This window comes from Zeus faber (assembly GCF_960531495.2).
Source record: "Zeus faber genome assembly, chromosome: 2".
In the NCBI taxonomy this organism is placed as follows: domain Eukaryota; kingdom Metazoa; phylum Chordata; class Actinopteri; order Zeiformes; family Zeidae; genus Zeus; species Zeus faber.
Window position 1 is genome coordinate 32,069,149 of NC_137189.1, and position 140,168 is coordinate 32,209,316.

Genomic DNA, 140,168 nt, shown 5'->3' on the forward strand with positions numbered 1-140,168 from the left:
GCAATCCAGCCGTTTGTCTCATTGCTTCACTAAATGCACAAATCCTCCAGAACATGACAGACACCATTGGAGAATCACCCATGATCTGAGAGATCAAGCATGCCACCAAAGCAGATCCCCTCAAGAGGTACAACAGTGAGAGAGAGAAGAGCATCCTTCATACAGCCTCTGTCCTGGATCCCCATTTGAAGGGACTGCCCCTCCTCACGGAGGAGGAGAGATTGTAGATCTACCAAGGAGTGACTACAGAGGCCGCATCCTTGGAGGTAATTTCACCACGTTCCATGTAAAAATTAAAACAAACTTAGAACTGTCATTATAATATGAAGTAGCTCCAATGAGTAAAAGAGTTACAAGAGTGGGAAAAAACGGTTATCCTAATAGATGTGAGCTGTTGCATTGACTGAGAAAGTGCTAACTGTCGGTTGATTGCTTTACTTTCTTTTGTTCAAACAGAGAATGGGAGGACGGAAGCCGATAAAGCGCCTGGGGGAACAGCAACTCTGGAAGAAGAAACGCTGCACGTGTAGGACGATAGGCCTATATGCCCCTCTGCTCCCAAAAGAAAGGCCTCATTGCTGCTTGTGAGTTTGCTCTGACATGCTTTCTCTGAAGGTACTGTACAAGCCGAGACCCCCTATGCCAGGGCTGAGGAGGAAATGGAGGGATACTGTAAAGCTCCATCTCTGCCTCTCACTGAGGATCCTTTGTACTGGCGGTGCGTCCACAAGGTCACTGCAAAAGGAAGCACTCTCAAACCAGAACATGTGGATGACCTTGTGTTCCTTCTTACACAAAAACCCACCAATTCCCAAATGCTGAGGAGTGAGCAATTTTGTACTCACATTTGACTTCTACTGAAAGGTTCATTTACAACATGGGTCTCAAACTTGTTTATAAAGTGCACACTACACTATATAAACTACTTAGCAGTTTAATGCTATTTAGTATTTACTGTTGTCTGCTGTGTTCAGATTAGTGATGTCTGCCCTGTCATAGAGCTGCTATGTTTTTAATTATTTTTTATTTATTTGTTACTTGATTTAACAATGTAACATGTGTGAGCTGAAAATACAGTTTTAGATTTCTACATGTTTACATTTTGATATTATTTTATGAAACAAGTTCCACAGCCGCTATGTGATGTAGTCTGATATTTGTTTCGATTCATCTGACTGCTTGTATTTATCGATGAAAGCGTGCCCATATGCGGTAATAGAGAAAATTGAGGATGCGATGCATCGAGAATCGTTGACAGGTGAATCGTAATCAAATGGTGAGGCCAGTGAAGATTCACACCTCTAATCGGTCACTATACTAACTGGCATAAGTAAACCATGTGCTGTCTTGGGCCAGTCAAATGACATCGGTTGTGTGTTTGTAGACACTAGTACTGTCACCTCAAGGTGAATTTAGCCTGGTCCACGTTGAATTTCTATTTCAAAATGGAGAGAATATTGTTTACCTATAGCAATTACTCTAGTTATCTATACACATTAAGGGAGGAAGTGATTTAAAGGGTTAAATAAACAACTTGGGCCCCCCAAGACTACTACAGGTTGATATGTTCCTCAACATCATCCCAGTAGTAACCATCATAAAAAAATTATATTTATATATATATATATATATATATATATAATCTGTATGTACAAATAATTGAAATTAACTATTAAATCAAAACGTGGGGAAAAAACGTGACAGTGTATTTCCTAAATAACGCACAAAAATGACATTTGTTTCCATATTGTTTGTGTGTGTCCTTCACCAAACCGTTTTGATTGAATAATTCAATCAAAACGGTGAAAAAACATTGGCAGAATTCGGCATAACACTGTCTCGGGGTCGGCTGGCTAACCCTTACCTGATATCTGCACCAGCGCCAGCACCAGCAACGCCATGAGGCGAAAGGCAGGGTGTGTTACGTGCGACATCGTCGAGAAAATATCGATCAAGCTCAGGATCCAACTCGTCTCCGTGAGGGACTTCGCCAAATACCCACAAGGCCGACGAGTCTGACAGGGACGCGCTGAACGGGACCAGGGATCGGTGGTGAGTCAGCTTCCGTGAGTCAGCTTCCGTGAACGATGGGGCGAACTTCTTTTTTCCTTTCTTTTTTTGTAAATGATTACAAGACGAAAATAATAGGACGATCCTCTGACGTCCTTGTTCACTGCGAACCATATCACTTTGGTCACTATCGGACCGCACGGCGTTCGCTCCTCGCCATGGTTCGTACCGCCCTGACTTAGGAACCGGAAGTTGCGCTAGTTCCGGAGATACTACGGAGAGCGTTAAGGGTCTTTTTTTTTTCATGTCTTTATCAACCAACCAACTACTCTTAATTCTATCAATACATAAATGTTATCATCGCGAGTTCTAATTTGAATTTTGTAGACTGTTGGAAGAGAATGTTGGAAGAAATGGTTGCTCGTTCACATAATTGTCAATTTGAGAGGCGAAACGTGCGATCGTTCTGAAAAGGCCCAATAGATGGACGTATTAATCCGTTTTCTCTTTTTGTTTATCTCCCCCCTTAACTTTAAGTACAGTAATGCATTTTTTTTTACAGTACAAACATACAGTATGGTCTTCATATGTTTACAATAAGATTTCTGATATAGTTTTACTAAAAAAATATTTTGTGAACTATTCTCTCATACAGATATTAATGATATGTATGTATACAAATCCCCATAATATATGGATATTTGGTTTTGCGCATCAATAATTATTTTAATCACTAATATTGATGTAGTTAAATATTTATTTAAAAAAAAGTATATGTTACATTATATATAGTCTTCATATATTTATAATTACAATTTGAATATATCGTTTACAGTAATTATAATTGGCGAACTATGACCTGGGAATGATATAATTATAGAACCCAGAATCGCGATTGTGGCGCCCCCCCTTGCGGCCGCCTGCGCGAGCACCTTGTGTCGATTACGCACATTTTGGTATTTTTTGGTATTTTTCGAGCTTATAGAGCTTATTGTGCGTAATCGCCGCGTGTCATGACATTTCACTGCATATATGCATGTATATGTATGTGACAAATAATCTCTTGAACTTGAACTTTATTTAATTTACATTTAGCAGACGCTTTTATCCAAAGCGACTTACAATTGTTCAAACACCGACGGACGCAGCCATCAGGAGCAATTAGGGGTTAAGTGTCTTGCTCAAGGACACTACAGCATGCTAGCAGGAGGAGCCTGGGATCGAACAAGCAACCTTTAGATGACTAGACCACCAGCTCTACCGCCTGAGCTACCTTTGGCCACAAGAGAGCTCTGTTGTCCACTGTAGTTCAGCCATTTAGAGTAAACTACGTACATCTGATGGTTTTCTGTCACAACAGGTCCACTTTCACCGCCATTTAATGAGAAAAGAAGAAAGAGGAAGAAATTGTTCAAAACAAAAACTCTTCACACAAGTTTTTAGGTTTTACTTTTGTCTTGAAACTACCTCCATTATAACATGGAGACAAATCCTGACATCTGAGAATGATAGTTTTTGTTGTACTATTGTACTTGGTTTGTTAAGTGAGTGAGTGAGTGAGTGAGTGAGTGAGTGAGTGAGTGAGTGAGTGTGTGTGTGTGTGTGTGTGTGTGTGTGTGTGTGTGTGTGTGTGTGTATATATACACACACACACACACACACACACACACCTAGCGTCATCTCTACAATAAACTGGCGTTTACAACCCCCTATCGTCTGTGTCTCTGTGCCAGAGGTCCCTGAACATGCCACTTGGGTGGCGTGTGGTGGCGAAACCTCCACAACTATATATACTACATGTATATACTACTTTATTCATCTCATCACCGTTCTCAGTCTCGTTCCCGCGGTCTGTCAGTATTCACTACACTAGCGTTTGCAATGGCCACGCCCCCTAACAGTGAAATAACACGGGTCCTCGCTTATCGACCAATTCACTTCACGACCTGTGTTTGACTGAGTGATTGTCCCTGGACCTCCTCTCAGCCAGGCACCCGGTGGTTAGGGTGGGGATGCACATGTCCAGCTCCCTAACCCTGAACACAGGATTCCCTCAGAGCTGCATCCTCAGCCCCCAACTGTACTCCCTGTACACACATGACGGTGGGGCCGGTTCCAGCTCCAACACCATCAAGTTTGCTGACGACACTGTCCTGGTGGGTCTGATCGAGGAGAAGGCCTACAGCAAGAAGTAGTGACTGACCTGTCACACTGGTGCCAGGACAACACCCAAACTCAGGAGCTGATTGTGGACTTTAGGAGGGGATTACAACTGAGGACGCACACATTGTTAGTGATTAATGGGACTTCTGTCGACAGGGTGAGCAGCTTCAAGTACCTGGGAGTCCACATCACAGAGGATTTAACATGGACTATACATACAGACACTCTGAGAAAGGAGACGCAGCATCGTTACCACCTCGGGAAGCTAAATAAATTCAGGGTCTCGGTGAGGATCCTCAAGTCCTTCTCCTCTGGAGAAGTGGAGAGCATCCTGACAGGCAACTTCACTCCCTGGTTTGGGAACTGTACTGCTCAGGACAGGCGGGCCCTACAAAGGGTGATGCGTTCAGCCCAATGTACCACTGGAACTACCCTCCACTGCCTGCAGGACTTCAACACCAGGAGGTGTAGTAGCAGAGCCTGCAGGATCATGAAGGATCCTCACCACCCCAACAATGGACTGTTCCAGCTGCTGCAGTTGGGCAAGCGTCTCTGCAGTCACAAAGCAAGGACAGAGACTGAGATGGAGTTTCTTCCCGCAAGACATAAAGACTGTCACCGCTGAACTCACCAGGGGTCCTTACAATATGCACTGAGACACTCACACAGGCCCCACTGCCTTACTGTACTGTATGTAGCATACTGTACTGCAAGTTACTGTATCAATGTTCTGGGTTACTGCATACTGCATTGTATTGCTCTCCTGTATTGCTGTGTTGTACTGTTGTATACTGTATTGTGTATCTCCATAGTCACTTTATTCAGACGCACTTTACTGCACATATCTGTATGTACAAATAGCCTATCCCATGTACAGTACATAACTCTATTCCCTTCTATTTTGTACCCCCATTTTGTATTATCTTTTTGAGTCTTATTTTATTTTTATTTTATTTTATTTATATTATTCTATTCACTAACTGCATTGCGTTTTAGGAATCATTTAGTTTCAGTTAGTTAGCTAGGTAGGTATTAGGTTAGCTATTATGTTCGGTTTAGAAAATCTAGCCACTGGGGGTGCACAAGCCAGTCTATCATCAGTGCCGGTCCCAAGCCAGTACGAATAGAGAGGGTTGGGTCAGGAAGGGCATCCGGCGTAAAAACCATGCCAAATCAAACATGCAGACAACAAATTTGATTTCTATACCGGATCGGTCAAGGCCCGGGTTAACAACGACCGCCACTGTTGCCGTTAGCCAACAGGGTGCCATTGGAAACTGTGCTACTGTCGGCCGAAGAAGAAGAAGAAGAAGAAGAAGAAGAGGGGGAAGGCGTGTCCGGAGACAGAAGGAGAGGGCGAAGGGTAGGAGAGTAGACTTGAGAGTAGGAACTTTGAATATTGGCACTATGAAGGGTAAACAGAGAGCTGGCTTGCATGATGGAGAGAAGGAAGGTAGATGTACTATGTGTACAAGAGACCAGGTGGAAGGGGAATCAGGCCAGGAGTATCAGAGCCAGGTACAAACTGTTCTACCATGGAGCGGATGGCAGGAGAAATGGGGTAGGGATAGTCTTGAAGGAAAAATATGTCAAGAGTGTTTTAGAGGTGACGAGTGTGTCGGACAGAGTGATGAGCATGAAGCTGGAAATTGATAGGTTAATAATGAATGTGGTCAGTGCATATGCTCCCCAAGTTGGGTGTGAGATGGAAGAGAAGGAAGAATTCTTTAGTGAGTTGGATGTAGTGGTGGAGAGCATCCCCAGGGGAGAGAGGGTGGTTGTTGGAGCAGATCTCAATGGGCATGTTGGCAGAGGGATCAGAGACATAGGTAACGAGAAGGTGATAGGTAGGTATGGTGTCAAGGAGAGGAATGTGGAAGGACAGATGGTGGTGAATGGATTAGAATTGGATGTTGTGAATACATATCTCAAGAAGAGGGAAGAACACAGGGTGACATACAAGAGTGGAGGAAGGTGCACACAGGTGGACTACATCTTATGCCGGAGGTGCAATCTGAAAGAGATTTTTGACTGCAAAGTGGTGATAGGGGAGTGTGTTGCTAGGCAGCATCAGATGGTGGTCTTTAGGATGACTCTGGAGGCCAAGAAGAGGAAGAGAGTGAAAGAAGAGCCAAAGATAAAATGGTGGAAGTTGAAAAAGGAGGAGTGTTGCATGCAATTTAGGGAAGAGGTAAGACAGGCAATAGGTGGGAATGAACGGTTACCAGATGTCTGGGAAACAACTGCAGAAGTGGTGAGGGAGACGGCCAAGAAGGTACTCTGTGTATCAAGTGGGAAGAGAAAGAAAGACAAGGACTCTTGGTGGTGGAATGAGGAAGGACAGGAGAGCATAAAGCACAAGAGGTTGGCAAAGAGGAAATGGGATAGTCAGAGGGATGAAGAAAGTCGACAGGAGTACAAGCTAAGACGCAAGGAGAAGAGAGAAGTGGCAAAGGCAAAGGAAAAGGCATATGGCGAGTTGTATGAGAGGTTGGACAGAAAGGAAGGAGAAAAGTACTTGTACCGATTGGCAAGACAAAGGGACCAAGCTGGGAAGGATGTACAGCAGGTTAGGGTGATGAAGGATAATGATGGGTGAGGATGGGTAATGACTAGTGAGGAGAGTGTGTTAGGAAGGTGGAAGGAGTACTTTGAGGGGTTGATGAATGAAGAAAATGAGACGGAGAGAAGAGTGGATGATGGGGATAGTGGATCAAGAAGTGCAGCAAATTAGCAAGGATGAGGTGGGAACAGCATTAAAGAACATGAAGAGTGGAAAGGCAGTTGGCCCAGATGACATACCTGGGGAAGCATGGAAATGTTTAGGTGAGATGGCAGTGGCGTTCCTAACGAAACTGTTTAACACCATCCTGGAAAGGGAGAGGATGCCGGAGGAGTGGAGAAGAAGTGTACTGGGACTCATCTTCAAGAATAAGGGAGACATACTGAGCTGTAGTAACTACAGGGGAATAAAGTTGATCAGCCACAACATGAAGCTATGGGAAAGGGTAGTGTAGGCAAGGTTAAGAGGAGAGGTGGGGATCAGCCAGCAGCAGTATGGTTTCATGCCAGGAAAGAGTGCTACAGATGCAATGTTTGCTTTAAGAATGCTGATGGAAAAGTACAGGGAAGGCCGGAGGGAGTGGCACTGCGTCTTTGTGGATTTAGAGAAAGCATATGATAGGGTACCGAGAAAGGAAGTGTGGTATTGCATCAGGAAGTCGGGGGTGGCAGAGAAGTACGTAAGAGGGGTACAGGATATGTATGTGGGCAGTCAGACAGTAGTAAGGTGTGCAGTAGGCGTGACAAAGGCATTTAAAGTGGAGGTGGGATTGGATCAAGGATCAGCTCTGAGCCCTTTCTTGTTTGCAATGGTGATGGAAGGGTTAACAGATTAAATCAGGCAGGAGTCTCCGTGGACTATAATGTTCATGGATGACATTGTGATAGCGTGAGTAGGGAACAGGTTGAGGAGAGCCTGGAGAAGTGGAGGCATGCATTAGAGAGAAGAGGAATGAAAGTAAGCAGGAGTAAGACAGAATACATGTGCTTGAATGGGAGGGAGGGCGGCGAAAAGCTGAGAATGCAAGGAGTGGAGGTGGAGAAGGCGGATGAGTTCAAGTACTTGGGGTCGACCATCCAAAGCAGCGGAGAGTGTGGGAGAGAGGTGAAGAAGAGAGTACAGGCAGGGTGGAGTGGGTGGAGAAGGGTGTCCGGAGTGATCTGTGACAGAAGGGTTCCAGCAAGAATGAAGAGGAAGGTCTACAGGACGGTAGTGAGACCAGCTTTGTTGTACGGTTTAGAGGCGGTGGCACTGACAAAAAGGCAGGTGGCTGAACTGGAAGTGGCAGAGTTGAGGATGTTGAGGTTTTCATTGGTGGTGACAAGGATGGACAGGATTAAGAATGAGGACATTGGAGGGACAGCTCAGGTTGGACAGTTTGGTGAAAAAGTGAGAGAGGCCAGATTGAGATGGTTTGGACACGTGTGTAGGAGAGATGAGGGTTACATTGGGAGAAGGATGCTAAGGATGCAGCTGCCAGGCAAGAGGAAAAGAGGAAGGCCAAAGAGAAGGTTTGTGGATGTGGTGAGGGATGTCATGCAGGTGGTTGGTGTAAGGGAGGAAGATGCGCAGAACAGAAGGTTTTGGAGGCAGATGATCCGCTGTGGCGACCCCTAACAGGAGCAGCCGTAAGAAAAAGATTATGTTTGCTTTAGAAACTATTGTGCATAATCTCCGGGTGCGTTGCAAAGACATTTCACTGAGTATAGCTGTATATGTATATATATATATATATATATATATATATATATATATATATATATATATATATATATATATATATATATATTTTTTTTTTTCTTTTATGTTACAGAGATGTACTCATTAATTACTATATTATACTTGGTTGGTAAAAGTGTGTGCGTGTGTGTGTGTGTGTGTGTGTGTGTGTGTGTGTGTGTGTGTGTGTGTGTGTGTGTGTGTGTGTGTCTGTATACGTTATCCTCAATGACGAACAACTTGTTTAATGAGCTGGCTTACGACCAGCTCTCCAGTCGGAGACCAGTTGGTACTGTGTGCCGAGTACAAGGCGTCTCATATATATATATATATATATATATATATATATATATATATATGAGTGAGTGAGCATATGTGTGCAACAGAGGTATATACTCATTCTACTATATTGTATTTGGTAAATAGGATTTTCTGCAGGAATACAGAAAGGTGGGAAGGGACTTGGTCTGCCAGTCGGTGCCGGGGCCCAGTGCTCCTCAGCGCCACTGCGTCTGGTCCCACCTGTCATCCATCCATCTATCCAGTGACCCATCCCCCTAGTTGTCATGCCACCCTTCCACCTACCTACCCACCCACCCACCCGGCCATCCACGCAGACTTCAGCCCGCACTTCATAATAACAGTCAGTCGTCTTGCTCAAGGACACTTCAGCACTTTCTTATTATTTCTTATTAAGAAATAAACTGCGGGGGGGTAAGCGCACGTGGCTAATCGCATATTCTTGTTTTTCGCTTTGGGACTGATTGGGCGGAAGTCGGACCGGGGGCCTGGCGTGGTCGTCTGCGTCGTAACGGGGTTTGAGCGTGAGGCCCCTAATTCTGTGAGCCATTGCCCCCGCTGGTCGGAGGATGTATTGTATTTCCTTCCAGTCAATTCAAGTTCGAGTTCAAGAGATTATTTGTCACATACATATACATACGGTCATGCATGTATGCAGTGAAATGTCATGACACCCGGTGATTACGCACAATAAGCTCTATAAGCTCCAAAAATACCAAAAAATACCAAAATGTGCGTAATCGACACAAGGTGCTCGCGCAGGCGGCCGCAAGGGGAGGCACCACAATCGCGATTCTGGGTTCTATAATTATATCATTCCCAGGTCATAGTTCGCAAAATATAATTACTGAAAACGATATATTCAAATTGTAATTATAAATATATGAAGACTATATATAATGTAACATATATTTTTTTTAATAAATATTAAACTACATCAATATTAGTGATTAAAATAATTATTGAAGTACGTAATTATGGGGATTTGTATACATACATATCATTAATATATGTATGAGAGAATAGTTCACAAAATTTTTTTTTAGTAAAACTATATATTAGACCATACGGTATGTTTGTACTGTTATATATTACAAATATTAAAATACACCAATATCAGTTATTAAAATAATTATTCGGGGTTGGACTTGACCCCTAAAAAAGTCCGACCCCTGTTTTCGAATTGAAAGCCCCTCTGCGCCTGCAGCGCGTGGATAATCCACCAGAGGACAGAAGATGCGTCTCAGATCTATACGCTGTAGGCTCTCCATATAGATATCTCTACCTCCATCTTGCAGATCGTGCAGCGGCGAAGCGTCTTTGAAGAGACGTCCCATTTTTGGGCGGATTTCACTGCTACGCCTACGTGACATCCCCGCCCGCACGCGTCCCTTCCCTGCAACGTACCCGCGTCACCCCCACGGTCTCCTGAGTGAGGGAACCCGTGGCACTCCCCGGCCCCCCGTACCTCCACACCCTCCCTGTACTCGCTCGCCAGGTCGACTTTTAAGGCGCTCACCCACGCCCCGTCAGTGCACCACGCACGCAGCAGCTCCAATTGCTCGAGTCATTCCATTTATGGGACTCTATAGTATTTAAAAGCAGATATTTTGAACTCCATCTATCTTGATAAAGCTTCAATTACTATCCTCTTTGACTAAAACGGTTCTCGAGACAAGCAATAGCTCCATAGTACTGCTGACCTTTATAGTATTTAGGTCTCTTCTTAAGTTTATCATGAGTATGTGTGCACTTATAACCCTTAGCAAATGTCACGGGGACCTAAATGGTAACTTCAGCAGAATACTCTGTGCTATACATGAAGAAAGTCCTTACGCCCAATTATATTGGAATTCATTGGGAAAATCTCCTGAAAAATGGTTAAAAAGTTATTCCACTCAGTCGATCACGTGGGACTCTCAGTTCAGCAGTCGTCGAAACCACAGAGCTATGATGTCACAGAAGGTCCCTCAAAGTACAAAAACACGGCCAGTGAGGAAGCGCCGAGGGAAACGCCGAGCAACTTGTTGCTGAGAGACAAGAGATGGCACGAAATCTACAGCTGGCCTTCATGATGCTCTTCGCCAAGGGTGAGAACCTCTCCGAAATACTTTTAAAATGACACCGTTAGACATGGCTCCACTAAAAAAAAGAAAATGTGTAAAAGTAATAATGTATTGTGTTGTATCGATGTTTCCTGAATAGTAAGGGCTAACAAAACAGAAAAAAAAAAAATTATTATTATTTTTTTAAATATATATATATATATATATATATATATATATATATATATATATATATACACACACACACACACACACACACACACACACACACACACATATATATATATATATATATATAATTGGTAGTTTTGCAAATTTGCCAATAAATCATTACTGTGGGTGACAGAACATTATTTGAATGAGAAATTGTGTTACATTAAATTCTGTACTTTAGGGTCTTACCAACACAAAATAATATGCATAAGATAAGACTTTATTAATCCCCAGAGACAAATTCAATACAATGAACGATACCAACGTTCATGAACTTTAACAGTGTTGAGTGTAGATCTTCAGAAAACCCGGGTCAGAAGGAAATTAAGATCAGTGTTAAAAAAAAGAAGAAAAATAGTTTTGGACTTTTTACTTTTATATATATAGATTTTTTTTATTGACGACCACTCATGGAACGTTTGAGTGCAGCAAACGCAAATCGCCGCCTACGGATGTGGAAGCGCTTCACCGTGGAGTCGCGCTGTGTGACGGTCCAAGCCCACCACTGTCACAGCGTGAATTTGACCCCACATTCGTGCTTTCCAACCACCCGGCAACTCGCAAACCGAAGGGGAGAAAAATAGCTTATCCCCCCACACACACACACACACAGACACACATTCACACACACTATTTTAACTTTCTCTTTCACTGAGAAGGGACCCACCACAGTGGCTTCCTGTCAAGAGGGGTGAGAGAAATGTGAAATGGAACACTTAATTTACAGTTGTTCTATTCCGCCCGTGTGATTCTTTTCCACTCTCACGCCTCCTCCTTCACATTTACAGTGCTGCATTTTCCGGTGCTACCATACAGTACCTGAGCCAAAATCGTAAAGAAAAAACTGTGTGTGTGTGTGTGTGTGTGTGTGTGTGTGTGTGTGTGTGTGTCGTGAGGGGTCATCTTAATGCACTGTGAACATTACAAAGAACAAATCTATTCCATCATCAAACTTAATATATCTCTAGGTCCCGGTTACAGAGCTTCACAGGGCCAATATTGAGAGCAGGGGTTCTCAAACCTTTTCTCAACCAAGGACCCCCTTACATGGGTGAAAGTACACCACGTACGTCCTGTGTCCCAAAGATAATTCGATATTTCTTTATATTTAATGGTATATTTCTCGCTACTAATGTGTGGAAAAAAACCTTCAAGGGAAATTTATTAGAAATATTTCTATTGCAGCATTTTCAAAATACAGAATATTAAAGAAACAATGTATTCAATCCAATTAACATCAATTAAATTAACAATTAACATTGAAGCTACGCAATAATAAAACACAAATCAAGGAGAAAAGTACTGCAGTATGGAGACTGGTGCGCGCACGGTGGCCGAGGAGGTGCACGTGGCGAGATCATGGCCCTTTCTCAATCTGCGTTCTTGTCTGTACTTGTGTTCTTGTGGACTTGTGAAACGTCATCAGTCGCAGCCCAAGTACTGTTCCAATTCAAAGTACGCATCAAGTCCAGTCCAAATGGCCGGATGTGGACTTGCTCCGCTCATTTTTATCGAGGATGCATCGGTGGTGACTTGTGTGGACTTGGGACAGCCAAGTATCCCAGAATGCGTTTCGCAGAATGACCGTCCTGCGTCCCCGGGAGTCTATACTCCTGAGTCGAACTTGCCAAGTCTGAACTACCAAGTCCGCAAGTCCGGATTTCGCGTACTTGGTATTGAGAAACGGCCCATGTCTAGAAGGAGATAATTAAATATGTATATATTGGATAAAAATATAATATAAAAAAAAATTAAGATTCAAAGGACAATTTTTTTTTTATTTCACGGCCCCCACTTTGAGAATCGCTTGGCGCTTCTCCACAGCACGGTGCCGGTACTCGCCTTTTTAATTTGGTTCTCCGTCGGACAAAATCCCTGGAAAGCACCTGGTGCTCTGAGGCGAAACCAAAAGGCGATGTGGAAACACCGCGGACTACTGTCCCACCGTTTATAAATAGTCAAGCTGCTGTAGAAGCCGCAATTTTTTTTTTTATTCACTGGACTTTCTGATTAAATGGTGACCCCACAAAAAAAGAATCAAGAACACCATCCCTCCATGCTCCTGTGTGTGTGTGTGTGTCGCGTTGAAGATGACGTCACGCGGCGTCGCTACGGTTACTATAATGAGCACTACAATGGGTAGAGTCGAGTAAAGTGAAGCCGAGCCGTGTAGCGTCAAAAGGAGAAGTCAGGGCCAGAAAATCCCCCAAAACATTTGTAGAAAGGAAATCACCCTCCGCTCACGATGGGACGACAGCGATATGAGTCATGTCTATGATGGGGTCACGACCCCATGCGTGGGACATTTCTAAGACCATATTTTGACATGCGGTTGATTTATTTTAAATAACGTTGTCATTAAAAACGTTTTGAAATATATCATTTTTATATCATGTGGAGCTCCATGATATAACGACATAAGCTGATGCCATATAAATTCCCAGTTTCTTAAAATCCAATGTGGAATGTGCAATGTGTGTTGAGCATCAAACGGTTGCTTTATTTGCCTAATGTGAATTGTAACACATGAAATCAGAGACGCCGGCTCCAAAATAAGTCGGAAAAAGGGTGAAAAAAAAAAAATGAATAGGATAAAACCTCACACCGTAATTACAAAGTCGGGACCTAAAAATGGGGTCGCGAGCCCAAAAAGGGTCGAGAAGCATTCGCACGAGGCGAGACCGCTGCCGTCCTCTCATGTTCTTTATTTCTGCTTTGGTCAAACATTTGCGGGTTTTTTTTTTTATTAAAAATTATTATTTTTTGGGGACTTCAGCCTCGCTGGCCGTGTGGCAGCACGTGACGATCCTGGAGGGGAAGACGCTGACGCTGAGCTGCCCCGTCGCCAAGTCCGACCGGAACCACGTGGAGTGGACGAACCCCCGGGGACACGTCATGTTCTTCAACCGCAGTAAAGGTGAGGGCCACGTCGCCGATTTCGGGCTGGAACCCTCCCGCTTGGATATTTGTGTCCGGAGTGAATCATTTGATTGTTTTTATTTCTTCACGATTGACCACCGTCCTCGCTTTGGAGCAGTGTTTTTTTTTTTTTTAAAGGAGATGTTCAATTGTTACTGTATCACTGCTCTGGGTTTCTGCATGCTGCGCTATATTGCTGTTCTGCTCGCTGTTACTGTATTGCTGTGTCGTACTGTTGTATCCTGTACTGTACACTAAATATATGTATGAACGTATGTATATGTATGTGAAAAATAAACCTCTTGAAATCTTGAATCTTGAAATTGCAAGAAAAACCTTTATCCGCAGTGAACCTTCAAATAAACAAATCAATAGTCGCACCTTCCCCCTACCACCCACGCATAAAGCAAACTTTTCATGGGTGGGTTCACCTGTTCAAGCAACGAAATCCGTGTTTAATGCGGAAATGGCTGTGAAAAAACCCCCCACAAAAACTCGTTGACACTCAAATTGGATTTATAATCCATCGTCAATGTTAAAATCTGTGAGGCATCTTCCGATTCCCCCTCCGTGGCTTTTTCCAGCTTTGAAAGACCAGCGCTACCGCGTCGACAAGCTCTCCCGCAGCGAGTTCACCGTCAGCGTGTCCGGCGTCACCGTCGACGACGGGGGAAGCTACACCTGCCGTCACTACGACGACAAGATCACAGAGCGGACCGTGGCGGTGACCGTGCTGGGTGAGCGACACGGGGTCAACGGCACCGTCTTGACGACATCTTCCGTTCCGCCGGACTTTTCTTTTATTCTTTTTTTTCCCCCCACTTTTGAAGGCCGCCCAAAGATGACCGTGACGAGGCACGGCAGGAGGACGGTCGTCAAATGCAGCGTCGAGGCCAAGCACTCTCCTCCCGAAATCGTCTGGGAGCTCGGCGGGATCAAAATTGCCGGTACGTGATGTTACGACTTTCGTAGACGTGAGATAATATATATGCAAATATCCATTATGGGATTGATGTCGCATAAACACAGTAGGGGGCGGTTTCGCGGACGCGGACTAGGTCTAACATGAGACTAAATCACACTTTTAATCTGGATTTACTGAAACGGCCTTTCTCAGTCTTGGTTTAAAACGGTCTCAGCCTTAGTTGTAGTCTGGGTTTAAAAAAAAAAAATCTGATTTCCAGAAAGAGGATAAAAGCTCATCGAGGTCTAAGTGAAGTCTTGAATTGAATCTCTGGATTAATGGGCGTGGCCTCCAGGTGCACCAGGTTGAGCTGGACTAAGACCAGCACCAGGACCCGGCAGGAGGAGCTGACTCGTACTTCATGACTTTACTCTAGGACCTCCTAGTCTAGGAGTGATTCATCTTCATTTAAGCAACGTCTCGGGAAGGCTTTTTTGTTTTAAATTCTAGGTTAATTTAAGTGGGATTATCTTAGTCCTGATTGAGATTAAAGGATTGTTTTGAAAAATACGTTTATCTTCTTCATATTCCTACGGCTGTGAGATAGCACAAACACAATAACGGGAGATTCCGCATCATCTTCTAAACATTAAGCCGATGACTGAAACGCTCCGTCGTCATAAGACAAAGACGCCCACAAACACACACACACACACACACACACAGACACACATACACACACGGACACAGAAGAGAGAGTTTCAATTCCTTTTGCTGGCAAATACCGGCCCTTCAACCAGTTTCTGACTTCCACTATCACCAAAAATGTGCCAAGTGCTTTTGAGGCCCGGCGAGAGACTGAAATGTTTAACCGCCGAATCGTTTGCTCGCAACACAATCTGTGTCTCTCTTCTGTTTCACAGCTCAGCCTCATTACCGACTGGAGGAGGGAAAAAGCAAATACCTCTCGGAAGATACCTTGCACGTTAAACCATTGAGGACGACGCAGCAAATCAAATGCATCGTACGACACCGAGATCTACCGGGCAAGCTGCTGATGAACTACGTGGAAATCGGACCAGCACGTGAGTAACCATCCATCTATGATCCGCAGACGAGTCAGAGCCAATGTAAACCGATTGTCATAACCGAGTCTCAAGGTATCGCTTCAGGAATAAAATCTGTATCTGTGATGGACTATTCGCCAATGCATATTACCAAATAAGGTTACGTGTCAAAGTTGTTTACCGCAGAGTACTTCTCTAAGTCACAAAGGTCAGTGCAATGTGTCACTCAAGAACAGGGAGAGTGAAACTCATTGAGCCCTCTGTTCCATCATGGGCCAAACAAACACACATACACACACACACACACACACACACACACACACACACACACACACACACACACGTTTTTGCCTTTTCTCATGTGGAAAACCTTCAAAGATTGATCATTTATGCTGTAAACAGGAACAATCAAATACGATAAATGATGAGATTTTTTTTATCATTATTATTTTTTTAATACATATTTTACTCGCACTTCCCACATACACAACACAAGGGGGGCGTCGAGAAAATAAATAAATAAGAGGATTTAAAAAAAGGTTCAAGTGCGTTGATCAAACCCAAATCTTGCCCCCCCGACCGCAAACTGCTGTCAATGAGCGGACGGAGCCTGACAGGGTTAGGGTTAGGGTTGGTTAGGGTGAAGTTGAGAATAACAACATAATAAAGAAATAAAAGAGAATCAAAGGACAACCAAGAAGGCAGTGAAAACATGAACGGATATGAAATATGAATCTAATCGGGGGATGTAGTGTCAGGAGAAACGGCGGCTCAAATAGTCGATAGGAAAGTACAATGCCAAGTACAATTTTTTTTTTAACTTTTATTTTATAACCGATTATAATTCCCGTCTGTCGTATCTATAGCCGCAAAGCGTCGCCGGAAAACCTCGATTCCACCTCAAACCGACCCGACCCCAGAGCCAACGGCACCGTCGCGCTTCCACAGAACTTCATCCGAAGCATCCGCCGCACCACATCCAAGGCCTGGGAGTGAGTACAAATACATTTTGTCGACGGTATATTCTACGGCAGGTTGAGGAAACCAGAGACAATACGACCGATGGAGTAGAAACGACTGAAAAAGTTGATAAAGCAATAAAAATGAAAGAATTTTTAATTGTTGGACACATCGTCTCATGGTCGTACTTGGTTGTAGATAGATGAAATTCAAATAATTGCTTAGCGGCAACAACATCGTAAGGTTATGATCGGAAGATTTCCTAAAATACTGTTGCATACCACCAAGTCGTCTTTGGGAATGACATCTTCTTTCTTTCGCCACCGTTACAGGAATTGGAAATGGGAGTGGACGTTTGCAGGCGTTGGTTTTTTTTTTGTTTTTTTTTTTAATAATCAATCTCAACTCCCGTCTGTCCCGTCGTAGCCACAGCGCCGCGCCACACAGCCTTTGGCGGGCCCCCCACCGGTCGTACATCGTCGGCTCACCCTCGAAGCCGTGTCGCCGCGGACCCAACGACAGCATCGCACTCGCATCACGGGGCGTCATCCAGAGTGTCGCCTGATCGCTCCACTACGCCCGAAACCAGCTTCTCCACAGAACCACATCCGAGCCCTCGGCGTGAGTACATTTTACCATGGCTTGCGTGCTGCCGCTGTCCGGGGTGCAATAAAGGTTGATTTATTCCTATTGAATTAGAAATGAATATATATGTCCAGGGGGAGGGGGGATTAGCTACCCTAATAGCCTACCATGGCAAAATAAATTGGCTGCACATTATCCCGCTTGCTAAAACGGTTAAATTAAACGGTTAAATTGGACACATCCGCATTCATCTGTTCGTCTTCCATTGTAGTTTCTATGTAGCTAGTGTTAGTGATTGCTTGTAGGCGGCGTGAAACAATTGACGTGAAATCAGGCGTCGAAGCAGTTGCCAGTGACAACGGCCAGTATCAACAGAGAGTGGTCATAATCCAGAAATGACTGACCGCCGGATGCCGCTGTTGATCATCAGGATCAAGTACTCCACCCATTCCACGGACGTTGCTACCGCCCATCTTTTGCGATTTCTCAAAAGAGTTTTGTCACCTTTCGCAGGAGTCACGGACGAGACCTCACACCAGAACACTTCCGACAAAAGCACGGAAGGCGACCGTACCACGAGTGAGTCCCTGTATTGTTATCGACACCCGTTTCCGCCTTATTCAGAATTTGGGGCTTGTCCTGTTTTGTGAGAAACTAAACACAAAGACGACATGACGAATGATGTCTGACGTATTGCCAAAGTGCTCGTGGCCATCGTCATGTTCTTTCACAAACTTGAGGTGGGATGGGTGACTGTGTTCTCCTCATTGGCAGGGAGTTTTGAAGGGATGGAAAGACAGAAAGAAAAAGAGAGGAGCGGGTCCTTACTGGTGTTCCTGGTGACATGCCTGATCTTTGCTCTTTTGGTGGTGGTGATTTTTTTTGCCGTCAAACTCAGAAGAGCGCACATCCTGTGGAGGAGAGGTAGGCACAGCGTCTGTCCCAAATCTTGTATGCACCTTGACAGTTAACCTCAAATCATTCAAAATCCTATATTGTTTTCTAATATATAGTGCAACGATTTTTATTGGAATTCTGTTTGTAAGACTACTCATCCTACTTATTTCAAACACAGATATTTCTTTATGGAAAAAATTATATATGCCGATCAGCCACAACATTAAAACCACTAAGAGGTGAAGTGAGTAACAATGATTACCTTGTTCCAATGGCTCCTGTCAAGGGCTGGAATATATTAAGCAGCAAGTGAACAGTCAGTTCTTGAAGTTGATGTGTTGGAAGCAGGAAAAATGGGCAAGCATAAGGATCTGAGAGACTTTGACAAGGGCCAAATAGTGACCGCTAGACGACTGGGTCAGAGCATCTCCAAAACAACAGGTCTTGTGGGGTGTTCCCGGTATGCAGTGGTTAGTACCTACCAAAAGTGGTCCAAGGAAGGACAACCGGTGAACCGGCGACAGGGTCATGGGCACCCAAGGCTCATTGATGCGCGTGGGGAGCGAAGTCTAGCCAGTCTGACGATAGAAAGGTGTCAGAACACGGTGCATCGCAGATTTCTGCGTATGGGGCTGCGTAGCCACAGACCGGTCAGAGTGCCCATGCAGATCCATGTCCACCACCGAAAGCGCCTGCAATGGTCATGTGAGCGTCAGAACTGGACCACGGAGCAATGGAAGGAGGTGGCCTGGTCTGATGACTCACGTTTTCTTCGACATCATGTGGATGGCCGGGGTTAGGGTCCGATCTGATCAAGCATCTGTGAGATGTGCTTGAACAACAAGCCTGGTCCATGGGGGTCCCACCTCGCAACTTCCAGAACTAAAACGATCTGCTGCTAACGTCTTGGTGCCAGATACAACAGGACACCTTCAGAGGTCTTGTGGAGTCCATGCCTCCACGGGTCAGAGCTGTTTTGGCGGCAGGAGGAGGAGCGACACAATATTAGTGGTTATTAGTGGTGGTTTCAATGTTGTGGCTGATACAAAGTATGTCAAAGATAAACATAGGCCCACAAATTCCCATTCGGTTAATATCTGAGGTTTTACAATTCAGAAATCCAAAATCAATGATAGTAGTTTTCATTGTTACAGAAAATGAAGACTCAACAGATCAATCATCAGACAGTAGTAAATCGAAATCAAGGCAGGAAGCGAAAGAGTCCGGAGGATTAAAACACAGAGGTACATCACTGAACACTGAACTCAGCATTCAAAACTGATGTTTTCACTCACAAATTTATTGTAATATTTGAAATTCTCTTTTACAGGTATTTTCAAAACGATATTCACAAAGTATGTCAGTGAGGATCCCACGTTGGTAAAGACTGTATCACATGCACCTGCAGCAGCGACAGCAGAACATACCAAAATACAAGTGGCTTCACCAACTCATAGCGGCCCGCAAACAGAGGATGTGGCCAAAGAACAGATTAAAGAGACCGAGCTTTAACGCTGATACTCTAATTTACCTTCTTTTCTTAAGTGTTAAAGTGTTAAACAAAAAGCCTCCGTCAAGGAATGAAGCCAAATTTCTAGTTCTTGTTACTTACTCCTGTTAATTACTCAGTAGGTACTGTTTTTTCCAAAAAGCTTGATCTTACATAACCTTGACAAAGTTGTTCTTTTACTGCAATGTATGACCTGAAAGATACTGTAAATATGTTTATAAGAAGGCAATAAAAATATTTAGATTTTTTTTTTACAACTTTGGAAAAAATGTGTTATTTTTATGTTTAGAAAAACAAAGAAAAAAAACCTGCCACACGCTATTTTCCCATACAAAAGCTCTTGGCCAAAATGTCGTTGCAAATATTATGTATTTTTTTTCATGTTCCAAACCATTTTGTTATCCGTGGTCAAAAACTGTCCACAAAGAAATAGCAACTCGATTGGGATGAAGTAATTTTCTTTTGCGTCTATGACACCCTTGTCAGGGTTGTCATGGCAACATATGAAAGTGTGAGTGAGAATAGTGCGAAGGCATATTGGCTCTGATGATGCGCTGATATTCTCCTCAAAGACAGGGGGCGCTGTACAAAGCACCAGGGGAAACTGAAAGAACTGCTGTAAACATTACAAAGAAGTCCTGAGGGAAGGATCTGAATAACTAGAGGAGAACAATACAATTATAATAGAAGGTGTTAAATGTATGTGTCTATTGTAGTCAGTGCAGGGTATTTTATATATAGTCGTGACTTTGTGCAAATTGTCGGTGTAAACATTACAAAGTATCCCTGAGGTATTAAAATAGTACAAATCTTTGGGCAGGGACAGCGCTATCTCCCTCCCCAAATTTAACGCCATCCGGTTATTTTTGTGGTCACACGTGGATGGATTGTACAGATTGTACCGGAGGGGGCTGTGCACCCTCCTGAAAAATCCTCATGTTGCGTGCACTATACGACTGCGGCGACTCTGAAGCATGCTTAACTTGGTGTGTGTCATGTAATGTCATTCGCCACTGGAATATCATTTGCTATGTCTAGTCTATGGGGCTGCATTGTGCAGAGTGCCCATGCTGACCCCTCTCCACCCCCGAAAACGCCTACAATGGCCACGTGAGCGTCAGAACTGGACCATGGAGCAGTGGAAGAAGGTGGCCTGGTCTGATGAATCACATTTTCTTTTACATCATGTGGATGGCCGGATGCGTGTGAGATGTTTACCTGGGGAAGAGTTGGCACCAGGATGCACTGTGGGAAGAAGGCAAGCCGGGCAATTGGGCAGTTATGTGGGCTGCAATTTCCTGAAGCTGATAATGTGTGCAGGTGACATTGCTGGCGCAACTCCATGAAGCCTGCGTGCACGCAACATGGGGCATCAAGGGGGAGCAATGTGTCGCCTGCCACATGCAGTGATGTACTGACGCAACAATGCAGTACATGCCACGTTCGTGGCTTACGGACGCGGATATGCGGCCCACCATGTAGCCATGCTTGATGTAATAACCTGAACCGTATGGCTTGCAGCGTGGTTGATACTAAATCGCGCCCTAGTCACTGGCAGGTAGGGGAGAGTCCACATCTTGGCAGATCATCGGCGGTGATCATTGGCTCAGGGGGAAGGGGAGCGACAGTGCAGGTGGGACAACGTGGAAGAAAGGGGCAGAGTGTTTTAGATAAGACGCATGCAACATTCACAGGCAGGAGGGGGACCCTTGAGAAGGCCCCCCCTTTGAAGGGCGGCCAGGTTGCAATGGATGCTGTGTGGGCAACATTTGACAAAGCATCAGCATTAAGCAGGGAAGCAGATTCTGGTCATAGGCTTGCCATTGTGCACGCAGAGCAGGGGTTTGCACGAAGAGGTTTGCACGAAGGACAGCATTGCATTTTCTGTCAGCTTCTTGCGCAACAACGGCTTTCGCAGGTGAAATTGAATCTTTGCTACTTAAATTGATTGAGTTACGCTTAATTAAACAGACTTGAATGGCGTGAGGGGATTGCACGTACAAGACTGTAATGTGTGTGCAGTGTTACACATCACTTTCGAGCATTTCTCATCGATTTCCAGCAGAGCATTAAAGAGCAAAAAAAGCTGTGAGATGTAATGTAGGATCCTTGACGCAGGGGGGCCCGGAATGGCAAAATAAAATGATACGTAGCAAAAAACATTTGTTTCCCGATAAGCAGCAATCAACAGCAATCCTGCCAGTTCAAAGAAACAAAGTGCTTACAAACTGCTGTTAGAGTTTATTTCCTCCAACCGCAAGTTTGCTGCTTTCAACACCTATGAATGGTATGGTTCACTGGAAACAACATACAACATTTTATAAATTATGTTCATAGGAAACATAATATATAAAAGATACTGCACATATATCCTGCTTTTTTAAAGCCACGTGGGGAAGATAACGTTTCTCCCGTCTTCCTAAGGACTAGACTACAATGCTAGGCTCTCTGAACATGATTGCAAATTCTTCGACCAGCCAGTGGCTGCAGGGAGCCGGAGAAGCGCCAAGCACGGATGTAGCTCCCAGTGAAATGAATCTATATCATGCTCTCAGAATCAGTGAAGATGAACGGTGAATGGTTCCTCTGAGCTACCCTCGCAAAACCACATTAGGTCGGAACACACTTGTCCCCCTTCTGACCACCTCCTCGCTGTCACGTGACATGCGTACACCCAAAACCCAGCACGCACAAACTCGCATTTAAACGTCAACAGTCAAGGTAACTCTGGAGCCTCACGTTCTTTATTCTTTTTTTTTTTGGCTCTGAGGTCTGCATCTCTGTTATGTCATTACTTTCATCATTTATTGTCCAGATAGGATCGGGCTATCATTGAGAACCCAGTTTACATTGGTGTCACATGTTGGAGTGAGGACCAGATGTGCTGAGGATAACCTAACAAAGGTGCCTTTTTTGAAATGTATTTTGTTTCTGGAAAAAAAATCTGGCTCGTCAATGTCGTTGATGACCAGAACAGGTACTTAGTCATGTAGGGGTGGTTGGTGATGGCACCTGTTCCTAATGATGCTTAACCTTGATGGTGGGCTTTCAAGTCCTGTTCATTTTGTAGTTTTTTTCCCCACTAATTGCTGCGTGTGGATGGATTTGGATGAAACTTAAACTATGAGATGTCTGACGTCCTGGTTGTAATGACACCTCGACCGTTTTCGTAGCTACAGCGTTTGTTCTGTTCCAGACACTTTTAGCCCAAAAAGTGTCTAGGAGAAGAAAAATAATAAAATTCCGAACAATAACAATAGGGGTCCTACCCTTATGGGATGGACTCCTAATAAAAAAAAATAATAAATTGTTTTCCCTTATTAGGAATGGCACTGATGGTTTCAGTTACACACCTGTCCCTTTACCTCTGACTTGTTACACACCATTTCAATTTTTTTTCAATTTGTTCCAATTGTTATAGGAAATTTTAAATGTTTCGTTTGTAATAAATTCATATATATATATATATATATATATATATTTTTTTTTTTTTTTCTTTCGGTAAGATAAATAAAAGGGTACAAAATATTATTTAATGCATTTTTAAACGATTTGTTTGGGATTTTGACTTTGTGAGACAAAAATCCAGTGACATATACTTGTAAATAACCAAAAGTAGTCTGCAACACAGTCGGGAAAATAGGTCTAAAGTCTAATAAAAATCTTTCCTGTCATGGCTAAGACTCTCATGGTCTCTCATGGCTAAGACTTTATGGTCTCTCATGGTGTTGCAGTGAACTGCAACACCATGAGATTCACTCCCAAAAGCAGAGTAAAAGTGAAACTCTAATATTGAAGAAACAATTTTGGCCACTGCATTTTCCAGTTTATGGCATCATATTATTTTATTTACCTCATTTATAATGGGACAATTGAAGTGACTTCAACAACAATGAGTTGTTCATAGCACGACTTCAATTAACTCTTCACTATTGACAAACCTACATTCAACATCATTCCCGACAATTGCATTTAAGCTCAGTGAAAGGCTGAAGCAGAGTGGCAAGTTTCTTAATGGTAAAAGGCTCATGGGGCCTGGCTTCGTCTGCGTTTCAGCTCATTGCAAAAGTGTTTAATGGGGTTCAGGTCAGGTCTGTACAGGCCAGTCCAGCTCTTCCACCAGAATCAGTAAAACCCATTTCTTTATGGACCTTGCTTTGTGTACAGGGGCATTGTCATGATGAAATAGAAAAGGGCCCCTTCCAAACTGTTGCCACAAAGTTGGAAGCGTATCATTACTGTAGCTTCCCTGGAACTAAGGGGCCCAGCCCAAACTGTGAGAAACAGCCCCAGACCATTATTCCACCACCACCACCACCACCAAACTTTAGTGGGTACTATGCGTTCAGGCAGGTAGCGTTCTCCTGGCATCTGCCAAACCCAGATTCCCCCAGACTGCCAGATGGTGAAGCGTGATTCATCTCTCCAGTAAACACCTTTCCAAACCCATTAATTAGAAGGGGCGTCCACATACATTTCGGCTACGTAGTGTATGTATAGATGTCTATACATACATATGGATTCACCTCAGACACAGACCTAGTGATATTCTTTAAGAAATTCCTGAATACATAACAGCTTCACAGTCAGAATCCGAATTGACACACAAAAAAAAGGTGAATGTATTAAACAATGTTTTTTATTAAACAATTGAGAAGTTTTGTTGCTTCATATATTTTATACATTGTGTGCTATACATGTGTAAGACACAGAGGGGGTTGAGGGAAAGAATTAAAAAAAAAAAAAAAAAAAAAAAAAAAAAAAAAAAAAAAAAAAGAACGAGCCAAGTTTCGGACTTGCACCTTGAAGCCCCGCCCTGCCCTGCCCCGAACAAACATAGTTGGCAAAGTTTTCTAATCTGAAGGTCATTCACCTCCATTGGTTTGAGATGTCCAGCAGCAAACCACTCTCACGCATATATTTGACATGTAACATTTCTAAACAAGTGTGCACAAGCACACTGGACAACAATCAGGTGTTACCTGAAAGGACATTGGGGGAAAAACCCTCAACATCAGGTGGTGTAAAAGTAAAGTAAAAAAACCCAAAACAAAACAAAAAAAACAAAACAATAAAAACAAACATCCTACCAAGAAACGCCCCAAACAATTTCCTTGACTTTAGCTCCATTTATTTGTTACGCCATTTCCCAAAAGGAAGATTTTACTGTACACGTATGAGTTAATGTACAAGGAAAATACATGCTTATCACAACAGTGACTGCATCACTAAAATAAAGGAAGCGATGAAGCATAAATATGACAATAATAATAAAAAAATTAAAAAAAAGACCTGAACCCCAATATGCAGCACAGTGTTTAAGTGGTGGCCGACTGGTTCTGCATGGACAAGTACTTTGCTGCAGTGATAAAGAACAGCAAGAAATTCACGTTTTGTATTTAAAAAGGGCTGAAATAATAAAGAACAAACTGAAATACCATCATTACTATTGTCGTTTATTAATACAGGCAACGTCCCGCGGAAATCCTATCAGACTGTCAGCGGCAGCCAATCGGATGGTCGGCTTTTCCATCTCTCTCGTCCGAGGGGAACGGAGGAGGAGAAGTGCCGCTTATGACTCTGGGACAATTCCGCATGTCTCTGAAACAAGACAGCCTTTTCGCGTCGCTTCCTTTAAGTCAAGAGGGTCAAAGTAAGTGCAGGAGGGAGGGAGCACAAACAAAACTTAAATAAAAAGTAAAAGTAAAAGTATTATTTATTATTACATTATAACAATATTCAGTCAAGTGATCACGCGTGCGGAGTTTTAGACACAGTTGCCCCTTCTACAAACACCAGAACACGCCTTTGTTTGTAAGACACTGGGAAGGAACAAGTAAGAAAACTGGGCGGCGTCTTGCACTCATCTGTCTGGGGGGGTGGGGGGGCTCTCGCTGTCCACCGGCAGGGTCAGATGTTTGACAAGCGTCGCCCCCTGGTGGCTCCCAGTGACGCTCGCAGCCTCGGCTCTCTGGCCCTGTAACAACGAGGAAGACATTTCTACAACCCAGATATGGAAACAAACTAATATGAATTACAGTCCATCAGAGCAGTCGACACTGATTATGACTCATTGCGGATGTCGCAATATCGGGAGTTTGGTAGTCATTCTGCATTCCTCAATACCTAATTCTACCGCAGTGGAGAAAATAGTCTACTTTCAAGTACTTTTTTAAGCAATTTTTTTTTTTTTTTTCATTTTCAAGGACTTCACGCAAAACAAATATTCAATTTTCAATGTCATCTTCATTAATCAAAATATTATCTATTTCTCTTATATCAGTATCTATATTATAGAATCTTTTATTAATCTCATTGTCATTTACTATTATAAGTGTCTATTTCCAACCACGTTGGATTGAATGTACATTTCCCTGCATAATCTGAGTTGTAGAAAAGATTCTGGATATTTTAATTACATTAAGATTTGAATAACAAAACCCGGGGAATATCACTGCTTTTCAATGATTACGAGTTTTTCCAAGGACTTTTTAAGCACTTCAGCACAAAAGGGGCTATTTTCAAGGTATTCCAGTACTTGAAATTCTGAGGGTGAACTTCAAGCACCCAAAGGACCTGGTAGTTTTTGTAAGTTGTTAGTTTTTGATGAGTTTCTCCCTTCATTTGGAAGTTTTTTTTATTTTTATATTTTTTAAAATCCCTCGATCACAAGGGCTTTCCTGGAAGTCAATTGTCACGGTGCATTAGAGAGCAGCGCAGTCCAAACACGGTGCAACCAATACCGTCCAAAACGAGTAGTCAAATTTTCTGAATGTTGGCCTCGGCTTGGCCCTGTGATGTGAGCCGTGTTGCCGGCTGACCTGTAGTGCTCGTTGAAGTCGAGGCGGAAGCTGAGGAAGCGCAGGCTCTCATCCTGGCTGGTCATCAGCAGCACCAGGAACTGCTGCACAATGCTCTGGAGGAAGCGCACGCACACGCACACACACACACACACACACACACACACACACACACACACACACACACACACACACAATAACAATAACAAAACAAGGTTCAACGTATGCAGTCACATGAACCAACATTGCATATTGGTTCCTATGGAAACAAATGGATAAAAAGTCAAGACAGTCGAAGAGATTCCATATGGTGTTACGTCCTTATACTAACAAATGACATTAGCAAATTGTACATTGTCGTCAAAATATTGAGGGAAAACGGGGGAATCCCCTCATCAGTTCCCTATAGAGTAGAGTGAGATAGAGGATAGTAGAGGTAGAGGTCAATTTGAGGTATAGTAGAGTATGAGTAGAGGTCCATTATGGGTAGAGTACAGTAGAGTTAGAGTACAGTCGATGTATAGTTGAGGTAGAGGTAGAGTAGAAGTAGAGTAGAGGTTGATTAGAGGTATAGTATTGTATGGAAGAGGTAGAGTATAGTAGAAGTAGAGTAGAGGTCGAATAGAGGTATAGTATTGTATGGAAGAGGTAGAGTATAGTAGAGGTACAGTAGAAGTAGAGTAGAGGTCAATTAGAGGTATAGTAGAGGAGTACCGTAGAGGTTTAGTAGACGTCCATTAGAGGTACAGGAAGGAGTACCGTAGAGGTAAAGTAGAGGTAGAAGTCCATTAGAGGTAGAGGTCGATTAGAGGCATAGTAGCAGTAGAGTACAGTAGAGGTATAGTATGGGTATATTGCATATAGGGATATATGGAATCAAGGTTGGATGAAAATTAAAATCATTTTAACACAAACACGTCTCAGACACATTATCCAAGTATTGAATGTTCTAAAGTACCACAGATACCCACCAATCTGTGTCAGGTCGAGGGTGGCAGACAGACAGATAGACAGACAGACAGACACTAAACAGGTACCTGGTAGAAGTGTGTGAGGAGGCGGAGCTGGGAGCGCATCTTAGGAATGGTGTCCTGGAACTCCCGGACCCTCTTGCCTTCCTCTGCTTCCTGTTCGGCCGTCACTCCCCAGTCGCCCTGAGAGTTGAAGGGAGACATCGTGACCAGGAGACCAGAGACCAGGAGACCAGGAGACCAGAGACCAGAGACCAGAGACCAGAGACCAGGAGACCAGAGACCAGGAGACCAGAGACCAGAGACCAGGAGACCAGAGACCAGAGACCAGAGACCAGGAGACCAGAGACCAGGAGACCAGAGACTAGAGACCAGGAGACCAGAGCGCCATCTCCGCCGGCTTATCTCCGGTGAGGACTTTTGCTTTACTACGAATCATTTAACGGCTGAATGTTAACAATAAAACAGCAAGAATAAATGGCGCATGAGATTTCATCTGTTTTCACAAGGAAATAGTCAATATATTCAATTTAAGAGAAAAGCACAAAATAATCACTACGGCTATTAATATTAACAAAATATCACAATATTCTTTGACGAATATCTCAAAATCGATAATTTGACGATATTTTAAATATATATATTATATTATAAATAGATATATTAAGAAAATTGTAATACTTTAATGTAAAAAGTACATTTAGCTATATGTGTGTATGTATATATATATATATATATTACATTACATTACATTTACATTTAGTCATTTATCAGACGCTTTTATCCAAAGCGACTTACAATTGTTCAAACACTGACGGACGCAGCCATCAGGAGCAATTAGGGGTTAAGTGTCTTGCTCAAGAACACTACAGCATGCTAGCAGGAGGAGCCTGGGATCGAACCAGCGACCTTTAGATCACTAGACCACCAGCTCTACCGCCTGAGCCACCATCCCACACACACCATATACACACACACACACACACACACACACACACACACACACACACACACACACACACACACACACACACACACACACACACACACACACACACACTTTAATGTAAAAAGTAAATTTAACTATATATATAATATTATATGTAATATTACAATAACCAAAATCCCAGACGATATCTCGTAACAATATCAATATTATATCATAAATTGCTGATACATTGCTAATAACCCTACTTCTGAACAGCAGAAAGACACAATAGGTGTGAACTATTTTGGCACCAATCCAAAGTCTGTCCGAGGTTCACTGGTAATTGCTCTGCGCTCTTGACAGCGTCGATATCAAATAATTATTCCTTACCATATTTGACATGAAAATCCATATTATATAAAAACATAAATAGATCCAGATCCCAGATCCCCCCCCGCCTCTCGGTCTCCCTCCCTCACCTCCTCCTCTCTCCGCTTCTTCTTCTCCTCGTACTGCAGTCGGAGGCTGAGCTCCTCCAGCGCCGAGCGGTACAGGGTGTCCTGGGCGTTCTGGAACTCGATGATCTGGTCAAATATGGCCCTCAGCTGGTTCAGCAGGGACTGGACAGACACGGGGGAGGGTGGGGAGATTATTCCAATGCACACATTCACTTTATCGGCTTCCCTTGTACTTCCGGACAACACATTTAGGATTGAGTTTTTTTTTTTTTTTTGTGTGTGTTTGCTCACTTACCCTGCTGTTGTTGTCCAATAGGCATCTGGAGATGATGGTATCCAGGAAGACTTCGTGGGCCGCGATGATGTGGTCCAGATCCTGGGCCTGCTGGACCTTGTTCCACAGCTCGTCCCAGGAGCACTCCAGCACCTTGGCGCACACGCACACACGCAATATTCAGGACCGCTGCTTGACGTTGGTGTGGTCACTTATAGTGTTGTGCTACACTGGTAATGCAACATCAGCTTCCTCAAAAGTTTCCCAAATATTCTGAGCACAGGCTCTTTATCATGGGTCTCAAGGTGATCGATTTTTTTAAATGCCATGTTTTAAAAATGTGCCTTAAGTTGAGTTATAGAAATGTTAAATATTTTGTGAAAGGGTTGATTAAGAACAAACAGATCACAATGAGGTGTTTCAGAGCCCCAGTGTAGACCAATATGTAAAACTTAAGAATTACATTTTCTGCCTTTGAAATCTCTCATTATGTAACATAAATCATAATAAATAAGTGCACTATAGCGTCTTGCACTTTAGTAGGCAAGTAAAAAGACCTTCTTATACTACATATGGCATCCAATTCCAATCCCTCATACAGATTTTGAGTAGCCAAATCCTAATACCATGGCACAAAAACCAGCATCGCTCATTCGGACTGAGTATTCAACAACCCAAAATTGGTGTAGAAACTGATTTGAATATGAAGGCTGTGATGGATGAATCGAGACCATAGCTGCACTAGAACAGCCGACGAGCAAACCGTTTAGCACACCCAAATTAGTGCCCAAAACCATCGTATGCTCAAATAGTATGCAGAGAAAGCTCCGGGATGACGTCGTTCAACCGGTGAAATATCACTGCACGCACACTCTGCACGCCGCGCTGGCAAGCGTATCCCACAATGCACTGCGAGGGTAAGCGCTACGGTGCGGCGACACGACTACGTAATGTGTCTGAGAAGACATCATGGTTTTTACACACATACCATAGTACGCTGGGTGAGAGGAGGACACGCAGCATGTGATCTCCTGCATTAAACACAGACGCGCCTTCTGCCTCCCACAATCAGTGGAGTGTGGTGCCACCTACTGGCTGCACTTAAGTTTTGTTTTCTCACAATCGGCCATTTGGATGAACGCTACGGTTTTAACACCGCCTTCCATTTCAAGCTCAAGTTCAAGGTCAAGAAATGACTTGCCTTTGTTTTGGCCACTGAGGAAGCGCGATCTGTAAGTTGGTTTGTTTGTGTACACATCGTAAAGGTTACGCCAAAATCATGTGGATGTCTATCTTGTGATGTTCATTTGCAGATAGTTTTACCTGAACTTTCATGCTACCAAGTGAGATTTTATTCTCTCCTAGCTTCCTTTTTTTACACACACACACACACGCACACGCACACACACACACACACACACACACACACACACACACACACACACACACTCCTTCCATACTTATCTGTGTAGAACTTTTTTGCTATTTGTTAAGTAAAAAGAGATCTTTTGTGTATTTATAAACACACTTAACGGTAACAGTATTTTGATACTTGTGTACTCCACTATTTCGGTGCTGCTTTGGAAGCATGGTTTTACATTATATCACAGTGTCACATAGCTCCTGTTTAGTTTAGTTTCCAATTTTATCGTACATGCTTTCAGTCGTAATTAATATTCTTATTTGGATCATATTCTTATTTTTATGTGTTTACTTCATTAGGATAGAGATTTACTTTTAATATGTTAATATGCACACTTTTCGTACTATGTTTCACAGCTTCACACCACGTCCGTTAAAAACACCTGAAGGCGGCTGCTGTGTTGGGTACTTCTTCTGATTAGCAGTGTGGTAGGGCCATGATACAACAAAACCCGTTGCTCCAAACCGTAGCCCTGCTAGCAGTGTTCTCACCTCGAAGGTGATGTAGTATTGCATCTGGTGGATGAAGTGGACCATCTCCGAGGCCAGGATATGGCACTGGTGGAGCACCTCCGACAGCTCTGGACGGGGCAAAAAAAACAAAAAACAAACAAAAGACAATATTTGGTGTAAATGTTTGGAAAATGTTTAGAAACACCCAAGAAGGCGTTAAGTTGAAGTTCAATGTTTTATTACCTGTGAAAAATGTATTGTGAGTGAAAAACCTCCACCATCCAATTATGTGGCAACCTCTTCATTCAAAAATAGCCGATGGACACGTATCGATGTTAGTTTTTAGACGCGTCATCACATCAGTAAACGAGGTTATAGTTTAATGGTGAAGTGTGTTTCCAGGTGATCTCAACCAAAGGTTTTCTATGTAAATGTTCAGAGAAATCCCACCACCGCAACTTCCATTTCCCAGGATTCGTGTGTGTGTTACCTGGCATGGTCTTGAGCAGCTTGGCGCTGCACACCTGCCCCTTCCAGATGTCCGTCAGCGTGTACTCCATCCTCTTGGCCCTCCACAGGAAGTTAAACACGCGCAGGTAGTGGCCCATGCACTCCCGCGTGAACACCTGCCCAACAACATTCCGGCCATGAGACAATTTCTAATCCTGACGGCGGCATCGCCTTCATGTCGTACGGCGTCGCGGCGCTCAGACGTTCATGCGCGTGTTACCGTGGCGATAGGTCCATCCACATGGTAGTCCAGACTGAAGACATCCCAGCCTGTATCACCGGGAGACACCTGGAGGCCACCAGGAAGCACAAGGAAGACAAAGATACGGAGATGAACTTCATCTTAGAGCCTCTAAACAAACCAACGCTTGAGATGTTATTCTGCTCAACTTTACGTATATAGCACTTATATAGCACACAGATAAAACACTCATACAAAAAAAATTACATTTATATGAAATGCAGCCAAGAAGCCATGAAACAATTTGGACCTGTCATTTCAGTTGAATAGGATTTGTTTGGGCTATTGGCAAAGTCAAGCACATTGACTATTCTGCAATGACACACATTGATACCAGTCTTAATACTAACTTTTCTTTACACGTCATTAAATTGGGCTTAAGAGAAAGTAGGTGTGACTCAGCACACCTTCTAAAAATTGGTGACTGAAAAAAACAAAAAAATAAAAAAGAAATAATAAAAATAAACGCCCCATCAAACGCCCAGCATTGATTTAGTGGAATTGTGTGTTGGTTGGTGGAGTGAGGCTCAAACCAGGGGATGAAATTACTCGTTAATGTCCAAATAGCAATCCCGCAATTTTGCCCTGTTTAGCATATGTTTTTTTAACAATGTCTCCCTGCAAAGCTTAAAATTAAAGCAAACATTGGTGAGAGTTCGAGTTTCATTTTGAGGCCCTGGGCCCCCAAATAATTACCATTGCTCCAATTAGGGAGATCGATTTCTTCTTCTATCCCACAAAGAGATTGGGAAATAACACACGCGCCTGCGCACGCACACACTGGTATCAAAGTGAGGTCAATGATGAATAAACACACAATGTGAGTAAATACACCTGATAAGTGAGGACCCATGTTTCTCGTGCACTTATAACCCAAAAAATTGTCAATCTGAGGCCAGTCCTCACAAGTATAGTAACTCTCACACACACACACACACACACACACACACACACACCTCCAGCAGGCGAACGTCCAGCCTCTTGAGGATCTCGGCATTGTCGTACTGGGCGTTGGTGGCTCGGACGGCCGTCTCTAGGATGCCGGTCAGGTTGTGCTGGTAGAGGGTTGTGGCAGGACGGGCCAGCTCCGGTCTGAAACGATCAATCTCACCATTAGTTGGTGCCCAAGAGTGAATATTCAGTACTTGGTCCAATTAAAATTGTACTGATGCTTCCCAGCTGAATGAACCATATACAATAATAATAATAATAATAATAATAAACTTCACAGGGGCCATCAAATAAAATAATAATTAGAAAAAGGGAAAAGGTTCAAGGCGTTAAAATAAGAGATACAATTAACAAGGATGTAAATCATAACATTTGAAATCTAAAATATCAGTTTGAATCATAAATGTATACAAATGATTAATATTTGTACACATTTATGATCAATAAATAAATAAATAAATAAAATACAAGACAATTGAAGAGATTGAAAACATTTAAAAACGATATATTCTCAAATTCTAAAAGACAGCCAGGAAGTGCCTATAAAATCTAAAAAACTTCATTCTCAAACGGAGAGGAGTGGATGCAAGCTAAATTTGAACGAGCCCACGGTAGATATTTTAAATAAATCGTTGCAAAAAAATAAAAATGCTGAGGTTTCTATTGAGTCAGGTGGAAATGAATGGTGTAGCTATCTTTCCTTATGTTGGCACAAAGGAAATTCTCACTTCCTGCTGCAACCAGGTTCTGGGGGGGGGGGGGGGGGGGGGGGGGGGGCTAAAACAGGTGACGGGATCATGTCTCTGGGTCATAGTTAAAAGTTCTTCACATTTTATAGGAATGTGTGTGTGTGTGTGTGTGTGTGTGTGTGTGTTTCCTTTACTGACTTGAGCAGATCCATGAGGTGCCTGATGAAGTCTCCCTGTCCCAGCAGCAGGTAGCGCCGCATGGCCTGCAGGTGCTCTAGCAGCAGGTAGTTGCGGTTCAGGACATCCAGCAGGTACTTGCTGGTGTCGAAGTAGGCGGCGTCGATCTTCCCCTGGAAGGCCCCCTCCAGGTCCGACAGCAGCTCTGCGGCTAAGGGGGTGTGGGGGTTAAAGAGCCACGAAATACACTGGTTTCAGCCCGTCTCTACCACACACACACAAAAAGCTATTTTTCTTTGACGCATCTTTTTCTGCCTTGGAAGCGAAACCACCGTTTGAGAGGTCCAAACGGCGTTTCAAATCATCGTGGTTGGGTGCAGAGGCCCTTGATTCCTGGCTGAGAATGGCTGATACGCGCATTGGGACTCGGGACATTTTCTGAACAACACTCTCGGTTTCTCTCCCAGTGCAACTGCAACAAGTGGTCTTTCCTATAATCTGACCAAAACACACCTCTTTCAGGATCCTTTGAGAAAGAGAGAAAATGTAAGTGAGCGAGAGACGGAATGAGTTTGACAGAATGACAGTACGAACGAGGGACACCGTGAAGCGATGGAGAGAAAGAGGAGAGAAGGCGAGCAGGCCGACAGAGCGCTGGAGGACTTCTGGATGGTACGAGCTTGAGATGGCGCGCTGGTAAAAAAACCAAACAAAAAAAACCAAACAAAAAAAACGAAATGCTTGGAAAAAGGTAGGAGAATCGATAGAATATGGATGAAACTCCTCTCCCCCGGCCGTGATCTAGAGGATGGAAGGAAAAGGTCGGTGAACGCTGAGAGCATTGATCAACGTCCTCAGCCGTCGTCCAAAATCAAGCACCATCAATATCCTGGCCAGAGACTGGCCGCGGCGCAAAAATAGAATGTCGGGCGAGCGGAATTGTGGGAAATGGATTATGATGACGGCGAAGATATAAAAAAAAAAATACTGAAACTGTGCTTCAATGAGAAAACTCAGCCTCTAGAGAGTAGAGTGCTACCACTGGGTACTGAATACTCACTCTTGGGTATTTACTCACTCTTGAGTGTTGACATGAAACTTTAATATTCTGTTACAATAAGAGTAGTTCACTGATTTCACAGATCGTGTGTCTTTAGTATTTTTCCCTCCAATATTTGATTTATTCAAAATACCCCACGAGTACTTCAGTAGTATGGGACCAAATACCAGCAAAAATGCAGGAAAAGTAGGAGGTGAAACTGTCTGGATGTGGATTTGAAACCAAAATGACTGTTTAAAACAATGACTACTTTTTAAAACATTCTTCATTCTGGCATTACAAAACTAAATTCAAGGACTTGCAGACTTTCAAGTACCTTCTTAAGCACGGTTGCTTCCATTGTCTGTCATTTATATTAGTATATCTATTATATACAGTGTGTGTGTGTACACACACACACACACACACACACACACACACACACACACACACACACACACACACACACACACACACACACACACACACACACACACACACACACACACACACACACACACACACACACAGTATATATTTTTTCATTGTTATCTACTATTATAAGTGTCTATTTCCAACCATGCTGGATTAAATATACATTTCTATGGCATAATCTATGTTGTAAACGTGTTTCTGGAAATGGTTTCATTACGTTACGATTTGAATAACAAAACCAGGGGGAATATCACAGGTTTTCAATTATCACATTTCTTTCAAGGACTTTTGAAGCACTTCATCACAAAAGTGTTTTTCTCAAGGTATTCCAGTACTTCAATTTCTGAGGAGGGTATGTGTGAGTGAACCAAGAGAGATACAGAGATGGAGAAAAAACAGTGATGGAGAGAGAGAGAGAGAGAGAGAGAGAGAGAGAGAGAGAGAACTACCGTCTTTGGGAGTGTCTGTTGACTTGGAGGCTGGTGTGATTTTTCCAGGCGGCGTTCGGTCGTGACACACCTGATGTAGGAAGTTGATGGATTTCCCGATCAGCAACACCTAGAGGACGGAGAGAGGGTGTCGGCACGGGGTTGCGGACAGAGAATTTAAAATGGCGTGGAGTGGATGACAACGTGGCAATACAAAAACACTGACAAGAACGGTCTGGTACTTTTATACATACACACATACAAATCATTTATTTGTTCTTTTTTAAATAATTTCTTTCTGTTGAATTTTCAAAAGTTCATGCATTGTTATTGATAACATTTATTCATTAGTATTTTAATGATATTTTCATAGCAGTTATTATTATTATTATTATTATTATTATTATTATTATTCATAATAATATTCAATAATTTCCTTTGTACTAAAATGGTTAAAGTGTTAATTTAACTTTGCAATGTGCAATATTTTAAGAGCAGTGGTGAGTCTGAAACTATGGTTTAAGGTCTGCCAAAGGCCGTGGCCTTGTTTATATGTGTGTGTATGTACCTTTCGGGCCTGGTCCATGGTGATAAAGGAGGGGATCATGGACTTTCTGAGGGAGTACTTATCATGCCACAGACGATCTGTCTTCACGTTGGGGTCCGACGCCACGAAAAACTGTCCGAACAACAGACCCACACATTCAACAACACAAACACTACATGTCATCGTACACTTTATTCCATGAGAACAGATGGAGTCATTCTATTCTCTGTTGAAGAGAGCGGTCGAGGTGTGGGGTCCACTGAGAGCTCCACGTGGGGCAGGTGTGGAGGTGTGGCCTAAAAACTTAATTTGACTTATTTTATTAATCATGACAGGTAACAGTTTATACATCATGTTCCTGTCTCCCCCTCAGCGATCAATGTTCCTCTCAATAGAGCTCAACAGTGACCGCTCACTTTTAGAACGGCTCAGTTTCCGGAAGTGAATTTCCCATCCATTCACTCCACTGACGTTTCTGAAAATCCTTTTGCAAAGAGTTTTAAGCCTGGAACCAATCCAACCAACTACGAGATGAATCGTGACTATAAAACATTTGATTCAGGGGAAATTTACAAGACTGCGTACATAATTATTTTAAGAGTGAAGGAACTACTCATCCCATAATCCGTTGAAAATGATACCTTTCCAAAGACTTCCAACCCAACGATAGTTTAGCGTGCTTCCTCTTGAATTTAACCTTTGTCATTATGATAGTGTTTAAATTGTATTATATAATTATTATTATTGTATTATACTGTGGTAAACGTCACGTAAACGACCATAGGGTTCTGTGGTAACAGTAACTCACACTCACCGACATTGACATAGAAATGCCGTAAGACGACGTAAAACGTTGCCGCGGATGTGGTAAACATTTCCATGGTAACCGCGAGCTCCACCAATCAGAGACGTCGCTGTGACACTTTAGGATTGTGGGTAGTGTGGTACTTCTCCATGACATGGCGAATCAAACACGTTTTTCTTGAAACAAGGTTGACGTCATACAGACTTGTGGCTTCTACAGGAACATATACCATCGTTTCACAATCTCATAGCTTGCAGTAAGTCTACCTTGGATGGTGACGACGTTATGGTTAATAATCAAAACACTCGATTCAGAATATGAATGGGATTTTCACTTCCTGAAACTCCCTACTGAGCTCTCTGTATTTACATGGGCATGGATCGATCTACAGTCCTCCAAATATTCTGGACTGCCCTTCCTCATTGGTCCAAGATGTTTTGAAACGCCTGACTCACACCCTGGTTGGGATATTTTGAATCATATGTGGTTTATTGTGACTCATATGTGGTTTATAATTATTTTTCTTTTGACTGCAGCTTTGATGCCAAAGGGTCCGAGAGGGAAGAAATACATAAACATGTACATACAATCACATAAGTAACAGGTAAACACCGGTGTTATAACAAGCTCGCAATGATGTGACTTGTGTGTTTTTGTAGTGAAAGTCTAAGCACATCACAGGTGTAAAAACACAAAGAAAAAAGGTGAGGACTATGTGAACTCATAAATTCATAGTTCATTTAATAACTATGAAATGTGTATACGGTATGCGCAGCAGAACTTCAGATTTAGATGTCTCCCTATTCTAAGAACGATAAGTCTCGATAAGCCCAACGATTGCTTTAGGGTGCGTTGCGCTGTGTTGCTGCTACTCCACGACATGTCGTGAATGAGCTGCTGTGTGTTGCCGCTGTGCGTGTGCGCGTCCGCCATGTTGGAGCGGTCAAGAGCCGCTAGTAAACAATACAATGTTTATCGAGAGATGCAGACTTCTCCACAAAATCGACTGTAACCCGCTTCCTTCTGAACCGATTTTCATGAATTTTGGTTTGTTATCAATGTGAGGAATTGAACACGATACTGGTTACTTATTGCAATTAAATTCAGTTACTGGGTTTTTTTTCTTTTTCTACATTGGATAGCTTGAATGTTGTTTTCATTTAAGACCATGGGCAAAAGGTCCTTGCTTTAAGTGATTCACGGAATAAATGGAAAGCAAACTTATATTGGTCCCCCCCCCCTTTTTTTTGCTGATCAGGAAAAATGATCTGATCCGTGACTCAAAACTGGGATACCACCTGAGCCGCTAGTTTTGTGATCCGTTGCACCCCTACGTGAACTCAAGTTCTGTGTGTGCGTGTGCTTTTTCTTTTTCTCCTTGTCTGTGGTCAGAACCATGACTAACACTCTCTCTCTCTCTCTCCCTCTCCCTCTCCGCTAATGGGAACATTACTAAACGCTGAGAGAGAAAGTCATACGGACAGAATGAGGAAGAGGGACAGGAGAGGTGAAGTGCTAATCAGGTGGCGTGCCATTATCCGTCCCTCATCACTCCTCATTTAAAGACTCTGCCCCACCCACCTCCACCGTTCCCCTCCACCTCTCTCTCCTCTGGTTTTTTTATGACTACGCTCCATTGTCCCCAGGTCACAAGTCTGAGTTTCCAGAAGTTTCCAACACTGCCTTTGGATTGAATTGGGTCTGTCAAATAACACTTTGTTGGCACTAGTATCCCTTTTACAGAAAACAGAAAAAATACAATGAAGTAGTAATTAAAACTAACATTTATTTATTATGTTTATAAAATAACATGTATTTATCATTACTGTTACGCAAAGTTATTTCAAGGTTTATTTTTGTTACTAATAATAAAAATAATAATTAACTGGACCCCATGTATTGCTGCCTGCAGCTATATTTATTAAAATGTTTTATTTGATCATTTTTATAGTGGCATAAAATGAACAAAAACAGACAATTATGTCATCAATTTAAATGATTTGTAATAGTGATAGTCAACTTCAATGAAATGACAGCAGAGCCTATTTAAAAGATGACTTGTATTCTTTTGCATGGAATTTTGACTTTAAAAGCTGATATTGTGAATTCCCCCCAGAGATTAATAAAGTGTTATCTTATCTCATGTGTCGATATAAATATGTTGTGATACAGTGTAATGAGACGGTAGAATGATTCAGGCCTTTATCTGGCTTTGAGCTCGGGGGCGCTGTACCTCATGGTAGGTGTCCTCCAGCTCCCCATCGTAGATCCACCTGTACAGGAAGTTGAGGATTGGGTGCGACACCAGGCTGAGGATGTGCTGGACCAGCGCCCTCATCTGGGGGTCCCCGGTCTTACCATAGGCGTGGACCGCTGACGCCAGCTCGCCGCCCTTCCGACCTGGACGAGAGGACATGGGACACACTCAGACGGAGAACACGCCGGATGATGTGAAAATCCTCCGGTTACTTGCGCTTGGGGGATTTTGCACTGGAAACAAAGGCCTTTGCATTTGCTTCACTAAGTTTTTGAGATTGGAGGAACTGTCTTGACATATGCTTGCAGGTTGTGGATCAAATTTGACTTTGTAATAAAGGTTTACAGAAGACATCCATACATGGGATTGTGTAATAGATCCAATCATACAAATTCGACTTTCTTTTTCAACAAATACTTGCAGAGTTTAGGGCTGTGGATCTGCTTCTATCAATGAGAAAGTGATTCACACAAGCACAAAACTAGTGGTTGGCCAATATGGGTTTTTCAATGGCCAAAGTCAATACCGATATTTGGATAAACTACAACAATTTAATTATAATAACAAATTTGACACAAAATTGCTGAACTTAAATGAACATTAATTTAACACTAATGTTATTGTCTGCATTGTCTCGGTTTACGAAAGTAGATCTGCACTCTGTCTGCAGAGCACTTATTTTAAATTTAAAAAATAATCAACTAGGCTTGGGCGATCGTGCAAAAAAGTCACACGCGCGCGTATAGAACGTAATGTAAAGAGGCAAATGCGGTCTCCCCGTTCCAGAAGTGCAGGATTTAATATTAACAAGTAAAGTATTTACACAAAAAAAAATCCCAGTTTTTACTAAATTAAGTCCCATAGCAACGGAAAGCAACGGGGAGACGTGCGTCCCGAACCGTACGGAGTAAGGACTTGACAGCCCCTTCACTCAGATGTGTTTAAAAATGTTTCATACATGCAGGAAACAAACAAAAAGAAATAGATCTCAAATAAAAAGACGGCGCACCATTGTCTGGAGGAGAAAGAAAAAGAAACTCTGCTCTAATTCTCTGAGTTAGGTTCATGTTTTTCATTTTCCATGCAAGTGAGAAACTAAGGAAACAAAACAAGTCGAAATCTTTTTCTATGTGATTATATTGTATGTTGCTATATTATCACAAGATCTGCGTAATGAGTGGCGGCTGCGATGTGCACACAGGCCATGCAATATGCATACAATGGTCACCACTGCCACAACACAAACACACACACACAACCAGTCTGACCTTGGCAGAAGTCGACAAGCGCTGCCAGGATTTTGAGTCGAACTTTGGGGTCGTACGTCCACACGAGCAGCCTTCTGAGGGTCAGACTGCTCTCCACACACACATTCACCCCATGGTCCTCCTCCACCTGCAACTGCAACACACACACACACACACACACACACACACACACACACACACACACACACACACACACACACACACACACACACACACACACACACACACACACACACACACACACACACACACACACAGTGTGTAGGATAGAGTCCCTGGTTTTCAACCCAGGCCTTCTTAAAATGTTGGCTCCCATCCCTTATAACTGTTCATAGCAACAACCAACACTGAACTCTTGAGAAACTTTCAACTCTGCTGCATCTTCTCATTGTGCTTACATGCAGTCCAATGGGGCAAATGTTTATGTCTCAGAAAATGTTAAATCTCTAAAATCTCTCAAATTTGAGGAAACTCGAACAGCTCAACAGTCTTCATAAATTATGTTCTACAGGGCAAAATAATTGTGGCAAACCATTCATTTTATCAGGTATTATGGGGTTTTATTGACTTTTGTATTTCTGCAAATCAGCTTCAGGAAATTGCACTGCTTCCTACTGGAGACAATGTTCCGCTTTGGATGTACTGCATCAATTGGAAGAAGAAGTTTTAAATACAATTTTAATAACATTACTGTTGAAAACATCTTTGCAAAAGCACATTTCTGCGTAAACTTTTAGCTATGACCATTTCCAGTAAACAGCCTTAACCCTCTCCGGACAAATAATTTCATGATCCATCTGTCCACCCATCCATCGGCGTTAAAGGGTGTTTAATGTAATGTAATGTAATGTAATGTAATGTAATAATGTTTACCTGGGAGTGGAGCACAGACAGGAGCCTGTAGTATTCCTTAAGTTCCTGGTGGAGAGACGCACAGAAGCTCTGGAGGTGGACAGAGAGAGAAGTGCAAATGTGTGTGAGAGAGCGAGTGAAACAGACAGAAAGTGTATGACATCGAAAAAGACGGAGAGAAAAAGAGACACAGAATGAGAGAACCACAAACAAGAGAGGCAGAGACTGAGGTAATTGACTTGTTGCAGAACGTTACACACAGCCAACACATACAGTAAAAATATAACAGTCTTGGACAATTAAATAAAGAAGCAAACACAAACCCTCTCACCTGTCCGACCAGCCCAAAGGCCCGGTCCAGGCTCCTGGTGTCAGTGTACTTCCTGACTTTGTTGTGGAGCCAGCCGAGCTCGGCCAATCGGCTGCTGACGTCCCTCAGGGACTTGCACACCAGGACCTGTGGGAGGGAACAGGATGAGGGGGCGCACACAGCACAATAACACGGCCATTAACTGGCTGTCATACAGTATTCTTGCTGAGCCAATCGGATTGATTGCCCAGGCCTTTGTTAAAGCCTAGCTTGGGAGTTTTATATGTGGACCAGCTCCGTGGGAGACGTAGCAAAAGCTGTTTTAGCCATGAGTGCTGTTGTGGTCTGACACCACTGTGGAGATTTTGTATTATGTCAAATTGTCATTATAAGAAGGATTTAGGGGATCATTTGGGAGCTAATTTTGCCTCTTCCCATGAACATCAAACCTCATCATTCAGAGCCATATTAACTCCAACTGACTTTTATACTGATCTAGACCCTTTCCAACTTCCCATTCATGGCAACAATAAAACCTTAGAGTCACAAAACAATAATCCAATTTTTTTTTTTATTGGTTTGGATACAAACTGATGTTGGCCAAAGGAGAACATCAATATACGATTAACGGACCAAAAGGCAAAGATAGAACTCCCCCACTATAGTAGCGCAAATATCAAATAAGCAGGGAACTAATCAGGATGTATTTTTTAATGAAATTAAATGATATGCATTGCAAAGATTATAAATTAAGTTGTGATGTGGTAATATGAGGTCTAATGTTGACGACACCTTCTCTTATCCATGTACTTTGTCGCAGCATAACAATTGTCTAACTGTGCACCGAACAATTTACTGAGATCCATTGGATTACTTTACATACAATTAGCATGGCCATGGCTACTACCTTTAGCAAAAAAATTGGTTCAAACAGATTAACAGATGACTTTGAAATGTCAAACATGATGCAACTGTAGATGCAGATGATGCTGTGAAATGTCAAAGAAACATCACTTTGCTGTGAGCGGCTGTGTGTGCGTTAGGTGAAATGCATTTCTTGCTTTTATTTTCTAATGTCTTGGTGGCAAAATACTAACATTTAGTATTAAGTTTTAATATACCTAGAATACCAACTGAATAGTAACATTTTTCCAGAAATACAAAATATGGTTTTCCCGTTTCAGTTTAAGACGTGTAGGCTTGAACATTTTTTGAAAATAGTTGCACACAGGCCGGCTAGGTTGGCGGAAAAACAAGGTCCAATTTTCCCGCCCATGACTAGGGCATCATGTGCCTCAGCAGTTCCTCATCCAATTCCCTGCAGGCGTTCTTTAAACACACATCTATCTATAGCATCGGGGGGGCTCCTTTTAGTGTAAATAGCCCTTAGACCTTCCCATCGATGACTTGGGAGGGCCGTTGAAGGCCGTAAAAAGCGATAGATTCAAAGACAGATACAGCTACTGAGGCAGACGGAGAGTGAGATAGAAAAGGAGTGGTCGATGCGGCTGTGAGCCAAAGAGCTCCGTATCGATCCGTTGAATGTTTTCTAATGCTTTTAAAGTCAGACAGGAGGGGATGGGGGGGGTGTCTTGATATCAACTCTCGTCAGGCAGTGTGGATACATGTCACCTACTATGTCAGCACTAGAAAAATACAAAGACCAGGAAGCTGACAATACCTCAACATGAAAGGAAAGAGGGTGTCAGCACATATCAAAGACACATTTATGGACAAATTATCTTCATCAACAAAAAATCATCTTTCTCTTATTCAATAAAGTGTTGCAGGTAAGTCTAAAGGTAATTGTTATATATTTGGTACAGGGCAGAGGGAAGTAATGGGTAGAAATAAGGTAGGTTATCAACAATATGATTCTATGAACTGTTATTATAACCGTTTTCTTTAAGTCAGATAACAAAGAAAGTGAGTGGGTGTCACAAAATCAACAAAGAAAAAGTTGACTATCGGACACACAAATGAAAAGCAAAAAAAACCTCCTAACAACACAAGGGAATAACACGTGAAAATGTGAACAACGGCTCTGCTAAATATAAGACTCTTTGATGAGAAAAGCAGTGAAGGTTGTGTGTGGAAGTGCTTTGACTTTGAGGCAGGTGATCATGGGATGATTACAGATGGTCAAAAAGAAGTCAGATGTCAGGAGGTCTAGCCCCTTAGGGGCAATGCTCCTATTGGTATACATCCAACCCCGGGAGTTTTCAGAATGAGAGAAAGACAAAGTTCGCCTCAGGGGCTTGCGCCGAGAACACCGCAAGAACCCAGATCACCACACCAATTTCTTCTGTTCTTGTTCTGAAGACGTCTTTTTGGTCTCATAAGCGTGCATTAAGGCGAGCGGCTTTATGTCCATCCCCTTCCTGAATGAATGGAATAACGCATGTGTGGCGGCCGGAGGCTGGTTAGGGCCCTGATGGTAAGATTGTTCTCCAAAAAGTGGGATTTGGTGGTGGTTCTGTGTACCAGAAAGCTGTGCTCTTGTCATCCCACAGGTCGTCCACACGACAGAGTTTTTGCGGCAGTTCTTGATGATTAAAGAATGAATTAAAAGTGGCGTTGCAGGTTGAGAAGTTGAACTCCACTTGCAGACTAACTCTGTCCTAGATGCAATGGATACAAATACTCTGTGTTGTATGCCAAGCATGCTGACAGCACAGGTAAAGAGATATGCAACTCAGAAAAGTGTGCTAACAGTTTTGTTGGAACAGCCTTGCTAACAATGAAAACCTGAGCAGTTAAAAAAACAGGCATATCACTAGTGAAACAACAAAAACAATTGATTCAGAACATTGTATGAATCAAAACCTCCATTTCATTAACAAGCACTGTTTGAACGCCCTCGGAGCAAGGCATCCCGAGCTGAAGGTGCTGAAGAGCTTTTGCAATGCGGGCAGACCATAGTTAAGGGCTTAGAAGCAATATAGAAACTTAAAAAAAAAAAAAAATCCACGTACCTTGCTGTCTATTTTGTAGCAGTCTTCCTGGGCGCTCATCTTGAGGAACTTGCCGTCGATGCCCTGGAATACGTAGAGGAGGTCACGCACGAGCGCCGACTCGCTCAACTCAGCTGGGTGACCCCGAAGGATGAAACGGAAAGAGAGAGGGAAAAAAAAAAAAACCCGTTGATAAAGCAGGTCCGAAGCTGTAAATAAATTCCAGGGAAGGTCAGAGAAATGTTGTTCGCCGAGAGTTGTTGAGGCGATGTATTATTTGTAATGGATCAAAGAACGCCGCAGGGTCACTTGGGAGGGTGCCTCAGTGTGAAGAAGAAACATTTCTACCGCCTGGGCCGACTACTTCAGATGACCTTGTTTTTGAGTTATTTTTTTTATCGACGGGCAAATTGAGGACAATTTGAGGCCCTGTCCACACTAATACTAATCCGTTTTTAAAAATAATTCTTCGTTTTACAAAATATCTCCGTACACACAAGAACACAAAAACGACTACAAATGCTCGAACGGTCTCAAAATGACGCCCTTGCGTGCCGGTGAAGTGGTGCGGCTTAAAGTTAATTGGTAAACTTGTAATTAGACCTAGCAGGGTTAACCAAACATATGGCATATATCAGTTGTTCTTGGTGTTTTTCAGGCGCATGTTCATTATGCAAAGCAACTATGACATAATTTCCACACAGGTACATGGACATGTTCACACGGGTACACAGAAACTGGAATTTAAAAAAATAATAAAATAAAAAATAAAAATCGGAAGTTTAGAAGGGGTTTAAAAAAAAAAAATCTCCGTTTTAGTGACCTAAAATGCAGTTTGGATATGGATGCGAGGCAAATACAAAAAAAAATATTTTGTGCGAGGAAAATGCAGTGGAAAATGTTCTTTCCGAAAAAATATCCTTTTTAGTGTGAATGGGGCCAAAATATTGATGGGTTTTTTGGGTTTTAACTCATATTCAGAGGAAATGGTCTCCAATTTGCACTCTGGTTGATTAAAGATTCATGCCGTCCAATGCACTGCCAGGCAGGCATACAAGGCACTCTGTGGCCATTTAGCTGAACGGCAATTCAATCATCCCCCTGAACCAAAGTGTGCGAGAACTTTCAGCAAAAGAAGTGTTTAAGGAAAGAACTTTGACGGAGCAATGATCGCTATTTTGAGGTTTATTTCCAGGGGCACAGCCCAAAGGATGGAAAAAGGGCAAGGAGAGGGAGAGGGAGAGAGAGAGAGAGAGAGAGAGAGAGAGAGAGAGATACAAGTTTCTTGTCAACCTAGGCAGTGCCATTGTAGGACATATTAGTGCTATAGTACCAGAATAACATTAGGATCTTCACAGCCTCATGCACAGTTTTATGTGTTCCACTATGTGCAATACATCTGAAGAACTTCCATTTGAGAAACTAGAGGGCAGGTTTGGGGATTTTGGTCACCAAGTTCATCATTGAGATTGTGTAAAACTCCCAATGACCATCGTGGCAAAACCATGTGGTAAGAGCGGTTTTCCACAGCACTTCTTGCTGACTCACCGTTGGGGTCACCGTCCCGACGCGGACGGACGACGCGGTTGGGGGCAGCAAGGGCCGGTCCAACGGGGGGCCGCGAGGAGGCAGGGGCCACGGCAGATGAGGAGGAGGAACCGAGCGGAAGGGCCCACGCCAGACGGGGGCCCAGCGGCTGAGCGCCTGTCGCCGGCTGGGGTTGCCTGGGGAAATGGAGGTACAGCGAGACATTTGAACAATTCCACAACCTCACTTTGGAGCTGGGACACAGAGACTGAACGTTATTCTGTTTTTTTTGCCCCCCCCCACTGATGACAATGTTTCTTTCAAACACATACATTTATTTAAGCTAGCCCGGGTTAAACAACTAGATCATTCCGGTAAAGAGAGCACTCACTTTGCCAGAAGGATTTAGTTGTTTGATTTAGTTGATCGCAGCGTTGTGCACGTCACGATCCATACTTTGCATGACAATGTAATGCACGCCATGAGTCAAGTCAGCCCCGTCTCTGCGGGTTTCATTTTAGGGAAATGTATTTTCAAAGTAGAGAAGCAAATCAACTCAACGATAACTGCAACTTGAGTGCACGGACGGACTTCCAACCGAATCCTCCATCCAATCTGCACGTCGGCATTGTTTATCGTGTGAAAAATATTTTTATTAGTCAGCGTTCAGAGTCACATTGTTGACACGAGACTCCCTGGGGGTCATGTGTTGGACAATGCACTTAAGGTGGTGCTTTCATTTAGTCAATTAAAAAAACAAAACAAAAAAAAAAAAAAAAACGGGGAATAGACCACTACACTGGAAGCTGTTTTCAAACGGACAGCACTGAATAATTAAAGTCACCCAACTGGAGTTTTCTTTCAGGACCTTTAATCATAGTTCAGTGGGACGAGAAAAGAACAGTTGAATGCTGAGGTCCGCTATAACACAATGGTAATTTAAAAATAACAACAAAGGCTGTTGCATTATTTATACAGATAAGTGGAATGAAATGCTATTCTTCAGATAATAGCCACATAAAAATCGGATTCGTGAGTGGTGTGGTAACAAGAAGGCGGTGGTAGTTGTCCTTTAAAATAAACTTTTCTAACATTTACAACACAGGGAATCTACATGGTGTTTTAGAAATCGGTAAAATGCCCAATAATACCATGACACTTGAATGTCATCCCATGTATCGATGTTCTATGTGCAAAATACAGTATGTCACCTGCTCATAATAAAAAAAATTGAGGAAATCATTTAAAATGAATTGACAGGTGAGTGGTTCAAAACACGGGAGAAATCTGATTGGATGAGAGCACCTCACCTACATCTTTTTTTCCGCAGGCCCGGGACGATGGAAAAATCATGTATATACACAAACCACCCTGACCTAAAAGTGTGTGAGTGAGTGAGTGAGTGAGTGAGTTGAGAGAGGTCTTACCCAGCCAGTAGTGACTGTGGCGTTGGTGAAGGTCCGTTTAGAGTGTAAACCCCTAGACTGGATATCCCGCTAGTGCCCAGGCTGGAGGAGAGGCCCCCGGGGGCCCCGGCCACTGTGGCACAGCTGGGGGCCGCCGTCCTCTCCCCGTAACTGAGGGCCAGGCTCTGGGGCCGGGTGCAGTAGAACGGAGTGGAATGGGCATCCTTGGGCAGCGCCTGTGCGAACAGTGCCCCGTAACTGCCCAGCTGGGGGACGACAGGGAGATAAAGAGCCGAGCAGTTCAACTTTTAACTCTCTTTGCACAAAACAACAATCTCGCTTGTGAATTCAATCGCTGCGCAGCCATGTTGACTGAGAGAGAATGTGGTTTAATGATTTGAAAAATCGACTCTCTAAAACACAGGACTGTCAAACAGCACTCAGTGCATTTCATTCTAAACACTACCCATCGGCCCTATCGTCCTTGCCCTAAGCCCTGGTCCGTTTGGCCGTTTCTTGTTGGCTCTTGCGCACAGCCATCTTGCTATTATTGATCAGTGCTTTTCATTTTGTGAGTCAATGGCTTAATCGTCGAAGGACTTTAAGTGTGTCGGGCGTTAGAGCATTGCAGCCACATTGTTGGTCGATAAAGCTTGCCAAGCATGTGCGCATGTCTGCTGTAACACGCACGTGTTGGTGTGAACGTGGTAGCGGCGTAACAGAACGTAGTTGACGGCACGCACATAATGTGCGGATAAATTGAAAAATTAAAAAAATGGAACCATCATAGCCAAACGGTTTTACTGCTGCTGTGACTTTATAAAGAAATAAGACCTGAATGTGGATGCAGAGTTTCAGTGAAAAGAGAGATTGACGAGACAGACGGGTGCTGTGCTTTACTCTGAAGTGCAGTGATTGTACGTCGCGCTATGTTGATGCTACTTTACGACATGTCGTGAATGAGCTGTGAACACAGCCAATGTCGCCTCTATGGGTCCGCAATACTGGAGCGGTCAAGATACACTAGTGAACAAATTCAATGTGTATTGAGAGATGCAGACCTCTCTACAAAATCGACTGTAATTCGCTTAATTCTGAACCGAAATTTGGTTTGTTATTTGTTACACGTGAGAAATTTAACATGATACTGGTTACTTATAAGAATTAAATTCAGTTCCAGGGGGCAGATCTAATCACATTTATTTTTATTCACTACCATGTTTACAAGAAGAAGGTGTCATGCGTGCCTCATATTGCAGTTAAATTTAACAATTGAGTTTTGATTGAATATTTTAATATATTATTCAAACATTGGACATCTTGAATGTTATTTTAATTTAAGACCATGGGCAAGAGTTCCTTGCTTCAAGTGTTTTACAGAATAAATGGAAAGCCACATTATATTTGTCTCCCTATTTTTATTTTTTTTGCTGATCTGTAAAAATGATCCGATCCATGACTCAGTGAAACGATCTAGAAGCGTGAGTTTTGTGATCCGTTGCACCCCTAGAATGTGGGGAAGTGATTCTCTTTATGATTAAACTCTCATGGTACTTTAGCATTGCACAAAGAAGCATCGCATTGGCAAGCATCAAAATCTGACCCAAACCCAGTCCACTGTGTCATTTCTCCACCACACAACAGGGCCATGAGGGCAGGAGGAATTATCAAATACTTGAACATACATTTTGTCGGCATTTGGTTTCGTATGAATGCAAGTTATTTTGAGAAATGCCAAATAAGAGAGGAAGAGATTGCACATTAGAGAAGATGGAAGGCAGAAGACAGATGACTTTTTCTTCAAAGACAGACTGGTAAAAGGCCAGACCAGGAGCTAAAATCAGCATGTTTGTTATATTTTCTTTTAGGTTTCACGCAGCCCTTTCCAAGTGTTTTCACAGCAGCTGCTGGCTGTAGCAAATCTCTTCCAGATATTTATAATGTGTAACCTGCTCCACCTCCTGTGAAGTACCAGCGGTGTACTAGCCAGTATGCGGACAATGGCAAACCCTAGGCCTGGAAAAGACAGTTCCTATTCTTTCAACAATTTCATGTGAAATATTGTACCCCAAAAATAGTTAGCAATTGCAATTTTAATGCATAACAATTAGGGACAAAAAATATCAGCTATGTAAGCAGCGCTGCCCCCTTTTACTATCATTACTATATTAGAATGAAATCCTTGAGAAAAAGAACCGTGTGTGTGTGTGTGTGTGTGTGTGTTGCTCCTACCCTGGGGGCCGGTTTGCGGGGGTCTTCGCAGAGGCTGAGCAGCAAGTAGAGTACAGACCAGCGGTGTTTGAGGACCCCCTGTCCATGGAGCACAGGCAAAATTAAACCAAACTAACACAGTTGTGGTGACACACGACAAGTAGAGTGCTAAACTTTAGGACCAGAAAAACTAGACCAAAAAAAGACAAATGATTGAAATATAATCCACTTTTATCCATTAGAGACCATCAAACAGGCTTCCATGTGACCTTTCTATAATATCTGAGGTGGTTGGTTTGGGGCTTGGTGATGGAGTTTTGTAGCGGCGCTATTCTCCAATACCCACCTTGGCCTTGTACCACAATCTGACACCATTATTTCCAGCACTCCCATTTATTTTTAGAATTTTATTTTACCATTTTCAGTGCAGACGAACATAACAAGAATCAAACATGAGAAATGTGCTTTTGCACACTGACAGGTGCGTGCGCACACACACACACACACACACACACACACACACACACACACACACACACACACACACACACACACACACACACACACACACACACCAGGAGTACAGACCTGAGTCTGAAGCTTTCTGTGAAGCTCTGAGAAGAGTGCAGCGTCTGCTTCCCTCCTCTGCTTCAATACTGAAACGGAATCAAAATGACAGACGTTAAAATTGGACCGATTTTTTTTGGACCGTGCTTTTGTGAAATCCAAACAAACAAACAAAGTCTTGTCATTAGAATGACACCTGCGTCAAAGAAGTGTAAACCTGAATTATCTTTTGTAACAAGAAGTCAGCATCTATTGAAGAGGGCAGGCATTCCAACCGTAATTTAATTATATATACAATATATAATTAAAGAAAACAAAAAAAATGTTGTTTCAATTGTTGTTAAAAATTAATGTAGCTTTCCTCAAGAAAAGCAACAACAGCAAGAACTTTAAATTTTAAACTTTGTTTTTACGTTTCTTGTTCATTTCTGATTTTGACAACACATACCAGTACATTTTCCATTTTTTTTTGTCTGTATTTAGTATTGTAACGCTGAGAGAGTGTGTGTGTCAGCGTTTCCGTTATCCGGTAATTGCCGGTTTTTTGACCAGGAAAATCGGTTGAAGTCCGACATATTTAAATCTCCCCGGTCATAATGCCAGGTGAAAATAATTCCCGCCAAGCACCATTTGAATTAGGGCTGGGTGGATCATTCCGATAAAAACATTCAGCAGATCTGATCATTTCCGCGCTTGTAAACACATTAGACACGGAGCGGAGACATTGCCGCAGCGTCTAGAACTCTGAGGAGAAGCAGAAAGATGATGTGTCGTAGGGAGACGTACATCCATAGTTTGGCGTTTTTTGGGGATATTTAAGTTCCGACCCAAAGCAGACAGCAGATATTCATTGTGTAAAATATGTCAACGGGATGGACAACACCACAAACTTTATCCTTTATTTAGACCTACTGGCCATATGCATTTATGGCAAGTAGCGGCACGGACGGGGGTGCGTGGGTTTAAGGGGGTCCAGTTGATCGATGGGTTGTGTTGCGTTATTTGCATCAGTTTGTCTTATTGGGTTCCGGGATGTTCTGTGCAGGGAGGATGCGGACGGAGAAGATTGAGGGAGAGGGATGCAGAGATACAATACACATTGTATCAGCCCCGTTGTCAAGCAGCACACTGGGAAAAACCATGGAACTGCCGATATCGTCCTGGTTGAGATCAGGGCAGAGTGGCAGCCAGCTGCCGGGTACGCACCATCGGGCAAAACCATTTGGGGCCGTTTTTGGGCGGCCAAAAATGTTATTTTTCTTAAAACATAAATAACATCCGGGGGCGCCCACCATGTTTATATTCTAAAAATATATTAACATTTTTCGTAATTTTATTTTCTTTCATATTTATTACCTCCTCTTGGTTTTGCGCCTTCCCCATGGATGATTGGTGCACTAGGCGACCGCCTATACTCATAACCTGCCCATCTACAAGTCAAAGTCACATCGTACATATGTACAAAAGACAGGTGTTGCTTATATTTTGCTTTATTTTTAGGTCAAGACTTGGGTCGATATTTCTCACTAATGGCTCTACTTTGGCTGCAGAGAAGGTCTACTGGGATTTGCTGCAAGGTATGTGAAGTGCTAATGTGAGCACACATACTAGACTAACTATCTAACTTTTCACACTTCACTTCAGCCTCTCAACTGGAATGACCAACGGATCAAAATACTTTGTGTATCAACCTATACACAAAAAATATGCCGAACAAACCCAGACCCCTCTGAAACAATCCAGACTCCGGGCACCCCAGGAGGAGGATTCAGTATGTGGTCTCAGAGGTGCTTTGCTTTGTTTGCATCCCCAATCTGCTTTGCGCTTTTGCTAGGGTACATTTACGCAATTAGGACCATATTTTTAACAAAGTCTACAATGTACAAAAACACAAAAGATACTTCTCCAGTTTTCCAGAAATATATTTACAGTCTCCAGGTTTTGGTTTAAAAAGCAGCTGTAGTGTGAACAACAAGTGGTCTGTGATCTCCTCAGTTCTTGAGTGGGCAGGAAATAGAAACCAACCCTCTCTTCTGTCACTTAGAAACATTCAGCTTCAGTGTATTGTGGCCAATGAGGCAACGTTTCCCATTTCAATAAATGTTCCTTTTGAGAATGGTTAGGCACAGCACCACTCACATTCTTTCTTTATCTTCTCTGACACCAGGAACTCGTCCCGTTCAATAGTGGGGGCGTAGTTACTCCCAATGACCCGCACTGCATACTGAAACTGGTGGGCGACTTCAGCTGGAGAGAAAGATCATTAATAACCCATGATTAAAAACTTGTGAAATTACTATTTTGTACAACTTTCTTGTAAAATTGCAATCATCAATATTATGTGCTTCCCTAATATCTGCTTAAGGCTGCATTGTTTAACTTACTACACTCAATGCATGCAGTAGTATAGCAACCTAGCAAACATACTGCCCCTTGTCTTACCAAGTTCAATTACTTACATATAAAAATGTACTACGTTGAATAAACAGATTGTAATTCTGATAACATAACATCAGACAGCATGGCCGTTGCATAACATTAGCTTTTAACTTCTATTATACTTTATTAACTATTGACAGGAACGTCCTCGCCCTCTATCCATAGAGCTCACAAGTTTGCAGTCAGTTCAGCTGTAGAAAGCTGCTGCCCGTTAACTTATCTTTATAGATGTGTACATATGTTGTATTTGTTCCTTCTGGCATTACAAAATAAAATTCAAGGGCTTTCAAGTACTCAAAACAAAAATAATCAATTTTCAATGTGATCTTTATGAATTAAAATATAATATAATCCTAGTCTTGTTGTCTATGGTTGATTAGATATGTATTATATCCATTATTAATGTCATTGTCTTCTACCATGATAAGTGTAATACAAAAAACTGGATTAAATGTACATTTCCGACATAATCTTTCGTAAAATCGATTCTGGATTTTTTTTCATTAGGTTACGATTTGAATAACAAAACCAGGGATATCACAGGCTTTCCATGATGCCGTCTTTCCCCCAAGCACTTTTCAAGCACTTCAGCACAAAAGTGGCAATTTTCGAGGTATTCCAGCACTTGAATTTCTGCGGGGGCACTTCAAGCACCTCAAGGATCCGATAAGAACGCTGTTTTCTATCTCTCTGGATCTTGACTTGCACTGCCCCGTCTATTCCCTGTTGCATTGACACCGGGGATCAATAAAGTGCAATCTTATCGTATTTGGGGAGGGGGGGGGCGTATGCATCAGGAAAGGCCCTGCAGCAGCTCCATGCCGGCTGCCAGGGAGCAGAGAGGCGTGCAGCCCCTCCAGTACAATAGCAGCTCTAACTCTGACGGTCCGAGAGGCTAGCGCTATCTAGCTTAGCGACTTGCTCGATACACGCAAACATTCGCCAACGGACGCACACAAACAAACACACAAGCTAGCGGAGCTCCATGGCTACTAGCTAAAGCCACCCACTGCTAGCCGACGCACCTTCGCTTTTCCCCGTAATTCTGCAGCAGAGGCTCTGGAGAAGCACGTTGGGTGATTTCTGATCCAAAGTAGCCATAGTGTCTGTGACCGTTTCCTGGGGTGAGATGAGGAACCCGGGCGTCGGCGCCTGCTATCTGCGGTTTCTGGTGCCACACGACACCATTTTATTGGAACCCGCCGAAAAGCGTCGCCAGGCGCAGGGACGTTGCTAGCGTGAGACGGAGCGAGAGGACAACGAATGAAAACATTGCCCCCCCGGAAACATGGACCCAGGGCAAAGGTTCCGGCATCGTAAATCAACAGTTTACCCCGCGGGGGCGAGTGATAACGAATACCAACGCTTTAAGTCACCATCTCTTCCTGCAATAAGTGTCATCAAATTGGATAAAGAAATTCAGCCTCTTTCACCACTAACTTTTAGGAACTTTATATTCCTATTCTGATCCCTATAGGAAATGTTCGTATAGAAATGCCTTTGCGAGATTTTGTGGAGAGGCATTTTGCTTCGGTGATGGGACACCCACATGTGCAATTATTTATTTTTTATTTTCGATAGCATTTAAAAAAAAAATAATAATAATAAAAAAAATAAAAAATAAACCTAAATAATTACATTGGCATCTTTTTGGGGGGGTTCATTTCAGCACCTACGGACGGACAGCACCTTGATTCGATGATGGATCCCCTTCACAGCGCCATAACTATCTCTCTCTTACTGTGCGTCACTGGTTGTTTGTTTTTATTGCTGAGAGTCGCCGTATATGGGCACATGTGGACACAGTAATAGTCATTCATTCATTCATTCATTCATATTCATTATGAATTAATTGATAATTCTATTATTATTATTATTCATTAACAATACTACCGTGTGTGTGCTTTTATATTACTGTGTATCACTGTGTTCGTGTGTATTACTGTGAATATGTGTATTACTGTGTGTGTCCATATATGACTGTGTACAGTGTGTGAGTGTGTATTACTGTGTGTGTGTGTGTCCATATATGACTGTGTACAGTGTGTGGGTGTGTATTATTGTGTGTGTGTGTGTGTGTCCATATATGACTGTGTACAGTGTGTGAGTGTGTATTACTGTGTGTGTGTGTGTGTGTGTGTCCATATATGATTGTGTGCAGTGTGTGAGTGTGTATTACTGTCTGTGTGTGTGTGTCCATATATGACTGTGTACAGTGTGTGAGTGTGTATTACTGTGTGTGTGTGTGTGTGTGTGTGTCCATATATGATTGTGTGCAGTGTGTGAGTGTGTATTACTGTGTGTGTGTGTGTGTGTCCATATATGACTGTGTGCAGTGGGTGAGTGTGTATTTCTGTGGGTCCAACTGTTGGAGAAATTCTCCTGCGTGGTTCATCTGCCTGCCACAGGAAAACAAACCTGAGAGTATTAAAGATATTTATTCTACAGAATAAAGAGAAAGATGCTTCCAGGCGGTGTTGTGATCAGTCTACCTCTACTCTGCTCGAAGAGGCTTTTATAGTCATGAGATGTCATGTCATGCCCCGTGAGTCGCTGTTGTCTTCAGTCCCAGCAGAGGACACGTTTTAAACAAAGAAGAACAACGAACACCGTCGGTGCCGAGGAAGCATACGTGGAGCGTTTACACAAATGGCCCCTTTACCATCTAGAAAAACAGAGATAACGACTAAAACACTTGTGACAGTGGTGTACGGGAATGTAAGATCTCCTGTGAATGAGTCGGGCGTCACCAAACAAACACATGCCTCAGCATTTAGACGTCACTTGGTGGTAGAATTATATCATTCATTGCCGTTGATCATTATTTTCCTCTCACATCACAAATTATTGCGTGTCCACATATTATTGTGTGTGTATTACTGTGTGTTTCCATAAATTACTATGTACAGCTTGTGAGTGTATTACTGTGCGTTTCCATATATAACTATGTACAGTGGGTGAGTGTATTACTGTGTGTCCACATATTGTGTGTGTATTACTGTGAATGTTTGACTACTGTGCGTGTTCATATACAACTGTGTACAGTGGGTGAGTGTGTATTACTGTATGTCCACATATGATTGTGTTTGTGTATTACTGTGTGTCCGCATGTTATTGTGTGTGTGTGTGTGTATTATTGTGAATGTGTGTATTACTGTGTGTCCATATATTACTGTACGGTGTATAAGTGAGTATTACTGTGTGTCCAAATATTATTGTGTGTGTATTACCATGAATGTGTTTATTACTGCGTGTGTCCATATATAACTGTGTACAGTGGGTGAGTGTGTATTACTGTGTCCACATATTATTGTGTGTGTATTACTGTGAATGTGTGTATTACTGTGTGTGTCCATATATAACTGTTTACAGTGTGTAAGTGAGTATTACTGTGTGTCCACATATTATTGTGTGTGTAATACTGTGAATGTGTGTATTACTGTGTGTGTCCGTATATATCTGTTTAGAGTGTGTAAGTGAGTATTACTGTGTGTCCACATATTATTGTGTGTGTGTATAACTGTATGTGTCCATATATAAGTGTGTGCAGTGGGTGAGTGTGTATTACTGTATGTCCACATATTATTGTCTTTGTGTATTACTGTGTGTCCGCATGTTATTGTGTGTGTGCGTGTGTGTGTGTATTATTGTGAATGTATGTATAACTCTGTGTGTCCATATATTACTGTACGGTGTATAAGTGAGTATTACTGTGTGTCCAAATATTATTGTGTGTGTATTACTATGAATGTGTTTATAACTGCGTGTGTCCATATATAACTGTGTACAGTGGGTGAGTGTGTATTACTGTGTCCACATATTATTGTGTGTGTAATACTGTGAATGTGTGTATTACTGTGTGTGTCCGTATATTACTGTTTACAGTGTGTAAGTGAGTATTACTGAGTGTCCACATATTATTGTGTGTGTGTATAACTGTGTGTGTCCATATATAACTGTGTACAGTGGGTGAGTGTATTACTGTGTGTCCACATATTGTGTGTGTATTACTGTGAATGTGTGTACTACTGTGCGTGTCCATATACAACTGTGTACAGTGGGTGAGCGTGTATTACTGTAGTCCACATATTATTGTGTTCGTGTATTACTGTGTGTCCGCATATTATTGTGTGCATGTGTGTGTGTGTGTGTGTATTATTGTGAATGTGTGTATTACTGTGTGTCCATATATTACTGTATGGTGTATAAGTGAGTATTACTGTGTGTCCAAATATTATTGTGTGTGTGTGTATAACTGTGTGTGTCCATATATAACTGTGTACAGTGGGTGAGTGTATTACTGTGTGTCCACATATTGTGTGTATTACTGTGAATGTGTGTACTACTGTGCAAGTCCATATACAACTGTGTACAGTGGGTGAGTGTGTATTACTGTATGTCCACATATTATTGTGTTTGTGTATTACTGTGTGTCCGCATGTTATTGTGTGTGTGTATTACTGTATGTCCACATATTATTGTGTTTGTGTATTACTGTGTGTCCGCATGTTATTGTGTGTGTGTGTGTGTGTGTGTGTGTGTGTATTATTGTGAATGTGTGTATAACTGTGTGTGTCCATATATTACTGTACGGTGTATAAGTGAGTATTACTGTGTGTCCAAATATTATTGTGTGTGTATTACTATGAATGTGTTTATAACTGCGTGTGTCCATATATAACTGTGTACAGTGGGTGAGTGTGTATTACTGTGTCCACATATTATTGTGTGTGTAATACTGTGAATGTGTGTATTACTGTGTGTGTCCGTATATTACTGTTTACAGTGTGTAAGTGAGTATTACTGAGTGTCCACATATTATTGTGTGTGTGTATAAATGTGTGTGTCCATATATAACTGTGTACAGTGGGTGAGTGTATTACTGTGTGTCCACATATTGTGTGTGTATTACTGTGAATGTGTGTACTACTGTGCGTGTCCATATACAACTGTGTACAGTGGGTGAGCGTGTATTACTGTAGTCCACATATTATTGTGTTTGTGTATTACTGTGTGTCCGCATATTATTGTGTAGGTGTGTGTGTGTGTGTGTATTATTGTGAATGTGTGTATTACTGTGTGTCCATATATTACTGTATGGTGTATAAGTGAGTATTACTGTGTGTCCAAATATTATTGTGTGTGTGTGTATAACTGTGTGTGTGTCCATATATAACTGTGTACAGTGGGTGAGTGTATTACTGTGTCCACATATTGTGTGTGTATTACTGTGAATGTGTGTACTACTGTGCATGTCCATATACAACTGTGTACAGTGGGTGAGTGTGTATTACTGTATGTCCACATATTATTGTGTTTGTGTATATCTGTGTGTCCGCATGTTATTGTGTGTGTGTATTACTGTATGTCCACATATTATTGTGTTTGTGTATTACTGTGTGTCCGCATGTTATTGTGTGTGTGTATTACTGTATGTCCACATATTATTGTATTTGTGTGTTACTGTGTGTCCGCATATCATTGTGTGTATTACTCACGCGCGCACCTACAGTGGAGCGCGCGTGCGCGAGGCGCTCACGTTCGCGCCACCTGGCTGCCGGCGACGCGCACGTGGGGATGAAAGCAAAGCTCCTTTGCCGCCACGGTCCGAGGAGGAGATTAGCGGCGGCAGGAGGGGAAGGTGGAGGAGAAGGTGGAGGAGAGGAGGAAGAGAGAGAAGAGAGGAGGGACTAACTCGACGCGACTTCCACAATCTCAGTAGAAAGAGGTGGAGCGCCCAAAAACTCTTAAAAAAACAAAAAAAACAAACAAACAAAAAAAAAAAACCCCAAAAACAAAACCCCAGGAAACCGACGCGTAAGTGTAGAACGCCTTTCTGCTTTGTGGGCATCGCCTCGTCTGCGTCTCTGAGTGAAGAGTCACGCTCCGCGGACGCGTGGCTGCTTTTGACGGTGTTTTAAAGCAGAAGGAGACCGGGGCAAGTCATGACAATCGCGGAAAAGAAGTCAGAAGTAGGGAAGGAGTCGTAGCGACTGCCGGAGGGAAAACAAACGCCGGGATGGGGATGGACCTGAGCACTCTGCGGACCCTCATCAGCAGATATGTAAGTTTATTTTGGAGGCACTCGTGTTTGTTTGTGTGTGTGTGTGTGTGTGTTTGTGTGTGCCGCGTGTGCGTGCGTGCGTGCGCGCGCGCGTGTGTGTGTGTGCGTGCGCGCGCGTGTGTGTTGGACTAGAATCGGTACAAGGCTCAAATTGCTGGAGAGCTACTCATCCGGGTTTAGGTTTCGTTGTTAAAGGGAAAAAAAGTAATTTGTTCAATGCAAATCGGCGTTACTGTGATGGGAAGGAGTTGTAGTCTCTTTCCCGTTGCGTTTTTTTTGTGTGTGTGTGTTAAAAAGGCTGTAAAACGAGTGAAAGTAGCTCCCTTTAGCGTTAGAAACTTCCATTTTATATCAGTTATTCACTATTCAAAAACATTGTGGGTGAATTTTTGTACATTTTTGGAAAGGGTAGTTCTAATATTGTTGTTGGTAATGTGGGATTTTGCAGAGTGAATGAACATCTCTAGTGAACAGAAAAACTATATATATATATATATATATATATATATATATATATATATATATATATATATATGTGTGCATTATTTACATTTACATTTTTTAATTATAAATTACATTTTATTATAAATTATATTTTATTTATTTCATTTAATTATATATATATTTTAAATTATATTTTAAATATATTTATTTTATACATAATGTAATTTATATATGATATAATAATATTATATATGATTTTTTATATATATATATATATATATGTTATTATATGTTTGATTATATTAATTATACATTTATTTAATTTTTTAATGGAGTGCGCTCTTCTCGCTGTCGAATCCAGGATCAGCAAAGCGCGCAGAAGCGAGCAGTCATGAATTATGTAACGCAGTTCGTTTTTTTCCATCGGTCAAAACGACGGAGTGGCGTCCTGCTCTATAGCCTACAAGGCGCTCTGCATTAGACCCCTGAGTTGGTGCCAGTAATCCCGAGCTGGAACGCGCTGCTCACATGATGAGCACCGATCTCTGCCGTGCCATGCTCAACTCAATGAGCTGATTAAAGGAAAGCCAGTGCGGTGTGCCGGTACAAAGGCCTGTATACAGCAAAACCGAGGATTATACTTTAGGAGGCACATGAGCCGACTAGAGTGTTACAAGTGGCCACAGGACTTTCCCCCTTAGTATGATACAGGATGCTTTTCAGGGTGTGTTGACCAGTGGTTCTCAATGCAGGGGCCCTCCAAGAGGTTCCAGGGGGTTCCCAGTAAAGAGATCACTAGTTAAACTTCACCATTATTTCTTTTTCAAGACGTAAGCGTCATTAGAGAATGTCCACACTTACCTGTTACCATATGTCCCTATATATATAGGTCCTACAGGTATGGCCGTTTGGTCTAAATCACATCCAACAATAAAAAAAATAGGGTCCCATGATTCCAATCAGATTGGGGTCATCAAAGACAAAATCTTATCACATGGTGTCCGTCGCCGTATGCATCAAATTGAGGCTCCTTGATATTGAAAAAGGTTGAGAATCACAGCTGAAAACTTCATATTGCAATTATTTTTTTGATTTAACCTTTATTTATACTGAGTATGTTGCTCTTTTACAGCAACACCCAGTTTCACATGCATACAGTTCAGCCCCACACAATGTGGGGCTGAACTGTATGCATGTCCACAACAAGACCCAGGGTAAAATGAAGCATAAACAGCACCAGATTCAATTTGGGGGGGTCCGGGTGAATAGACCAATTCCAAACTCCAAAAATTGTCCAAACTTACATTTGCTTGGTGTGTTGGTTCACTGTTTTTACTATCTAGTTTATAAATGAGTCATTCAGTGAATAGTTTAACATGTTCAAACCCGCCTTGCCCTCGCAGGGTGTGTATTTTCTCAGCAAACATCACACACAGCGGTGATTCATTGTGTGCTGGCTTCTATAAAATGATGGACAATGAAGAGGAGATGACCAAAGCTCAAGCAATAATGACCACACTTTACACACCAGAGGGTTTTTCGGTATCCAAAGTAACACGTTCTTTTTTTTTTTGCACCAAAAAGGGTACTTGCGATAGAATTATTATTTATCTTGTATAATAAAGAAGCTGTGCTCTTGTCATCCTGCAGGAGTTATTGCAAGCAGTTCTTGATGATAAATTGTGGCATTGCAGGTTAAGAATTGTAACTCCACTTGCAGATTAACTCTGTCTTGGATGCTATGGCTTTCAATTACACAACATACCATGTTGACAACACAGGTAAAACATTTTTTCAAATTACTACTTATTACTGTATTTCACCGGATGTAGTATGCCACCCTGGTACTTTTCACTCACTATTTTATGCGTACTATGGTTTTGGTTTTGGTTTTATTTTTTCTCTGCAAAGTTGACAAGGCAGCACCCGCGATCTGCATTATATTTCTTATCATGCTGTGGACATGGAGCAAGGATGAAAGGACGAAATGCCATTTTGCCATCTTCCTGTGCCGGCGTTGTTTACACGCTCATGAGCCTGATGAACCAGCAGCAATAATAGATGACTGTCGCGTGAAAAGTATCAATTAACACGTCTGGTCGTACTTCGCCCTGAGAACGCCTTTTTCCTTTGTGTTACATAACGTCGTATACACTTTGAAAGTGGTGGCACAGATTTGAGTTTGGGCCGTGAGAAGAAAGATAGAGAGACACATGAAAGAGAGTCACACTCGCAGACAGAGAATATATATAACAAGATGAAAAGAGAGGATCGGGGATGGAGAGATGAGAAGAGAGACAATTAAGCATCCCGGAAGAAGAAATGTGGTGAAAGCTGGAAGGGAAGGAGCAGGAGGGGGTGGGGGGTATGGGATCGGTGGAGATAAAGAACAGGAGAAGGAAAAGGCAGCGAAGAGCATGTGACTGTCATGCTGCTCGCATGCAAGATATTTCTCTATCAGAGGTCCTGTTTACACCTCGCATTAAAATGCGTCATGAGTGATACGATCACAGGTCGCACAAGACGCATTGAGGACGCATTGAGATCCGATCGCTCAGACCAGATTCGGGGGTGATCTGGGCCGCATATGGCCACATTCTTTTAGCAGTGTGTACACAAATGTGTCCTGGGCCACATTGAAGGACCCCCTACCTAACAGACGTCCTCTGCGTAGGTGGAAATACGTATTCATTCCCGCGCTGACAGCATCAACTTAACGCGCGAAACAACAAGAAGAAGCCACAACAACAGGCAAAATGGATTCTTGTGGATGGAGTACACGGGAAACACACTGTCTGATTTCCATTCAGGCCGAAGAGTCAGCGCAACGGAAACTGGAAGATTCGGAACAGAAATAGTGTACGTGTTTATTTGCATATAGAGGGGGGAAGTGAGACCCGTGTAGAGACGCATTCAGGTGTGAACAGACGGGTGTGAACAGACATACTTAGTCCACTTGTGATTGGATCACCCAAGACGCATGTTAATGCCTGGTTTAAACAGGGCCAGAGACACTGTCTCTCAACAAGCCCAGTTGGTCAGACTGCTCTCTTACAATCAGTATCAATTACAAAAAATGAATAAAAATAAATAAATAAATAAATAAATAAATATATATAATTATTTTTTTTACATGCAAAATAGCACTCAAATCTCATAATTTATGCTCTATCTATCTTTCTATGTACTGTATGTATCCATCTACAGTATGTATGTACGTATGTAAGTATGTATGTATGTATGTACAGTATGTATGTATCGGTCTGTCTGAGAATCTAGATTGGGCTAGATTAGATAAGAATAGGTTAGAGCATACACAAATGACGGTCAAATGGTCGTGATGTGTATACGTGCCAATGAGCTGGATACATACAGCTCTCGGGCCACACACTGGATATGTACTCGCTTGGGAACAAGAGTAAAATGCTTTTGGTAGTTGAATTATCATTTATTTTCAAAAACCCATCTCTCCCGTCTCTCCCTTCTCTCTGCCATCTCTGCTTAGGTAAGGCGGCCAAAGCCATTACATAAGCCCCTTGACTATCGGTTCAGACTAATACGTACCGCCAGAGTAGTACTATTGTAGTTGTTGCCCCCGCTGAGTTTGAAAGAACCAGACGTGATTGCACTGACGTGTAGTTGCGTGGAAGAACTGTGATAACTTTTCGGTCTTCTCTCCTATTCAGTTTTTTTTCCCGCTCGCGCTCAATCAGACACAAAAAACACCTTCTATACAAAACTGTGGCTTCACAAATGGGCTCAAAGGAGAGAGTGCAATTTCACTCCCAAGTAACTACATTATGGCCACTGATAGTTGTAGTGAGGCATACTTTTGAGGTTTACATATTGAAGGTGAAATGGATTGTATTGTAGTATAATAATTTGGTATTTTTTAACCCAAATTATTTCGATAATTTGGGTTTAAAAACTAACAACATAAATATAAATAATATTATTATTACTATAACATTTTGACATACAGAATGTTTTGTGTAGCAGCAGCAGGTTCCCGACTCGGTTCCTCTTATACCACCAGCTATATTCCCACAAATAAAGCAGCAGATACACACAGACCTCAAAAAGAAATCAATGCTTGTTGCAAAAAACAGATGGCTTTAACCCAGACACAGACTTGCTACCATTTTATGTGTCAGGGGTTGGCGACCACGCTACGAGTTGTCGAGTGGACCACGTTTTTGCCCTGAAATCTTGCCCCTACAACGGGTAAAGACAAAGCTGTTCAAAGAACTAGCAGTGCTCAATTTACTGGTACTGGTGTTCATTATATTGAACTCTATGTATGATAATTTAAAGCAAAATACAGCGGATCGCCTTGAGAACAATCTCCTCAATGCTTTTCGAGGATCAAAAGTCTGATTCAGAGTTGCCACTAAAAACCTCATTTAAACCGATTAACATCACTGACTTCTCAGCCAGCACTATGAGTCTTTGGGCCAACAGAATGTTCTGGTGGGGGTGGGATGCTGTTCTTATGAAACCAGTTAGTCAACATTCCATCGTCGGTGACTAATCTGTATGTGGTCCTGGACAGGAGTATGTTCTCTCTCTCTCTCTCTCTCTCTCTCTCTCTCTCTCTCTCTCTCTCTCTCTCTCTCCACCTGACTACCAGTGTGGTCTGCAACAGATTACAGATCCACTCTAGCTAGTATGAGCTAATCCAAACCTGCGGCTACACATTTTTTTATGGTGGAATGAAGATAGAAAGAGAGACATTATTTTTGCAAGTAAACAAAGGGCTCGAGTTTTTCAGAGTGGCTCTGCGCTCGCAAGAATCAAACAGACTCTGACAAAAATGTGAAGCAATGAAAATAACCTTGAATATCACTGCACCAGGCCCCAAAAATCTTTCAGGAACTTGCTCTGGAATTCAATGAAGGGTTAGGAATTTTATTGGATAAGCCAGCAATGAAAGTTCTATCTATCTATCTATCTATCTATCTATCTATCTATCTATCTATCTATCTATCTATCTATCTATAGATAGCAGTAAATAATGCGTAGTGCGCTTATCGCCAGCTGTTTAGTGTTACTGTTACTGCATTTCTGCCCCAGTACGTTGGGGAGATGTCAATAGCCAGGTGATGACGAGGGCAACGTATCACATGCACGCTCCGGTCTCTGTCTGCCATGTCAATAATTGATGGGCCGGCAGGTTGACGGGAAGCTTAACGGACCTAAACTTACTCACCCCTTTCATGGCTCAAATGTACTTTTGCATAGAGTAACATTAGAGTTCTGCCACCTCTCTTGTGTGCCTGAATTAGAGCTGACTTATAATTTGAACGCTGCATCACTGGCTCCCAAGTGGTGTTCGATGGAATTTCAAACACAGGTGCCTTGGGAGGGGTATGAGACAAAAAGTAAACCAGTAAACCCCTTTCCCATTTGCACTCAAAGACAAAAATCTACTGGCAATGTTCCGTATTGGCGTCATGTGGGAAAGGGAACCAGTCTCGATGTTCCGTAAAATTTGTTCCATAAATTTCCCCACTCTCGACCCTACAGCTGTGAATGGAAGCGTGTGGGAATGGAAACAGTAACATTGCCGTAAAGTAGGGTTTGAGCCGAATCCATATGAATGAATGGGTTTTACAAATATTTATTTTGTACAAATATTAAAAAATATATTTGCTCATGACATTTCACTGCATATATGCATGACCGTATGTATATGTATGTGACAAATAATCTCTTGAACTTGAACTTGAACTTAAACTTGTTTTCAGGAATGAAAAAAAAAACATTTGAGAAAATAAATACATAAATAAAAATAAAGTATTTATACATGCTGTATATATACAGTATAGGTCTGATCCGAACCATGGAGCTTAGCTGCAAAGAGCAGAAACAGTCTCTATGGAGACAGGTCTCTATATTCTTAAATGTTATTATTTTTCTTCTAAAAAATGCCACTTAGTCGTGTCTTTTAGAGTAAGGGGTCTGGTGACCTTGGGCACAAGTTTGCCCGCAGGCTGCACCGCAGCGTGGAGCCAGAGGGAGGGAGTGGACAGGGACAGGTAGAACGGGTGAATATTCCTTCTCCCGAGGCAGAGACTGTAGGACAGGTTGAAAATGATCACACTGATTTAATAACTTTGGGTTCCGGTTATTGCGTCCGGGGATGGGGTCTCTATCCCTGCTCCGTCAGCAGAGGGAAGAGTACATGGGAGGGGAGACATAGAGCGAAGTGCTGGTCTAAAAATCGATTCTGTTGCCTCATCTCGCATGATATTATACAGTTTTCACACCAAAATTAGCGGGTGGACTCTGGTATTTTAAACCCAGGTAAACCCGTTAAAAATAGGCGATTGACACTTTTCCCATTGCCAGCTTTCTGGTGCGACACGTTCAACGTCACAGACGGGTCGGAAAAGGGATGTGACATGTGCCAGTATGATTGGGAACAAAACAGTAGAGGAGACAGCAACTTAAACAAACAACGACATAAAACTGTAAAACATGGGGAAAAAAGTTTTTTGGGCCGTTCAAAGGAATTGGATCGTTCATGAGTGACCCAACACTACAGTCGAAGCAACATGGATACTCCAGCTTGGGGCGGTGATAGAGTGACTCAGAATTATAACAATATATATCTAATAACATTTGATTCTGATTTTGGATTCTAAGTCGGATATGAAATGATCGAATAATACACAGATATTCCTGTCTATGTCATGTGGGAAAGGGGCTTAAGATAGATGTATGGAAGTTTACAGATAAAAAGCAACAGTATGCATAATACCCACGCTCTCAGATTACATCTTGTTTAACATAGTATGTTTTTCTCAACAGCGCCTAGTATTAATTAAACAAACGTTTCTTGATGACTGTTATGGGTTCCAATGAATTCCAGTCATGAAATTCTTCCAATTGAAATACCTTTCATCCCACCTTGTTGTGCTGGGGATGTATGTAGTTTGTGAGTTATTTGTTTGTTTTTATGTGTATATGTGTATGCATATATCTCCTCCCCACCCCCAACCCCCACCCACCATGCTAATCAGCTAACACTTCTTTGTCTCATGCACTGCCGATAACCTCTTTTACCCAAAGGGATTTGACAGGCTTTCACTAATCTCCTATTTGAGCCTATCATCCCACTTCTGGCCTCCAAACCAGCTGTGTTCAGTAGTCCAGCCTGTGTTTGCCTAAACAGAGATGTCTCACTCTTTGGTTCTTGACATTCACGTTGGCAGGGACAGCATCACGCAGTGTTTAGGGATGGGCACCATCATAAAATCTGTGTTCTTACCAGGTCCTTGAAGTGCTCGAAGTGCTTGAAATTTGTCCTGAGAAATGTGTGTGACTTTAAGATTCAAGATTCAAGATTCAAGATTCAAGATTTTTATTTGTCACATACATATACATACTTCCATACATATATGCAGTGAAATGTAATGCAACGCACCCGGTGATAGCACACAATATGTCCTAGGAAAAAAAAAAATAAAAAATAAAATAAAAAGTAGAAAATTCCTTTCTAATAGACCGACCAACTGACTCCTAAAACGTAATACAGTAAGTGGAATACTTATAGAATAAGATAAAAATATATAGAATAAAATACAATAAAAATAATTGAAATAAAATGGAATAGGTAGAAGGAATATGCCTATGTATATACAGATATGTGCATTTAAAGTGGCATGTGAATTAAAGTGGCATGTGAATGTGAATAGTGTGAGGTAGTGTTTGCGATAATACAGCACAGTATACAACAGTACGGCGCAGCAATACGGCATCACGAACAACCCTGAACAGTGATACAGTATGCGGTACAGTATGCTACATACAGTATAGTAGGTAGTGGAGCCTAGTGCATGGCTCAGTTAGGACCCCTGGTGAGGTCAGCGTTGACAGTTCTAATGGCGTGCGGGAAAAAACTCCGTCTCAGTCCCTCTGTTCTCGCTGCGTGACTGCGGAGGCGCTTGCCTGACCGCAGCAGCTGAAACAGTCCGTTGTTGGGGTGATGAGGATCCTTCATGATCCTACGGGCTCTGCTACTACACCTCCTAGTGTATAACTCCTGCAAGGGGGGGAGGGTAGTTCCAGTGGTACGTTCAGCTGAACGCACCACCCTCTGCAGGGCCCGCCTGTCCTGGGCAGTACAGTTCCCAAACCAGGCAGTGATGTTGCCTGTCAGGATGCTCTCCACTGCTCCAGAGTAGAAGGACTTGAGGATCCTCACCGAGACCTGGAATTTCCTCAGCTGCCTGAGGTGGTAAAGACGCTGCCTCGCCTTTCTCACCAGAGTGTCTGTGTGAACAGTCCATGTTAAGTCCTCTGGGATGTGGAAGTAAGTAAGTACTGGAATACCTTAAAAATAGCCCCTTTTGTGCTGAAGTGACTGAAAAGTCCTTGAAAAAAAACAATGTGGTGTGGGGATGGTGTGGTTTTAGCAGCCACACCTGTCATGTGTCTAGGTTGTTGGGGCCCAGGATCAGAGTGGCTCTACACTTGTTGCTCAATGGTTGGTCTAACGAGCAACAGGTAAAACAACCATCCCCACACACACTCAGGAGAGGAGCCCTTTTCATGACGTGTGCCCATCTGCTCTGGGGCCTGTTCTATCAAGCCTCTCTCCACATTAAACTTAGGTTTTCTCAACCCCATCGTCTGCGTGTCTGTGCTGGAGGGCCATGAATACGCCACTTGGGTGTAGTGTGGTAGGCCAAACTGCCACAGTGGCGCCTGAGCAGGGACTCTCCGGCACAGGGAAGGGAGACAAAAGGGCTATCCGAAGATGCCCTGGAGCCACCAGTGGGTCAATGGGCGGCCCCAGCGCCAACCCTCTCCAACCGGGGCGAAGCAGCCGCAGCAACCACCACGGGTAACTGCCTGTGGTTAGCTCCTCTGCCCAGCATATCGCCGTTGGACCATGCTGTTCCGGCGAACCAGGTCCCTTGGAAGGGGACCAGTTATTTTTTGTTGAACATTTTATTAGTCTGAGGTGTGGGAACCCTGTTTCAGAGTCTACCCTTCTTAGGTCTGGTAACCCTGTATCAGAGTCTGTATTTTTACGTAGGGTAACCCTGTGTCAGAGTCTGTATTTTTAGGTATGGAAACCCTGTGTCATATTCCAGGCATTTGTTCTTTTTTTTTCTCAGCTTGTGGGGGGTGGGTAGGCTTCCGCCAGGGATTCTCCCTGGCCCCGGTTTGGTGTTGGATATGTGGTGTGGGGATGGTGTGGTTTGAGCTGCCACATCTGTCCTAGGTCTAGGTAATTGGGGCCCAGGATCGGTGTGGCTGTACACCTGTTGCTTGTGGGTTGGTCTAACGAGTAACAGGTAAAACCCCCATCCGCAAACACACTCAGGATAGGAGCCCTTGTCATGACACGTGTCCATATGCTCAGTCCATCTGCTTAGAGGGGGCTTGTTCTATCAAGCCCCATCGCCACAATAAACTTGTGTTTTCTCAACCCTATCTTCTGTGTCTCTGTGCCAGAGGGCCCTGAATAAGCCACTCGGGTGGCGTGTGGCAGGCGAAACTGCCACAAACGTGATCATTGAAAACCTGTGATATTCTCCCTGGTTTTGTTATTTGAATTGTAATGTTAAATGACTGAGAAACCAAGCGCCAAAGTGCTGGAAGATGTAACTTCTCTGATGTTCAACGGATGGTTTAAACCACAACTTCCGCTCACCTGACGCCAACCGACAACGCAACGCATACATTTGGAACTATTTTTTAAGATTAACCTCAGTATCAATGATGAGATGTTAAACACGAACCGTAACATCAACAGTGTAAAATCACTGGTTGAACGGATGTGACGGATGAGTCAGTCTTGGGTTATCAGTGTGTAGTGACCTCACGTTAGGAGAGCGCAGGTTAACTCGGAGGGAGAGAGACAAAATTTATTGGCTAGAGATAGAGACAGGATAGGAGAGACAACGAATGTGTGAGAGAGAGAGAGAGAGAGAGAAAGCAAGAGACAGAATGGGGGGATAGGGAAAGGCAAAGTGCACCTCCTTCCTAAATGATGACTAAGTGCTTTGGACCAGCCTCCTCTTTCAACCCCCTGATCTTTTCTATCCCATTATTTCATCTCATACCATGTCTTTTCCTCTCCGCCCGGGAAAATATGTACGGATTGTTTTGGGGGATTGAGGTACTGGAGTGTGTCTGTGTGTGAATGTATGATTACACAATTGAAGTACTACCATAAAAAGTCTAATTAAAGTGATATTTGAAAAGAAAATAGTTATCTTTTTCACAATTACTTTATACAGTATAGTGCTTTGATCAATTCAACTTATACAACCTCTACAACCTAGAACAACCTCCTTTATTCATATCTCCATCTTTGATTCACTATAGATGACCAGGATTTAACCTGTAATAATCCACACCTTAAATAATTGCCTTAAAAGTTTTCTCTTACTTTATTTGTGTGCAATAAAATAGTTTGTATTTGTCAGCATGGATTTGGGGATTAATGCAAACTCCACTCAAAATCATCAACTGAGTTTTAATAAGCGGCAGACCCCTTCCCCAATACACCCCTGACTGAAGTCAAAATACATCCATCCATATGTGTCTAGAACTAAGGCAGTGTTATCTGACTGATGCAGGAGTTACAGCATTTGTGTTTTTAAAAGGCAGAGTGTCATTACTGTCTGTCTGCATGCACCTCCCAGACAAGAGCCCATTCAAACCCAAGACAGAGAGTTTGAATTGGTGTGTTTTCACTTGGCGCTCTGATTTTGTACTGGCAACAAAAACACACAACAACAAATAGCATATTATCTTTCAATGGACTATAAGGGAGTGAAGGATGGCACAAAGTTACAGATCAATAGGAGGTAAGGGATACTGTAAACAGGAAGTAGTCGGGGGTGCGTCTCAGCATACTGGAGGACAGAGCTCTGTAAAAACAGAGGAAAGGCAGGGACAGGGAAGCGAGCATCCCCGTTTATGAACTCGTTCGACATTTTATCGTTGACTGGTAGCAATGCTGACATTTAAATGTCTTTCACTGTATACACACTGATTACATATTTAGGGCCCTACTGCAGCTTCCCCTTGAGAATAAGATAAAAGCCTTTCAGAGGCCTCCAATGGGAGCCCTTCCACTGCAGCTACAGTAGTCATATGTGGGAACTCAAAAACAATCCGGCTTCCTCTCTTCCTGGATGTGCATTTGTTGCCCAGCAACAGCAGACAAACCAATATTTATTGCCTGGTATCATTGATGCTGCAAGGCAGTTTTTTAAAAGTGAACGTTCAATATGCAGTGGAGATGACTCAGAGTTACAGTGATGTTCGTACCTTTTGGGAAAATAAAATGAAATTGAGTTGCTATCCAAGTATCCCAGCACTTCTGCCATAAAAACTTTACTTTTATTTCAATTTAGACTTTTGTCTTTTTAATATGAGCTGTTGAGGTATACGGTATTTGCAAATTGTAATGGTAACAGTTGGACTAATCAAGAAAAGTTACATCATGGTTAGAAGATGAAAGACTAGAAGGATAGAAAGACACAGGCGGTCAAAAAGGGGGAAAGTCACAGAGAGATATTTAATCTCAGTACTGTCCAGGAGATAACGAAGACCCAACTGACCAGAGCTGAACGATTTGGGAAAATAATCAAATTACGATTTTTTTTTGGACCAATATAGCGATTGCGATTTAGAATGCGTTTTTTTCTTTTTTTTAAGACCTTATCTTCTGTATTATTCACTAACCACAAGCAATTAATCATTCAATACACTTGTAGGACCATTAATCGATTCATTGTTCAGCCCTACAACTGACCATGTTGCTCTGTGTATTTCATCCTCGCTCTCTTTCTCTCACTATCTCACTCTCTCTTTCTCTTTATGTATATACTGTATATATATATATCTCTCTAGTTATCCTCCTGCCCCTCTGTGTGCTTTGGTGTGTGTGTGTGTGTGTGTGTGTGTGTGTGTGTGTGTGTGTGTGTGTGTGTGTGTGTGTGTGTGTGAACCTCACTAGTTCTTACCTTTATGTTTAGTCTCTCCCTGGGTGACGTGGAAGGGCATGGAGATTCATGGGGGGGCACTTGGAAAGTGCAATGCACTATGGGTAACACAATAAGGAAATAGGCAGCAATGGCAACGGACAGAATGCTAAGCATTACAAAACAAAATGTGGCATAGCAGGAGGGGGGGAAAGGTACACTTGACATGACATGCTGCGTGATATATCGATTATAATATCGATATTGTGATATGAGACTAGAGATCATCTGATAACATCATATTGAGTAATGCAGTTTTCTGAACTTCGTAGACTCTTCTGTTGTAATCAACGCCTCTACCTGCTTTGTCATAATATCCACATTATTATTATGAGTTATTATATTGAGTGTTTCTCAAATATTTATTGAGTGTAAATATCTTATGAAAGCACCGCTAGCCATCCCCGTCTCTCTGTCCCTGTCACACTTTCCAGATGCTTGATTGTGTCCCCAGTTTGAATTGCTGGGGTCACATTGAATTTGGTTTCGTACTTCAGAGGAGTGGATGATTTTTTCATCAGCATTACCGTGGCTGGGCAGTCACTGTATCTATTGAGCACAGCTTTTATCCACAAACTCTTACTTTGAAAGTTTTGGGGGGGGACAACAACTGGATTTGGAGACTTAAAAAAGCACTGTTCAGCAACACAATTGGAAAGACAATGATTAACCCTCCCAAACCCCTAAGTTACAACTGGTGCCCTGTGATTTTGCCGAAATGCGAGGCACTTCTGCACTTTTACAACGTCAATTTGGCAATTTACCGACAATTGTTATCATGGCGGCAGTGTTGGATTTCAAGGAACCAATTGGAGGAGAAAGAGAGGTCCAGAGAGAAGCGAGAACAGAGAGACAGACAAGGAGAGAAAAAGAAAAGAAGAGAACGGGCCACGGAGACAACGATGAACAGCCAGACACGAAGACTAGAGAGGACAGACAGAGACAAAGACAACCAGACTATAGGGAGAGAGACTGAGAGAAGGAATGAATGTGTGCGTGTTATGGTCCCCTCGGGACTTGTCTGCAGTGGTTACCATGGGATGCGTCCTGAAGGCTGACTAAAGGACCTGCTGACTACAATCACTTCCGTTTGGCCGGGGGCAGATGTGCACATAGGCCACTTCAGACCAAATTCTCACTGCAAAGTTATTTAACAGATCAAATTTTAATTAAACTAAAATCAGACCTAGCCTACCTAAATTAATTTAAACTTTTCTGTCATTGGCCAAACCGGTGTTTACCCACCCAGTCCTCCTGCAGCCTAAGCACCAGTTCTACTCTTGACTGCCACTAAACTACAAAAATGTAATACCTAGTCACTGAAAATACACTGAAATGATGATGGCTTTTAGGTAGGGAGGAGACGTCCACCTAACTTAAACTTCACTTTCGAAACAAATTTAGCAGGGTGATTAGCGGAGACCTCCAGATGTCTCTTCAACTGAAAAAACTGTTCAGTGGGGCAAGACCGAGCATTACCTTCCTTAAAGTCTCTGTTTGCTTCCTCTTGTCATTTGTTTGGTTTTATCACTTTTTTTGTAGTTTTCCTTTGAAGTTCCTCTTGTCTAACCATGTCTGTATGCTAGGGCAAGCAGCAAATGCTATCAGGGTAACCCTCACAGGAAAGTTGTAACCAGTCGGAACTAGACACATAATAAGTGTGTGTGAGAGAAAGAGGTTTAAACCGTTTAAAAATCAACTGGTATCGGTATCAGAGAAGTTTGACAAACATTAGACATCGCCTGATTGGTGGAGCTGTTCTTGTCCCCTGAGGGTGGGCCACACTTTTGTAGCAAGTAAGTAAAGTAAGTAAATCTTTATTCACACAGCACCTTCCCTTAACAGCACTAGCTAATAGAATAAAAACAAACAATGACAAAACAAAACACAGTAAAGGGATTCAAACCTGTGACACAAAACAACTAAAAATAAACAGACTAGGGGTTGAGAAACTGCTGAACTGAAGTTGTTGTAAAGATATAAAACTGCGGCAGCAGATGTGACATCAGAGGGCAGGTGGAGCTGAAAAGCAGCGCTGAACCACTGATCTGTGGGCCCCAGGGGCCTCAAACAGAGACAACAGATCTGTGGCATATACAGGCGTAGGGGCATGCAAATCTCAGTCTCTCTGGTGCGGTCATCTTGATGGAGGGAGTGTGTGTGTGTGTGTGTGTGTGTGTATGTATGTGTGTGTGTGTGTGTGTGTGTGTGTGTGTGTGTGTGTGTTTGGGATGAAAAAAGAGCACGAGAGAAAGAGAGCGAAGTGCCAGGAAACTATCATGGGGGACACAAACAGTGTAAGAGGAAAAGCATTAGGCAGCAGTGGCTCAACTAACATTGTGACAGAAGACAGTCAAGAGGAAGTGCTTGCCAAAGTGCTTGAAAAAAAAACACGATCATTGAAAACCTGTGATATTCCCCCTGGTTCAAGATTCAAGATTTTTATTTGTCACATACATATACATACTTCCATACATATATGCAGTGAAATGTAATATTAATATTAATATTAATAATATTAAATTAATATGTAATATGTTTTATTATTAAAAAAAACTCCAGATCTCATAGTAGCTCTATTTCTTCTTGCACCACTATCCGTGCCTGAACACTGGAAACCACATAGATTATGCCAGGGAAATATAAATTTAATCCAGCATGGTTGGAAATAGACATTTATAATAGTAGATGACAATGAGATAAAAAAGAAATATATATAGACACCCTAACCCTAACCCTAACCCTAAATATATGTATATATATATATATATATATATATATATATATATATATATATATATAAACTGTATACTGTATATTAAGGCAGTTTTGCCTACGATGCGCCACCCAAGTGGCGTTTTCAGGGACACAGAGACACAGAAGATGGGGTTGTAGACACCAGTTTATTGGAGAGAGTGGTCTAGTTGGGATAAACCCAGGAGCAGATGGACATGTGTCATGACAAGGGCTCCTCTCCTGAGTGTGTCTGGGGATGGGGGTTTTACCTGTTGCTTGTTAGACCAACCAACAATCAACAGGTATGCAGCCACTCTGATCCTGGGACCCCAATGACCTAGACCCAGGACAGGTGTGGCTGCTCAAACCACACCATCCCCACACCACATATACTGTATATATACTGTATATATATATATATTTATATATATACAGGTACTCTTCACTTCACGACCCACCTGTTTAACGACTGTTCAGACTTGCGACAGCTCTCCAACCAGTCGCAGCGTGCGCTCAACGTGCACGCTGCGTGCGCGACGTCTCGGCATCAAGCATCTCATCGCACTTCACCCTTTCTCATCCTCAGTCTTGTTCCCGCAGTCCGTCAGTATCCACTACACTAGTGTTCGCAATCTCCAAGACTGAAATAACGGTAAGGGGGGTGGGTACTCGCTTATCCTCCAATTCCTCCAATGACCTGGACGTAGGAATGGAACTCGGTTGTTAAGTGAGGAGTACCTGTATATACAGTATATTGGGCTTGGGCCGATTTACGATTAAATCATCTATCGGCAATCGACTCCGATTGACGTTGATCACAGCCATTTTTCTGTTTCCTTTATCCGCCAGGAAAAATCTGAGAATGGAAACAGTGTAAGAGCAGTTTACCATGTTCTAGGCGGGGGGGGGGGGGGGTTGGGAGAGGGGGCAGCTCTGACAGCTCTCCCTTGCTCCGCTCAGAGCTGTCGAGGAACCACTGGTTATCAGATCTCACTTTCCCTCTACAGTCCCGTGCAGAGAGTATTAGGGGCAGGTGTTAAAAAAACCCCAAAAAAACGCACATGGACCCCAGCTGCGGTTCTAGGCCTTTTTCTGCTCCTGTGCATGTTTGTATTTATAACGTCTTATTTTCTGTACAAAATATTAATCAAAATTTCATGCCAATAAAGCTTAATTAAATATAATTAAATTCAATTGAATTGGAGGAGCGGGAGGGAGAGATAGAGACAGATGAAGAGAAAGAGAGCAATTTAAAGAGGGAGGCTGAGAGGGGGACTCAAACATACACACACTGTGATTCAAGCAAAAAAGAGGATGGAGATTTAAAAATAACAGTTTGAAAGGGAAATGAGAAATCCTATGTGGGCAAAGCTTATTCAAAGTGACGACTGATTATATAAAAAAAAAAGGACCTGGGAACGCGCTGTCAAACTGGATAGACACAGCATATTCACTTTTTTTGGCGCACTTGTCTAATTGAGAATTCGGGAGAAAGTTTGCAAATGAGCCCCGTCGAGTTTGAATGGAAAAGGTTTTCATTCATGAACCAAAATCCGATATGGGGAAAAATGCCGGAGTTACAATGAAGATCAACCCACATTGCTCGAAATGTCTGTAACTTACCCCTCTCTCTCTCTCTCTCTCTCTCTCTCTCTCTCTCTCTCTCTCTCTCTAAACCTCTCTTTCTCTCTCTCTCTGTGGCAGTCTGGCCACTGTCTTCCAGGGCAGGAAACGATTAATGTAATTGAGGAGAGGTTTCCGAAAGCCACTACGCCTGACTGGTTGTCAATTTGGGAGGCATGCCTCAGTATCAGATGCATGCAAGGAAATATTTAACCTGACCAAAATAAAAGGGAAAATAAAGAGTACACTTTGTGTTGCCATGACGCTCTTAAAGCAACCTCTCCAGTTGAGTGATTTCTCATTGCATTGTTCATCTTAAAAAAGCCACATTCGATTGCTGAAACACGGCAAAATCTCTCCTGATACACCTAAGGTGACCTTGTGTGTGTGTGTGTGTGTGTGTGTGTGTGCGTGTGTGTGTGTATGTGTACATGCGTGTATGTCTGTTTGTGTTTCATGACTTTATACAGTGGTAGTGGTGCGAAACCAATACCTAAACCTTTTGCTCTGGGGCCCTGTCTGGTTGAGCTTATTAGAACTCAATGATATACAAGCAGGGAGAAAGGGGAGAAGCGGGAGAAAGAGAGAGAGAGAGACAGAGAGACAGAGAGAGAGAGAGAGAGAGAGACAGAGCGAGAGAGAGAGACACAATAGTGTCTTGTTAGTTTAAGTCACATGGGTCATGTGACTAAAGGCCATTCATTCTATCTCACATGCTCCATACACACACGCACACACACACACGTACACACACACACACACACACACGCACACACGCACACACACACACACACACACACAACACACACACACACACACACACACACACACACACACACACAACGAATACAAAAGACACACACAATGCATGCCTGATAACCCTCTAGCTGTAATGCTGCTGTAAACAGAATAGTTCATGATACTGTTAATAGTTCAGCTGTAAGTATTGCATCCGCTCCCTTCTCCACCACCACCCCCACCACCACCACCATGACCATCGCCACCCGCCCACCCTGCCCTGCTGCATCCTGTTGCTGCTACTGAAACAACCCTTTCCTGGGCTGATATTGCAAGAGTGGTGAGGTCATTTCAAAAGGTGGGGATGTGGCGATGATGTTGTTGAATTTGAACTCTCTCAAGAATCAGTCGATCAGTTCTTCTTATTTTTAAAATCTCTTATTATTTTACGAAATGAAAAGTGTGGAGTACAATCCACTCGCCCTGCTGCCCCTGGCCTAGCCTGCTTCTGAGGCCTTGAGCTTTTCCAGATCTTCTGAACTATCTGGGCAAATGAACATCTCCTCTCCTCTCCTCTCCTCTCTTCTCTTCTCCTCTCCTCTCCTCTCCTCTCCTTCTCTCTGACTTCTTCTCTTCTCTCCTTTTTTTCCTCTCTTCTCATCCTTTATCCTTGCTGGTTAATAAATCCTACTCTAGTCATCTCTTTTCAGTCTCCCCCCTCCTCTCCTCTCCGCTCCTCTCCTCCCCCGCCTCCTCTCCTCGCCTTACCTTCCCTCTCTTCCTCTCCTTTCCTGTCTTCTCCTGTGCTGTTTTCTGTTTTTGCCCCCCCTCCCTCCTCTTTTAGTGCTCTTTGTAGTAGCTTATGAAAGAAAAAAGGAAAGCAGTGATTCAGCAAGTAGAGTCGGTCATATGGGAGCAGAGTAGAGTGTGTGTGCTTGCACATATTATGCACTATATACCAGTAAACAAATTTGATGAGACGATACACATGTCTGTCTTTGAATTCCTGTCTGTCTGTCTGTCGCAGCCACACAAATACACTGTCGATCTGACTAACCTGTTTGCAAACACATGTACACACACACACACACACACACACACACACACACACACACACACACACACACACACACACACACACACACACACACACACACACACACACACACACACACACACACACACACACACCTCCTGCTCTGCTGACCCACATGTTCACAATGTGAACATACTATTTTGGATGCACTATGTTTCATCAGGGTGACATCGCGGTCCCTAGGGACTGCTACTGATAGAAGGACCAAGGGACAGAAAATGGTGTCAGCTGCTGCAGGCGGAGCTAGAACCCGTCTGTGGTATGTCGTATAAAGACCTTGCTAATTTTTGGCCCTTTCAATTGGTTTGTTTTGTTTTAGACTTTGTGTCATATTTGGCGATGCCAGCACATGACATTATTTAGTTTTTGTCCAAAGTGATTTACAATGAGTACATTTGTCATCACAATCAAAGTTTCTTTCTGTTATGGGTAAAGTGGTGAGGATCCTTAGAGAGTAGAGAGGTCAGAGCTTAGCATGGGTTGGGTCGAGGTGGAACCTGAAGAGATGGGTCTTGAATTTGCGGTAAAAATGGATCGCCGTTCTGACACAAGGCGAGTGAGCTAGTTCCAACTTTCCACCTTTCCACCAAAGACCCCAGCGACCCCAATGAACCACTAATCGCGCATTTAAATGTATGTAATGCAAGAAAAAGCAAATATGTTTGAAGAGGGAGGTTCTCCGGTAAATGCGCTGAAATACCTGAGACATAACGGAGCGGACTGCGATACTAGCGGCCACGGAGTAGCTTAAGCAGAGACTTTTCAAACTCTACAAACGTCGTCTGGTTTAATCTAGTCCTTTAGCCAAGTCATTGAACGATAGCACAAGAACACAACTGCGGCATTTTAGGTGTGTTTCATGCGATACATGCAGTACACTCGAAGATATATGAACCAACCGTAGTTATTCTACTTATCATTGACAGAAATGATCTTGGCGGATAGGAAAGGACGCAGGCATTAAATGTTGTTAGCGTGCAAATTAGCGACCCAGGGCATTTATCGTTTACTAGAAAGGACCGCTGCGGGAACCTTCTATTCTCTTGCTCTTTCTTTCATTCGTTTTCTCCCCATATTACTTTCTCTCTATCTCTGCGTCGGTCCATTTTGCCCTCCCTCTCACTCTCCCTTGTATCTCTTTGTCTCTTGCTGTTGTAATCCTTTATCTGGATCGGGGATTATGGGGCTTGTAAGAACTTGCAGGAGTTAAGATAATAACATTTTGCCTCGGCCACACACACACAAACACACACACAAACACACACACACACACACACACACACACACACACATCAGCATAAATGAACCATTGGGCTCTGTGACCGATTAATCGTACTGCAGCTCTCATGTGATCTTTCTGTGCCAAAGTGTGTGTGTGCGTGTGTGTGTTTGTGTTCAGTGATGGTCACATTTCTAAAACGTGACAAGGCAGGAGAGACTTGAGGGGTCAGATTGCTAAATCTCCGAGGGGCATTCGGCTATAACACACACACACACACACACACACACACACACACACACACACACACACACACACACACACACACACACACACACACACACACATACACAGACACACACACACACACACACACACACACACACACACACACACACACACACACACACATACATAGTGGCACACATACACAGATTGGCACACTCACACACAGCATTCAGGCTTTATAGACTGGCTTAGTTTTAACTGATTAGTTTGATGTCCTGTCATCGCTCTTGCTCTCTCTCTCTCTTGCGCTCTGTCTGTCTGGCCCATCCCTACTTCACGCTTTCGCCCTCCCTCTATCTACCTCTTCCCCTTTCTCTCATTCTGACATTCCGTTGCCTAATGTGAGACTGCTACTCTACATCTGGTTTTCCTTTGCTTTCAGGCCGGCAGACTATTCAATATTATCATCTAATGTTGTTAAGTCATTGCCATTAAATGAACATATCATCATATCATGAAATACATCTTTGCAGCCCAAGACCTGTAGCAGGTCTGTGTTATATAGAGGGAGTGCATAACAGCCTATTCATAGTCTGATATTGCAATATTGATATTGATGTTGAAGTAAAATTCCCCATTATCTATCTATCTATCTATCTCTATCTATCTATCTATCTATCTATCTATCTATCTATCTATCTATCTATCTATCTATCTATCTATCTATCTATCTATCTATCTATCTATCTATCTATCTATCTATCCATCCATCCATCTACCTACCAGTATCTGTCTATCTGTCTATCAAAAAATAGTCAGCACTCCTAGAGATAGACAGAGCCAAGGCAGACAGGGGCTTTGTTAACACAGAGAAAAGGGAAAAAATGGTGATGAGGCTTGGGATATGGTTTGGTTTGAAAGACCCGTTTACACCTGGTATTAACATGCGTCTTTGATGATCTGATCGCAATATCCAATCACTAATGCCAGGTGTAAACGCACCCAATGCGTCCTCAATGCGGTTCGAGATCCGATCGGCCAGACCATATTCGAAGGTGGTCGGTGTCGCAACTTTCCACATTCTTTTAGCAGTGTATCGCAAATATGTCCTGGGCCACATTGAAGGACCGCTTACTCAACTGAAGGCCACTGCGTAAGCGGAAGTCCCCTAGCAACGGAAATCAAAGCAGGGGTGCGTAACAGGACACACAGGATTTTGTTAAGCTCATTCCATTACGCAGTGATCGGGACTGTCCCTTGGTGGTGTTTGAAAATGTATTTTCATACAGGTAGGAAACCAATGGAAAAAATACATCTAAAATCAAAAACACAGGAACCAAAACGCGCAGTGGAACGGCAATACACCCTCTCTATGACACAGTGATCGGGACAGTCCCTTAACTCAGTTGTGTTTGAAAATGTTGTTTCATACAAGTAGGAAACAAACAAAAATAAATACATCTGTCCACACCGCTGTCTAGACAGTGCTGTGGACCGGACCGGGGATCGGCCCCTCCCCCCTGTCTTGATCTGCGGCGTGTACGCCGCACCGCTGAGGAGAAATAACTCCACTCCAAGCTCTCTGAGTTATCTTCACGTTTTTAATTTTGCATTCAAGTAAGAAAATCAGGAAACAAATAAATCATTTTAACCTGAAACCTGTGTTTATTTGCATAAAGAGCAGCGAAGGGAGATCCGATCACAAGTGGTTACTGGAGACCCATCTGGAGACACATTCTAATGCCAGGCGTAAACAGACGTAAACAGCTGTCTGTCCACTTGTGATCGGATCACCCAAGATGCATGTAAATGCATCTTGGGTGTGTAAGCAGGTGTAAGCAGGTGTAAGCAGGGACTAAGTTTTGCCCTAACTCAGGGGTCGGGAACCTTTGGCTCGCGAGCCAATTATGGCTCTTTTGATGACGGTAAATTGCTCGCAGACAATTTTGAGCTAAAATTTTTCATCACAATTAACAAGCAATAAATAATTATTCTATGTCATTTTAAAGTAAAACAGGTAAGAGAAATTACAATTTTGAAAATAAAATTCTAAATATAAATGTGGCGGGCAAAGGGACGTAGTCAAGCACCACTTGTGGGAGTCTCTGCCCACAGGTAAGGGTTTAGGGAGGGAGATGGAGTCTTTCTGGCCATGGTGCGCCGACATGGGGAGAGTTTTATTGTTCATTTCAATATGCGGCACGCAGGCCACAATTATATACAGTATATCACTGAGGATTATTATAATAATTGTGGATAATAATGATCCTCTTGGGCGCAGGAGGAATGGCGTTCCACTGCTGGGCTGCTTATGAGCCCATGCGCCGATCCCCTCTGTAAGACAGACAACATTAAGAAAACTCCCTGCCTCGAGTCGGACCAATCAGCTGAACACAAGTGGACAGAAATGGAAAAAACTTCAATATGTATGTGACAAATAATCTCTTGAACTTGAACTGGAACTTGAACCTGAAGACCAGCTGATTCTTAAAACTTGGAACGAGCTTCCCTTCACATACCACACAAAGCAGCGTGTGAGTATTGCCGTATCGACCATGTTTGCTCTACATACGCATGGGAGCAGTCTTTCCCGCATCTGAGAAACATTAAGACCAAGCTACGCTCACGTTTAACTGATGGAGGCCTCAACGCCTGCATGAAGCTTAACCTCACAAAGTATGAACCGGACCACCATCAGCAAACCCATGCAGCACCAGAAGTCACATTAATGGTAAAAAGTATTTCATTTATTATTGGTTAGCTACAGTATAACAACAATATTATTAAGAAGAATAAAGAGACATGCATTATATAAAGCGCTTTTTTAAGTACTCAGAGATGTGTTATACGTTAAAAATGTATGCTTTACTTAAAAAATGCACGCATTAAGTTACATTCAATTTTATTAAATATTATATGGCTCACACACACATATACTGTACATATTTGTACAAACATACACATTAAGAAAGTTCTGCTAAATAATTGAAGGGGCTGAGATTTATCTTATCTCCTCCATTCAGCACTCGTGGCAGCTGGAAGATAACATACACACACACACACACACACACACACACACACACACACACACACACACACACACACACACACACACACACACACACACACACACACACATACACACACACATACAAACAGAGACAGACAGAATGCAATGATTGTTCCATTTTGACACTGACATACTGCCTGCTAGCACCGTGTGGGGTTGTGTTGGTCTGTATGATGGTGGTAGTGATGTACTTCCTGTATCTCAGGGCTGCAGACAGAGCAGTGAATTCTGTTGTCGACGTACAGTACACAGCTCTGCCTGGACAATACGCCGGCACAATAGAAATCTGTGTTTGTCAATGTGGTCCGTTTCAATGGGCGATTTCTCTCTCCTGTCCGCGACGTGTGAATGGTTTGGCGGCCTGTGGGAATGTTATCTCTTCTTTCCAGGACACACACATGCACAGACACACTGACACTGACAGTAGTGACAAAAATGTTTAGCCCAATGTATGACGGCAAAGCGGGGCTTAGGGTTGCCATTGTTTGGTCTTTGACTGCCCTCCTCTACCACTCGACTCATAGAAGCTCTGTCCTTTTGTTTATAGAGCAGTGGTGTTTAATTTTTTTTTTTAACTTTGAGATGTTTCTTATTATATTTACAACTGGCAAATATGTCAAATTTGTGTTGTATCTCATATATGTCATATCACTCATATGCATTGGGCATATACTGTATGATTCCATATATGAATGTTCAACAACCTTGATATACCTTTGCTTTAATGGTTATAGCCCCTTCCATAAAGATTTACACAATATTCTTCTTATGTTTTTATATAAGCTTGTTCAGTATATATGCTAGTTTTGTTTATTATGACATTTTCATCATATAAACATATAGTGTATGAATATGTCACTAGTGTAATGTATGGATATGAAACATATTGCATAAATGTAATGTTGTATAAAATGAGTATGGGAGTGTCCATAATCATGTACAAAAAATATCAACACCAACTACCGCACAAATATTAGATGACTGAATGAATATATGAATCATATATGTACAGCACATTTTCATTTTCACATGGGCTTTGATGGATTCTTTCTTCAATCTGTTTTCATCCCCCATCATTCCGTGTTCCCTCTTTTTATCTCTCTCTTCATCCACCTTTCCTCTCCTTCCCTTGTCTCTAAAGAGAGGTGGTAGTGCGTGGAAGGGTGGTTTGCTTCAGGAAGTGTGTGTGTGTGTGTGTGTGTGTGTGTGTGTGTCTGTGTGTGTGTGTGTGTGTGTGTGTGTCTGTGTGTGTGTGTATGTGTGTGTTCTGACTGCCTACAAGCCCTTCCTGTTGTCTACATGCCCCTCCATGCTGTCACACAGCAGGGGCTCTGGCTCAGCAGTGCACTAGGTACATTTGAAGGGAAATAAAGACGCGCATAAACACACAGCTTTCTCTGTGGTTGAGATTGTCTTTCCACCTGTGTGTGTCTCGTGTTAAGAAAGTGGGCCCAGTTAGGCCCGTCTGAATTTTAATTTTGGCCACCAAACTTTTAGGGAGAAAAAATAGGCCAATAAAATATAATTATTTATGTTGTTTAATGATAAGGAACTGTATCTACATTTTTCAACATTTGCATTGGCAATACAAAAAAAATTGATTTTTTTTTTTGGTTATAAAATGCTCAAATGTTGTTTTAGCATGAAGAAATGTGAGATGGACTAAATCACAATTTTGATTCTTGTTTATAGTGCAGTAATGCTATAATGCTGTCAGACCACGGCCCGCCAATGATTTGGTTCTCTAAATGAAAAAGTTTGGGCTCCTCTGGTCTAAACTTGAGAGAATGTGGCATGGAATTTTTAGAATCCATTCTCACATGGAGGCTGTGTTTGGCATTTCTCATTTTGTAATACCCCCAAAGGAGAGCTCCTTTGGGAGTTAAAGCAACAAACCCTTAACAGCGGCAAGCTGCAAACCTTCATTGAATGTTGAATAATGTTTCCCAATGATTTATCAATAGTCACAGATCATAACGTTCAGTCACATAAAGAAGTTCACAATGAACCTTGTGCACAATGTTTGTGACTGAACCCATCTGCCCCAAATCATAGGAAATACTCAAAACCCAATAATAGATATTGACACAAGCTTCTATTTTGTTTCTAAAGCACACTACACATAAACACACACAGTTGAAACAGAAAAAAGGGAAACAGGTTCAGACGGATACTGCGGATAAGTGACTATAGCAGGACAGGAAATGTGTGTGTGTGTATGTGTGTGCGTGTATGTGTGTGTGTCTGAGTGTTCATTTTGCACAAGGGGGTGTTTAGCATGTGGTTATACATGGTTTGTGCGTGTGTGTGTGTGTGTGTGTGTGTGTGTGTGTGTGTGTGTGTGCGTGCGTGTGTGTGTGCGTGTGTGTACATGTGTGTGTCTGTGCATCCCTTAGTGGGGAACAAATCAACTCTTAAGTGAAACCCAAAGATGCAATTCCTGGTTGTCTCTTCTGGAGAGAGCCCTCTCTCCTTGCTCTCCTGACCACAAATGTCTTCCTTTTTCCTGACTATAAATACAGCTCCCCTGAAACCTGGCCGCTCTCTGTAACATGAAACGCTGCTAAAAGGGATTATCGTGCTCCAGAATAGCCTGGGGTCTCCACTTACATCCAAACGGTAAAGTGGCCCGCGGTAATAAAAGGGAGTCAGGGCTTTTATTTCATAAGGGGAGCATTTGTTTTGTAAAATAGCAATTTGATTTGAAAATGAGGGACAAGATTTGATGTTAAAAGGTCTCTTCTGTAGTGAGGCTAAATCATAACCGATTAGAGACGGAGAGGGTTGGAGGAAGACGAAGAGAAACATGGCGACATAGACTTACAAAATGTTTAAACTAAGTTAAAGAAACATCCCTGACGGATTGGATAGGTGGCGATGGGCCTGATATCTCTCGCCAGGCATACCAACTAAATACAGAAAGCATTTATTCTTTAGAATATTCCAATGTTTATTTGGCTGATTAATGGCTGCCTGCCATAAAAAGCAAGTCCTCAGTTTGCATCGTAACTCATTTACAAATGCACTTATTTTATATTAATGTTTTTTTACTCAACTTGGATGCTGGAAATTGCTTGATACGATTGTGAAAGCATAGAGAAGAGTGATGTATGTGATATTCAGGCAAAGTCGGTATCAAGAGAAGAGTGAGATGATCTTTTAAAGGCACTACTACTATCCCAGTTTCATTGATCATCAAGTCCATCTCACCTATCACCAAGTTAGATAGCTTGCAAACTACTAGAGCTAGGTGTTCATACCTGTGACATGTAGACTCCAGAAGTGATCCCAATCCCCATAATATATAGCACAAAGCCTGATGGAATTTTTATTAGCTTGTTCAAATATTCAATTATCTGGCCTTTTAACTACTTGGGGAATGTGTTAAGTCTAGTAGAATCACCTCGAAGGTGACGAAAGTGAGGTAGAGACAGAGAGAGATAGGGAGTGAATGGGGGGACTGTTGCTGTTGAGTGGAAGCAGAATACCATTGGAGCTGTGTGTGCGCAACAGAGATTCCAAGTTGTGCTTGTTAGAGCCAGCCAGGACTATCCATTCTGAATGCGGAGGCAGAACAGGTTCTCTCCAGCTAGCCAAGCTGGTTCTCCCTCAGGAAGCAGAGCTGGTTCTCCATAAATGAGAGCAGAGCTGGTTCTCTTCCATGGGGGAAGAACTAGTTCTCTCCAGGGAACAGACCCGATTCACCATGGGAGAAGAGCTGGTTCTCCTCCATGGGGGTAGAGCTGGTTCTCTTCCATGGGAGCAGAGCTGGTTCTGGGGGCAGAAGTAGTTGTCATCAGGGAGCAGACCTGGTTCTCCTCCATGGTAGCAAAGCTTGTTCTCTTCAATGGGAGCAGAGCTGGTTCTCTGCCATGGGAGCAGAGCTGGTTCACCTCCATGGGCATAGAGCTGTTTCTCTTCCATGGGGGCAGACCTGGTTTTCTTGCATGGGAGCAGAGCTGGTTCTCCTCCATGGAGCCAGAGCTGGTTCTCTTCCATGGGAGCAGTGCTGGTTCTGCTCCATAGGGGAAGAGCTGGTTCTCTGCCATGGGAGCAGACCTGGTTCTCCTCCATAGGATTACAGCTTGTTCTCTTCAATGGGAGCAGAGCTGATTCTCTTCCACAGGAACATAGCTGGTTCTCCTCCATTGGGGCAGAGCTGGTTCTCTGCCATGGGGGCAGAGCTGGTTTTCTTGCATGGGAGCAGAGCTGGTTCTCCTCCATGGGGCCAGAGCTGGTTCTCCTCCATGGCAGAAGAGCTGGTTTTCCTTCATGGGTGCAGAGCTGGTTCTTCTCCAGGGACCAGAGCTGCCAGGGCATGTGGATGGTTCCACCCAGTCAGTGGTCTCATGCCAAAGTCACAGAGCTAAAAATCCGAAAGGAGAGAAACTGAGCACTGTAAGGGGAAGAAAAAAAAGGAAAGGAATGGACAAAGGAGGGAGAGGAAAATCGGGATTTAAGGTAAGGTAAGACAAAGGAGAAGAAATGTAGCGGGCTGCAGCAGTCATCTGGCAATGAAAAGGCTTCAGGTGCGATACCTTGAGACCTTATCTGGCGTCCTTAAGCAAAGCACTGTAAAGGCAGAGCTGGTTGCTGCCTTACACGGCTGCATTTGCAGTAGGTGTGTATGGACGAGTAGATGTACAGTTTAAGAGGTATTAATTGTTGCACTCAAGTGGTTTTAGTGGCCAGAAAAGCACTGTAAAGGCATTCTTTTTACCACTAGGGAATTTGACATAAAATGCAATGAAGGGTTAGAAAAACGAGTAGATGTATTTTCAAAAGGCAGCAAAAGAAAGCCTTGGCCCATCTGAATAGGCTTGTGTCAACAGAGCCTGCAGGGTGAGGGCTAGAAGGAGGCATTTCTAGGAAAAGCACATGTTTCAGATATTTTGGAATGGATTGGCACGTCTCAGCCTGCATTCTGTCCATTTCTGCTGCTATGGCCTTCTCAGTTGCTGATTCCTGGTCTACTCTTCTATTTCCATTCTAGTCAGTTTATATATACGTGTTTTCACAGTTTCTCACCTCTCCTCTCCTCTCTTCTCTCCACCTCTCCTCTCTTCTTCACTCCTCTTTTCTTCACTCCTCATTTCCTCCAACACAGTATTGATAACCTTCCACCTCGACACCACAGTGACTTAATCAACTTACGTGTGTTTCTTTGTGTGTGTGTGTGTGTGTGTGTGTGTGTGTGTGTGTGTGTGTGTGTGTGTGTGTGTGTGTGTGTGTGTGTGTGTGTGTGTGTGTGTGTTGTGTGTGTTTGTGTGTGTATGTGGTGTGTGTGTGTGTGTGTGTCTGTGTCTGTGTTTCTGAGAGAGATAGAGAGAGAGAGAGAGAGAGAGAGAGAGAGAGAGAGAGAGAGAGAGAGGGCACCAAGAAACTGGGCCATGTTGTTGTCCTTACATTGATGCTCAATCCCATTCACCAGCCAGGATTACTGTCACTTCTTGTTAACCTGCCTGTGTATGCGTGTGTGTGTGTGTGTGTGTGTGTGTGTGTGTGTGTGTGTGTGTGTGTGTGTGTGTGTGTGTGTGTGTATGTGTGTTTGTATGTGTGTGGCGACTTCATGATAAGTTAAACCCAGAGTACGCAGATTTGTATCCTCTTGTTTTGCTTTGCTCCTATTGCTGCTATTGCACACCCAAACCAACACCTTTAAAATCCATGTCATGTCAAAAGAGTCAAAACAGATGCTTTCGACCATGGAGCTCCAAATGTTATTCTCCGTCTAGCGGTTTGCGGATCATGACTTGTCCGTCATGTCAAATACACTTGAAGGTCAAGGTAAATTGTTACTTCCGTCTTTTCTTCTTCTACCAAATCAATTTTTTTGTGTATGTGTTGATGCACAGTTTCGATTGAGATCAAAATGAGACCGGAATATGTGTAAGCTAGACGATACAAAAGGATTACAAAGGAGTAGCATGTAGAGGAAGCCAAGGGAGGTATACCAAGAGAGAGGGAGAGAGAGAGGGGGGGGGGGGGAGCAAGAGAGCTTACCAGAGTTAGTGAGACCTGCAGCAGGTAGGATTAAGTGAGCTTGGTGACCAGCTGTCTCTTCAGGACCAAACCCTGGAACCTTCCCCATCGTCATCATCATCATCATCATCAGCAAACGGTAGTTGTTCAGTCATCAAGTTGTTTGCGTATAGATTTGACTATTTAATTCACACCAAAACATACACATGCAAAATATACCAGAGATATACCATATCGAAACCCACCTGCCGTCAAATCGATTTTGGGTAGGGGTATTGGGTAGGATCTCAGTATTCAATTTACAGTTTCAAATTCGAATTGATTCAAATCGATTCAATAAAAAAAATTAATGCAGTTTTCTATAATCTAAAGATATTTATTGATGGATGGATTTAAACTGTTTTTTAAGCATCATGACTGAAGCTCTCCAGTTAAAGTTATGCCAGCTGTAAGGAAACGCTGCTTTGATGCAGGCATGACGTGGTTCCTTGAAGAGGCGACCCGGAATTAAATACGCTGTGCGTGCGTGACCTCCAACTCCCACTCTTCTTGCAGAAATAACAGTAGACAGCACCACATACATTAAAAGAATAATGTGGTATTACAGAAGGTAAATAAATAAATAAATACCCTCGCAGGCAGCACAATGCTTTTGTGGTGAAGTGTACACGTTTTTTTAATTTTTTTTTCACAGAGTGTGTTGCACAGTTTTTGGATGAAAATTCAACATACATTTGGTGTACTAGGACAAGAGTCTGTGCTCTTCTTCAAAAGTGTTTGGGAGCTGAGCATTGGTACAAAGCTCTAGATTGGTAAATCATAGAAGCCAGAGTCAAGATGAATGAATGAAACGTAAAGAGAGACAGAATCTGAGAAACATAGAGGAAAAGCAGGATTTCATGTAAGCGTGTGTGTGTGTGTGTGTGTGTGTGTGTGTGTGTGTATGTGTGTATGTGTGTATGTGTGTATGTGTGTGTGTGTGTGTGTGTGTGTGTGTGTGTGTGTGTGTGTGTGTGTGTGTGTGTGCTCACTTGAGTGTCATGCATTCCAGTGGGAGTCACATGAAGTCCTGTGTGTGCGTCTGTGTTAACAGGAGCTTTCATTCATTGTGGGAGACTTGCTGATGCATTCTAACCCACTCTACATATCTAAGAATGTACGAGTGTGTGTGTGTGTGCGCGCGCGCGCGTGTGTGTGTGTGTGTGTGTGTGTGTGTGTGTGTGTGTGTGAGAATCATGAAATAGTCTGTTATTACTAAATAAGTTTTGTTGCAGTGTTTCTTAAACATCTTGTGATGTTTAGAAATGACCTCACAGTGTTAGAAAACATCCTGTATACAGTTGTGTAAAGATGTGCATCAATTCTCTTTAAAAAAGTTACTTATTTCACTTTTATTTTTTTTTCAAAGTAAGATAAGCTACTGTGTCACCGTATCTATTATATCGCCACTCTATGTCACCATGTTTCTCTTTGTCTTCTTCCAACTCTCTCCTTCTTTAATGGGTTATGATTTAGCCTCCATTTTAACCCCAAATCTTGTCTCTCTTTCATTCTCTCTCATTGTCCAAAATAAATGCTTCCCCTTCTGAAATAAAAGCATGTTGTAGCAGGATGTAAGTGGAGACCCTAGGCTAGCTACGACTAAGAAGTCCAGTTCCATTTCATTTTTTCATCTCAATAGAATGAATAAATTACAATTGTTTGCGTATTTTTTAAGATTTTCAGGCAGGCTTCATTTTGTTTGCCACACACGCGAGCAATGTTTTTTCTTTTCTTTGTTTCTGTCCCTTCAGTGTGCTGGTGAGGAAAACTGGGTGGACACCCGGACTGTGTACATCGGACACAGGGAGCCCCCGCCGGGAACAGAGGCCTACATACCGCAGCGATTCCCTGACAATAGAATAGTCTCCTCAAAGGTCAGGAAAGAACACACACGTATACACACGCAAGACCATAAAGAAAATAGGCAAACACATTATTAAGTCATTTAAGTTGCATTGGTGATGGTTTGCTGACAAAAAGTTTTCTGGAAAATATACATGATAGATACATGATAATGTCTCCCCTGTCCCATTTCTGCTCCTACAGTACACGTTCTGGAATTTCATACCAAAGAATCTGTTTGAGCAGTTCAGGCGAATCGCCAACTTCTACTTCCTGATCATCTTCCTGGTTCAGGTGAGGCCGCCCACATTTTTGTCCTTTGTTGAGAATTGTTTAAGACAATGAGGGCACCGTGTTTGGCTCGGGTGGCGGAGCAACTCATTTTTATTGTTGCAGTGTTGGACTCTCAGTGGACAGGAAAACATAGTTTGAACGGCCGGTCCCTCTTCCCTTACCCACCAACCCTCTTTCTCTCCGTTCCAACAGTTGATCATCGACACGCCCACCAGTCCAATTACCAGCGGACTGCCCCTATTTTTTGTCATCACGGTCACCGCCATTAAACAGGTAAGACATTCACACACACACACACACACACACACACACACACACACACACACACACACACACACACACACACACACACACAGGTTGCTGACATAATTTTTTATCTTGAAGAAAAAAAAAAAAGTTCATTTTATCATCTTTCTCAGGGTTTTATTGACTCTTCTGCGGTTCCGCAAATAGGGATGTAATGGTGTACCATTTAAGATTTACTGCGATATCAAGCAACCACGGTTGTGAACCGTGAGCCTTTCCCTCTAATAGCGGAAGATGTAAACTGTAATTCACCCTCACCTTAGCAGAGGTGTTCCACCATCTTTGTTTACAGCGGGAGTGGCAGAACTGCTTTATGCAATTTTTTCACGATACAGTGCTTTAAGTTACTCCGCGTATGGGAGGGAGTGTAAACAAACATGGCGGAAAGGGGCTTCCGGAAATTACTCATTGGGTGAATTATGACAACATTTGGTCGCACACAAGGTGAAGTGAATTAAAATGTACATCTTCAATTTTGCAAATATGTCATATTTTGATATATATGTCGCTTATTTTGCCTGTCCTCTGAACATGAGAGCCCAGAAAAGCGCCATCCCGTGCTGTGCCGGGTGTCTTTCTTTTTTAATATAAACTATTTATTAATTGAATATACAGAAAACAAAGGGGGAAAATTAATACCGTGAAATACCGTATACCGCCGTATTTGGATAGATACCGTACTGTGCTGTGAAATTTCATACCATTGCATCCCTATCCGCAAATCAGATTTTTTGGCTACGCTGATGCAAGAGGCTAGAAACAGGAAGTTGTGTTGCTTCGTATTTGCGACCTGCTGTAGCCAACATTACAAGTATACTTTAGATCTACTGTGGCCAAAATGTGATGTTACTGTTAATCAAAACACATTCAAATAATACTTTGTGTCCCCTCCACCTTTACCCTCACCGTCTCCCTCTCTTTACTCCACCTGCCTCATTTTCGCCCTCTTTTATTCTCCTCCCTCTGTTCTCCTTCTGTCTCTCTTTCTCCTCCAGGGTTATGAGGACTGGTTGAGACACAAAGCAGACAACTCTGTCAACCAGTGTCCCGTCCATGTGGTGCAACATGGGAAGGTGGTCTGCAAACAGAGCCGCAAACTCAGGGTATAGACGTGTGTGCGTGTGTGCGTTTGCGTGTGTGTGTGTGTCTGTGTGTGTGTGTTTGTGTGTGTGTGTGTTTGTGTGTGTGTGTGTGTGTGTGTGTGTGTGTGTGAATGTTCACAAAGTAATATTGGAAATATTAATGTTAAGGAATGTTGGAATGTTAAGAAATTTCCGTCTCCTCCGACCCGTTGCTTGTGTGCGTGCGTGTGTGCGTGCCTGTGTGTGTGTGTGAGTGTGTACCAGTACATGCCTTTGCATGCACGCCTTTTTGTGTTGCCGTCTTGGTAGCTCTGCTGTTAAATACTCACAGATCATTGCATAACTCTCAGTGCAGCAGATAAAAGCGCAGAGATCAAATGAGAAACCAATGTGACACTTTGGCTGTCAGAAAAGCCTACACTGAAATGGTGCGTCAGCCAGAAAGCCACTTGTGATGGATCCTGCCGGTGCTAATGGCTTGGATAATGGCTGGCGGCATGGACATGAATGAGTGATGAATTACATGCAAGGGCTTGGAAAACTGATTAAAAAACACTTCGAAAAACACGCCCTCGGAAAAAAAATGAAATTGCCAAGCGGAGCTGAAAATGGTTCTCCCGAGTGATGCCATAGAAGAACAGTTTTTGTCTCCATCAAGACCGTCCTTTCAGACCAAGGTTCCCAAGAACCATTTCTTTCCACTTTTCTGCTGAGACACACATATTCTGCTTTTCTTTATTGCTGTAAAGGCTAATTTGTAATGTCTAGTTGCCACCAGCGTTGGGGTCGTTACTCAAAAAAACTAATTTATTACACATTACTCGATACTTTATATAAAAGTCCAAGTTCAAGAGATTATTTGTCACATACATAAGTGATGCCTTACTTTACTTATTACCCCCCGTAGAAAGTAATTTGTTACAATACTCGTTAAATTACTATTATAATTACTCGTGTGAGATGCATTGTCACGTAATTGCTGCACATTTATGATTGTGCCTATAAGTTTTGTCGTTAAGTAAGAGGTTTAAATGTCCTATGCAAGTGTTAAATGGTTAGCAATCGTTTCTGTTGATATCGTAAGTGTTTTGGGGAATTAAGTAGTGAAACGGTGATGGGCAGTAGTTCCGCCTCTCACTTTGGTTCGCCAATAAAGACACTGTGAAATGAAACTCTTACTTCACTGACCACCACCAAACATACGGAGACGGACAGAGATTCCTTCCTTTATGAGTTAGATGGAGAACTTATGTCGGCCAACGCGAGTGACGACATCATTGTTTGAGTATTACCTGCGATGTGATTACTGAATTAAGGAACAGTGACGTGTTACATTACTTGTTACGGACAAATGAAATGATTACATTAACACGTTACTCCCAACACTGGTAGCAACTCACTTCATGGAGGTTTATATTTTAATTTATGTGGACAACTCAAATAGGAATTAAGGACGTTTTCATATTCCAAAGAACTAAATAAAGTAGCTCTAGTCAGTGATGGATCTTTGTTGAATAACACAGCCTGATAAAGAACCAATTAACAACCTTTGTTTTTAGTGTTAGTGAAGACTTAAACTAAAGCAAACAATAAATGCAACAAATGTTTTGAAAGATCCTTTTTCCTTCAAACACTTAATTAACCCAAAACCAGCTTAAATACTGTTTAATTGGTCGTAACCCTTTTGTTGTAAACAGTTTCTCCTTGATTTGCGGGAAAAAAAAGAATCGCCACTGAACTGAATTAACTTTTAGTTCCATCGCCTGACATTAGTCCACTGATGGTGACTGTCCAATGGTCTGTCTGAGAGAAACTTTAAATAGGTATCTAAAAGGAAAAGAAATAGCTGAAATAGTCCGGCCTCGGTTGCTTCCCGTGTTCCTCACCATTGATACATTTATCCATGCGTCGATGATGTCAGGTTGGAGACGTGGTGTTGATGAAGGAGGACCAGACGTTCCCCTGCGACCTGATCCTGCTCTCCTCGTCCCGGGATGACGGGACCTGCTTCGTCACCACCGCCAGTCTAGATGGAGAGAGCAGCCACAAGGTGAAGCCCCCTCCACTTCCTAAGTCTAAATATAGTCTAAATAGTATACATATATAGTCTAAATAAAGTCTATAGTCTAAATATACAGTATAGTCTATGTAAAGTTTAACGTACAAAAACAAAACTTTCACACTGATCTGACTTAAAAAAAAATTCAGTCAAAATGTATTTCCGATATTCTTCTGCTGCACAGTTGAAAAAAGTAGTATCTATATATATATATATATATATATGTTTATATATATATATATAGTATATATAGCTATATCTATATTTAAGAAGTATCTATCTATCTATCTATCTATCTATCTATCTATCTATCTATCTATCTATCTATCTATCTATCTATCTATCTATCTATCTGTCTCTCTATCTCTTTTTTCCTCCCTCCACAGACCTACTATTCAGTCCAGGACACCAAGGCTTACAACACAGAGAAGGAGGTGGACTCCATCAAGGCCACGATAGAATGTGAACAACCACAGCCAGACCTCTACAAGTCAGTGCAACACACACACAGACGCACACACACACACACACACACACACACACACACACACACACACACCTATAAAACATGATTAGGCCACAATTAATGCTTAAAGGGCACCACACAAGCACGCACTTACATTTCAATTTTAGGAAGTTATATGCAAACACTCTTTTTGCTTGTTATCAAATAATTTGCCTTCTGTATTCTCTCCTCTGTTTTAATTCTTTATCTCTCTTTATCACCTCTTCCTCTGCAGGTTTGTGGGTCGCATTAACATCTACATGGATAGCGAGCCGGTGGCTAGGTAAGCCAACCTGAGGCAAAGTCACTTGTCAAGTCAGTTGTTCAGAAGGACACTGTTTTTAAATTTAACAACACCTCCACATATTCACCTTTCAACAATTACACAAAATAATCTGATCACAACGTTCAAGACAAGTGTGAACATGTTATTATGATTGGTGGTTTTCTTTAGGATTGGAATTTAAAGTTGTGGCAATTGGACACTTTTACTGAAGCCATCTCTGTAATAAAACAGTCCGAACTGTACTGAACCTTAAACAAACAAAGCTCACAATCAAAGTCGGTTGCGTCTTCTCTTGATTTCTGTTGATTTCTGAATTAGCCTCGGTGTGATCTTCAGATTCTTTAACAATACACAAAAAAAAATCCTCAGACATTGATGAGCTGATGTCAAATGTAATGTCTCACATTGTTCCCCTCTGAATAACATTCATTTCACTTCAATGTGTGCGGTTCCCTACGTTTTCAAAGCAGGAATCGTTACCTTTTTCCAATCACAGGGGTTAGGAAAGTGGGATTTGGAGGACAAACAGTCAACAAAGTAGAATGAAAGATGGGAAATAAATGCAACTTATTTGTATCCTGTTGACAGGCCGCTCGGATCAGAAAACCTGCTGCTGCGAGGAGCCACGCTCAAGAACACAGAGTACATTTACGGTAAGGTTACGCTCCAAGGCATGTTTCTATGGATTCCTGTTTATTAGGCTGTGGGGGCTTACTGCATTGAATGTGGCTTGTGAATTTGAATTCAAGGTTTCGGCTGAAAAGAGACCATAGCAGTGTCTGACAAAAGATATTAAACCATCAATTATATATATATATATATATTTTTTTTTTTATTTGGAAAAGCATCAATTGCATGGACAATGACATACAATAATGCACAATAAACTAAAGCAACAGAAGATAGTTAACGTCAATAATTTTGTATCCATACTTTTCCAAGTTTTAAACGTTTTTTGTGTAAAACAAACAATGGAACACAGGGAGCTTTCACCTTAGGTATAAAAAATTTTAATCAATGAATTCTAGTTTTAATATATTCGAACATATTTTATTCTTTATATTCTTTCTCACTCCCCCGTTCCTTCTTCTCTCAGCGGTCGCCATCTACACAGGCATGGAAACCAAGATGGCGCTCAACTACCAGTCCAAGTCTCAGAAACGCTCCGCAGTGGAGAAGTAAGCTCTTAGCTCTCTCTGTCTCTCTCTCTGTCTCTCTCTCTCTCTCTCTCTCTCTCTCTCTCTCTCTCGTTCTCAGTTGTTTTTTTTGTATTTCTGCAGGACAATCAGTTTTGCATTGATCAGAGTTCTCCTCGCCTAACGCATCAATGCATCATCATTTCATCATCCCTCCATTCCTCTTTTCGTCCTCCTCTCCTTTTTTATTTTTGTTATATTTTATTTTTTGAACCTGTGCTGTCAGCATGCTGTGCATACAACAGAGTATTTGTATGCCATTGCATCTAGGACAGAGTTAGTCTGCAAGTGGAGTTTAAACTTTTCAACCTGCAACGCAACTCTTTACTAATTCTTTAATCGTCAAGAACTGCTGTCCTGTGGACGACCTGTAGGATGACAAGAGCACAGTTTTTTGTGACACAGAACCACCACCAATTCCCCTCTTTGAAGAATTATCTAACCATGTTTTGGTCTATAAACAACTAATCACTACTTCAAGAGGGGGAAAATCGCCACAGGTGAAACAAAGAAACATACTGTAGAACCAAACAACACAAACATAAACATAGAAACAAACAACATGTACATGGAAAAACATGAATATCGGACGACAAAATGTATCGAAAAACTTAATTAAGTCCAGGGAAACTGGAACAGCAAATGGGCACTTGGCCTCTTCCTGTCATATTAATGGCAGTAAATGAAGGAGAAAAGAAGAGGGATGTAACCAGGAGCGTGTTAGGGGTGTGTTTAAAGCAGGTGCTGGTGGTTTGTGTGTGCCTGTGATGAGACCGCCTGTATGTGAGTGTGTGTGATGTGTGTCCATGTGAAGTGTCCACCGGTGAGTGTACAGGACTTGTCCCAATTGGTAGTATATGGTCGGTGATATATCGTAGCGCCTCCAAGCAGCAGAAAAGGCCTCGAAGCCACCCCTGAGGTCCGTGGCCGTACAGACACTCCACAGCCGCAGGAAAGCCCGAGCACCATGCGCCCTGCAGCCACAGAAGACCCCCCAGCCCCCAGACAAGCCGGAAGCCTGCGTAGCAACAACCACACCCGGCCCCGAGGAGCTTTACCCAGTCCTGGAACGCACAAGGAGACCCTGCACCCCTGAGGTGCATACATACAACCCACCCCCATGTGCAGGCACAAAACGCAGCCGCAGAACCCGGACCGTCGGCGCCAGGTCTCGCGCTGACAGACTGACACCCCACGAAACCGCCTCCACTGCAGGCGAGCCAGCAGGGCCCCAATGCCCTCCTGTGCCCCGCGCAAGGGCGAGGCCCATCCCACCACAACCAACCAGATGCCCCATCCAGCCTCGAGCCCCGAGCACCCATCAATGTTGCTGAGTTTGCTAAGCGCAGGGCTGTCCCGGATGTCAGGGTGCCCTACGGGCAAGGCAAGATTGGCGGGCAAGATTGCAGCCACCTGTCACATCCCTACCCACATAGCTTGTGCCCCAAAGCCTAGGCCTATTGTGTGGTGTATGTAATGAGTATGAGTTTTGGCATTGGGAGAGATAGGCGAAGCACAACCAGATCAACGCAGGGGTGCAGGAGGCCAGACAGCGGCCACGTGGACCCCCCCGGGACCCGACCATGCGCCAGCACGCCCACACCCCGGACCCGGAGGCACCCAACCCACAACGACCGCCGACCCGTTGACCACGGGGCCAATACCTGAACCCGCAACTGGCATCCCCCGCCCTCGCCCCCCAGAAGGAATGGGGGATCAGATATTGATAAATCCTGCCATTCTGTTTGTTCAATGTCTCGCCATCCATTGCCCAGTTGTTGTCTGGTTGTAACCATTTCATTATAAATTGAAGATGGTTAACTAAATAGTAGTATCTGAAGTTTGGGGCTGCTAGGCCTCCATAGTCTTTGTTTTTTCTGTAGTGTTGCTAGTTTAATTCTTGGTTTCTTGTGTTTCCAATAGAATTGATTGATTATTGAGTCTAGAGTATTAAACCAATTTACTGTTAGTTGGACTGGGGTCATTAAAAATATATAGTTTATTTGTGGTAGTATATGGGTAGGTTGTTCCTTTGAGTGAGGTCTTCTTCAATGGATTTGTGCAATGGAATACAGTTAAGGGTAAACAAATCTGACAGATTGGTGTAAATATCAATTCCAAGGTATCTAATGTTGCCCGTTGTGATGGTTAAGGGAAGTTTCTGGGTAACAGCATTCCAGTCTTCCCCACTGAGTGCTAAGACTGTGGTTTAAGTCCAATTTATTGAATAGTCTGATATGGTTAAAAATTTGGATATAAGATTGAACACTTCCAGTAGGGATGATATTGGGTTCCGTTAATACAACAAAATATCATCTGCATACAAACAGATTTTGTGAACAGAGTTTCCTGTTTGTATGCCAATGATATTACTGTTTTGATGGATGGCCGCCGCGAGGGGTTCAATAAAGATGGCGAATAGTAAAGGGGAGATCGGACATCCTTGTCTTGTGCCACGTGGTAGAGTGAAACGCTGTGAAGTATACTCATTGGTTTTGACATGAGCAGATTGTCAGTTGTACAGAATTCTGTTCCATTGAACAGAGTGAGTGGCTCTCCAAAGCTAAATTTGTTAAGGGGGAAAAAGAGAAATGTTCAATTAACTCTGTCAAATGCTTTTTTTGGCATCTAAAGAAGAAATAACAGTATTTAAATTGTTCCTTTGAGATATGCTGATCAGACTGAATAAATGGCGCATATTGCTGAATGAGTGTCTTCATTCTAAAAGTTATCAAAATATATGGTGAAAGAAATTTGGGTCGTCCTCATTGGGGCCATAGATGTTTGCTATGGTTAATTTGACATTTCCTAAAATTCTGTTAATCATTATGTATCACCCTTCCGTGTCTAATATTGTGGTTTTATTCGGATATGGGATACTTTTATTGATGTTATATGATGCAGAAAACATCTGATTATCCCATTTAGCTTTGAGTTTGAGGTGCTCAGATGCAGTGAGGGGAGGTTCTTGCAGTAGACAGAAGCCCGGGTTCATCCTGGTGAGGTGACTTATGATTTTGCAACATTTAGATGGTGAGCCCAAACCTCGCACATTCCAACGAACAAACTTGATGGGTGTCATTGAGGTTAGTAAGGGGGTGATGGATGTGGATTTGTATTTTTCCCATGCAGCAGCACAGTGCATCCAAGGCAATAGCTAGACTACCGTGCCCATATTTTCCCATAGATAAGTCTGAGTTTTTCTCCTTTACATTCCTTTTTAGTGTCCTGGTATTGCAGGAAGTTTGTAGTGATACACATCTACACAAACAAATGACAAATAGACAACCTGTCCACCATTTTCCATCCCCTCCCTCTGTCCCTCTGACTCTTGTTTATCGCTTATACCCTGTCTCCCTATCTCAGAAGAACATATTTGTTGCTAATAGATGCAAACCTTGTTTCTTCACAAATGTTTTCAAGGTAAATACGAAAATAATGTAATACTGCTAAAAATAAAATAAAATAATCTTAATTAGCTTAATAATAATAATTAGTAGTAATTAATAATCTTAATATTGTTTTATTTTTATTTGATTCATTTGAAATATTCATATAATTTACTCATACCAACAGTTAAGATGATCAAACTAGCAAGTTTAATGTATTGATTTTATGTTTATGGAGCACAGGGTCGGGTATTCATGGGTTTGTTTCTGTCGGCGTTTCGATGATAAACCATCCGGATATTTCACATTTTGGTCAACGGGGTTCCGATAAACAAGGTTTTACTGAACCAGTATTTTATTCTGTATTTTTTATCCCCTGTTCTGCCAGGTCAATGAACGCATACCTTGTGGTGTACCTGTGCATTCTCATCAGCAAGGCCTTCATCAACACTGCGCTTAAGTACATCTGGCAGGCCGACCCCAACAGAGACGAGCCCTGGTACAACCAGCGCACCGGCGGAGAGAGGGAGAGGCACATCGTGAGTCTTTCATCATGATTTTGGAATTTTTCAATCTTCCTGGTAACTTTCAGGTTTATTGTGTTTTGCCATTTTTTCCTTGTTTATTTTTATTTTTTATTTTTGCTATTTTTATTTTGTTAATATAAGGTTTACGGTTAGGTTAATTTTTATTGTTTATTGTTAGTTTTTTCGTTTATTGTATATTGAACATTTATCTCTATCTTCTAGGTTACGTTTAGGTTTATTGTATATTGCCATTTTTCTTCTTGTTTCTTGTTTATTATTTTGGTTTATTTTTGTTGTTTTTTTGTTGATATAAGGTTTCTTTTTAATTGTTAGGTTTATTTTTATTTGTAATTTTTTATCTTAATTGTATATTGAACATTTTTTTCTTGTTTATTTTTCAAGTTTTTTGTCAATATTTTTTTTCTGTTAATTTTTAGGTTTATTGTATATTGAACATTTTTTATATGTTCTGGTAAACCTTTATGTTTATTGTATATTGACATTTAATCTAATTTTAGGTTTAATGTGTATTGTTCATATTCACAATTGTTTTTTGTTCATATTAGGTTTATTTAACTGGTTTATTGTTAGGTTTATTTTAAATGTTTATTGTTATGTATTGTTTTTTATTAAAAATCATTTTAGGTTTATTGTATATTTCCAAATTTTCCATCTTCTAGATAATGTTTAGGTGTATTGCACATTACCATTTTCTTTTTTTTCTATTTTTAATCAGATTACTTTATTATTATTAAGCATTATGGCCATTCACACTGGTCAACGTGAAACTCAGTAAACACCAGTTGTGTTTCTGTGATGTCAGAGCAGAAGGCCGTCACATAGATTCAGTTGCTGGGCAACTGAAATAAATAAACACTTTCCCAAGGAATTTGACGGCTTTTAGTACTTTTAGTAACTAAAATGAACGTCGGAAAATTCCGTGGGTAAGTGACACTCAGAACTTTACCAAGTGAGAATCTTCTTTTTGTCCGCATTTCTTCCCTTATCTCCTCTCATCTTCTCACTCCTCTCTTCGCCTCTCCTTTTTTCTCTTCACCACCCCTCAGTTGATCAGGGCCTTCACAGACTTCCTGGCCTTCATGGTGCTCTTCAACTACATCATCCCCGTCTCCATGTATGTCACCGTGGAGATGCAGAAGTTCCTGGGCTCCTACTTCATCATGTGGGATGACGAGATAATGGACGAGGAGCTGGGGGAGCGGGCGGTGGTCAACACCTCCGACCTCAACGAGGAGCTGGGACAGGTGTGTGTGTGTGTGTGTGTGTGTGTGTGTGTGTGTGTGTGTGTGTGTGTGTATCTGTTTGTGTGTGTGGTGTGAAAATAGTTGCTGTTAGGTTTTTTGATATTGCTGTTGATGGATTTAATAGCAGCGATGGTATTTTAATCTTTTTCACTACATCGGTTCACCTGCCACACCTGCCACAGCAAGTTATTGCTTAAAGGATAGGCTATCTTTCAACTCAGGCCTTATTAAAACATTTTTTCTCATAATTTATAACTTTGCTTTGCTTACTATTCTATGCTTTACTATTCAGGAACTTACCGCTCTGCTGCAGCTTGAATGCACTGTTTGAATGCAGTCCAACATGGCAAAGTTAAAGCCTTTAAAAATCCTTAAAACCTCCTTTTCGAAAAAATGGGAAGCTCACAATATTGTCACAGTCTTTACATCTTATAGCGCAAAATGGTTGCACACCATGCATTTTGTTTGTTTTTTTAGGCTTTTATAGACCCTTTTGAGCTTATTAGCGTTCCTACTGGTAACCTGCTGTAGCCAACGTTACACTTTGGATGTACTGCAGCAATTACAAAAAGTATTTTCAAATCGAATGTGATGTTACTGTTATTCAAAACATGTTTCCCGTTTTAAATGTTGGCCCCTGTTCTTTTAGGTGGAGTACGTGTTTACAGACAAAACCGGGACCTTGACAGAGAACAACATGGAGTTTATAGAGTGTTGTGTGGATGGACATGTGTACGTACCTGACGCCATCTGCAACGGACAGGTAGGGGATGGATCGACATCGGGCTAGTACAAAAGAATATACAGAAGAACAAACAATAGGATCTTTGATTTTTTTATAAGCGGCAGATTGATTGGTTTACAGATAGATAAGTAGATAGATTGTTGTTTTTTAGGAAATATTATAGAGTAAAATGATCTCACCGCATTGACAGATGATGTAGCTTGATTTGCCTGCTTTTTCCCCTGAATGTATTTTTTTTCTCTATTTTTTAATTTATTAAAGATGAATTAATTATTGACTTATAGATTGATATGTGTATTTGCCAGGTGATGCCAGGAGCCGACACTATGGATATGATTGACTCATCCCCAGGGCCTGGAGCCAGGGTAAGTACCATCAAACCAGTGTGGTGTGTTTGTGTCGGGTAGATCCATTTGCGTGTCTGTCGGCTGCTATTGAGGCGAGAATTGTGACGTTTAATTGGTTGTCGTACATGCTAAAGATCGGTATGTGACTTATCATTTTCCCAAAAAGGAACACAATTAAATGTACTCTACCTATGAACAGGCCTAGGGAAGAAAGACGAGTGATCTGTCATTTCAGAGAGCTTTAGATCTGACAGCGAGTCAGGCCAGAGTAGGTCTGCTTACCGTCACCGCGGCCGCAAAATCGAGCCCTTCCTTCTCTCTTGCCCACAAATCATCACAGATTTCCTATTGAATTGGGTTCTGACCCCGTCCTTGAGGTGCTTCAAGTGTTTGAATTTTGTGCTTTAGAAATTCAAGTACTGGGATATCTTGGAAATGGCCCCTTTTGTGCTGAAGTGCTTGAAAAGTCCTTGAAAAAAAACACTATCATTGAAACCCTGTGATACCCCCCCCCCCCAGGAGGGTGAGGAGCTGTTTTTCCGGGCACTGTGCTTGTGCCACACGGTGCAGGTCAAGGAGGAGGAGACCGTGGATGGTATCAAGCGGGGGATCCACCAGGGCAAGGCCACCTCCATCTACATCTCCTCCTCCCCCGACGAGGTGGCCCTGGTGGAGGGCATGCAGAGGTCAGCAACCTGATACATATATTTATATATAGATATTTATATATCTACACATTGATGCATCATTGGTTCCCATCATTTAATTACTGTTCATAGCACACTCTGCTGCATTGTTTTCCGAGGGCAAAACTTTAAGCCGAAAAAAAGTTAAAGAAATCTCCTTTCTGAAAACGGTTCTTCATAATGTTATACAAAAATGGCCCCAAACCATGCGTTTTATCCGCTTTTTTAGGGTTTTATTGACTCTTTTGCACCTCCGCAAATCACATAAGAGACTAGATACAGGTGATATTACAATATCTGAAATTGCTGATATTCAAAACATAATACACAAAGACCCAAGTGGCTACAATGTGAGTTTCCCATTTTCCGCGAGGAGAATTTACATTTTCTGAGCTATCAAGCTAGTTTGAGTCCAGTAACTGGCATGTTCCTTTGCCATGCAGGCTTGGTTTCACCTACCTGAGGCTCAAGGACAGTCACATGGAAATCCTGAACAGGGAGGATGAACTTGAGAGGTGAGTAGAGCTGTAGCCAATCTTGCATGAATGTCGTATCCAGCAACACGTTTGGACATGAGTTCATGAGTTAATGGATCAGAATTTTGTTATTATTCTTCTTATACTAGTTTCCAAAACGAAAACATATAACAAAAATGCCACAGTACTTTTATTTCTTGATAGCTTTCAATTATTGTCCATTATTTCTTTACCAACTGTTTTTTTTCCTCCATTTTTATCTTGTTAAGCATTGTTTTTTTTTTTGCGGTGTTATGTTATTATGTGTAATTATGAGTTGTATTTGTTTGGTTGTTTGTTTTATTGAAGTTCAGTTCTGCTGTGTTTGTGCATATGTCAGGTTTGAGCTGTTGGAGGTGTTGACCTTCGACTCAGTCAGACGAAGGATGAGTGTTATCGTCCGGGCCAGCACAGGTAACACACTTGCGCACACACACACACACACACACACACACACACACACACACACACACACACACACACACACACACACACACACACACACACACACACACACACACACGTATAGAGATGCATACTCCCCCTTCTCTTTCCATCTCTTTATTTCCATTACAAAAGAAAAATTTAATGGGTGTGAATGGGTGAATGTGCTGTCACCTGTTGGTTTCTGAAGAGATGTTTTGAAGCCTCGAGTTTGGGTTCACACTCATCTTGGCAGTGTCACATGGATACTGCGTGTAAAAGAGGGGCATCTTGTCAATCTTTCATATACTATATGTAAATAAATCCATACTTCGGGAGAGGGGGGTGCTAGCTTTACCGCCACCAGATCAGTTCTATAAACATGGTTGTTTATCGAGTAAACAACAGTACAATGATTACTCTGTTGTTTATTTAGTTCCACCTACAACAAAATAGTTCCCCCAGGATTCCCTATACACCACTTACGAAAACTGACCCGAGGTAACTGTACTGTAAGGTGCAGTGATAAATACAGTAAAATGCACTTGTGCCATTATACTGTGTATCAGTGTTCTTTGAATAACTCTCAATGAAATGACTCCTCCAGAACTCACTAATAATTCTAATACCAACTACTATACTAATACTACACTAATAATGCTCATACTGCATAATACTATTAATCTGTATGTCTGTGTGTGTGTCCAGGTGATGTGTACCTGTTCTGTAAGGGGGCAGACTCTTCCATCTTCCCCCGGGTGATCTCAGGAAAGGTGGAGCAGGTCAAGGCCAGGGTGGAGCACAACGCAGTGGTACGATATGTGCACGCATACACACACACACACACACACACACACACACACACACACACACACACACACACACACACACACACAAACTCACATAAACACAAGTATATACTGTATATCTTGTTTCTATTACGGTGGAACCTTGTTAGTCTGAACCTCACTTATCCGGGTAAAAAGCCAGATCATGTTATGCTTGTTTTTTATTCTCAATATTTTAGTTATTTGTTTACATTTACATTACGTTACATTTTCCCTTCTGCCTAAATAAGCCTTTGTAAATAAAAACATTTAGTAAATACTGGTTAGTGGAATTATCTGTCCATCCATCAATTAGTCCATTAATAAAGAAATAGACAGTGCGTCACTATGAGTCCTCAAATTCAAGTCTCCAGAAATCTTAAATCCAAAAGACAAGGGACAAGAGTATCTCTTAAGACAAACAAAGTGTGACTGGATGGATTTATGATGATAAAATGAAAAAATAAAAGCACAGATTTTGAGTGTTATTGTCAGTAAAGTGTTATTGGTTGTTAAATTAATGAAGATGAGACCTTTCATTTTCTCACAGTACAAGGTCAAACACATTCATGTAAATTTCATCTGAGTTTTGTCTGATATAAAACATTAACATTACAAAACATTACCTTTCCCTCGACTTCTCCTGGGGCCAGTTCCCATGGTTACCCCACCACGGAAGTATGGGTCAGATTTTGTCACGGCTGAGAAGAGCAAACAAACAGCCCACACATACTGAGATGTTCATCATTGGCAAAATTAAATCAGCTCCGTAGCTCTCCGACTGAATATTAACTTGATGTTCGTGGCTGATGAAGAGTTGCATTGTAGGCGTTGAGCTGTGTTCAGGAAGTTCAGACAGCGAGGCCAAGGGCTGCCCACACACACACACACACGCACGCAGGCACGCACACACACACACACACACACACACACACACACATACACACACACAGGACACAAAGCTTCAAAGGAATAGCTGAACGCTGGCTTTTAAAATGTAAAATTTGGACACGTTTGGTATTTTTAAAAAACTGGCACTTTTTAAGAAATAGCAATTGAGTTTGCATGTGCATAGCCAGTTCTGGTACCCTCTGATGACAACGGATCCCCATCAACGGGGGTGAACAAGATAAACAAAACAAATCAGTCGCTCAGAAGAAGGCATCAAAAACCCTGCAGTTTCATATGGAATTCTGGGCGGTGCAATTTCATCCATCCAAAACTGTTTGCCAATCTTGTGAATTGCCACTTTAACCTTGATGCATAATTCTATGACCTAAGTCAATGGTGATGGATATGATGTACTGTATGAACTTTTGGCCAGAAACTCAACATAGTTAACCTCATTGTTCATTGTGACAAACCCCACCTGGATTCCTCAACGTGTGGTTTATAACCGTATTAATATAGCCCAGCTCCGATTTCGACTTTCCTTCTGCGTCGTTTCTAGGAGGGCCTGAGGACACTGTGTGTGGCATACCGCCGGCTAAACCCTGAGCAGTACGCGGAGGTCTGCGCCCTGCTGAGCGAGGCCCGGCTGGCCCTGCAGGACCGCGACCGCCGACTGGCCGAGGCCTACGACCTGATCGAGAAGGACCTGGTTCTTCTGGGGGCCACCGCCGTGGAGGACAGGTGGGCCAGCACCTGAACCTCACCGCTACTCCATTCACTTTATTCCATTTACATTTCGCTATAAAGGTGCTTGAAGAAAGTTTTTTGGCTAGTGGCCGCTGGATGCTGTTTGCTGCTGGAACTTAATGGAAAAAGAAGAAACTTTTCTCTGTGAATACAAAGTAAATACAGTTTTTCCACACAAGACTTCAAGGTCTCGACACCTAACTTATTTCACCCAACCAAATTCCTTTCACCCATTCCAAATTTCTTCTAAGTAATGTACAGTAGGCAGCTAGTTGAATTATCTCAACCACAATTTTATACTAAAATTGTGGTTGTGGTCGACTAAAAGAAATGTTAAGTTAGTACGGTAGTTTCATATTTTATTAAACTACAGAAAAATATATAACAGAAAATCCTGAAAATTATATTGCTTTTCTTTAAAAAAAATACAACCTCTTAACTCTTAAATATCTTAAAACGCTTACATTTTAAACAAATGGTTACCATTCTCCAGGCTCCAGGAGAAGGCAGCGGACACGGTGGAGAGCCTTCACAAGGCCGGCATGAAAGTGTGGGTGCTGACTGGCGACAAGATGGAGACCGCGGCCGCCACCTGCTACGCCAGCAAGCTGTTCCGCCGCGGCACGCACATCCTGGAGCTGACCACCAAGCGCATGGAGGAGCAGAGCCTCCACGACGTGCTGTTCGACCTGAGCCGCACCGTGCTGCGCCAGCACACCGGCATGGCCAGGGACACCTTCTCTGGGTGAGGGCATATGTGTGTTTGTGTGCTGTTATATAGATTTTCTATGTTCGTTTTTGTGTGGCCGGATATGTTAAAGGTTAGGTTTTGTCATTTTTCAACCTAGGCCTTAAAATGTTGGATGCCATCATTTATAACTGTTCAGAGCACAACCCTGCTGAACACAGATATTGAGAAACGTATATTCTAAAATGGCAACGCTTTTCACTTCAGCAAATTAGCACAAATTTATACTCACGTAAAGGACTAGAAACAGGAAGCTATGCCGTTTCCTTCTGGAAACCTGTTTCATGTGTATATTCATAAATTGTCTTTTACTTGTTCTCCAGCCTTTCGGGCGACTGCACCGACTACGGGCTCATCATCGACGGGGCCACCCTGTCGGCGGTGCTGAAGCCGGGCCAAGAGGACTCCAACTCAGGGAACTACAAGGAGATCTTCCTGGAGATCTGCCGCAACTGCAGCGCTGTGCTCTGCTGTCGCATGGCCCCGCTGCAGAAAGCACAGGTACACGGAGAAAACGTTTGTAAAGGGTCGGTCTGGATGGAGGATGTCTGTTGAGCAGGAGAGGTTACCGTCATTACTTGAGTTACCAGAAATTGCCCTCTAAGCAAGGCAGGAGTGAGGACGTTTCTTGAACACGATGACTTTCCTTGAATTCCAACACATGCCTTCCAGAGGTGAGGGTCTGTAGATCATGTTTAAAGGGATTTTTCTATATTATATCGACATCCTACTCGCTCAACTGACTGTCCAAAGGTTTTGTCCTATGTAGACAACTTGTAGAAGTTTCTCTGTATGAATGTCTCAGTGATCCAGGTAAAATGGTTGTTGATTCTAACCACCATTTCCGACTAGGGGGGGTGATTAGTATCTGGACAGGTCTCACTTTGTTCTTGTAGCCCACTGCTTTTCTTCACAGCGTTCATAATAGTGTCAAGCCTCAAGTATCAAGTCACAATTGTGCCCAAAGCAAACTAACTTAGCGACGTCCGAACTCAACGTGCTGATTTGGACAGCCTCGCTGGCCAAATCACAGTGGTTGGTGATTCTTTTTTTGTCTCCAGATTGTGAAGCTGATCAAGGCGTCGAAGGAGCACCCTATCACGCTGGCCATCGGGGACGGGGCAAACGACGTCAGCATGATCCTGGAAGCTCATGTCGGCATTGGTCAGTCTGAAACACATTTCCACTCCAATACCTCAGACTACAGCTCATGTTGGTTTGTTTTTGGGTCGTGGAATGCTGACGAATAAATTGAATGTACAATGAGTATGAATGAACTTCCCTCTGCAGGCATCATGGGCAAGGAAGGCCGTCAGGCAGCCAGGAACAGCGACTACGCCATCCCAAAGTTCAAGCACCTCAAGAAGATGCTGCTGGTCCACGGCCACTATTACTACATACGCATCTCCGAGCTGGTGCAATACTTCTTCTACAAGGCAAGCAGGCTCAGAGTTTACATTTATTTACTTGCCAGCAGATGATGTTCCCCGACACGTATCCCGGTGTCGGATGTTCATATTTTAAGCTCTATAAATGCATTATTGACAATGGAAACACGGTTATGGCATGGTATTACATTAGCCACTGCCCGGGTAATTTACTTTCTCGTCCTTGCTGATCCTGTTACCTATAATGAAGCCTGATGTCTTCCAAATTAGCCAAATTAAAACTAAACAGAGCAGCGGGGAATGGTCTTTTTGACAATTCTACACTAACTGCTGCACTAAATACCTAAACTGCCAAAAAAAACTGGACGCTGGTCAACCGAGGACTCAACAGTAATTGGAAGTCAATTTGTGTACGTCTGCCTTTATCTGACTACTTTTTCTGACATAATTGTATCCACTCATATGTCTCATCGCTCTTTCTCTCTTTCTCTCTCTCCCTACACAGAACGTCTGCTTTATTTTCCCACAGTTCCTCTATCAATTCTTCTGCGGCTTTTCGCAACAGGTAGGAACATCCAGCCATACAAATGTATGCATGTGCGCACATGCACTAGAGTGGATATTTTTTGAAAGGATACCAATTTCTTTCTTTCTTAAATGATGGGTTTTTTTTGTAAACCTTCTTTTGAATACTGGAAATACCAGTCACTTAAACTCATGTACTGCTTTGAAAAAAAAAATATTGTCTGTATATATATTGTATAGCATAAAAGAAAAACACAATTTAAAAAAATCACGATCCGAAGTCTGAAACATTCCTAGAATTACAGGCATTTAGCTTGACTAACCAGTGTCTTTTTCAACCCTTGATGTACAATAAAATATATAAATATAAATATAAATGTAAAATTTACAGAGTTTCATTCTTTCAAACAGCTATTCAACTAGTCAATGATTTTGGCACAGGACACAAAACTTAGCAGAACTTGAGTGACTGATTGACTGACTGGTTGGTTGATCTGCTGACTGGCTGGTTGATTGGTGGACTGACGGGTTGACGGGTTAACTGGCTGGTTGACTGGCTGGCTGGTTTGTTGACCGGCTGGTTGAATGGTGGACTGACGGGTTGACGGGTTAACTGGCTGGCTGAGTGGCGGGCTGGTTTGTTGACCGGCTGGTTGATTGTTTGACCGATTGGTTGACTGGCTGGCTCACTGACTGATTGACTGGCTGGTTGAGTGGGCGACTGGCTTTCCTCAACACACTCTCGACGGCTCCCCTCTCCCAGCCGCTGTATGACACGGCCTACCTGACGCTGTACAACATCAGCTTCACCTCGCTGCCCATCCTGCTCTACAGCCTGATGGAGCAGCACATCAACATGGACATCCTCAAGAAGGACCCCACGCTCTACAGGTACCGTCCCCAACCTGCTGCGTTAAAAACACAACAAAGATAAGGCCTGTGTAGAAACACACCTCTTCTGGGTATAATACCTAAATACCTGGGCTATTTAACCGGAATGTCTTCCCAAAAGAAATTAATCTGCGGTTACAGCCACTGAGGAAGAGGGTCTTTAGAATGTTTTAGTATCTTTTACAATATGATTTAATGACCCAAGGACCAAAAACCTAAAAACTCAAATATGCAGTAACTCGTTGCTGTACTAGGCTATCTACCATCTCACTAAGAAGTAGTTCCATCATTGTTGTTGCCACCTGCTTTGTTTGTTTCACTTCCTCAGACGATAAAGATAAAACAGGCTTGTGTCATGCATAACAATAACAAGTAAAAATCGAATTAAACAAGATGTACAAATCCAAAAGAAAATGAGCTTCAAATCAAGTTCATCAGGCTAATGTCAGAGCGAGCAGCTCTCAGACAAAAGATTTTATGTTTAAACACCAAAAACACACTTTTGGTGGAATTATTATTATTTTTAAATGCTTTTTAAAATGTTTATCTTCACTACAATGGGTTTCATTTGAACTTTGGATACTTTTTGGTTTTGAGGCATGAGGCATCACAAGATGCGGGCATCAGAAAACCAAAAACCTGTGTTTCTTTGCCTTCGCTTATTTGGGTCGTTCGCCCCGAATGTTTACGACCGGCACAACCAGGGAATCCCCTCCGTGATGAACTTGGCGACATAGCTGTTGAAGGAGATTTCATACCGAAGGAGCAGACTGAAAAGAGTTTTAGAAGATCACAAGAGAGTGTTGAGTCTTAAATTCCATTGATATTGTGCCGGAATGTGAACATGGCTGCAAAGGTTTGGGTTATAAGATTTGGGTGTGTGCCTTCAGGGATATTGCAAAGAACTGCTTGCTGCGCTGGCCCATCTTCATCTACTGGACCTTCCTGGGCGTGTACGACGCCATCGTGATGTTCTTCGGTGCTTACTTCCTGTTTGACAACACCACCTTCACCAGCAACGGACAGGTAACTCCAGACACAAACCATCTCAGAGGAAAAGAGACAGAAAAATATTGTGTGCAAGCAGGTTTATTTGATGGTGTAATAATAATTAATTACAAAATTCCTTGTCTTTCTTGTACTTTTCTGTGTTTTCTTGAGATGAACAGTTCCTCATTTGCATTACTTAATTTTCTGTCTCGTCCGGCGAAATAGAGCAATGGACAGACTATATGAATTAATCATATAAAATGTACATTACTGTGTACACAATTTTACAAGCAAATCACATGAATCCCTGATGATCTTTTTCAGTGACGTTGGGTCTTTTGGCTTTGATCAGTGGACACAAACTAAAAGTTTTTTCTCCTCCGTCTCTTAAAAGCTCATTGAAGGACCCTTCTCACAAATGTATTTCCCAACTTCCAACCCTCTTGCACTTTGCAAACAAATCGGAAAATGACAAACTGAAGGCTGTAGTTGCCTGAAAGGGACAATTCAATTTTGTTTTGTTGAAATTCCGTTTTGGTCCGTCTTGACTATCTGCCCAGATTCTGACAAGAAGATCAATAGAAATGTTATATGAAATGGTTACATTTAGGTATGGGTGTGGGAAAATGGTTAAGTTTAGTTTTTATTTTAGCGGTTGTTAAGCTCAAGTATAAGGTTAGAGATAGTTAAATAGGGTTACGTTTAGGTATTAGGTTAGAGATGGTTAAGTTTAGGTATATGGTTAGAGATGGTTATGTTTAGGTTCAAGGTTAGAGATGGTTAAATTTAGGTATGAGGTTAGAGATGGTTAAGTTTAGGTATAAGGTTAGAGATGGTTAAGTTTAGGTATACGGTTAGAGATGGTTTAGTTATAAGGTTAGAGATGGTTACGTTTAGGTATGAGGTTAGAGATGGTTAAGTTTAGGTATAAGGTTAGAGTTGGTTAAGGTTAGAGATGGTTAAGTTTAGGTATAAGGTTAGAGATGGTTAAGTTTAGGTATACGGTTAGAGATGGTTTAGTTATAAGGTAAGGGATGGTTACGTTTAGGTATGAGGTTAGAGATGGTTAAGTTAAGGTATAAGGTTAGAAATGGTTAAGTTTAGGTATAAGGTTAGAGATGGTTAAGTTTAGGTATAAGGTTAGAGATGGTTAAGTTTAGGTATAAGGAGGTATTAAGAGTTAGGGTTAGGTTAAAATATAGGGTTAGGGTAAAGCACATGTAAGTGTTAGTTACCAAAGTGCAATGCATCGATCCAAATAAAGTTTTGCCAAGTTTCCCTTCGGTAAACTTTAAATGGAGTTTATTTTTTATTTGTATTATGTATCCATTTATATTATATATTGACAGACCTCATGGCTGCCCTGCAAACCACTCACCTCCCCGCCCGCCACCCCAGCCTGTGCTCTTATGTTAGTTTCTTTACTTCTCCTTTTCAGCGTCAAAAGAGGACGTACTTTTTTTTTTTTTTTTTTTTACCTGCTCGTATTCATTGTAATGAATTGATTTTGATTCCTCGCACCCGATTTCTCTTTTTGCTGTTTACGTTGATATGATTTGAGTTTTTCTTCCAGTCTGGCCTTCTTCTATTTATCTCATTTGACTTCCTCTACCCTCTTCTTACCTTTACGTTGTTGCTATTTCTTTCTGCTTCTCTTTTTTCTCTCTCCCCGATCCCCGCCCCTCCCAGCTAATGACAACCAACACACAGATGGTAAGCGTGTGCCCTGTTCTCTCTTTGTTTTCTTGTCCCTTTACTAGTTGCAGTTTGCCCCCTCTTCATGTCTTGCACTGCAAAAAAAAGAAACAATGTCAAAACCAAAAAAGAAGTGAAGGAAAAAAAGATTGTGATATAAATTATCTCACAGACCACAAGTCTTTTCTCAAAATTGGGAAGTGTTCTTTCAGAGTGGAAAGTGTCAAAAATCTCCACCTGTTGGGTTTTCCAAAAAAAACCTAAAGTATTTCACTTGACGAAACCCCTGGAATTAGTCATGTTTTGAGGTAGGATAGCTGAACACTTATTTTCTTAAAGCCAACACAACTCAAACACACAATTACAGACAGGTTGTCGATCTCTATTGAAAAAAGAAATACATTTTCACGTTGACCTATTATTTTCGTTATTTTCCGGCTTGTTAAAATTACATTTTTTGCAGTGTGTTGCGCTGTAAAACAAAAAAAAACAAAAACATGTCATTACCAAACCATCCATCCAACAACCGATCATCGCATCCTAGTGCTCTTCCTGTTTAGAGAACCGCCTCCCCGTTCAAACTCCACGTGTCCCTGTTACGTCTGTAGTCGGTGGCAGTGAGTGTAGTGTGTGTTTTGTGTGTGTGTGTGTGTGGGTGTTACAGTAGCTATCAACACCCACGGACAGTTGACAAACTACAGCAGAGAGAATGATAAATTGTCAAATCTGTATTTACTTATTTAAAATGAAGTTGGTAAGTGTGTTGTTATAACATATCGTGCGCTAAGCAGACTGGATGGTTCTCCTCCATTAATGCACGTCGTCCCGGTGTGATGCTTTTATTACGCATTTTTAATATGTAGGATTTTGTGAGCATTTACAAAAAGGAACAAATTGCCACTCTCCACATCTTGTCACTTCTTGTTCATGTGACCTGACATTCTTTTCACAACCCTGTAAATGCTATTTGATATGTTTTTTATTAAATATTGAACATGTCACACAGGTAATATCAGCCACCAGCAGGCCAGTGTTTCCCAACCTGTTTTCTGCTATAGCACACCTTTTACCATTAAATATTCCCACAGCACACCACTATTATGCTTGTCATTTTGTTTTTTTCAAAGTCAGTGACGCGGCATTACTCACTACGGCACTAGAGTGGGCGAGCGAGGGAACTAAATTAGCGAGGACTAAATTGAAGACGGAAAAAGCCCACTTGTGGTCCAAGATCCACCTGCTCGCCAAACTCGTTTGCCCCCTGACTCCCGCGTAATAACAAGCACAGTTTTACGTGTTTTTGCCGTTTATAGTGGTTAACAGGATAGTCTCATTATAAGAAGTGTGCCATGGTGGAAAGAAGGTTGGAAACACTGGTGTAAACTATACAGATTGTATTGTGATTCCTATGCCGAACATTGACCCTGTTTGTATTTATTTCTCATGTTAACCATTCCATCGATTGTTCCGATCTATTTAACGTGAATAAATTTAATGAATTTGAATTTAATATATTTGAATATTTGACAACAAAAAGGTGCGTCATCCAGCGCTTTGCAAAGTGTGACTCAGACAAAGGGTGTTCATCTAGGAAACTACAATGTACACAATAGAGTGTCACTGTCATCCAAAACAAATAAACAACTTCTAATGTCAGGATTAAATGAAGAAGGGTTACAGTTAGAGTATAGATATTGGAAGTGATACAAAGTCCTATATTTAATGACAGACAGCTGTGTGAGGCACACTTTGCAAACCGCTGGATAACGCACCTGCCCATCATCAAATATTAAAATATAAACTGCAGCCACACAAATAAGCCAAGTCCCCATTAAAAAGATTCAAACAATCAATATCCCATTGATTGTTTGAATCTTTGTAATGGGGACTTGGCTTATTTGTGTGGCTGCAGTTTATATTTGATGGGCAGGTGCGTTATCCAGATTGACACGATAAAAAATTATATATTCTTATGACTTCTTTAGTCTTGTCCAGAGTTGACCAAATTCTGAACTGTTTATTTTAATGTGGATGTGACTTTATCCTTCCCCTCGGTTGAAGATCTACAGTATATTTACAGCAGCCAAAAATGCAAAATATAACAATAATAAGAGGACCTGAACACAAGGACAATATGAAAAGGTCAATGTTCAGCATTTAAAACACAATACAATCTGACTGGCCATCCATAGATATGACCTTTGTCTAACCACTCCTCTCATTTGTGCACTGTTTCCACTTCGTTACTTGCGGGATCATGTGTTTCTGGGCAAAATGCAGTAAAATACCACAGTGCTACCCATGAGCTACAGCAACCTTTGCCATGGTGATGGAAAGGAAACATTCTGCATAGTTGTCAAATTTATTTCCTATCTTCGACATTCAGGAGCTCCTCTTTTAAAACTACTGCCATGGAAAAGCAGATCCGTCATTGAATGTTTCTTGATGCAATACTCTTTTGGACGCTAAGCTACTGCTCCAAGCTATTTATAGGTACCAATCGTTCGTCCAGTCTAGTTTCATTCCTCTCCAAGGCCTGGAATTACCCACAAGGCCGTTCATGGAGCATCATCCACGGGAAAAAATGAATGGGATTTTTACATTCCAAACCAAGAAACCACACCCTTGTTTCAGCTCTATGGTTTTCTGTTTAGTGTCTACTGTAGAGCAGTCGGAAGCTAAAATAGACTTTTGTTCATCACCGCCCTATTTCACTGCAAGTATAAAAAAAAAGTATTATTTGAACTTGAATCCAAAGTAGAATGTTTCCCTGGACGTGCACTGCTGACCAAAGCGTTTTTTTTCCTTTTTTCTGGCACGCAGATGTTTGGAAACTGGACTTTTGGCACGCTGGTCTTCACTGTGTTGGTCTTCACTGTGACATTCAAGGTACACAAAGAGATGCAAACACCATCCGACACGCACGCCACAAGATGCACTGCTGTAGGAGGAGATGCCGCCTGCCCGATCAATCCGTCACTTGTGTTCGGTTGTATGTCTACTCGGCTGCAGTGTAATGACAATGAAGTTAAATTGAAGTTGCAATCTACGGAATATAAATAGGTTCTCTTGTTCATTTGAAAAAGTAAAACTGTTTTATCGACAATTAATTGTACTGGGGGTTGGGGAAATGATGATGCAGACACTAAGGCAAACTCTTAAACTGTTGATGTAGAAAGAAATGGTGTGGAAACTGCGGCAGTGTATTTTCCTGCAGTGACATCTTTCTCTTAATTTATTTTTCCATACCTTCCCTACCTCTTTGTCTCATTCGCTCCCTCTCCTCTCCTCTCTCTCTCTCTCTCTCTATCGCTCTCTCTCTCTCTCTCTTGCTCCCTCTCTCTCTTGCTCTCTCTCCGCTGTAGCTGGCTCTGGACACCCACTACTGGACGTGGATCAACCATTTTGTCATCTGGGGCTCGTTGATTTTCTTTGTGGTGTTCTCGCTGCTGTGGGGAGGCATTATCTGGTACGCTGCCATGAATCCCAAACGTTGTGTTCCTCCTTCGAGTCTTGAATGTGAACGGGCTGCATAGCAGTTAGTATGAAGAGCAGTTTCTCAATTTGTGTTTTTCCACGGATGGGCAGAACATAAAACACAGACATGAAATCGCAACAAACTAATAGTAACATAGGACCATCATCATGTGATACGAGAACTATAAGAAACAGTCATTTCATACAGGACCTAAGTAAATAACTAACGGTTGGATTGTATCTGCATGAAAACTATTTGTTGATATATTTAGTGGATTGGGTTTTGAAAGGGGAGTGAGTCTTCAAAACACTCAGTATTAACAGCTGCGATGTCAGCTTCTGCCACTAGATAGAGGTGTTGAGCCGGCCGTTTGGAAACGTTTCATCGACCCTTCATGCTGCTGTCTCTCGCCGTGTTGCAGGCCCTTCCTGAACTACCAGAGGATGTACTACGTCTTCATGCAGATGCTGTCCAGCGGCCCGGCCTGGCTCAGCATCATCCTGCTCATCACCGCCGGCCTCCTGCCCGACGTCCTCAAGAAGGTCGTGTGGAGGGCGCTGTGGCCCACCACCACCGAGCGCATCCAGGTGGGCTGCCACACAGCCATGCTTACACCTAATGCCGTAATACTGTATAATGTACACATTCCATACACACATCAAGAGTTTATCCATTAGGTTTGAATAGGAAGGATTTCTTGTTGTAAATATGGAGTGTCTAACTGAAATGTTTGGATTAGCAGATGTATGCTAGATACCGCTACGTCCCGGCCCTCCTGGATGTAAGTTCAGTCAGCCCAGTTCTCTGTGTGATCCTTTTTCCCCCTGAACGTGACAATATTTTCTCAAGTTAAAAAAGGTAGCCATTGCAGAGGTACCACTGCTCCATTTTGTATGCGTTAGAAAGACGTGAAAGAATCCGTTGATTTGTGTCGAAACACAGAGTTAGGGAAAAGACACCGTCTCTCCCATTGTTTGATGTCACGGGACTCTTATTGTGAATCTTCTGGCCAAAAACTCTGACGCTTCGTGAGGCTTTCATTTCATTCATCGGTAAAGTTCATCAGCGTCTCAATCTTAAAGAAATATTTATTACACGTCAGCTTCTGTGTGGTTAAACAACGCCAACTGGGCATGACGCCATATAAAAAAAAATAGAACCTATATGTTAGTTGCATTTGACAAAGGTACTGTGCATCAAGTATGGACTGGAGATTACTAAGTGAGTAAATACAGACAAAGATATTCTCAGAAATTGCCATGAATTGCATTTGGGATTTTGCTAAATCTGAACTCTGACCCCAATCGCTGTACTTGTATTACTAGCAGTGGCCGTTTTCCAAGTGGAGTGAAAGCCTCTTTGGTTAGTAATTAGCTAAAAAGAATGACTAAGGAATAAGCTAGCATAAGCATGGAGACATATTGGCTTTCACTCAGTTCTACTTTTGCTCTAGCCCCTGGCGAGCCAGAATTTTACATTATTTTAAAATCCTGCCTAATGGAGCGGGACCTCGCCATCCAGGTCCAGGGAAAGATTTGCCAGATGGGTGACAATGGCTGCCTTTTATGCATGAGGTCAAAGGAGTTGTTTGTGGGAAAATATTCATGTTGAAAATAGCTCTCTCAACTCTCTGGATAAGAACGAATGTTTGGATGGAACTGAGTAAACCAGAGATCGCGTTTGGTTTTTGGCTTTTGGTTTCATGTCGCAGGTTGGCAAGACCGGCAATCTGAACTGAGCATTTCTCTTGTTGAAGCTTTTGTTTTTTTGCCGTTCTACTGCTTCTCTCGGCCTCCATAGTTTTCCCAATGTGAACTACAAACCCACCAAACCACATTGGTTCCATCCCAAGTTTCCGTTAACCGCACTTTCCGGGTCAAAGGTCGTACATGGGACCTCCTGCTGCAACTCTTCTCCTGTGTGTGTGTGTGTGTGTGTGTGTGTGTGTGTGTGTGTGTGTGTGTGTGTGTGTTTTGGAGGCTTCCGGTGACGAGAAGTCTCTGATTCTGTATATTGTTCAGGATGTACACAAACATCCAATCTTGTCATGGTTGATGAAACGATAAGGTCTGGAGCTTCTTCCTTTCTGAGGTTTGCCAACAAACCTCCATCTCTGTCTTCGTATTTATTTTTGTTTTTTTTACCAATTCTCGAGAGCTGAAGGATGATGACCACGCGATGCAGAGAATGTCTTTCCAGTGACTGTTGATCTTGTTTCCGCTTCCCGGTTGTAACTCCTGTCTTCCCCTGCGTCCTCTCTCCTCCCTCCCTCCCTCTCTCCCTCTTTCTCTCTCTCCCTCTCTCTCCCATCCTCCTTCTCTCCTCTGGCTCTTCCTCCCCTGGCTCCCCGTGGGACGCGACAGAACAAGCGTCGGTGCCTGGCCTCAGAGCCCTCCACCATCTTTATGCTGTCCCAGACCTCCAGCAGAATCAGTTTCTAAAACCCTCCTACCCCTCCCTCCTCCTCCCCAGCTTCTCCCGGAGGTGACTGTCCATCCCTCACTCTCTCCCTCCCTCTCTCTCTATAGTATTTCTATATTTCCGTCGCCATCCTTGCCTGTGCTCTCATAGCATGGTATCTTTTTTTTTTTTGTGCATGGCTTGGCCTGGTTGTAAGTGTCTTTTTTTTGTGGCACTCTATCTAAAAATCGAAAAAGACAATTTCAACGCACATGGGTGTGCTTGATAAACAAATCTCAGTTCAAGGTTCACAATTTTGGAAGACTAGAAGAAAAAAAAAAAAAAATATATAATTATTACTACAACACTATTATATTACTCCGAGGTGGGTGAGTACTCACTAATTATTCTCAAGTAAAAGGTAGGTCGTAGGACTTTTATCACTATAAATAAAGTGTAAGTTAAAGTAAAATTCAGTCTATTCAAGCTTGTGTGTGTGTGCGTGTGTGTGTGTGTCTGTGTGTGTGTGTGTGTGTGTGCGTGCCTGCGTGCGCGCATGTGTGTGTGTGTGTGTGTGTGTGTGTGTGTGTGTATGTGTGTCCACAGCATGTGAGGGCTGATAGGTGCTTTGACAGGGTCCTGACCTACCAAAGTTCTGACTCCTTACTTGATGCAGTAGCTGTCACTGAGGCCTAGGGAGCTTCACCACGGTAACACACACCCTGCCAGCGATGTGTGTGTGTGTGTGTGTGTGTGTGTTTATGGGTTTCTGGTGAGGCAGAGGGTTTTGATGGTTTTTCCTGGCCTTGGGATGTGAGGTGTGTTTAACAGGTGGCATTGACTAACTCAAAGTTTGTGTTTGTGTGTGTCTGTCTGTGCATGCATGCACATGTAATGTTAAAGTTACTGGATAAGTTATTTAACATTTTATTCTGGGGGTACATTTTATTACTCCATTTCAACCAATAAAAACATCAGGAGCTTTCCTGTATGCTCCTCCAGGTGAAAATTGAGGAATCTGTTAAATCAATCTCTGCTGCCATCCAGTGGCAAAGTTATGACACTACATCAGTTAATATTGGTTTGGTGAGTGTGAGTGTGTGTGTGTGTGTGTGTGTGTGTGAGTGTTTTTTGTCCCATGTTTGTGTGTGTGAGGTGAGACAGAAAGTAACTCACTCAGGGAATGGCTCTCTGTCCATGTTCCTTAATCACAGGTTTGTATCGCATGACTTGTTTTCCTTATTTTTATCTTTATGTTTACAAGTGCACGGTAGGTTTTGTGAATGCTTTTTTTGTTTCCGCCTTGACTTGTGGACTGTTTTTGTTTTGCTGAGGTTATGGGGAGCTGCTAGTGCCTGGCTTCAAAAAAAAAAAAAAAACAAGCACCGAATTTGGAACCTCACGCACGGAAACCGTAGTTCCTGTCGGGCCACGTGGGGATCTGAGGGACTAACGTTGTTTTCTCGCTCTCGTGTGTCACGCCCGCCCTCCCTCTCTCACTCTCTCTTTCTCTGTGTATCCATCCATCCTCTCTCTATTCCTCTGGGCCCCCTCCATTGCTTTACAGAACGCCGACAAGCTCTACAAGGGCCAGCTTTCCGAGTTCACCCCCCTGGCGTCCCTCCGCGGGGCCGGGGGCCAGCGTCGGGAACCCGGCGGCGCGGCGGCAGCCCACCCCCGCAGGTCTGAGCTCCCACTCACCAAGAAGCTGATGCTGACGCGCTGGCAGGGCGCCCCCGACTACAGCACCTTCTCCCCCCTGCTGCGCTTCGCCGACGGTGGCGGGTCCCGCCACTCGTCCGGGTGCGGGGCCGGGCCAGAGACCTCAGTCTAGGGGGGGGGGGGGGGGTTTTCGTTTACCCTGAAAATTCTAAATTATTTTTTTTATTTTTGTAGTGTTGATTTATTTCAATGTTGTGGGGAAAACTCAGGGTTTTATTTCCACACGCACACGCACACGCGCACACACACACACACACACACACACAGTCTCAGAGCCTCATTCACAGTCACTGGGGGTTTGGGGAGTCATTGTTTTTGGAAATTGTTTTATGGAAAAAAAAAAGGTCAGCATCAGTCATACGTCCTCAGTGAGGGATAAGGTTCTGGAAGCGCTAGACCCCCCTCCCCCGGTCCGTTTGATTATGTCACAGCCCTCAAAGCGACTTCACCGAGCAATCGACAGCAGATCAGAAACGCTCGACATGCTAAACCATGTTTGGACACACACTGTAAATCTGCAACCCTTAAAAGCTTTGTTGTCGCCAGTAGGAGATGTAAGGTGGTCCAAAAAAGCAGTGTCTCTCAAACCGAGGTCCTGGGACCTCCCCGGGGGACCTCAGACCCCTTACCTTACAGACAGACTCCTAATTGGTCTCACCAACACGCAGGTGAACGTCGAAGAAGAATGCTTTTGCTTCTCCTTTGGCACATAGTGAGTGCGTTTGACAAGCACTGGTCCGAACGAGCGATCGCAGCAGTTAGGAAGTTGTCTGATGTTATGAAGGACTAGTTGGATCGCTGTTACCATAGCGACCGGTGTTGCGACGATGAGGGATGAGGATGATTCCGTGGCAAAGATGATTTTCTCTGACCAAATTCTTTGCTCTCTTTTTCCATTTTCTTTCAACTTCCTCCATCTCTCTCTCTCTCTCTTTCTATTTTCCATCTCTTCTGGCTTTTCTTTTTTTTTTTTATAGGACTAACTGGTGCTGCCTGTGTGCAAACCTCTTGTCCCGAAACACTCCCTAGCAGCCGGGAGGTCAGACTTCTCTTCACTGTAAGGAGAGACAAAGTAGAGTTAGAGCCGAGTGCTGGGACGGGGCGCGCCAAGCCGGTCGGATTTAAACACCTCCAGCAGAGATGCACCCAAACCATTAAACCACTGCTTAAACAATTCCTAAACTCCTTATTAAAGTCCTGAAGAAGTATCACCCAATACCTAAGAAGCATTAGTTTAACTCAACAGTATCGATTTGGACTGTTAGGGGTCTTTTCAAAATAGTGATAGACCCACAATGACTTTTTTTTTGTTTTATATGAGGCAGAAATATGAGAAGAATTACCATATCCAGATTGTGCCTTATAATAACTTTTATGTTCAATCTTCATTTCCAAAACATAAAAACCATCATTTCCAGTATTATAATATTGAGAGTCCACATCAAGATCCTGACACTTGGTTTTGGATTTTCGTATTGTGGGGGACGCCCTCTTGATAACGATACTCAATTTGATTCTGGAATGGGACCAGAATCCAACACCAGCATCTCTGTCATCTGTTATCTCTGCTGCGGACCGTGTTGAACCAGAAGCACAAGCTATAAAAGAAGGACCGACTTCAGCTCCCTCTCCCAGCACTCAGTTGGTGGATGTTCTGTAGGAAGTTGAAGAGTAGTTATGGTAGAAAAAAATAGAATACAGCGTGCGCGCGTGTGTGTATGTTTTAACACGTTTTACTGCATGTGCCTGAGTAGTACCCAGTGTTGGGGGAAGTCTGTGTGTTATTATCTCATAATGACGTACGAGAACTCGACCCGACTGCGCTTAAGCTTTTTTAAATTTCAACCTTCGGTGCAAACCCAGAGACTTAGAAAACTCTCACTGACACACAGATTGTGGACAGGTTTTGTTTTTTTTTGTTTGTTTTTTCCCCACGTTGCCTTAAAACTGTCTCGTAAACGTGGCTTCCTCTTGGACCACCGTGTGGTCGTGCAGCTCAGCGAGTTGAACAAGGCATTCAGACTGTTAGGTCTCCGCTTTCCGCTGGGGTCTCGCGCACACACACACACGCACGCACACACACACACGCATGCATGCACGCACACACGCATGCATGCACACACACACACACACAGGTATTATAGGAATATTGGCGAGAGCAGTCATCCCCAAAAAGGCATTTGGAACAACGTCTTCATCACCGGAGACTTGTATTAAATCAGCAGCATTCAAACATTTTTTTGCCGAGCCCCCCTCCCTAGGATTTCAAGGACTTGACGTGAAGTACAAATAAAAAGTGTCATATGCAAACTCACATAGTTTATAGTAAACCAGGTCGAGCAGTCACATTCATTTGTGCCTTCAATTGCCCATTCCCAGGCTAACGGGGGCAGAAAGGTGCACGACTATTGAAAAAAATTATAATAATAATGAAAACAAATAATGAAAATGAATTACAATATGGACAAATCGTATGATTATATTATTTTTAATTTAGAAACATTAAATAAAGATATCTCATCAAATGTAATTAGTGAAATTAGTGAATAAATAAATATATATATATATATATATATTTTTTTTTTTATTTGTTGTTTCGTTTTCGCCCTGATGCAATTCCTCTATGACTCACTAGGGGGCAGTCACAGTTTGAATACTAAGATTCAAGAGTCAAGAGGTTATTTGTCACATACACACTGTATACATACACTGTATTAATGACAGTATACTGTATAAATCTAAAGCATCCAGGTGTCCACTGGGCCAAATATGCTTGCACCAAATGACAGTAGATCAAAATGAACGATCCTCCAGCACGGCAGAGGTAAGATGTGCTCTGTTTAAAAAAAAAAAAGCTTTACATTCTGAGACATTGATTAATCTCCAAACTCCAACTCCAAACTGACTCCCCAGCTTTGTCAGGTTATTTAGCACACAACATAGATTCAGCATTAGAATGAGTTTTTGATAGGAAAAAAAAAAAAAAAAGCCATCCATACCGAGTAAGATCGCAGGTCAACCAAAGTCAATATAAAACAATATAAATCTTGCCTTTTGCGTTCAGTTTAAATCCGAATCCGCGCTAAACTATGCACGGGGGGCCTTGACCACCGAACCAGCCTTCCTCAAACACTTCACTTCTCGTGTTTCTTCCCATTTCCTTTACACCCACAACTCTTTGCTCTTCCTTTTGTGTCCTTTCATTCCGCCCCCCCCCCCCCCCCTTCTCTTCTCTTGTCTTCTTGTTGCAAAGCAAAATCCCACGCGGAGCCGCCCGGCCTCCATGTCGCTACCTCATCCCCGCCCTCCCCCCCGTCCTCGTGTGACGGCGCCTCCGTTCATCTGATGGTCGCCGTCTTCGCCCCGATCGTTCCTTCGTCCAGCGTGCGTCCGTCTTGCCACCCGATCCTCCGGTCGTCTCGCAGTGAGGCGGCCTCTGGGGGGGGGGGGATCAGAGAGCAGCGGTAGCGGCAGACAGCGTTACCGTGGCAACAGGAAGTTGTACTTTTCAGAGTTTGTTTTTTCTTCTTCTTCTTTTCTTCCCTTGGGATACTTTGAGCTGCTTAACATTAGGTGCCTTGTGGTAGTGCTCTGCGCCGCAACTTAGTAGCTTAGATCAAGAGGTTGTTTTTTTTTTTTAAATATGAGCTGCCGTCGCTCTTCGGCACAATGCGAGCGCATGTGTGCGGGACTGAAAGGCGAGTGACTCCGCGCTCTGCGCTTGTGGTATTAATATATTATATAATAACCCATTTAATGCGAGGAACGCAGTTCAGCCGCAGACTAAGACGCGGTCGGACAACAGAATAAATGCTGGGATGCCACGCGGAACACGACAAACACAAATTGATTCCCCAGCCGAAGCAAATGGTGAACATCGATGTTATGCCGACGCTCGACGACATGTGCTCTACATTATTTATGTGCGTGAGACAGGCTGTCTTTGAACATACTTTTCAGCTGTTTCGGGCAACGACGGCGCCCAATTGTATTTCCTCGTCTTTATAATAATCACTACGGTGAAAGCACATCGGAACGGATAACGGATTATTTGCACAACATATCTATACGTTACGCGTTCTAAGCTGTGTCGGGAAGCGACCACACAAACGGTGGCATTTTGAGATTGACTGTCGAGTCTCCACAACATTTCAACTACGTTTCTTATACGTGTGACGAATGGATGCGCGCAGAGAGTTCAGCGTGTGTGAGAGACTGCAGAGTTCATAGAGCGATAACCTATTACATATTTATTACCAGTACTCAATCAACTTTATGAATATATCTACATTCTTCTTCGGCCTGTGCAGGATTCCTGTCTTATAATATATCACGGCGTATGCAGAGGTGGGAGCGGTTTGGTGCGATGCCCCTCAGTGGAGACGGGGTCCTGGCGGTGGGTGGTCTGTGTTTTAAGCTTAAAATGTGTTAGGTTTCCGTTATGTGACACCTGCCATTTATTTTTATTTATTTTTTTTTCTGGTGGGTATCCTTGTGACAAACTGCTGAATGTTTGGACGATCCTGGTTTGTCCGAACGCGGTTCTCTGTCTGGTGGACGTTGTCGATCGACGAACCACGCAAACCAGGTGGAACACGTTAAACACGTCACACGGCGACCCCTTTACCTTTCAGCACTGAAGGGTTGGAACATGACATGACAATGATTTATAACCAAAAATATGTTTTTGGGTTATAAACCCTTTACGGACTGGTTAGAAAAGTATAGGACCATCACCACTAAATTTGGTGAGTATGCCCGTGTTAGGAACAATATGATGGATAGCTTTTGCTTTCTTTTGTTTTTCGTTTTTTTCATGTTTTCTTTTCCTTTTCAGGATGCAGTATTATACATGTGTCTCGTTCTAGAAGTCACAGTTTTTTGTTACCATTTTTTTTCCAAGAAATGTATTAAAAAAAAAAGGAAAGGGGGGGGGGGGCTATAAATGCGACAACAAAGAAAAACAAACAAACAAACAAACGTATAAATGTATGCAACAATAGCTTTAACAGAAAAATAAATGTTCAAATGGTCATCACCTTACCAGACGACCCAAAACAACAGCCTTTGAACAGAATGTCGACTTCCTCTTTTCTAATGTATTGATGTTGATGTATAGCAGTATATTTCTCATAACTAACAGTATACATAACTATAAGTCATACATATACTGAATGTATATGCAGATATACAGTATATATAACAGTAAGTTGGCTATGATAATTGATGTACAGTTTTGAGAGGTCTTTTTGTATACAGTTTTTAACAGAGTCTTATATAGAGATATACTTGTGGTTATTTGCCAACCCTGTAGCGATCAATGGCAAACGACTGTACATTTGCTTGTGATAAAAAAAACCAAAAAACAAAATTGGAAATATAGTTATTGTTTTCTGTGTTTCTGTTTTCATTCTCGGAGATAGGTTTTCTCATAGTTACAAACCCATAAATACAAACAAGTGTACCCCGAACAACAGACCTATCGGCGCAATTCCTCCACCAAGAAGTCCCAAAGAAGATGTGGTGAATTGGGATGCATTCTCTTTCTAACCACATGGTGGCGGCAGAGTTTGCTTTAAGGGCATGTCATGTCAGTGCGCAACTGGAGAAATAGGAAAACTCCGTTGAAAAAGATTAATACCAATTTTAAATTTCTGTGACATATTAAACTACACATATAGTATTTTAATAATATATACGATTTTTTATTTCGAAGTATTTCTATAAAATTGCCCTTGTAGCAAATGAAATACATCCCACCTGTTCGCAACACTGTCAAGAAACTGTCTGTCCATATTTGTCAAAAATAAAATCTTTTTTTTTTTTTCCAAAATATTTTTCCTTCTAATTTGATGTGTACTGAGGTTTGCTACACCCGCCTGCCGATTCCCAAGGCCGCTTGAGGATGTCAACGCGATTAAGATGGAGGTTTTGGATCTACATGGTTTCATCCACACTCATCTCCTCACCTCCTCCTCCTCAGCTTCAGGCCTTCAGCATGTGTAGTTATTTTCTAAATATGTGTTATCACCCATCATGCAATAACCCAAGAATTAAGAGCCTTTAACATCCCAAAGAACCAACACGCAGAACCAACCACTAAAAAAATTGGTTCTTTAGTCTGGGATGGATCAGTCTTTGAATAAAAACAGTAGGAACCACAGATTTTATAATTAGGAGTTTCCACAACAGGTTGATCCAACGCCTGAAGCAATGTTCTACAACAGAAAAATATTCCAGAGAACATGGTTTTGACATCACAACTAGAGAATCAGTTGGAAGGGATTCCAAAGACAGGATAGGAAGGGACTATTCAGGGATATTCAGACGTTCCCATGTGGCCAGGTCAATTAATAATAATTAATAATAATAAATGATAAAAGTGCATGAACCTAAAAAGAAAAAGAACCATTAAACCAAATGGGTTCAGGAGTCTAATAAAGTATTTGATTTGTTTAAGTGGCGATCCATGAGATCAAGTGATGGGTGAAAGTCATAGAATTCCAAAAGGCTGCCGTTCACGACTTGCCCATGACCAATATTTGTTTTCTTGCCGGTTTGGTGGCGGACCCTGCCACCAATAATGGAAACGTCATACAGTATACGTATAGAGGACGCACATACATTGTAGGCTGTTTCTTATACAGTGCCAGCTGAATACAGAACACCAAATATGTTGTTTTTTTTTTTTACAAAATAATCTCACTGACTACCACAATAACTTGATGAAACCCCGTCCTTTGATTACATCTTTTAAAAGCTCTGTGTTGTAATGACGCAGCAAATATAACTTGTCATTAACAGTCAATCACTACTTGACAACTAACATTTTGACACCTTGCAGCAACATGTCTCTCCACAAAGATATCAATTTTAACCCCCCCCCTTTCTCTTCTTTCGGTGTGTGTGTGTGTGTGTGTGTGTGTGTGTGTGCGTGTGGGTCTGTGTGTGTGTGTGTGTGTGTGTCTGTGCTCGGCAGTAGGTCCAACTCTCTGTATCAAACGTGGTTTAAGTCATTAAACATAATGACACAGACACTTAGCCTGTTGTGTCGCTCCTGGTGGTGGGTAATCTTAAAAGTGTGTGTCTCCATTCACCGTGTTCAATGGAGGGAGGTGATGCGACCGCCCAGACGTGAAATCCGCGAATTAGCTCCGAAATTGCTGTTATTTGTGGCTCATTGTTTATGACTCATTACACATTGTTTCTTGCATTTTTCTTTTCCATTTTTTTTCCCATGCACACTTACTCACTGACTTTTTGTCTGCCCAAGGGGTTTTCTCATTATTTTGCCATTGTTTTGTGCTTTTCCGGGTTTTTTTTCTTAGATGTATGCACCTGTAAGACTACCAGAAATCTTCTTTTTGGTGCGTTATGGTATCGAAACGGGTCGTGGAGGATGATCACACGCCGCATACGTAGTTCAGCCAAAACCTGAAAATGAAACTGAAACTGAAAAATAAAAGTGAAGACATGGGACAAAATCCTGCACGGCTTGTCTTTAAATGGAAAAAATTTATTACATCTTTGGCGTGTGCATGTGTGTGCAGATAAAACTCTCCAAGGCCCTTCCCGTTAATGAAGGAACCTCCTTCTCTAATTCTTTTTCCATCTCGTTCTCTCTCTCTCTGCCTTTTTCTATCGCTTCCCTGTGACGCGTGTCACCTTTAGCCTCGGCCTCTTGTCTAAATGAGGGAAATTGGGCAGAAATTCTATTCCATTTGTACTCTTGACTTGTCATGGACTTCTCAATGACTTGTCGTCATTGTCATGGCACGTCAATGCCACGATGAGCACAAAGCGCCGCCGCGAGTGAGGTGGAAAATGGGGCCCATGCTTTTTTTATTTTATTATTATTATTTTTTTAAGCCCGTCGTCGTCTGCGCATGAATGCCAACAGTCACACAAAGTCACACCCTCACAATGGACAGGACACAATGGGTCCAATAAGGGTGTAGGCCACACGCACACACACACACACCCACACACACACACACACACACACACACACACACACACACACACACACACACACACACACACACACACACACAGTACAAACACAGTACAAACACAATATTTCTTTCTATAGATTTGTCTATTCTTCTTTTCCGTCTTCAGATTCAAAAACAATGTTTCTCGCATCAGTGGAGATGTTGCTTTCTCTCATTGTTCTGGAACAATCTCTTGAACGTTGCACGAAGAACAGGGGCAGGGACATTGGTGGATGTTCCACCAATTCCACCAATTTCAACCAGAGCCAAGAGTCTTTCTGCCCTTTAGAAACAAGGCCACACAACAAATATTCTCCCCAGTGCAGAAAACACTTAGTCATCAACAGGTTTATTGGTTTAAACCCTAATAAAGCAGCCAACCGGGTATTATAGCACTTCCACAAATATTATCAGTTAAATCAGTCAGATTGCTCCAAGTTTTTCATAATTTTTAGTCATACTTACCGCAATTGAAATTGGCGGGTGAAGGCCGAAACCTGATGTCTGAAGACCTGCAACACCCTCATTTGAAACATTTCTATAGATCTGTGTACCAAGGTTTATGGCTCCCTTCTGGATGGATTGACAGCCCAAGAACGGAAAAACTGCATTTACGGGGTTAAACCAAGATGAAAGGAGTGTTCTACATGCATATTTCAGTTATTGGAAGGGTATATAGGGTATATAGAAGATTGCGAATGAGCCTATACAAGGGAAAGTCAACAAAAATACTATGCAGTGGCCAAGCAAGTTGTTGCTCTGAAATGTTTTTTTGCGGAACCAAATTTGGTTCCTCTATGTCAGCGGTTCCCAACCTGGGATCCGGGATCCCTTTCGGGGTACCTGGAAGATCGCAAGATTTGAGGTGGAAAATGGTCCAAAAACGGTCTTTTAACGTGTGAAAATCATAATGTACTTCGTTCCCGGATCTATTCGAAAAATAAATCTATTTCAATAAAGGTGCCTTGTAATAGCCCGGCGAGTACACCTGCAAGCACGCGCACACACACACGCACGCACGCACGCACACACACATGTACGCACGCACGCACACAAATCTATATATATATACTGCAATAATCTGCTTGTGTCTCTAATGTAACACCTCTTAAAAACCTGTTTCATAACACTATTAGAACAGTTTGTCACAGCATCAGTTATGAGTGAAACACAAACATGTCCAAGAGATGTTCAGGTGTGGACGGCACCTCAAAGCCTGTGGGCAGCAGCCACAGTTTCCCGAGCCTTGATTTGAAATAAATCACCTTTCCCCCTTTTGGTGAGGCTATGTGCATGTGGAAGATCTAAGTTTAGGAACCGCTGTCTGCTTTTCTTCTCTCTCCCACCCATCACTTCATCCTACTGCATTCACCCCCCCCCTCTCTTTTCCCTCTCATCCTTGATCCTCTACCCCCTCCTCTCCGATCACTTTGATTGATTTTATGCCTTGTCTTATCGAGGGGGGGCAGCCGTGGTCAATAAATACCGTCGCCTCCCGAGTGCACACACCCCCGTCCATCTCCAACCAGGCACACACACACGCACACACACACGCACACACACACACGCACGCACACACACACACACGCACACACACACGCGCGCACGTGCGGCAATAGCTTCAATGGCGGCAATTGTCTCCTCTGCCAAAGTGCCCTTTAGCAAGACAATGAATCCTTAATGCTATGATGGCCAAAGGCATTTTATATCTTCTTAAACACACTTTTTGGTCTAATTCGCACTTTAGATTTGGCTTTTACTGTATCTGAAATATCACGACAGAAAACTATTTATCGAAGGCCTATTCTAAGACGATAAGCACTGCCTTCTAGGGGTTAAAAAACTGCATGGAGCAGTACCTTACCGTACGCTATCACCAGAAGCGACATGCAGCGACAAAGCGGCCGGAAGACATTCATTTCCAACTTGAGGTGGCGACGAGCAGCGACAGTGAGCGACGCCATCTTGGAGACCTGGCGACGGGAGGAAGTTGAGCAGAGTTCAACTTAGCCGTGGGCAGCGATAATGCCTCTCTGCTGGTCACGTCCGCTAATAAACCCTGAACAAATCCTTGACTTTGTTTCTACAGAACTTTTGTTCCCAAAATGGAGGAAAGGCGCATTGTTAGGGGAGCCGAGTTCCCGCGATTCATGATGTAACTCTGTTCATTCACAGAGACGTAATTTAAAAAAAGAATGTAAGAAGATTTGGGAGGTAGATCCCTGGTGAGGGTTATTACATGATGAACTCAATTAAAAATGTGAAAGTCCAAGTTGGATCTCTGTTGAAGTTCTTCATCTACTTTGATCAGAAACATTTTTCATGTACATTATGATCTCATGTTGCACAAATCACATGACCATGGAACACTTGGGAAAATATTTGGACACGTTGGTCTAACAGTGTGGTGTGGGGATGGTCTGGTTTGAGCAGCCACACCTGTCCTGGGTCTAGGTCATTGGGGTCCCAGGATCAGAGTGGCTGCATACCTGTTGATCGTTGGTTGGTCTAACAAGCAACAGGTAAAACCCCCATCCCCAGACACACTCAGGAGAGGAGCCCTTGTCATGACACATGTCCATCTGCTCCTGGGTTTATCCCAACTAGACCACTCTCTACAATAAACTGGTGTCTACAACCCCATCTTCTGTGTCTCTGTGCCTCAAAACACTACTTGGGTGGTGCATCATAGGCGAAACCGCCACAGACAGGTATAAAAAAAACCCAACTATAATAAACCTATAAATAAATCTATAATTTAGACTACTGAGTGTGCATTTACACACCCACATACATCCACAAAGAGAGAGACAGAAGATTGAGTGCAAGAGAAAATGGAAGAGACAGAAGAGAGAGAGATAGAGAGAGAGAGAGAGAGAGAGAGAGAGGAGCAAGAGCAGAGCAGGGGGATCGCACATGATTAGTGGGGTAATGTTGTATATATCATATTTTAAATGTTATATTATATTTTATGAATAAATAGAAAAATAACCATGTTACTTAGAAATAAATATATTGGCAAACAACATCTAAATAAATGAATGCAACTGTGTGCACATTAATCTGTTTACACGTTGCTATGGCAACTACTCAGCGACGGGTCGAACAGGAACGGCCTCGAGCAACAGCGATCGCTTCTGGTGTGAACGTACAGCGATAGCTCTTTGGCCACTGAACGTAGGGTTACCCACAATCTATGGGACAGCAGGGGGCGGAGCATCGTTCCGGCATCGTTCCTTTTTCTGGTGTAAATATTGAAAAGTGCCCGGGAAAATCCGCACCCATGTTTTCCATCACACATACATTTTCGTGGCGAAATTTTATCCCCGTCGTTTCTTTTATCCGAGTCCCACTCCCTGAGCTAATTTCGGTAAGTTTCCGTTGCCTATGTCACATCTCCGAACGTCTCCCTTTATCGCGCTCTCTCCGTCCCTCACCCGCTGTCTGACTTCCTCTGTTTCCTTCCTCTTGTGTGTGTGCATAAAGTGTGTGTGGATCTAGCGACTATCGATCACCTGTAATTGCTCCGACCCGCCTCGCTGCTCAAAGGCCGAGGCTTTCAAAGGCACTGATGGATGTGTGTGTGTGTGTGTGTGTGTGTGTGTGTGTGTGTGTGCGCGCGCGCGTGCGTGTGTGTGTGCGTGTGTGTGTGTGTGGGGGCGGTGAGAGGACTAGGCCTTTATATATGGTCACATGAAACTCTCGAAACTTGCGATAAATAATATTATGACCACTATTGGAATTGATTGTGTGTGTCTGCTCTGCATATTGGTCATTAATAAACGCCGGCGAGGTGCAGGATAGCTACTGTAGTGTCAGTGTTACCTTGACAGTTCCAAAGTTCTGTTCTATTCTCCTCTGTTCCACACTCCCCTTTTCCGCTGCCGAGGTCGTTTCCATGCTGTGAGCAAGTGAGGTCGGGCCGTGGAAACAGGCTGTGCCTAATTAGCCGCTGAAATCCCCTCCCCACCGCGCTTTAGCTGCTCTGTTGTCACGCTGTCGCTTGTTCTCCTAGAAGCTTCTTTCAGCAGGAGGCTTGATTGGCACTGGCCTCTTGCTCTACTGTGGGAATGGGAATGGGACCAGTTTGCACTGGGTGTGTGTGTGTGCGTGAGTGAGTGTGTGTGCCTTCTATTGTTCAAGGCACCCCCAAGGGTCATATCATTACATAGATAATTAGGCCTGGTCAATGAGACTGAGGGGAGTGCACATTTTGCGTGTGTGTGTGTGTGTGTGCGTGCGTGCGTACATGTGTGCGTGCGTGCGTGCGTGTGTGTGTGCGCGTGCTTGCAGGTGTACTCGCCGGGCTATTACAAGGTTGTCAGTCTTTTCAGAGCAAATAAGAAATGTGCACAATTAAGCACAGATACACAAACCTATCTGCGTGTCACTGTGGAGCGCCGAGCTTTGTCCTCCGTCTTGGTTTTTTGTGTGAATGTGCTATTAGATTTTCTCTATCAATGATCTGCATCTTCTCTCTGGCTGATCGTCCCGCCACAATATTTGGGTTGGGGGGAAGAGCCTTCCAAATCTGCAGGTGGATTTCTTTTTTTTTTTCGGTAACCTTCCCTAAGACCTCCCAGAAGTCATGCACTCCGGTCGAATGACTTGAAGGGGTACTCCAGTTGTTTGTGCAATTGTTTTTTTTTTTTTTGTTTTTTTGCTGGAAAGGTACCGTAAAGATGTCCGAGAGAGATCATGCCAAGTCGTGACAATAAGTAATGGCCAGTGTACCAAATTTGTCTTGATATACACTGTACCATACACAGTGTATTTAGCATTCAACAGCTGGCCAGATCCACCCCATTCCATCTTTATAACTGCACCATCGAGCAAAACCCTCCACGGATCACTTTATTCAGACTTCCTGCCTCTTGTTTACAGGAAGCAACGTAAGCCAGGTAGAAGGAGAATGACATAAGGACATAAAAGATTAAGGGACAGACCAAGGACATACTGCGAGAGACTCAAGTAAACATGCAAACACACACACACACACACACACACACACACACACACACACGCACAAACACACCCAGAAAGAACAAAAGCAGTTTCCCTCATCTGGAGCCTCGGATGCCGTCGGCATGACCTTGCGGATGTTCTGACGAGAGGAGCCATCCATCCTTCCATCCATTCATCCGTCTGCCGCTCCAAGACAAAGGCTTGGAGGAAGGTGAACAGAACCTCGCACTGATACACAAATCACCGCCGCCCGTCTCTAGTGTTTATCTCAATTCAGAGGAAAGCCATCGGCGCTGGATCGATCCCATCCGCGCAGCCTTGAAGCTCTTTATTTCGCTTTTGTTGCCGCCCTCTCTCGCTCTCTCTCTCTCTCTCTCTCTCTCTCCCTCTCTTGATCTCTCTATAACGTTCATTCCCTCCGTCCCTCCGACTTTCCCGGCGGATGTATTCATTTCTTTTTCGTTTTTTTTTTTTTTTTCCATCTCCTCACTGACCCCACCGCCGACCGCTCTTGGCCACCGGGCCCTCGGCGAGGCGGTGTGTCCGGGGGATCTGCCGTCTTTGTCAAGTTTTGTTGGTCTTCGCAGGTGAACCGGAGCTTTTCAGCCGCCCTTATTCGAGGGCGGACTCCGAACGGGCGACCGCGGCCGTGGGTGGAGGCGTCGGAACAGGGCGCTGCATCTTAAACTACGGGTCCCGGCCCTATTGGGGCGGAGAGGCACTGAGAGGTCCATCGTTTGTTTACCGCTGCACTCCAAGTGTAAAACCTCTCCACCCCCTTAACAAAACCCAAAAGCAATTTTTACCTTGAGTGCGACGAGATGGCCCCCGCACAAGAGGAAGAAATGCCTTTATAGTGAGACCCCACGGCTTAGGGAGGCTAGAAACGGCCCCTGCTGGAAACGACCCCTGCTGGATTTTGGGATTTAATATTTCCTGGTGCTTCTAACGCCTCTTTCTCACATCATATCAGATCACATTCAATTTCATTAAAATTACATTCACAATACGTACATTCCTCCGAGTGGAAGTTATTCTCACTCTTTACACAATGGACATCAGGAGGATTATGGGGACGATAGATGCAAATGTCGCAGATTTAAATCCAAAGGGTATTAATAAGACATTTTATACACAAATATACTAACTATTCGGTTACAATCACACACACACACACACACACACACACACACACACACACACACGCGCGCACACAACACACACACACACACACACACACACACACTGGCAGGTGGAAAGAGGAGGTTAAGAGCTGTCCTTGACCCTGAGACACTTACGCAGGGACATTTGCATCATGCATTAACAGCATTGCAGTTACCGTGTGCTACAGATTCACACACGTTTTTGGACTGGCATCAAAGTGAGGTCCAAGTAATTACACCTGGTAAGTGAGGACCTGTGTTCCTGGTGCACTTCTAAACCCCCAAAAAAAAAAAAAAAAAAAAAAGTTAATTCGGAGACCGGTCCTCACAAGTATAGGAAAACGCACGCACGCACGCATGCACGCACGCACGCACGCACGCACGCACGCACGCACGCACGCACGCACGCACACACGCACACACTTCCACTTGCAGGTTTATCAGCCCATCAGTTTCTAGTCACCTGAGCTGCTTGAAGTCAGGGCTTAAGTAGTGTCCATGATCGGTGCCACACACACACACACACACACACACACACACACACACACACACCCACCCACCCACCCACCCACCCACCCACTCACCCACACACACACACACACACACACACACACACACACACACACACACACACACACACACACACACACACACACACACACACAGATCCCCGAGAGGCTACATATGATCCCAGGCTTGTCAGTAGTTTAAGATTGGTTTACAAATGATTGACAGTGCTTGGAGCCTGTCCAACTGCGCGGAAAGGAGCACTGTATCACGTGGACAGGTGTTTTTGTGTGTGTGTGTGAGTGCGTGTCTTGGTCCGTATAAAGCTCAAAGAAATATAATCAATAGTGTTTCATTACTTGTTGGTAAATGCATCTTCTGCCAACTGCCAATCAGCTCCAAAATGAGTCGTCCGGGCAGGAAAGAGTCATTCAATTCCAACAATTTGTGCAAAACTCTATTTACACGTTGGCCTTGTTCATACTCCAAAGGGGACATGGACACAGACAGCGGACGCGTGGTTCTGCACATATAACATTGGGTGCATACGCAGACGCGTTCCGCACACACACAGAATGAGCGCAGCTATGTATAATTTGGTCTTTAGGGTGTTAAGACACAGAAAAAAACAACTGAGAATTTGCATGTGAGAGATTAATATTAATATAATAAACACCCATCTTAGATTTAAAAGTCATTTCTAGGAATTTCTCTGGAAATAAGCAGACCTTTTGAGGCTCTCCGCTCTGGGAGAAGATTTCAAGACATCTTTACATATTCGATTTTATTTATTTATTTGTTTATTTGTTTCTTTATAAATTTATTCCGTAATCATTTCTTGAGAATTCTCACCAAGTAAAAGTGTCTGGACAACTTTGTCATTTCTTATTTGTAGGCTGCCTGTAGGATTTCCAAACACAGAGGTCTTACCACAGACCAGCTCTGTACCTCTGACTCTTTCGTTCGTCTATATAAACGTGCACAACATCTCATGCAAGCTGCTAAAGGAGAAACAACTGCCTCGTAATGAATCAGCGCCAACGCTCTCTTACCTCCTCTCTCTCTCTCTCTCTCTCTCTCTCTCCCTCTCAGCTGTCCTCCAAGCAGTAGCATACATTACTGTCACTTTATGAATTTTATCATCAGTGTTTTCGGTGGAAATAAAAACTGTATGTGTGTGTGTGTGCGTGTGTCTGCATGTGTGTATGTGTGTGTGTGTGTGTGTGTGTGTGTGTGTGTGTATGTGTGTGTCTGCATGTGTGTGTGTATGTGTGTGTGTCTGCATGTGTGTGTGTGTGTGAGTGTGTGTGTGTGTGTGTGTGTGTGTGTGTGTGTGTGTGTGTGTGCGTGTCTGCATATGGGTGTGTGTGTGTGTGTCTGCATATGGGTGTGTGTGTGTGTGTGTGTTTCTGCATGTGTGTGTGTGTGTGAGTGTGTGTGTGTATGTGAGAGAGAGAGAGAATGTGTGTGAGAGAATGGTTGGGGAGGGGGACACTTACCAGAGGCATTTTCTTGAAGACTCACAAATCTGATTCAAAAATGATCTCATCACAGACTAATAGCAACTATGATATTTTTGTTTTTGTGTAAACAAATCGAAAGTGAAGTTGAATGTCACAGAATGGACTATCACACATTAAACAAACTACTCGTCACTTGGTAGAACAGGGAAAACAGGAGGAGGCTGAGTTGGACATAAGGAGGGAAGCAGGTCTTTGCGAAGTTCCAAGTCCAAAGTTCACACTCAAGGGGAAAACAGGTAGAACCCATGAAGACCAGGGCATGGCAGACTACTACACTATTTAATATGCCAAATTATACCCCTTTCCCACTGAACCAAAAACCCGGGAACACCCGCTAACATCTGGCATTTGTCACCAGTGGGAAAGGAAAAACCCGGTTCTCAGTCTCCGGTCAAATGACCCGGCGATAGACCCAGGTTTTAATCGGCTCCTCCTCCGAGGAAATCAGAAGTGGACTTTTTTCCACATGGGGGACCGCACCGTGGGGAGCACAGCGTGTGTGTGTGTGAGCCCCCACCCTCACCGCCGGTCCCCGCCGCCGAATGCATGGAGTATCAGCATGAAGTATCCGAGTGCCGGTGCACACCGGCAGCATGGAGTACGCTGCCTCCGCTGTAGTGTTGGGTTGTTCACGAACGATCCGATCCTTTTCAACTGTTCAAAATACTTTTGAACCAGTTTAACAGTTTTATGTCGTTGTTTGTTGAAGTTGCTTCTGTTTTGTTCCCATTCACACTGGATCCATGACCTGGCCCCTTTTCCCACATGTTCATGACATCGAACATGACGCACCAGAAAAAACTGCATTTCTCCTGGCAATGGGAAAGGTGTCAATCGCCTATTTTTAGTGGGTTGACCTGGGTTTCAAAAACCAAATTTTGGTGTGAAAACGAACTTAGGGGTTTGTATGTTGAGGACAATATTAAGTTCAATAGAATGCTAAAAGTACCGGGATGACATCCTTTGCCTCGTGAAATATCCTATTATGAAAAACTGCACACTAGCGAGGGCAAGACGCCATTTTTACTCACGTAGTAAAGCATGCTGGAGGGTAATACCAACATCTAGTATGTAGGACGTCATTTGGGACACAGGGTAGGGCTCGAGTCAACATGATGGAGAGAAGCAAGGTAGATGTGCTATGTGTACAAGAGACCAGGTGGAAGGGGTTCTACCATGGAGTGGATGGCAGGAGAAATGGGGTAGGGATAGTCTTGAAGGAGGAATATGTCAAGACTGTTTTGGAGGTGACGAGAGTGTTGAAAAAGGAGGAGTGTTGCATGCAATTTAGGGAAGAGGTAAGGCAGGCAATAGGTGGGAATGAGCAGTTACCAGATGACTGGGAAACAACTGCAGAAGTGGTGAGGGAGACGGCCAAGAAGGTACTCGGTGTATCATGCGGGAAGAGGAAGGAAGACAAGGACTCTTGGTGGTGGAATGAGGAAGGACAGGAGAGCATAGAGCAGAAGAGGTTGGTGAAGAATAAATGGGATAGTCAGAGAGATGAAGAAAGTCGACAGGAGTACAAGCTGATGTGGAGCAAGGTGAAGAGAGAAGTGGCAAAGGAAAAGGAAAAAGCATATGACGAGTTGTATGAGAGATTGGACAGTAAGGAAGGAGAAAAGTACTTGTACCGATTGGCAAGACAAAAGGACCAAGCTGGGAAGGATGTACAGCAGGTTAGGGTGATGAAGGATAATGATGGGAATGTGCTGACTAGTGAGGAGATTTTGTTGAGAAGGTGGAAGGAGGACTTTGAGGGGTTGATGAATGAAGAAAATGAGAGGGAGAGAAGAGTAGATGATGTGGGGATAGTGGATCAAGAAGTGCAGCAAATTAGCAAGGATGAGGTGAGAACAGCATTAAAGAAGATGAAGAGTGGAAAGGCAGTTGGCCCAGATGACATACGTGGGGGAGCATGGAAATGTTTAGGTGAGATGGCAGTGGCGTTCCTAACGAGACTAACACCATCCTGGAAAGGGAGAGGATGCCGAAAGAGTGGAGAAGAAGTGTACAGGTACCCATCTTCAAGAATAAGGGAGACGTACAGAGCTGTAGTAACTACAGGGGAATAAAGTTGATCAGCCACAGCATGAAGCTATGGGAAAGGGTAGTGTAGGCAAGGTTAAGAGGAGAGGTGGGGATCAGCAAGCAGCACTATGGTTTCATGCCAGGAAAGAGTGCTACAGATGCAATGTTTGCTTAAAGAATGCTGATGGAAAAGTACAAGGAAGGCCGGAGGGAGTGGCACTGTGTCTTTGTGGATTTAGAGAAAGCATATGATAGGGTGCCGAGAGAGGAAGTGTGGTATTGAATGAGGAAGTCGGGGGTGATAGAGAAGTACGTAAGAGTGGTACAGGATATGTATGTGGGCAGTCAGACAGTAGTAAGGTGTGGAGTAGGCGTGACGAAGGCATTTAAAGTGGAGGTGGGATTGCATCAAGGATCAGCTCTGAGCCCTTTCTTTTTGCAATGGTGATGGAAGGGTTAACAGATGAAATCAGGCCGGAGTCTCCGTGGAAACTGATGTTTGCGGATGACATTGTGATCTGTAGCGAGAGTTGGGAGCAGGTTGAGGAGAGCCTGGAGAAGTGGAGGCATGCATTAGAGGGAAGAGGAATAAAAGTAAGCAGGAGTAAGACAGAATACATGTGCCTGAATGGGAGGGAGGGTGGCAAAAAGCTGAGAATGCAAGGAGTGGAGGTGGAGAAGGCGGATGAGTTCAAGTACTTGGGGTTGACCATCCAAAGCAGCGGAGAGTGTGGGAGAGAGGTGAAGAAGAGAGTACAGGCAGGGTGGAGTGGGTGGAGAAGAGTGTCCGGAGTGATCTGTGACAGAAGAGTGAAGGGCAAGGTCTACAGGACGGTAGTGAGACCAGCTATGTTGTACGGTTTAGAGGCGGTGGCACCGACAAAAAGGCAGGTGGCTGAACTGGAGGTGGCGGAGTTGAGGATGTTGAGGTTTTCATTGGTGGTGACAAGGATGGACAGGATTTAGAATGAGGACATTAGAGGGACAGCTCAGGTTGGACAGTTTGGTGAAAAAGTGAGAGAGGCCAGATTGAGATGGTTTGGACACGTGTAGGAGAGATGAGAGTTACATTGGGAGAAGGATGCTGAGGGTGGAGCTGCCAGGCAAGAAGAAAAGAGGAAGGCCAAAGAGAAGGTTTGTGGATGTGGTGAGGGAGGGCATGCAGGCGGTTGGTGTAATGGGGGGAAGATGCACAGAACAGAAGGTATTGGAGGCAGATGATCTGCTTTGGCGACCCCTAACTGGAGCAGCCGAAAGAAAAAGGTCCACTGTCTTTATTGAATGTCATGAATAACTGGGATTTACAATGTATTCTGGGAGATGGATGGATGGATAGAAAGAACCAATGAATGAAAGAAAGAATAATCACTTTACCAGACCCTGTCACAGTAGCATCCAGATGGTAGAGATTGCAGTTTTGAGATTGCACATCCCTTACCCGACCATTGGAGAGGTTGTTCTGGATTCACCCCCCCCCCCCATCTCCTCTTTCAGTGACAGTAAAACGCCTTCCCTGCTGTGTGCCTGCCATCAGAAGCTGTTAGTTACTTCTCTCGCGCTCGCTCTCTCTCTCTCTCTCGCCCCCCTCCCCCCACCACCACCACCACCACCACCACCACCACTATTTGCCCTCCACCCACCAACTGGACCACAGAGGCCTGACAGATTTCTTATCGTGTCACATTAGGACGCGGAACGATTGAATTACAATTATCACTGAAGCTCCATGCATGCATTACTTTTTTGGGGGGTAAAATATTCACTTTTTAAATTCCACATGTGTAGAGATAGATCGTTGCATTCCGAAAATACCTTGAACGCCTGAGAAAGTCTGACTGAGATTAAAAGTTGCTGAAGCTTCAGTCCTCCCCATAGTAGGATTAGGATTCAATTAATTTAGGACACAATGAATAATGAATTCAGCAATTAAAGTTTGTTATAAATAAAACATTTTATTATTATTATTATTATTATTATTATTATTACTATTATTATTATATTAGTATATTTAAGATGAAACATAAGGATGTATTGAAGGGAATGTATGTTAATGTGCACACAAATTGTGTGCCTGATCTCTTACTGGTCAATGCAAAAGGAGAAAAACTTCCTTGCAGCTCTCACATGGCGACTCTGTAGGGCTCACAAGCATGCACACACACACACAC

General features: G+C 42.7%; 4 protein-coding genes across 4 annotated transcripts in view; 2 read left to right on the plus strand and 2 right to left on the minus strand.

Moving 5' to 3' along the window:
* The window catches only part of LOC307244529 (uncharacterized protein), a 16,387-nt gene extending 14,157 nt beyond the window's left edge, over positions 1–2,230 (minus strand). Inside the window, exon 1 of the mRNA XM_080019733.1 lies at positions 1,865–2,230. Within this exon, the coding sequence (XP_079875859.1) occupies positions 1,865–1,934 (70 nt within the window). The 5' untranslated portion in view covers positions 1,935–2,230. The remainder of the gene's footprint in view (positions 1–1,864) is intronic.
* An 8,569-nt stretch (positions 2,231–10,799) lies between these two features.
* Positions 10,800–19,648, plus strand: crtam (cytotoxic and regulatory T cell molecule; the record flags this gene model as incomplete). The annotated part of the gene is made up of 8 exons (XM_080023864.1): positions 10,800–10,845; positions 13,811–13,951; positions 14,538–14,690; positions 14,784–14,900; positions 15,781–15,942; positions 17,983–18,048; positions 18,244–18,393; positions 19,506–19,648. The coding sequence occupies 8 exons, from the start codon at positions 10,800–10,802 to the stop codon at positions 19,646–19,648; spliced, it is 978 nt and encodes a 325-aa protein (XP_079879990.1).
* A 5,073-nt stretch (positions 19,649–24,721) lies between these two features.
* Positions 24,722–53,896, minus strand: tubgcp3 (tubulin gamma complex component 3; the record flags this gene model as incomplete). Its single annotated transcript, XM_080019266.1, has 23 exons — positions 24,722–25,853; positions 26,698–26,792; positions 27,714–27,830; positions 29,055–29,195; positions 29,329–29,460; positions 31,222–31,310; positions 31,673–31,808; positions 31,913–31,981; positions 32,890–33,025; positions 33,772–33,961; positions 35,674–35,782; positions 36,221–36,331; positions 39,238–39,404; positions 40,530–40,662; positions 41,403–41,471; positions 41,713–41,838; positions 44,667–44,779; positions 46,194–46,369; positions 47,600–47,844; positions 49,811–49,888; positions 50,378–50,445; positions 52,496–52,603; positions 53,821–53,896. 23 exons carry the CDS (start codon positions 53,894–53,896, stop codon positions 25,787–25,789), a joined length of 2,751 nt encoding a protein of 916 aa, XP_079875392.1. The 3' UTR covers positions 24,722–25,786.
* Positions 53,897–58,524: 4,628 nt separating this feature from the next.
* Positions 58,525–118,136, plus strand: atp11a (ATPase phospholipid transporting 11A; the record flags this gene model as incomplete). The annotated part of the gene is made up of 30 exons (XM_080023865.1): positions 58,525–58,859; positions 89,800–89,922; positions 90,095–90,184; positions 90,377–90,457; positions 91,486–91,593; positions 93,494–93,622; positions 94,018–94,121; positions 94,372–94,419; positions 95,011–95,075; positions 95,519–95,600; positions 99,396–99,546; positions 100,602–100,799; positions 101,449–101,562; positions 101,850–101,909; positions 102,411–102,577; positions 103,021–103,092; positions 103,433–103,506; positions 104,224–104,327; positions 105,793–105,974; positions 106,474–106,725; positions 107,052–107,229; positions 107,790–107,892; positions 108,019–108,164; positions 108,622–108,681; positions 109,405–109,532; positions 110,423–110,558; positions 115,041–115,106; positions 115,583–115,686; positions 116,117–116,282; positions 118,059–118,136. The coding sequence occupies exons 1-30, from the start codon at positions 58,815–58,817 to the stop codon at positions 118,134–118,136; spliced, it is 3,414 nt and encodes a 1,137-aa protein (XP_079879991.1). The 5' UTR covers positions 58,525–58,814.
* Positions 118,137–140,168: the final 22,032 nt, after the last annotated feature.